The sequence below is a fragment of the Carassius gibelio genome, chromosome A2 (assembly GCF_023724105.1).
Source record: "Carassius gibelio isolate Cgi1373 ecotype wild population from Czech Republic chromosome A2, carGib1.2-hapl.c, whole genome shotgun sequence".
Classification (NCBI taxonomy): domain Eukaryota; kingdom Metazoa; phylum Chordata; class Actinopteri; order Cypriniformes; family Cyprinidae; genus Carassius; species Carassius gibelio.
The window spans coordinates 19,718,929-19,828,155 of record NC_068372.1 but is presented as its reverse complement, the minus strand read 5'-3'; the positions used below and the strand labels follow the sequence as shown (position 1 = coordinate 19,828,155).

The 109,227-nt window shown below is 37.1% G+C and overlaps 7 protein-coding genes, 1 long non-coding RNA gene and 1 pseudogene across 13 annotated transcripts; 5 read left to right on the top strand and 4 right to left on the bottom strand.

The window, feature by feature from the left end:
* Positions 1–21,314: 21,314 nt before the first annotated feature.
* Positions 21,315–21,882, top strand: LOC128030392 (uncharacterized). Its single transcript, XR_008187888.1, has 2 exons — positions 21,315–21,421; positions 21,507–21,882. It is a non-coding gene; the product is annotated as an uncharacterized LOC128030392 (long non-coding RNA).
* A 22,741-nt stretch (positions 21,883–44,623) lies between these two features.
* On the top strand, positions 44,624–48,758 carry LOC128030372 (immunoglobulin kappa light chain). 2 transcript variants are annotated; one of them, XM_052617934.1, is made up of 6 exons: positions 44,624–45,539; positions 45,688–45,984; positions 46,696–46,737; positions 47,499–47,834; positions 47,946–48,029; positions 48,325–48,758. In XM_052617934.1, the coding sequence occupies exons 1-6, from the start codon at positions 45,428–45,430 to the stop codon at positions 48,465–48,467; spliced, it is 1,014 nt and encodes a 337-aa protein (XP_052473894.1). In that variant the 5' UTR covers positions 44,624–45,427; the 3' UTR covers positions 48,468–48,758. The 2 variants fall into 2 exon arrangements, with proteins under 2 accessions (XP_052473894.1, XP_052473900.1); XM_052617940.1 differs by lacking the exons at positions 44,624–45,539; positions 45,688–45,984 and adding an exon at positions 46,004–46,230 and having other exon boundaries at positions 46,592–46,737.
* A 1,054-nt stretch (positions 48,759–49,812) lies between these two features.
* On the bottom strand, positions 49,813–58,681 carry stard3nl (STARD3 N-terminal like). Of its 4 annotated transcripts, none has more exons than XM_052617808.1 (9): positions 58,533–58,681; positions 55,819–56,058; positions 55,606–55,683; positions 54,156–54,233; positions 53,867–53,920; positions 53,612–53,783; positions 53,397–53,495; positions 50,821–50,876; positions 49,813–50,745 (listed from the first exon to the last, which is right to left on the bottom strand). In XM_052617808.1, exons 2-8 carry the CDS (start codon positions 55,990–55,992, stop codon positions 50,824–50,826), a joined length of 708 nt encoding a protein of 235 aa, XP_052473768.1. In that variant the 5' UTR covers positions 55,993–56,058; positions 58,533–58,681; the 3' UTR covers positions 49,813–50,745; positions 50,821–50,823. The 4 variants fall into 4 exon arrangements, with proteins under 4 accessions (XP_052473768.1, XP_052473759.1, XP_052473782.1 ...); XM_052617799.1 differs by having other exon boundaries at positions 49,813–50,720; XM_052617822.1 differs by having other exon boundaries at positions 53,666–53,783.
* Positions 58,682–58,993: 312 nt separating this feature from the next.
* On the bottom strand, positions 58,994–60,817 carry LOC128022737 (mammalian ependymin-related protein 1-like; annotated as a pseudogene).
* A 1,351-nt stretch (positions 60,818–62,168) lies between these two features.
* nol7 (nucleolar protein 7) lies at positions 62,169–63,896 on the top strand. Its single transcript, XM_052617786.1, has 8 exons — positions 62,169–62,378; positions 62,465–62,525; positions 62,665–62,720; positions 62,803–62,873; positions 62,978–63,023; positions 63,111–63,232; positions 63,319–63,396; positions 63,491–63,896. Exons 1-8 carry the CDS (start codon positions 62,254–62,256, stop codon positions 63,562–63,564), a joined length of 633 nt encoding a protein of 210 aa, XP_052473746.1. The 5' UTR covers positions 62,169–62,253; the 3' UTR covers positions 63,565–63,896.
* An 805-nt stretch (positions 63,897–64,701) lies between these two features.
* Positions 64,702–77,466, bottom strand: LOC128030263 (ran-binding protein 9). The gene is made up of 14 exons (XM_052617743.1): positions 76,741–77,466; positions 72,938–73,049; positions 72,305–72,357; positions 71,819–71,986; positions 71,522–71,544; positions 70,053–70,237; positions 69,800–69,912; positions 69,475–69,583; positions 69,238–69,392; positions 68,285–68,426; positions 67,765–67,886; positions 67,450–67,601; positions 67,164–67,275; positions 64,702–65,939 (listed from the first exon to the last, which is right to left on the bottom strand). Exons 1-14 carry the CDS (start codon positions 76,955–76,957, stop codon positions 65,809–65,811), a joined length of 1,794 nt encoding a protein of 597 aa, XP_052473703.1. The 5' UTR covers positions 76,958–77,466; the 3' UTR covers positions 64,702–65,808.
* Positions 77,467–77,712: 246 nt separating this feature from the next.
* LOC128030284 (E3 ubiquitin-protein ligase RNF182-like) lies at positions 77,713–79,783 on the bottom strand. Its single transcript, XM_052617772.1, has one exon. The coding sequence runs from the start codon at positions 79,621–79,623 to the stop codon at positions 78,877–78,879; it is 747 nt and encodes a 248-aa protein (XP_052473732.1). The 5' UTR covers positions 79,624–79,783; the 3' UTR covers positions 77,713–78,876.
* Positions 79,784–82,586: 2,803 nt separating this feature from the next.
* Positions 82,587–100,112, top strand: LOC128030271 (reticulophagy regulator 1). 2 transcript variants are annotated; one of them, XM_052617755.1, is made up of 9 exons: positions 82,588–82,914; positions 83,613–83,719; positions 83,850–83,880; positions 94,677–94,803; positions 95,171–95,255; positions 95,529–95,651; positions 97,171–97,241; positions 97,405–97,528; positions 98,128–100,112. In XM_052617755.1, exons 1-9 carry the CDS (start codon positions 82,664–82,666, stop codon positions 98,583–98,585), a joined length of 1,377 nt encoding a protein of 458 aa, XP_052473715.1. In that variant the 5' UTR covers positions 82,588–82,663; the 3' UTR covers positions 98,586–100,112. The 2 variants fall into 2 exon arrangements, with proteins under 2 accessions (XP_052473723.1, XP_052473715.1); XM_052617763.1 differs by lacking the exon at positions 95,529–95,651 and having other exon boundaries at positions 82,587–82,914.
* Positions 100,113–103,512: 3,400 nt separating this feature from the next.
* Positions 103,513–107,396, top strand: LOC128023563 (uncharacterized). Its single transcript, XM_052610667.1, has 5 exons — positions 103,513–103,620; positions 103,913–103,990; positions 104,723–104,767; positions 105,337–105,485; positions 105,651–107,396. Exons 2-5 carry the CDS (start codon positions 103,933–103,935, stop codon positions 106,965–106,967), a joined length of 1,569 nt encoding a protein of 522 aa, XP_052466627.1. The 5' UTR covers positions 103,513–103,620; positions 103,913–103,932; the 3' UTR covers positions 106,968–107,396.
* Positions 107,397–109,227: the final 1,831 nt, after the last annotated feature.

Genomic DNA, 109,227 nt, shown 5'->3' with positions numbered 1-109,227 from the left:
AGCCATACCATTGCGTACACTGAAAGCACACGTAGTTCTGAAAGAGGTTGTAAGGTTTTGCACAACATTTGGCTTGCCCAGAGTTATTCAAACTGACCAGGGGTCAAACTTCACCTCAAAAGTCTTTGGACAAATGTTGAAAGAGTTGGGAATAAAACATCACATGTCTAGTGCGTATCACCCGGAGTCACAGGGAGCAGTGGAACGTTTTCATCAAACCCTAAAAACTTTGCTCCGCACATCTTGTATTGAGACTGGAAAGGACTGGGTGGATGCCTTGCCATTGCTCATGTTTGCAGTGAGAGAGTCTGTTCAGGAGTCACTAGGATTTAGCCCTGCTGAGCTTGTGTTTGCTCATACTGTCCGTGGCCCCTTGAAGTTGTTAAAGGAGCAGTTGATGGGTAAGGATAGTGCACCCATTTCTGTTCTAGACTATGTAAGTTCTTTCCGTGAACGTCTGCATAAAGCCTGCGAACTGGCAAGAGCTCATCTTTCTATGACACAGTCAAAAATGAAGGTCCACTTTGACAAAAGAACAGTACTTCGCAGTTTTCAACCGGGTGACTCTGTTCTTGTGTTACTTCCTGTTCCTGGCTCAGCTCTACAGGCTAAGTTTTCAGGGCCGTATGTCATTGAACAGAAACTGAGTGAAACCGATTACGTTGTGGGTACCCCTGATCGCAGACGCAAGAATAGAGTATGTCATGTTAACATGTTGAAGTCCTATGTTGCACGTGACTCAACTAAACCAACAATACTCTCTGTGCCACTGAGTAAACCTTGTGTTACTGTAGTTCCTAACTATGTTCCTGTTGATGAAAATTTGTTGCTGGCTGAACCTCAGACTCCTAGTGTGCGTCTGAATAATTCTGCCATTTTGGGTAAAATCGATTCCCATTTGTCATATTTGCCAAAAAGTCAGTGTGAAGATGTTGTAAAGTTGTTACAAAAATATCCCACACTCTTCTCTGATATTCCAGGAAGAACCACAGTTTTATCTCATGATATTGATGTAGGGAACTCAGTCCCTATCAAACAGCACCCATACAGGGTAAATCCTGCAAAACGAGAGGTCATGAAGACTGAGACGGACTACCTGCTTAAAAATGGGCTGGCTGTACCTAGCCAAAGTCCCTGGAGCTCTCCATGCTTGCTGGTCCCAAAGCCCGATTCTACCTTTCGCTTTTGTACTGACTATAGAAAGGTAAATAGCATCACAAAGCCTGATTCTTTCCCCTTGCCCCGTATGGAAGATTGCGTGGATAAAGTTGGTTCTTCAAAGTTTGTCACAAAGCTAGACCTATTAAAGGGCTATTGGCAGGTCCCTTTAACTGAACGTGCATGTGAAATCTCTGCTTTTGTCACCCCTGATAACTTCCTCCAGTACAGCTGTATGGCTTTTGGGATGCGAAATGCCCCAGCCACATTCCAGAGGCTCATGCAGAAAGTCTTGTCAGGGTTGTGCGACTGTGAGGCCTACCTGGATGACATTGTGGTCTATTCAGGTGATTGGGAAGGCCACATCCGTAGCTTGGAGAGAGTGTTTAGCAGGTTGAGTAATGCCAAGTTAACTCTGAATCTAGCAAAATGTGAGTTTGCTAAGGCTGTGGTAACTTACCTTGGAAAAAAGGTGGGTCAAGGTTGTGTAAGACCCGTAACGGCAAAGGTTGCTGCCATTGTTGAATATCCTGCTCCCATTACCAAGCGTCAATTACGACGGTTTCTTGGAATGACCGGATACTACCGTGGATTTTGCAAAAACTTTGCAACAGTGGTGTCTCCCTTGACTGACCTACTTAGCTCTGCGAAGAAGTTTGTTTGGAGTCCTCCGTGTGCAATTGCTTTTCTTTCTGCCAAAGATCTTCTTTGTAATGCTCCAGTTCTCTCTGCCCCTAATTTTTCTCTTCCATTTAAGCTTCAAGTGGATGCAAGTGCTGTTGGAGCGGGTGCTGTCCTGCTGCAGGAGGATGGTGCGGGAGTAGAACATCCAGTTTGCTACTTCTCTAAGAAGTTCTCTAAGTGTCAACGAAACTACAGTACCATCGAGAAGGAAGCTCTCGCCCTGGTGATGGCACTTAAACATTTTGAAGTTTACGTTGGTGGTAGTAGTGTGCCTCTTGTTGTCTATACTGACCACAACCCTCTAGTTTTTCTCTCCCGCATGTGCAATCTAAATCAGCGTTTGATGCGCTGGTCACTTTGTCTCCAGGAATATAACTTGGACATCAAGCACAAGAAAGGTTCGGAGAATGTGGTGGCGGATGCACTCTCTAGGACCTGTGATGCTGATGGTGATTGAGATACCCATATGCCACTATACACTAAAAATAATCGGTGTTTACAATCCTTAGGGTTGTAAATTTGGTGGTGGGGGTGTTACGTCCTTGGGCGTAATTTAAGGTGTTATTTGTGCAGTGTTTTGTCTCCCTATTCTCTCTACGCCATTTCAAAAGCTTAATGAAGATCAGCTGGTTCTGGTTGTCATCAATCACCGGGTTCCTCTGATTGGCTACTGGAGGGGAAGCTTGTGGATAAAAGCTGAAGACTCCATCTGAAGTGTGCCCTTTACTGCCTCTGGAGACTTTTCATCCTGCCTCAGACCATAGCATGTGTGCTAGTTGTTTGTTTACATAGTTGTTGGTGTATACAGTTTGAAACGTTGGAGAGTTGTGGTTTATTTGTTTTTGTACAAGTAAGCTCCCAAGGGTTAGACCTGAAGTTGAAAGTTTAATTAATTTTGGAGCCGTAGGGAGGAGGACGCCATTTCTTTTATTGTCCATGTTTTCACCTGTTTTTGGCTAGAAAGGGAGTAAGGTAAGACTTTTGTTGTTTATTTTGGATTTTGTTTTGAGAGATTAGAAAGTACTCCTTTTTGTAAGTTAGATCTGTTATGTTTGTTATTTTGGCCTGGTCCCCTCCTGAAGTTTATTTTTGCTCCATGCTAAGCATCTTTCCTTGAGTTTGTCAAATAAACCAAAATTCTAGACTGTGACAAGTCTGTGTGGTTTTTCTGTGGCATGCTGGGACAGGAGAGAAGATCTCCAGGTGGTCTGTAGAGAACTTGTTGTTTTCTACCTTGTTTAAAAATTTCCTTGTTTCTGCCATCCCTGACCCTAGACCAGGGAGGCACGTAACAGTGGACAAAGCAAAGCTTTATGATCTAAAACTGAGTAATTCTCAGCTGAAACATTCTGCCATTTATTTCTGCGCCTACTGGGACTCAAGCAACCACAGTGAGAAGATTAACTCACATCTTTTACATAAACTATACTGGTAATGCTATTACCAATATTAACTGTATATACTTAAATTGTCATTTTCTATTTAAATTCTTAATTTGACTTAAACTTTATGCACATGCTGGCAGGATGATGGTATTTGGATCTGTTTGGATTGGATTTATTATAGCCCTGGTGTTCATGGACACATTGTGCATGTTTGTATGATTTTTTTTATTATTGTTTTTTTTCTTTTTTTACACACTGTATTTATATTTGTGATTTTGTAATATATCAAGTGTATCTTAAATGGTATGTGTATTCCAACATTTTTTTTATATATAAAATGTGTAATTGTTATTTGCAGGGATTATGGGTTTGTATCATGTTCCGTTTGATGAAGCACTTGTTTGAATAGGGTCAGGGTTATTATAGTTAGGCCAACTAAAAAATAGAACTAAGAAATATTTATAAATATTTGTTCCTTGAAAAACTTGTTATAGGAAATTATGATTCACACTCAAAAGAACAGTCTTCTTTTTACGTTTTATTTTACATTCATCTCTGATGGGAATGAATGTAAAAAACAATAGATACAATCTAAAAAACACAGACTTACTTTATTTCAGCTAGTTTCCAAGGCAACATTTGTCATTTTTTGTTTAATTTTATGTAATAAAATAACTAGAACTAAAGCTGCATACAAATTTATAAAAAAAGATATATTGTAGACAAACAAAAGCTAATAAAACTATTTCCTATTTCAAATCTTCCATTTATGTCTGCTCAAGTGAGCTCCTTCCTGCAAAAATCTGTATGAATGATCTGTATGAAGAAAGTCAGGTTTCAGGCCCCACCATAACAGAGAAACTGCACTTGTTAAAATTACAAATGGCCTGCTTCTTGAGTCAGATCAAGGCTGCATCTCATTGCTAGTTTTACTTGATCTTAGTGCTGCGTTGGACACCATAGACCATGACATATTTATAGATAGATTCAGGGGCGCTGCAAAAGATCCCGGGTCCAAAGGCAGTCCTAATGGGCCCCCCTCCCCTTGAAAATATATATTCCAGACTTTTCGAGGGCCCTCTCTTCCTTTGGGGCCCTGGTAATCAGTACTGGTTTTACCCCCAGTCCGACACCCCTGGATAGATTACAAAACTATACAGGTATTCAAAGGGCAGGCTCTAAGATGGTTTAGATCCTACCTGTCAGATCGCTACCATTTTGTTTATTTAAATGGGCAGTCATCTCATTTATCACAAGTAAAATATGGAGTGCCACAAGGATCTGCCCTAGGTCCCCTTCTATTTTTAATATAAATAGTGCCCCTTGGTAATATTATTAGAAAATACGGGATTAGTTTCCACAGTTATGCTGATGATACTCAGCTACTGTATATATTTCAACGAAACCAGATTCAACTTCTAAATTATCTAAGCTAACAGAGTGTGTTAAAAATGTAAAAGATTGGATGACCAATAATTTTCTCTTATTAAAATCAGATAAGACACAAATATTAATTAGCGGACAAAAAAAAAAAAAAAAATGCACAGAATCTTGTAGATTACAATTTGCAACTAGACAGATGTACTGTTACTTCCTCTACAGTCAAAAATCTGGGTGTTATATTATACAGCAACTTCTCTTTTGAAAAATTATATTTCCCATGTTACAAAAACTGCATTCTTCCATCTTAGAACTAATGCCAAGCTACGAAACATGTTACCCGCTTCTGATGCAGAAAAGGTAGTTCATGCATTCATGATCTCAAGACTGGACTATTGTAATTAACTGCTAGGTGGTTGTCCTGCATCTTCAATAAACAAGCTACAGGTAGTCCAAAATGCAGCACCTAGAGTCTTTACCAGGTCAAGAAAATATGATCATATTACCCCAATTTTACAGTCTCTGCACTGGCTACCTATTGAGTTCTGTATCAGTTACAAATTATCATTACTTACCTATAAGGCCATAAATGGTTCAGCTCCTGCATACCTAACTAGCCTTATACCACGCTACAATCCACCATGCTCCCTAAGGTCACAAAACGCTGGACTTTTGGTAGTTCCTAGGATAGCAAAGTCCCCTGAAGGAGGTAGAGCTTTTTCACATTTTTCACATTTGGATAATGTTCAGGGTTCAGACACACTCTCTCTGTTTAAATCTAGATTAAAAACGTATCTCTTTCACCAAGCATTCGAATAATGTATCTCTTAAAGTGTGACTGCAGTTGTATCAAATGCGAATTCTTATTCTTTAGCTTGGGTTAAACTAATTAATTTTACTCTGTTGGAACAGTATCTATGCTAATGATGTCTTTATTTGTTTCTATGTTTTGCCACGGGATTTACATCCTGTGGTAACTAGGATTTACACAAGCTCCAGTCTGGATCCAGAACACCTGAGAAGAGATGATGCTGACCCCTCAGAGGACCTCAGATGGTGATAACCCTGAATAAACAAACGGAACTAACAAATATTACTACAAGTGTGGCTGCATCATATAATAATTGCTGTTAATAATGTTCATCGTCTCACTGACTACGTCTTGTATAAATTTTTCTGAAAAATCCTGTCATACGTGCACAAACTGACAGTCACCACTTATAAGCTACTACTAAATATTGTACAAACACAATTTTCTGTAAAGATGCTTTGTAATGATTTATATTGTAAAAAGCACTATACAAATAAACTTGAACTGAATTGAATTGAACAAAGCATAGCGCATTAACACCACAATGGTCAGACACAAGACTACACACAAGGGGAAGAATTAAGGAATTAAGAATTAAGGAATTAATGAGTCACAGATGTGACAGCAGCTGTAGTAGTAATTAGGATAATGATGGGGAGGGAATCACGAAGACAACAAGCACATGGTGAACTGTCAAAACACAACAACAACCTGCTGATCAGACCGAAGTCATGACAGTACCTCCCCTCCCAGGAATGCCACCTGGTGCACCAACGAGAGGCTCACCCCATCGCCAACAGAAGTCCTAGACAAGAGTCTTAGCTAGAATGTCGGGAAAGAACAGGATTTAGAGGGGAATGAAACACAGGCTTAACCCTGGACACATGGAAGAGAGGGTGAACCCGACCAAGCATGTATGGAAGCTTGAGATGCACTGCCACTGTACTTAGAACCTTAGTGATCCAATATTGCCCAGTGAACCTGGATGCCAGCTTACAAGAAGGCACCCGGAGAGGCAGGTCCTTGGTGGAAAGCCATAATTTCTGACCACACACATACAGAGGAGCAGGAATCTGGTGACGATCAGCTGCTGCTTTGGTCCATCTGGAAGCCTGGGCCAAGACCTCCTTAGCCCTCCTACAGGTGCGGTGACACCGACGGATGAAGGCCAAAGCAGATGGGACCGCAGCTTCAGGTTCAGGAGCATGGAAGAGAGATGGTTGATAACCCATGAAACATTGAAAGGGAGACATAGCTGTGGACGCTACAGGAAGGGAATTTTGGGAATATTCGACCCACAGTAGCTGCTGACTCCAGAAGCTTGGACTATGTGATGCCTGGTTGGATCCTGGTTGGCTCGCTCAGACTGTGGAATGAAATGGACTGCCTTGGAGAAGCGATCCACCGCCGTCAGAATCACTGTCCTGCCTCTCAATGAGGGATGGCAAGAAACAAAATTAAGGACCAGGTGTGACCAAGGACAAGAGGGAATGGGCAAGGGCTGAAACACACCAACAGGAGACCTGGTTAGAAGTCTTATTCTGAGCACACACCGAGCAAGCTAACACAAACTGCCTGACATTGTGGACCATGGACGGACACCAGAATCGCTGACGGATGGCGGCCTGCTATCTCCGAACCCCTGGATGACAGGCTACTCTGGATTCGCGACCCCATCGGAGGACTCCAGGATGCAGCAGAGCAGGCACAAACAACTGACCTGCCAAACACCCCCTCGGGACCTCCCCCTCCCGCACAGCCCTCCCCACCCGCTGCTCGATGTCCCAAGAGAGGGATCCCACCACCACCCCCTTGGGGAGAATGGCGTCAGGAGCCACATCCCTCCCAGGACCCTCGAACAGAGGAGAAAGGGCATCAGGCTTGGCATTCTTGGAACCCGGCCGATACGAGAGGGAGAAGTTGAAATGCCCAAATAAGAGTGCCCAGCGGACCTGGAGAACATTCAACCTCCTGGCCGAACAGATATAGGTCCAGGTTCTTATGATCTGTCCAAACCAGAAAGGGCTGCGCTGCTCCCTCCAACCAATAGTGCCACTCCCCCAGAGCCAGCCTGACTGTCAGAGGTTTCCTGTTACCTATGTCATAATTCCGTTCAGCAGGGCTCAGGCGGTGAGAGAAAAAGTCACAGGGGTGCACCTTTTTATCTCTGGGGGACTGTTGGGACCCCGACCTCCAAAGCATCCACCTCAACAATAAACTGCCATTCAGGATCTGGAAGACAAAGAACAGGAGCGGAGATGAAATAAAACTTGAGAACATCAAAGAGCCTGAGAATTCCACCTGAAACTTTATACTTATTATTCAAACTTTATAGTTACCTACTGAATCTGTATATGATATCAATAAAAACATGTCGTCAGATTATATTTGTAAGGATCATTATTGCCGTTCCCACAGACAACAGCATATATTTTACAATGTATGAGAATGTACAGGTATTTTTTGTTAACACTCATGTGTATTTAAATATCTGAAAACTAAAATAAACATTATATGGTTGAAAAAACTGAACAATGGTGATAATATGACAATCGCTCAGCGTGTCTGAACTGGCTTTGCGTCTGTCAAAGTGCAAAAGCGGATTTAAATTTAGCAGTTGATGATGTGACACATTGAAAGTTCTAATCACACCTGTGTGATCGTATGCTTCAGGGGCCAGCCAAGACTGATCACACCACTGTGATCGTACGCGTCAAAGGGTTAAGAGTGCAACAACCAGGCTATAGTTCCGGATGTGATATGATATAGTTCAGGATCTGCTGCAACGCCTTCTGAAGTTAGGGGTTGGCCACTGGGCTATGGCCCTTACCTTAGCAGGATCCGCCTTGACCCCCTCCACTGAAATAATATGCCCGAAAACTAAACTGACTCGGCGTGGAACACACACTTCTCCGCCTTGACATAAAGCTGGTTCTCCAGCAGCCATTGTAGCACCTGACAAACGTGTTGAGTGTGTTCCTGCAAGGAGGGGGAGAAGATGAGGATATCATCGAGATACACAAAGACAAATCTGTTTACCATGTCTCACAACACATAATTGATCAGGGCCTGGAAGACAGCTGGGGCATTGGTAAGCCCAAAGGGTAAGACCCGGTATTCAAAGTGTCCCGTAGGGGTATAGAAGGCTGTCTTCCACTGTTTTTAATGGTGATGTCATTTATTCCCCGGTAATCGATGCAATGACGCAGGGAGCCATACCTCTTCTTAACAAAGAAGAACCCAGTGCCAGCAGGTAAGAGGGGACAGATGAGGCTGGCATTTAAAGATTCCTTAATATACTTGCCCGTGGCCTCTCTTTCAGGACCAGACAGGGAGTACAAATGCCACTTAGCTGGAGAAGTGCCTGAGAGGAGTTTGATGTCACAGGCGGATGGATGGTGAGGAGGCAAGGATGTGGACCAGGACTTACTGAAGACTCAACAAAGATCGTGGAAACACAGAAGAAACACAGAAGCGCCCATCAGGATCCCCAGGCTTACTGATGGGCCCCGGCTTTTAAAGGACACTGGATGGCTCCAGGAGGATCGTTCAGTCCAGCGCTGACGACAACGCTGAAGACACCACTCTACTCGCAGTGCCAGTTCCACTTGGGAGTCAAAATCATGAGGCAGCTCATGAGCAACAATATCGTCTGAGATCTCATCATCCAGCCCCTCCCGAAACCTGGTGCGCAAAGCATCTGCATTCCAGTTGCAGGCAGCCACCAGTGTTCTAAACTGGATGGAATAGTCTGTGACTGAGCGACCGTCCTGATTCAGTTGTGCCAGTTGGGAGGCTGCCTCGTCACCCTGAGCAGATCTATCAAACGGCTTAATCATCTCAGCTCAGAAATCCTGAAATGTGCCACAGAATGGGGCACAAGCATCCCACACAGCAATTACCCACTCCCGGACCCTCTGTTTCAGCAGGGTGATCAAAAATTACACCTGGGACTCCGTGACATAACAGCAGTGCTGGAGTGAGAAGACCAAGGAGCAATGGGACAGGAAGGCTCGGCACGAATTAGGATCTCCATCATAGGGAGGAGGACTGTTGGCGTGAGGTTCTGGCTCAGCCCAAGGTGGAGAACAGATAACAGAGGAAGCAGAACGGTTGGTCTGGGCCTCCTGCTGGAGTTCCTGCACCCGGACATTGAGTTCAGCTACCTGTGGCTGTCAGTAGGTCAACCTCCCTGGAGGTGGCCATTAACTGGTGGGAATGCTGGGCAAGGAGAATGCACTGTTGTATCACTGCTGTCCTGACTTCGTCGGCTCCTGCTGAATCCATCTTTGGTCCGACCATTCTGTCAGGGAAACACATGGATTATAAAGTCAAATGTATTTAAAGCCACGTTTCCACCGCTGGAACTTTACCCAGGAACTAGGTACTTTGGGCTGGTACTCTGTATGTTTCCACCGTAGGACCCAGGAACTAAATAAAGTTCTGGGTAAAAAATATACCCCTCGGAAAATCCTTGCTGGAGATGTAGTTGTTTAAAACTCAAATTTGTGATTTACACCCTATGCCAGCGTCAGAGCCAAAACATAGCAGGACATGACAAGACTAGATATAGGTCACAAAGCATAGCACATTAACACCACAATGGTCAGACACAAGACTACACTCGAGGGGAACTTAAAAAGAGGGAGAATTAAGGAATTAACAAGTCACAGGTAGAGATTAAGATCTTTGCCCGAACCCGACGGGACCAGATGTGATGTGTTTTGATTAGCGTGAGAAAGATGCGAAAAAGGATGCTGAGTAGGTGTAAAGGAGGCTTGCCTCTGGCGATTACGTTTTGGTTGCACCAGCAACTAAAGCAAAGTCTGAGGTGTAGAAAAGTTTTGACCATGTTTATAATGAGAATAATGAGTGAATAAAGACGCACCATCAGTGAGCGCAGGAACGCGCTGAAGCCATCTACAGTGGATTCAATCATTTTCCAAAAACATGTAGGCTTAGCCTAATCGCTGTGAGTAATAAAGTTTTTTTAAATGAAAACTAAATATTCAATGAGTCTTAAATGCATAATGTGTACAGAGTATATACGCTAATGTTGGCATTATTCTTTTACTAAATGTCAGCTACTAGTGGCGAAACAAATCTGGAGCATTTATCTTAATTTTGTTATTGCCAAATACCCATTTTAATTTAAAATGTATCTTAATTTAATTTGTTAAAAAAGACTCGATTTTATTGGTGTGTTGGTCTATTTATAGGTTAAAGGATCCTATGTCTATTAAGAGTGCTGAGATGTTAAGATGTCACGGAGGACTTATTTTATTTCTTTATTCCAACTTTCAAATGGTGTAGTCTACGTTAGTTACTTATAAATTATGTTAAAACATGAATAAATTACTAATTTTTGACAAAGGCAAAAGAGCTGTGTGCGTGTGCACATTTGAATAATGTCGTGCTGTAAACGGGTTCGGGCTTTTAAAAAGCTGTCAATCAAAATTTACTTGTCGGGCCCGAGCCGAAACCTGTCGGGCTCGGGTCCTGTCGGGCCTAACTTTTAAGGCCCAATTACAGCTCTAGTCACAGGTGTCATGGCAGCTGTAGTAGTAGCCAATTAGAATAACGATGGGGAGGGAACCACGAAGACAACGGGCACATGGTGAACTGTAAAAACACAACAACCTTTACTCTATTATAGCATTTACAACACTTTTTAACGAATGCTACAGCATACTGTATTATTAACTATAGGAAACTGATAAACTGTAATACGTACTGTAGTTTTTACTACAGTAAACTGTAGTGTATTGTAGTATAATATAAAATATAAACTATTGAGTCAAGTGGTTTGTTTATATTACTATACTATAAATTACGTTAAAACATGAATAAATGACTAATTTTTGAAAAAGACAAAAGAGCTGTGTGCGTGTGCCCATTTGAATAATGTTGGGCTGTAAACGGGTTTCTGGCTTAAAAAGCTGTCAATCAAAATGTACTTGTCGGGCTCGGGTCCTGTCGGGCTTAACTTTTAAGGCCCAATTGCAGCTCTAGTCACAGGTGTCATGGCAGCTGTAGTAGTAGCTAATTAGAATAACGATGGGGAGGGAACCACGAAGACAACGGGCACATGGTGAACTGTAAAAACACAACAACCTTTACTGTATTATAGCATTTACAACACTTTTTAACGAATGCTACAGCATACTGTAGTATTAACTATAGGAAACTGATAAACTGTAATACGTACTGTAGTATACTTTAGTTTTTACTACAGTAAACTGTAGTGTATTGTAGTATAATATAAAATATAAACTACTGAGTCAATTGGTTCGTTTATATTGCTATAGTTGTTATATTACCACAGCAACTATAGAATTACCGCAACAAATTAATTCAAGTACTTTATTATAGTATGGTTCAAAAACACTGTAGTAGGCCTATTCATTATAAATTACAATTTTTTTCATGTGGGGTTTTAGCGATATCCGATTCGGATACTAACCATTCATTTAATTATGTATTTTAGATCAGTGATTCAGAACAGAACATTGAGCAGCTTACTGCTTCTATGGTTTCGCCACAGTAGGGTGAAACTGCTGTTTGTTTAGTGGGTTCTTGTGATTAATAATGATATAAGTAAAAATGTAAGTGTTTTATTGTATGTACACGCTCAGAGTATTTTTATGGGTTCTCTTATGTTTTTAGAATTTTTAAATGGACAAATTAGAGTACCACGCGTAAAGATAGCCTAGTTTGCAGTTTGACATTTCAGATTTATTTTGGCCATAAGTACGCAATCATAAAAATGCAAATAATACTGAATATCATTATCCATGATTTGTGAATTCGGCGATGTTGTCCTTTCGGGCTGAAATCAGTTTTGTTTTTTTTTAGCAACTTTTAATTTTATAATGCCTATAGCTGCAAAGTTTGGACACTTGAAACCAGTGTCATCTTCACCAGCTTGATCTGTGAACTTTTATTTCACTTTTATTTATTATTTCATTATAGGAAAATAGTTTGTCAATAAATCAAAAAGGAAGTTCATCATTGAATTCAATGATGTGATCATGTAAAACAGCAGTTGAACAGCATTATAGGAAAATAGTTTGTCAATAAATCAAAAAGGCAGTTTGAATTCAATGATGTGATCATCCAGCTCAGTTCAGTTTAAATAGTATCTGTGCAATCAAGTCAATGAAAACGCTGGTAATGAAGTGTCCCGAACTAAGCAAAGCAGAGGTGACAGCGGCAAGGAACCAAAATTCCTTCGGTGCAGAATGGAGAAAAAACCTTGGGCGAAACCAGGCTCAGTTGGGGGTGGGGGGCAGTTCTCCTCTGGCCAGATGAAACAAGCAGTTCAATTTCAGGCTGCAGCAAAGTCTGATTGTGCAGAGGACTCATCTATTTCCTGTGGTCTTGTCCCGATTGTCATCTAGGAGACAATGTCTTGACTGTTGATCTGTCTCTGGGGCCCAGTGGTCTCCACTGAAATTCAGGGTTGTAGAGGTCCTCTCTAAGTGCTGATCCACCATCTGGTCTGGATACATACTGGATCCGGGTGACTGCATTGACCATCTGATCTGGATACACACTGGATCTGGTGGCTATGGTGACCTCTAAACAGATTATTATGGCATAGAGGCCATTCTCAGGGCTCTCAAGTGTCACGCATTGAGCGTGACAGTCACTCATTTCGGTCTTTTGTCACGCACTCCCGCCACACATTTTATTTCTCACGCAGAAAAACTATTTATAATATATTTAATATGCCGCAGCGCCCAAAAGTTATCTGGTCACGCCGCTCTCACTATGGAAACCGGCAGGAATCAAGCGCGTCTCCCCTGGAGTTCTGAATCGAGCCTGCCACTTATCAGCCAATCAAAAAAAAAGAAATGGGCTACACAATAGCCAATCGGAAAATAGCACTATTGTATCTGGGTAAGATTTAACGCAACAACCAATGGAAAAAAAAGCATCCTGGAATTGTTCAACATCTTCCTCGTTCACCCACAGAGGAAACCACTGGAGCTCCGAGCATCACTTTGAGCACAAAGTAAGTAATGATCTCCTGTTACAACAAATTCACAAATGTTTGACACAAACAATGACAACTTGACTGCTGTTAGAGAATGTTTCCCAGATAATTAGCATCAGTTTTTCATGAGTGTCTGTTACTTAGCCAACAGTTTTACAGCCTGTCAGTGTCATGTGTCAAATGTTTTCTTCGGGGGGGGGGTTTAGGGTGGTGTCACTCTTGCCTGTCTTCAAAACTTGAGAGCCCTGCATTCTTCTAAGGATGTAGCAAGTACATCTTGTGCTATGGGAAGTGTTCTAATTAATGCAGCCTAAATATCCTTTAACGGATTTGAATATTAGAAATGTGTTAGTGTTTCATGTGTAAGCCAGGTTAAAGAGGAGGGTCTTTAATCTAGATTTAAACTGACAGAGTGTGTCTACCTCCCGAACAATGTTAGGTAGGTTATTCCAGAGTTTGGGAGCCAAGTAGGAAAAGGATCTGCCACCCACAGTTGATATTGATATTTGAGTTATTATTAAAATGGCCGGTTTTGAGAATGTAACGGACGTGGAGGACTATAGTGCAATAAATGATGTTTTTATTAATAAGATTCGGGAGGAGCGCGTCAAATACTTAGCCTAATCGACACAGGTGGACCATAATCAAGTAATCAATCCCATACTATAAATATCGCTGACTTACCTCTATCCATTGACGGTTTATCAGCATGCTGGCTCGCTTCATCTGTCACCTTATCACAGACCCAATTTTCCTACCAACGAAGAGAGCTATACCGGGGATTTATCAGATCTGCTGCTCTTGCCGGACCAGCGATCATTCCTACTCAGCCCCAAGCTCGCCTCACTCGACACAACGATCGTGCCGCCCAAGACCGAGCTCTCCTCGAGCGCTGGATTGAAGCAGCAGTAACAGGTATTCAACCAGCCTGGGCCGCACCCCAGTTCTCACAGCAGCAAGCCTCTCTCACTTCCCGCCACGGCTCAGCCTTTCACCACGGCTTTTCTGGCTGAAAGCGCAGTTTGAGGCCACTTCCTCTAGCGGCGCAGACGGCGTGATGTAAACCAATACATTTTCAGGTGAAGACGCTAAAAGCAGGTTCACGGCTAAAGTTTGTTAAATGACGTCATGACGCAGTTCCATCTTCTTCTTCTTCTACTAGTGTTGACTACTAGTGTTGACTTCTTCTACTAGTCTTTTTACTCCTAGGTGCGTTACCGCCACCTGCCGATCTGGAGTGTGGAGTGCGCATAAATTTGGAAGACAGACACAAACGTAGTTCCGTCGGATGACGATGCCACTTTAACCACGAAGCCAAGGCATTATGAGTCTTCATCCACACTGAAATGTCCAAGACATTACATTCGCCTTACCGTGCATGTTTAAACCTCACTGAAATGATGCAGACGTAAGTTTCATGATAGGTTAAAAAGAAAAAAAACCGCTTTGGATAAAAGCATCTGCTAAATGCATACATTTTTAAATTTTAATTCCCATGCAAGTATTCTGGCAGGACCAATTTATTTAGGGACCTATTTCACCATTCACTGGCGTTATCACTCAAAATTCATCTACAACGCAACTGCCCTCGTGTTTTGACGCAGTACAGCAAGTGTGAGTAAAATTCCTGTTGCCTTCTTAGGACCGTAATACAAAAACAGCCAAGTAAATATCTCTACAAACCACTTGGAAGCGAATAACACATAACTGCTATTAACCCATTTGCTTGCAAACATCACCAACGGCCCCAGTTTATCATTGTTTCACTTTCACAGCACGTTAAACATCACTCTCTTACTTGATCTGGACAAACCATGCATCAATTGAAAGTCTAAAGACTCTAGCTTCGATATTTGACCAATGTTTCGATAAAACATGGTTTCATTGACAGTTATTTAGTAATTTATGTCAGGAAAACGATTCTGATTCCTGAACGGTAAACGTCTAAGTGTCAGCTCGTGGACAAATGTTGACCATGTATCTAGGCAGAAAGAATCATGAACAGAAACATTTTTATTTTGGGTATGTAATTTCTGTCTCCATGCCAAAAAATGGGGGGTGACTGGTATCCGCTCTGGAGGCCGTCTAAAAAGGCCGGAGGCCAAATGAGAGGAAAGATGCTTTTCTAACAGGAACATAATAATGTGGACAAGGCTTGAGGAATTGTCAAATCAGGCAACCAATTGTTAAGCTGGCAACACAGTAGGCTACCCATTAATTTTTAGCTTGCCCCATCAAATGTTACTAACCCTTTTACTCTTCCCACAGCCAACATCTATAGCAGCCGAAGCAAGCTCCGCAGGCAGCCCAAGCAGCTATCTCTCCTCTGCTTCTCATGCTCCCCTTTACCTCTCTGTTCTCCGCATCTCTCCACTGCTGCTGCTAATATTATCATTATTAGGTGGCCTACCCTAATTCAGCTATCAAACTGCTCCGTTATCCCATCTCAGCACTGCATTTCATGCTCGCCTGTGCTCTCAAAGGATAATTTTAGCCCGGAGTGCGTATGACCAAGGCATCAGTTCAAACGAACTCACTCCAAATATATGAACTTACCTGTTTTTGAATACCTTATATTTAAGGCATTCATTTACGTCCATATTATGGTTAAATCGTTGGACTTTAAATGAAATCTACTATTGTTTTTGCACCGTTGACTGATTTTGCAGAACATTTAGACTGATAACTTCGGGGCGCAGATGCGGAAAATTTGTCACAGGACAAGTGAGATGACAGTAGTGCCAACTACATGAACTAGATCAGTGGTTTTCAACCTGTGGTCCGCGGCCCCCTAGTGGGCCGCGGTGGTATTGCAGGTGGGCCGCCAATTATTTTCTGTTCATTTCCAGTCCATTCTAGGGCTGTGCGATTAAAAGAAAACGTCCTAAAATCACGATTTGAGCGTGCGCATATTCCTAACTCCAGGTTCACACACTGTCTGTGATGCGCCTTTTTTCTGAGCCAATTGACGGATCAGAGCGTTCTCACTGCGGTAAAAGGCTAGAAATAAAAACGTGCGAAAATAATTCATGTCTAACACATGAGCATAGAGTGAATTTGTTAGTGAACAGGATGCAGTTTAAGTGAGAGGAGACACGTTTTAAGTGTGCACACTCTCTCCTCGCAAAGCAGCATGTATCTGAGCAAGCACGACCGGTTTTGTGACAGAGCAAAGGAAATCTGCTGCGAACAGAGAGATTCGCACTCGTGCATTATTTTAATGTGCTTTCGCGTTATATTTATGCGCTCTCACTGCTGAGCGCATACACATACTGTATAAACACTGCAAACACCTGAGGCACTGCCACAATTAATGAGCTCTATGAACAATGCATGGCAAAAAAGAAAAAAAAGTCCCTGTATACAGGATTTTTTATTTATTTATTTTTTTTACCACAAGTCTATACATTTTCACTATAGTGATAATTTTGACTTATGTCTGTTCTAGAGATGTTACAACTTTTTGATAAAGCTCTGATTGGTTTTCTTTTGGAAATATGTTTCAAATTAATCCTGAATGCATTTATGACTGTAAAAGCACAATTGCAAAATTGATCAAAAAAATCGCGATAGTTTTTTTTTTTTTGTCCATATCGCACAACCCTAGTTTATACAATAAATATAGTTTAAAATCTAGCTTCTGAGTACTAAGTTATTAACCCAACAATAGCGGGGTCAGTTAATTTTTTTTGAAGTGGGCCGCGCAAACATATGTGTTTGGTTGTGTGGGCCGCGAGTTGAAAAAGTTTGGGAACCACTGAACTAGATGTTTTAAATATAGTATTTTATATTTAAACGTCTGAAAGTAAATTTTTCGATTATTGGTGATTCCATAGGCTCTTTTTTGTGCACCTGCATGGTTAAAATGTAGTGGATCCGGGTGACTGCAAAATGCAATTAGTAAGCTCTGACAAGAATAAAGAATCTTTCTCTTACTCCACCCATGAACGATTACATCGTCGATGTGTACCATCGATCTCACATGCTGACAATATGAATATCTGACAATGACCACATCGCTGATTCATGGCACCTATTTGGGGTACACTTTACACATTTTTTGCACGCTTAATTTCGAATACAATGACTGCACCAAGATTTTTCTGACTCGTTATCGGAAGCAGCTCATTGGATTTGCTAAACAATTATTCAAGTAAGCCTCACAGCGTCTACCTTTGTAGACAACCAAATCGTCCTTCGTATTGAACTCCCTGTCAGGCACTGCAAGAGTGCCCTCGGTTGAGCCAACCTTTGCCTTCTCCATTCAACTATCAGCAAAGCTTACTCATATTACATCGCGAGTATTAAACTCCTGTCAGATGCTGCAAGAGCTTTCCCGCTTAAGCAATCTTGGAATTTCCATCCGACCACCAGCAAAGCTTACCCGAAAAAAATAAAAAAATAAAAAAAAAATTATTTCAGTCTGCGACACGTACCTATCGAACACCAATGAGTACATCGCAGCTAACACAAATTTTCCCTCTGATGGGGGGGATAAAAAAAAAAATAATAAAACTACAAAAAAACCATCGGATGCTGACGAGAGCCTCCCGGCCAGACAACCTCACTTTTTCCATTCTGCTGCCAGCAAGGCTTACCTGTCTGTTGCCAGGAGCTCACACTCCCTTCGGACGTAGGTGAAAGCCCCCGGCTACCTTCCTTGCCATTCTGTCTTACGTATGGAGAGATTTACCCATCCAATGCATGGAGTCGGGGCTCCCATTGGATGTAGGTGAGAGCCTCCCGGCTAGACAGGCTTACCCGTCTCATGCCGTGAGTAGCAAACTCCCACAAGACGTTGACGAGAGCCTCACGGCCACACAAACTTACCTTTTCCATCCTAGCCACTCCGGCGAGACTTAACCAGTTCGATGCGTGTGCTCCCTTTGGACGTCGGTAAAAGTATCTCGGCCACACAACTTACTTTTCCATTTGACAGTAGGCGAGGCTTAACCGTCCGAAGCTACGAGTCTCGACCTTTTGTCAAATCCTGAAAAAAAACCCTCTCAGCTATCCTCACATCTTTTAACCCCGCCTGGCGAGGCTTAGCCGTTCAATGTTCTGAGTATGAAGGCCAGCCCAAAGTTTTTTATCTGCCAAACCGAGAGGACCCAGATGTCCATCATCCTGAGTCTCAATCTCCTGTCGGAGGCTTCATGGGCCCTCTCGGTCAGCATTAGGCCCTTCGCCCACTGAATAGCAGGGGCTATCAGCCTATAGGGCCCGTACGCTGACACTGTGACCTATTCCGGTCGAGGCAAATCGGGTCCTCCCGGTCGGGCACCACAACCACGCTGCTCCTCCTCATCGGTGGGTAGGGCTCACCATTCCGACGCCACAAACTCCCGTTGAGCATCGGCTCGAGCCCTACCAACCGGCAGCCACAATCACGTAGTTCAATACCTGCATAGGGGGCAGGGTTTCCCTCTCAATACTGACAGATTTCAGGTGATCTCCTGGCTTTCTGTGCCATTTTGCACCTTGTTATCTTTATGTGTTCAATACTTATTCCCTGTGTCATTTCACTTTATTTATTATGACTCAACTTGTATACTTAAATTTTCTGATTTCTTTGTATGTATTCAATATTTGGCTGGATGGCTACATCTGGAAATCTCCTTACTGATAAAATTGCTGATGTGTAAAATACTTATTTTCCCCGCTGTATGGTTGATAGGGAGCCAGTGCAGAGTTGACAGTGCAGAGTTGGAGGCGTGACGTGTGGGCGGAGCTAAAGAATCACGAGCACCAGTCTGGAAGCTGTGACACCGTGAGGACAAAACCAACCAAAACAAACCATGGCTAACAGTCAGATTTAGCCGTATATTTATGATCCAGAATCAGATCCAGAGGCTGAAATTTAACAAAAGCAGCATCAGCAACAATGTCTCTATGTTGTATGTACTGAAACTGTATATATTTACTTAGCGGTTTTGGAAAATGACTAAGTTCCACTTTGTCGTCTTTTTTTTTTTTTTTTAAGCTGTAACGTTACATGTGGAAAGTGCAGTTTTATGACAACATCGCATGTTGTTTACTTGATGTGCTTACGCACCGATAGCTAAGTTAACAACACAGAGATATTTGAAGCAGTTTTACTCGTGCAGTTTAATGACAACATCGCATGTTGTTTACTTGATGTGCTTACACGCCGATAGCTAAGTTAATAACACAGAGATATTTGAAGCAGTTTTACTCACCGCATGCGGTTCCAACACACGATCGTGACCCTTTTTCGTTGGGATTGCATCATCCTTAAGAAATAAATGATGTGCAAACCCGGCGTCAAACTGGGCCTTGTTTGTAAAACAAGCATCTTTGAAAATGCAGGGGAACAAACACAAACACTTGCACAACTTCGTTGATGCTCTGTAAAAATAAACTCCATCCACTGGTCCCTTAATGCTGTTTCTCTTTTGGTAATCTGTGCAGGGTTGTCTTGCCCTGGCAACCAAAAACACACTTCTTTTGTGACATTTCGCGATGCTTTCGCTCTGATCAGTGAAGTCTGTTGTGCTCTCAGTGCTGTACTATACGGGAGGGCGCGCTCTTCCGGCAGACGTGCCTTAGGACCCATATAAGGAAATTCCGCTCCATGTAACGTCACACAGAGCCATACTCGAAAAAAACTTTCCGAAACTTGTGACAAACCGGAAGGAGTATTTTTGGAACAGAAATACTCCTTCAAACGTAAAACTTAATTTTTGAAACTTTGTCCATGTTTAGCATGGGAATCCAACTCTTTAACAGTGTAAATTACTCAGTATGCATGAAATAGCATTTCACCCCCCCCCCCCTTAATGTCTATCACCAATAAACACGCAAGCTGCGGAAATTCAAAAACCTTATTTTAGGTCGAACTCAATTTGTGAAAACTTTAATATTGTCTACGTTGCTGTTCCAGTGAATTATGGTTTTCAAATATTTAGGTAAATGAGTATACACATATACACTTGTACACTTTGTTTGACAATAAAGTTTTGGTTGCTGTACTTTCCTTGAGTACTTGGCTTCAATATTCTGATTTGCGAAAGCTTCACAGCTTAGCTATCAAGACTACTGTAAATCAATGCATTTGGCAGCTTTAGGCTCAATATGTAAGTTACTTCTAATGAATTACATTTCACTAAATTACATATAATAAATTAAAGAGAAAGGCATAATATATCAGTCAGGTGAGGTAGGGATGCATTTGTTTTTTAAATAATTAATCCTGATTGTTGTACAAATTACATTTGGAAAGAGCTTTGACATTTATGAGAGCTTCGCCTCAGCAAATGACATTGGCAAACTGAGGTGGGCAAATTAAAAATTTTCTGCAATGATTTTTGCAAAAAAAGTGTAAAGAAGTGTACAGGAAACTTTATGATCTTGCATAATCGAATTAATGATGTGTATTGTTGTTCTCATTATGATCCATGTTAAGTAAACTTTAAAGGGGGTTAAATAGATCAAAACAGGTTAATAAAGTAACAAAACAGAAAGCAGATTCACATTTATTCTCATTTCACAGAAGCAATTCTCATTTATTTAACAGAAAACATTTTATAACATAACTCCGTTATTAGAAAAAACTAAACTAAATAAAAAAGGACATTAATGTTACTAATATTACTGGCCTGTAAAAAATATCAGTTTTATGGGTGTATTTCTTATCTGTGTTTTAATTATTATTATTTTTTACATTTCCCAGCCTTTTGGTTTTCTCTACATGCACATATTAACCTCGCTACGAAAGATTAATTAAAATAACCTTAAGCATTGGTATGATTTTACATTTGCATTGCTACACTACACAGTAATCTGCAATTCAATTAGTGTAAAAGGTTTGTGTAAAATGTGTGTAAAATGTCTTTAAAAAAGGGTAACTCCATTTCAGGAAATGACATCAGCACCCCTTTTTTGGAGTTCATACAAAAGCAGCATGAAAACCTCAAAGACATCATTACACCAGATGAATGATGTTTTTATACATTTACATTGTCCTCCTCTTAGAAATGCCAGGTAAGTAACATTTATAATAATAAGCTGATAATAATTTAAAACTGATTTAAATGGATTGAAATTTGTTTTTGTTTAATCAAAGCAGCTGTGCTGGGAGTGAGTTTGGATCAAGGTACAAAGGCTTTGGCTAAAGCAGCTGGCAAAACTGTGTATCTGCCCTGCAAAGTGACCGATTTGCAATCTTGGAATTATATCCATTGGTACCAAATAAAAGAGGGTGAAGCCCCATCGAGACTACTCTATATCAGTCATGGAGGAGATGTCACTCGTGATACTAACAATCCCCAAGCAACTGACTTCACAGTGGACAAAACAAAGCTTTATGATCTAAAACTGAGTGATACTCAGACGAAACATTCTGCCATTTACTTCTGCGCCTACTGGGACACAAGCAACCACAGTGAGAAGATTTACGCACATCCTGTACATGAACTAATGAATAAAACATTTAAATCCTTAAATTGTTATTTTCTGTTTAAGTTCTTAATTTGACTTGAGCTGAGTGACAGGATGGCTGGGTGATGGTATTTGGATCTGTTTGGATTGGAACTGCAGTATACAGTATGTAATTGCCTTGGTGTTCATGGAAGCCAGATGACCTGGCCTCCACAGTCACCGGACCTGAACCCAATCAAGATGGTTTAGGGGTGAGCTGGACCGCAGACTGAAGGTAAAAGGGCCAACAAGTGCTAAGCCTCTCTGGGGGAACTCCTTCAAGACTGCTGGAAGACCATTTCAGGTGACTACCTCTTGAAGCTCATCAAGAGAATGCCTAGAGTGTGCAAAGCAGTAATCAAAGCAAAAGGTGGCTACTTTGAAGAACCTAAAATATGACATATTTTCAATTGTTTCACACTTTTTTGTTACGTATATAATTCCATATATAATTCCACATGTGTTAATTCATAGTTTTGATGCCTTCAGTGTGAATCTACAATTTCATAGTCATGAAAATAAAGAAAACTATTTGAATGAGAAGGTGTTTCCAAACTTTTGGTCTGTACTGTATATGACATATTTTACATTTATGTAGGGATCATGGGTTTGTAATTTTGTAAAGTTTGATGAAGAGTTTGCTTGAAATATCAATTGTCCTTTTGCAGTAAAAATACAGTAGCATTGTGCCGACTTTCACTAAAGTTATCAAATAATATGAAAGGCACTGCATTACAAAGACATAGCCTACCACAAACATACTGGAATATTTGAACAGATGCATGAATAAAGAACCATATAAGTAAACTACTTATATTACAAAATAAAGCACAAAAAACTGACTTTATGTGTGACCAATTTAGCAACAACACTTTAAATAGGGGAGAGTAGGGATGGTTGCAACAAGGGGTATTTACAACATGGCTTACTTCTTCAATCAGGAATAGTTACAGTGAAGACAGCCACACGTGACCATTGGTTCTGCAAAAAATATATTTTCATATAAAAAGTTTTTTTAAGAATGGTAATATACTGTAACAGTCCTCTGTGGACTGTTGCAACCATCAAATTGCAACATTTGACTTTGTCTATTCAAGTGTAAATTGTACATATATTATGTGCACATGTTTCAGCAGTGTGGGTGAGTAGCTGACAAAAGCTTTATTGTACTAACATTTTTTTTATTTCCAATTAAAACGAAATACAAAAAGTGTTGTAACCATTCCCACTCTCCCCTACTCAATAACACACTGTGAAAATAAAATGTATTTCTGATTATATCATAGTGCTATTATTGAATGTTTCTGAAAAGAATTTTGAAGGGTTAAATTGTGGTTAAAAATGACATGTGTAAAATGAGTGTTGATTCCCATTACCCATCATTTATATAGATTGTTTTAGCTTGTGTGTGATAGTAATGATGATGACATGAACACAAAGAGGAAACCACAAGGCCATTATCATTACCTTCTGACTGACTGCTGTCGTTCATAACTCTTCATACTCCTGGACGACAGAGGTAGACATGCCACCATCTGGAATGATAACATTTGTGTTGTTAGTAGTCTTTATAGGTGAGGTTTTATTATTGATGCATAACATTTTTCATTCACAATTATTCAGTGTAATTTGTTTTTAAAAAACAAGGTTCGTCTCGCACAAGTGGTTATACGTGTTGGCATGTTCTGTTGGCATACGTGTGATGTCATGAAGTCAAAATATAAATAATTACAGTAGGCCTATACTATGGTTAATCCTCAGTTTGGTTGCCAGAACATCTGCTGCTCATGAGATTCTGTTTAGAATGTTCTATTAAGGAAACATTCTAAAAATTTAAGTTCGAATTCAAATTCGAATTGAAGTTGAAGCGTTTGCCTACATATGGGTATGCCTATGTATGTTTAAAAATATCAGCGCTTTAATTAAGGTTTCAGATTCCAAATTATTGTGTACACACAATCAGCGCATTTGAATGGTTTCTCTTATGGTTTTAGATTGTTTAAATGGACAACCTATGGATTCCTTATCTGTGATGATTAAGGCAAGTAGCAGAACTGCTCGAATCCAATGCGAGATGCCATCGCTTGGATCCAACGCTCTCCACTGGTACAGACTCAAAGATCAAGTTTTCCAACGATTAATGTATTTCGAAGCTGGATCGAATAAAGGTAAAAAGGACCTTGGTGTCCCTGCTAGATATGCTGGATCGTTGAAGGGTAATAAAGGGACACTGACTATCTCAACACTGGAGCTCAGTGATGAAGGATCATATTATTGCGCATACTGGAGTGAAGACAACACAGTGTTAACTGTTAGAGGAAATCATTGCAAAAAACCTGCTTTCATCATCAAAGCTGTTGCTGGAAGAACAGCAGCAGCAACAAATGGGAGACACTCTGCATCTTTTAAATGTGATCTCGATTTTTGTCATTACTTTTTTTTTTATGTTCAAGTCTCAGAAGAACCGTTAACACAACTTATACAAGACACTGTGTCCGTGACAAAGCTGATTCTTCAACTAGCCTATATAATCATCTTTGCATCCCATACATTGTTTTAAACTTTTATTAAAATATTTTTATTTAGTTTCAACATGTTATTTCATTTTTTGTTGAATGAAGGTCACATAAAAATAATTGAATGTGTAAGATTTCTTTTTATTGTACACTTGTCACAAACCCATATCTCAATCTGCAATTACATTTAAAATAGCATTTATTACAAAACTGTTATCCATTTAATTAAATTTAAAACATTGAGAACAAATAGTTCTGCAGCTCTGCCACTTCCTCCATAATCAACAAAATAAAGTTTTATCAAGAATGAATGGACTGGTGGTGTTAGCTCATGCTTAAAATTAATCACTTACCCCCATGAACCTGTAAAAGCTTTGTTCGTCTTCGGAACACATTTTAAAATATATTTTGGATGAAAAAAGGGAGCCTTGTGACTCTCCTATTGACTGCCAAGTAAAATACACTGTCAAGGTCCAGAAAACTATGAAAGACATCATCAGAATAGTTCACCTACCATCAGTGGTTCAATCTGAATTTTATGAAGCGACGAGAATACTTTTTTACACTAATAAAAAAATTAATATTTTTTCAGCAATTTGTCTCCTCTGTGTCTCTCCTCATCACCATAGTGCCATTTTGGAGAATTTGATTTTGATTGTCATATGTTGAACATAAATACAGTGTGTTTGCTGATTCTCCTCTGTGTCCATGGAAAAATAAGTATTTATAATGTCAACTATTATACGTCGTCATTGAAATGTCTCAAACAAAGAAACTGATGGACTTCTGTCAGCTTGTTGAACATATACTTTCTATCATATGATGGCTAAAGCAGCGTTTTATAACTGTTTTCTCAGTAATCAAATCAACATAAATTAAATTCTACAAAAACTAAGTGGAAAAAAATTAGATCAAAATGATCATGCGAAGCTGTAAAATGGCTTCTCTTTCCTGCGAACAATACAATGAAGAATGTGAGTATTTAACTTCAAACATAAACATAACAAAAGATAAACAGGTTTACATATTAATTTCAGAATTTGTAGCAAAGCAATCCTCCAAGAATGGAGGAAACGCCCCAGCATGCAACACGGCGTGATGTAGCCATACATGCTCTACAGCTCCTCCTACTGTACACCAGGGAAAACAAAGTCAGAAAATTCCTTTAATGGCGAAGAAAGAGTTAAAACAGTGGAATAGGAGATAAATATTTTGCATTGAAATATCAACTTCAGGAAATGACATCAGCAAACTGTATTCAGATGTCTAAGGCTATGTACAACAATAAAACAGAACATTACTCAAAACTACTTTTTCAACTATAGATGAATGATGTTTGCATACATTTATATTGTCCTCCTCTCAGAGACCCCAGGTGGGTGCCATTTGAAATTAAGGCTTTTGAAATTGTCTTTTAAGAAATAAAATTATCAGATTTTAGTTTTGTTTATTCAAAGCAGCTGTTTTGGGAGTGACTTTGGTACAAAGCCAACAGATTTTGATCAAAGTGTGCAAAACTTCATATCTCCCATGCAAAGTGACATGGAATCTTGGAATTATATCAATTGGTACCAAAAGAAAGTTAGAATGAAGTCCCATTAATACTACTGTATATCAGTGCAGTTGGCAGCTTTACTCCCAGCAATCCCAAAGGAAATGACTTCACCGTGGACAGAATACAGCTTTCTAACCTCAAACTGAGCAACACAAAACTGATTCATACTGTTGTTTACTTCCACGCTGGCTGGGACTCAATCAACCAGTAAAAACATTCAAACACATACTGTACATTAATTCAAAGATATTGTCATTAGACAGTGTCCATTCGATTTTACTCTTCTGAATATAAATGTGTATACATTTATTCAAAGCTGATTTTTCAGGTATATAAACCCAATTTCCATCTCCACTATTATACCTTCAATGTGCATCCTGAAGAGCAATGCAACAGGGATAATTTCCCCCACTATATTTGTGATATTTGTATAACTTTGCTTATTTGACATTCAAATCTCCAACAGTGGATGGCGCTACTGATCAGCAAAATAGATTTTTTAAGGCTTCTTTAAGGCTTTAAGATACTAAATGACTTCTAATAAACTGAATTTTACTAAATTACTTATAAATTGATGAGAATCCCAAAGAGATATCATATAAGGCAGAGATGAATATGTTTTTAAATACTTCATCCAAATTGCTGTACAAGCTGCATCACTTGGCAAGAGCTTTGACATCATAACTCCACCTCAGGAAATGACATCAACAAGGTGTCACTGAACAATTTTCAATGATTTTTGCAAAATAGTGTTAAGAAGTGTACAGGAAACTTTATGAACCATATATCGTCTCACATAATCAAATGAACGATGCTGATAAACTTGTGCACTGTTGTTCTCATTATGATCCATGGTAAGTAAACTTTAAAGGGGGGTAAATAGATTAAAATGGGTTAATACATAAATAAAACAAATAAGATTACTTATTAAAAAATAACTGATTTTCAATTTATTTCATTGTAGGTGTGGAAAGTTTGAAATTAGAACAAACTCAAAAGGTCTTGGTGAAGCAAATAGGTAAAAGTGTGTCCTTTGAATGTAAGGTAACAGGCTTGGGCACTGGTGGTTATGTCCACTGGTACCATAAAGAAAATGAAGGAACATTTAAAAGAATACTGTACATGAGCGCATCCGGGATTGCTACAATTGAAGCAACAGAATTTTCCGCTGAAAAAAAGGGAGATTCATATAACATAAAGCTCCATATAAAAAAGAAGGAACACGCTGGGATGTATCATTGCGCGAGCTGGGAGGGCAGCCACAGTGAGACAACACTTAGACATGTTTTACAAAAACCAAGAGAGACTGTTACTCCACAACAGGAGCGCTGCCAAAATCAGACTGTTATAAACCACATTTATTATTAAGTGGTTTTGTGTAGCAAATATGCAGATAGCAAAAACAACAATATAGGGTTAGAATAGGAATTACTTTATGAAATGTAGCTAGTGAAAATGCCACAAGCAGGCAATTATGTATAGCCTAACAAAGTATGTCTAAATAATTCATTATAGTACTTAACTGTCTCCCTGCCAGTGTTTTTGAAAAAAAAATAAAAGTTGCCAGCCACTGCCAGCTAGCGGTTTTGATCATTTTCACTAAAATTTCATCCCCCCCAGAATATTTTGTTTTATGATTATCTGAACATGCAATACATCAAAATAAATAGCAGAGCCTATACTTAAAAAATAAAATAAAATGTTTTATTCTAGCTTCAAACATTCTTTTTTTAACACTTAAATGTAAGTTTTATTAAAAAAATTAAATAAATAAAAAAGCAGAGAAAATCTATTTTTTTAATCTGTATCATATTTGGATAGACTATTTGGATGATCAAAGCAAGGAGTAGATTGCTTCCATCAACACCACCAAAGATTGCACAGTCCTTTGCCACTTCCTGGATCACATTTCATTCATTATGTAGTTTTCATTTAGGCCTATATACAAATCCGGTGAAACACGGAAGTAAAGCAGCGCCGGCATTACTGTTGCGTGTTGGTCCCATAGGTGGCTGTAGCAGATGTTAGCTGCACGAAAAATGTTATTTTTATTTATTTTTTTTAGTACGTGTGCTGTCCAGTGATGCCGGGAAGAGCGTGTTGTGTGGTTGGCTGTTTTAACAACAGCACAAAACTACAGGCCTGGAATAAAACCATTTGTGAAATTCACAAACCTTTGTTCTCCAGCTGTTTTATTGACCCCTTTTTTTTTGATTGATTGGTCGAGGTATATACATTTCTGTAAGTTGAAGCCTACTGTATCTTTCAGTGCACGACTTTTCTGTGCGTGAGAAAATTGATGTATGGCGTGAGAGCGTGTGAAAAGTATCAATTGAGTGTGTCTCACATTTTACTGCATTTGTATTAGTTGTTTGAAGAGTAAAAAAAATCTGTGGGTCTTATCGCAATTTCAATCGGCAAGTCAGTCGGACTAAAAGGGGAAAAAATATAATTGGGTCGGTCCTAAATTTACAGGGTCGGTCGGGTTATGGCAAACAAGAATATTTGTAAGGATGGCCTAATAGTTATTTTAAACTTGTGAAGCTTGTGAACATATTAGCAACACAGCTAGTAATGATAGCATTTGGTTTTATTGTCATCAATTAATACACTTCTTAATTACATTACATATTTTTACATTATTACATTATGTTATCAATAAATTACCTTTTTCAGTAAGTTTTGGCCACTGCCTGACATCATCTACCCAATGTTCCCTTTTACCAGACATTTTCTTTAATGAGCAGGAACCACTTTCATTGAAGTTGAGGGCACCGGCAAGTGTCGCACTGTCACACTTCGCAGGCATGCAGTAATGGCGGCAGGCAAGATGGCGGCACACATAGAGTTTGCGGCGGATTTGAATATATGCGGTTTATTGTTGATGACCGCATTGTTTTTCATATCGTCCCCTTGGAATTATAAGGTTCTATCTGACATTTTTGTCAAAATTTAGTTATTCACATATTCTTATTCTGTGACAATTTATTTACATTATGTGATGTTTTATTTTAAGTTGTGTACATTTTGGGATTTTTTATTGAAAAAACAAAAAGGTTCTATCTACAGAAGTCTATGGAACACAAAAACTTTAAAGCTCAATATCTCAAAACTACTCAGAACGCAGATAGAACCTTATAATTCCAAGGGGACGATATGCATACATATGAGTTTGCTAATTTCTGCATCTTCCTTGCATTTGTTTTTGATCGGCACATACAAGACTCATTCAGGAGATGCATAATAGGCCCCCCGAATGTATAATAGCGAGAATTCCGTGTTTGGCAGGGAAAGAGTACCCTTAACAAAAAGTATTATAGGCCTATTTCAAGTGTATTTTAAGTATACTTGTTAAATTACATAGTTAAGTATACTTTACGTAGTATACATATTTAAGTCAACAGGTTTTTTTTGGGACCGGTACGTAATTGGGTCGATACCAGAATACCGATAAGCTTCAGGTAAAACGATACGGTTATCGATACTTGTGTTGTTTTATCTCTGTATGCTTAAATGTTAATGGTGAATAAGAAGCGGCTACTTGTCATTTCCCTTCAATTGACACATTTGTGCCCAAATTTGTCTGAATGGCTTCATGCACATAGTTTTGTTAATAGTTTCCTATTTGAACATGTTCTGCATTTATTTTCCCCAGGTTTTATTTTTATTTTTTATTGAAAATCATATTTGAATGTCAGGGCAAATGTTGTATTTACCCCTTCAAAGGAGAGATTTTGACATCCAACTCAAAATAACCGCTTTCAACAGATCAGTCTTTATTCATTAACAAATTTATCATGCATAAAAGTTAAAGAATATTCAATTGAACCCCCCCCCCCCCAAAAAAAAAGGCTGCATCTATTTTATGATCTCTTGAATACAACACAACAAATTAATTTGGCTTAAAACGGTGGAACATAGTGTGGAACTAAGTTCAGCTATTAAGTTGCCCCAACAGGGTATCAAAGAGTTAAATAAAAATAAATAGAACTAAGAAAATAGTACATCTATATAATAAAAACTTCTATATGTTTTTATTAACATATAGAACAGACACTCGTTGATATATATATATATATATATATATATATTTATACACACACAAAAGTAAATTTTATTTACAAGACAAAAGAATACAATATAAATGGGAGCAAAGGCTCAGGGGAAGGCAAGGCCTAAAATAACAAACAAAAGTCCACTAACTAATTTACGAAAGAGCTCTAACTCACCTTTATACCCTTATATCTTCTTGGTCTTCAGACACGCTTACAAACGAGCTACAGGTGAATCTTTCAATCAATCTTTTGTTCGTTATCTGGCTCGGCTCGTTGTTCATCTTCAATTCTCGCTTCACAGCAGTTCAGTAAGTGTACTGTTTGAGTAAATGAATTACTCCGGGATACTGGTTTATTCTGACTCAGAGGGAGTGTCAGCTATGTTAAAAAAGTTAACAGCTTAAGTCATTTGTGGATTCATGCATATTGGAGACGCGAACCATTTAAAATGATTCAATTTGATTTGGTGAACTGCTTCAAAATATTTTAACGGACCCTCTGATGTCCCATGGACTACTTTGATGATGTTTTTCTTACCTTTCTGGACAGTAAACGGAAGTCTTACTGGTTTGGAACGACATGAGGGTGAATTATTAATGACACAATTTTGCTATTTGGGTGAACTATCCCTTTAAATTTGGCGTACATTTGCTCGATGTGTGTGTGATATCCATGCCACATGAGCTGTGTGTGTCTGCATGCAATCAGTCATCACGGCAAGAGTGAAACAGAGTTCACATTACAAAACTAAGCGACAACAGTAAGCCTAAATTGTTCCCAGCGTTACTCCTCCTAATTGCATTTTTACTGGTTATGGCAAGCCGTTTAAGCTTAAATTATTCCCAGCGTCACTCATCGTAATTGCATTTTTACTAGTAACAATAATTATTATAGAGCTCTCTTATTAATTTCTTACTACTCAGAATTCAGATTAGAGAGCTCTACAAATGAATTTTTATTAGTCATATGTCTCTATTGACTTCTTTTTTCAGAGCTTTACAGAATAACAGAACAGGGGAGAAGTCGTGGCCTAATGGTTAGAGAGTTTGACTCCTGACTCTAAGGTTGTGGGTTTGAGTCTTAGGCCAGCAATAACACCAACTAAGGTACCCTTGAGCAAGGCACAGAACACTCAGCTGTGTGTGTGTATGTGTGTGTTTGTGCGTGTGCACTTTGGATGGGTTAAAGGCAGAGCATGAATTCTGCTGTTGGGCTTAAAAACTGTAATGGGAATGGGCTTCCATAGTCTTTACTGCATGGCTCTGTACACTTTCAGTTCTCGGCTCAATGCAACGATACTTTCAAAATGGCGCCTCGGTGACGTCACACCGAGCACGTGACTGACAAAGACTCTTAGGAAATAAATATTTTGCTTTGAAATCTCAACCTCAGGAAATGACACCAGCAAACTGTATTCAGATTTCTAAGGATGTGTACATTACTCAAAACAACTTTTTCAACTATAGATGAATGATGTTTGCATACATTTATATTTTCCTCCTCTCAGAGATACCAGGTAGGTGCCATTTGAAATTAAGGCTTTTGAAAAAAACTAAAGAGAGACAGAGGGTGAAGTCCCATTAATACTACTGTATATCAGTGCAGTTGGCAGCTTTACTCCCAGCAATCCCAAAGAAAATTACTTAACCGTGGACAGAATACAGCTTTATAACCTCAAACTGAGCAACACAAAACTGATTCATACTCCTGTTTACTTCTGTGCAGACTGGGACTCAAGCAACCAGTGAAAACATTCAAACACATACTGTACATTAATTCAAAGATATTGTCATTAGACAGTGTCCATTCAATTTTACTGTTCTGAATATAAATGTGATATAAAAGCTGATTTTTTCATGTATATAAACCCAATTTCCATCTCCACTTTTATACCTTCAACGTGCATCCTGAAGAGCAATGCAACAGGAATATTTTCTTTCCCCTATATTTGTGATATTTGAACTTCTGCCTGTTTAACATGCAGATCTCCAACAGTGGATGGCGCTACTGATCTGCAAAATATCCTTTTATTTTCTCTATTCAAGTTTATAAATTACTTCTAATAAACTGAATTTTACTAAATTACTTATAAATTGATGAGAATCCCAAAGAGATATCATATAAGGCAGAAATGAATATGTTTTTAAATACTTCATCCAAATTGCTGTACAAGCTGCATCACTTGGCAAGACCTTTGACATCATAACTCCACCTCAGGAAATGACATCAACAAGGTGTCACTGAACAATTTTCAATGATTTTTGCAAAATAGTGTTAAGAAGTGTACAGGAAACTATATGAACCATATATCGTCTCACATAATCAAATGAACGATGCTGATAAACTTGTGCACTGTTGTTCTCATTATGATCCATGGTAAGTAAACTTTAAAGGGGGGTAAATAGATTAAAATGGGTTAATACATAAATAAAACAAATAAGATTACTTATTAAAAAATAACTGATTTTCAATTTATTTCATTGTAGGTGTGGAAAGTTTGAAATTAGAACAAACTCAAAAGGTCTTGGTGAAGCAAATAGGTAAAAGTGTGTCCTTTGAATGTAAGGTAACAGGCTTGGGCACTGGTGGTTATGTCCACTGGTACCATAAAGAAAATGAAGGAACATTTAAAAGAATACTGTACATGAGCGCATCCGGGATTGCTACAAGTGAAGCAACAGAATTTTCCGCTGAAAAAAAGGGAGATTCATATAACATAAAGCTCCATATAAAAAAGAAGGAACACGCTGGGATGTATTATTGCGCGAGCTGGGAGGGCAGCCACAGTGAGACAACACTTAGACATGTTTTACAAAAACCAAGAGAGACTGTTACTCCACAACAGGAGCGCTGCCAAAATCAGACTGTTATAAACCACATTTATTATTAAGTGGTTTTGTGTAGCAAATATGCAGATAGCAAAAACAACAATATAGGGTTAGAATAGGAATTACTTTATGAAATGTAGCTAGTGAAAATGCCACAAGCAGGCAATTATGTATAGCCTAACAAAGTATGTCTAAATAATTCATTATAGTACTTAACTGTCTCCCTGCCAGTGTTTTTGAAAAAAAAATAAAAGTTGCCAGCCACTGCCAGCTAGCGGTTTTGATCATTTTCACTAAAATTTCATCCCCCCCCCAGAATATTTTGTTTTATGATTATCTGAACATGCAATACATCAAAATAAATAGCAGAGCCTATACTTAAAAAATAAAATAAAATGTTTTATTCTAGCTTCAAACATTCTTTTTTTAACACTTAAATGTAAGTTTTATTAAAAAAATTAAATAAATAAAAAAGCAGAGAAAATCTATTTTTTTAATCTGTATCATATTTGGATAGACTATTTGGATGATCAAAGCAAGGAGTAGATTGCTTCCATCAACACCACCAAAGATTGCACAGTCCTTTGCCACTTCCTGGATCACATTTCATTCATTATGTAGTTTTCATTTAGGCCTATATACAAATCCGGTGAAACACGGAAGTAAAGCAGCGCCGGCATTACTGTTGCGTGTTGGTCCCATAGGTGGCTGTAGCAGATGTTAGCTGCACGAAAAAATGTTATTTTTATTTATTTTTTTTAGTACGTGTGCTGTCCAGTGATGCCGGGAAGAGCGTGTTGTGTGGTTGGCTGTTTTAACAACAGCACAAAACTACAGGCCTGGAATAAAACCATTTGTGAAATTCACAAACCTTTGTTCTCCAGCTGTTTTATTGACCCCTTTTTTTTTGATTGATTGGTCGAGGTATATACATTTCTGTAAGTTGAAGCCTACTGTATCTTTCAGTGCACGACTTTTCTGTGCGTGAGAAAATTGATGTATGGCGTGAGAGCGTGTGAAAAGCATCAATTGAGTGTGTCTCACATTTTACTGCATTTGTATTAGTTGTTTGAAGAGTAAAAAAAATCTGTGGGTCTTATCGCAATTTCAATCGGCAAGTCAGTCGGACTAAAAGGGGAAAAAATATAATTGGGTCGGTCCTAAATTTACAGGGTCGGTCGGGTTATGGCAAACAAGAATATTTGTAAGGATGGCCTAATAGTTATTTTAAACTTGTGAAGCTTGTGAACATATTAGCAACACAGCTAGTAATGATAGCATTTGGTTTTATTGTCATCAATTAATACACTTCTTAATTACATTACATATTTTTACATTATTACATTATGTTATCAATAAATTACCTTTTTCAGTAAGTTTTGGCCACTGCCTGACATCATCTACCCAATGTTCCCTTTTACCAGACATTTTCTTTAATGAGCAGGAACCACTTTCATTGAAGTTGAGGGCACCGGCAAGTGTCGCACTGTCACACTTCGCAGGCATGCAGTAATGGCGGCAGGCAAGATGGCGGCACACATAGAGTTTGCAGCGGATTTGAATATATGCGGTTTATTGTTGATGACCGCATTGTTTTTCATATCGTCCCCTTGGAATTATAAGGTTCTATCTGACATTTTTGTCAAAATTTAGTTATTCACATATTCTTATTCTGTGACAATTTATTTACATTATGTGATGTTTTATTTTAAGTTGTGTGCATTTTGGGATTTTTTATTGAAAAAACAAAAAGGTTCTATCTACAGAAGTCTATGGAACACAAAAACGTTAAAGCTCAATATCTCAAAACTACTCAGAACGCAGATAGAACCTTATAATTCCAAGGGGACGATATGCATACATATGAGTTTGCTAATTTCTGCATCTTCCTTGCATGTGTTTTTGATCGGCACATACAAGACTCATTCAGGAGATGCATAATAGGCCCCCCGAATGTATAATAGCGAGAATTCCGTGTTTGGCAGGGAAAGAGTACCCTTAACAAAAAGTATTATAGGCCTATTTCAAGTGTATTTTAAGTATACTTGTTAAATTACATAGTTAAGTATACTTTACGTAGTATACATATTTAAGTCAACAGGTTTTTTTTGGGACCGGTACGTAATTGGGTCGATACCAGAATACCGATAAGCTTCAGGTAAAACGATACGGTTATCGATACTTGTGTTGTTTTATCTCTGTATGCTTAAATGTTAATGGTGAATAAGAAGCGGCTACTTGTCATTTCCCTTCAATTGACACATTTGTGCCCAAATTTGTCTGAATGGCTTCATGCACATAGTTTTGTTAATAGTTTCCTATTTGAACATGTTCTGCATTTATTTTCCCCAGGTTTTATTTTTATTTTTTATTGAAAATCATATTTGAATGTCAGGGCAAATGTTGTATTTACCCCTTCAAAGGAGAGATTTTGACATCCAACTCAAAATAACCGCTTTCAACAGATCAGTCTTTATTCATTAACAAATTTATCATGCATAAAAGTTAAAGAATATTCAATTGAACCCCCCCCCCCCCCAAAAAAAAAAGGCTGCATCTATTTTATGATCTCTTGAATACAACACAACAAATTAATTTGGCTTAAAACGGTGGAACATAGTGTGGAACTAAGTTCAGCTATTAAGTTGCTCCAACAGGGTATCAAAGAGTTAAATAAAAATAAATAGAACTAAGAAAATAGTACATCTATATAATAAAAACTTCTTTATGTTTTTATTAACATATAGAACAGACACTCGTTGATATATATATATATATATATATATATATATATATATATATATATATATATATATATATATATATATTTATACACACACAAAAGTAAATTTTATTTACAAGACAAAAGAATACAATATAAATGGGAGCAAAGGCTCAGGGGAGGGCAAGGCCTAAAATAACAAACAAAAGTCCACTAACTAATTTACGAAAGAGCTCTAACTCACCTTTATACCCTTATATCTTCTTGGTCTTCAGACACGCTTACAAACGAGCTACAGGTGAATCTTTCAATCAATCTTTTGTTCGTTATCTGGCTCGGCTCGTTGTTCATCTTCAATTCTCGCTTCACAGCAGTTCAGTAAGTGTACTGTTTGAGTAAATGAATTACTCCGGGATACTGGTTTATTCTGACTCAGAGGGAGTGTCAGCTATGTTAAAAAAGTTAACAGCTTAAGTCATTTGTGGATTCATGCATATTGGAGACGCGAACCATTTAAAATGATTCAATTTGATTTGGTGAACTGGTTAAAAAAGATCCGGTGACATCGAATGATTCGTTCGAAAACCAGATAAGACAATTTGCTTTGTTCTGAACTCTCTCACAACAGACACGGAAGAGAAGACAATGCCGAATAAAATCGCAGTTTTTGCTATTTTTGGACAAAAATCTATTTTCGATGCTTCAAAATATTCTAACGGACCCTCTGATGTCCCATGGACTACTTTGATAATATTTTTCTTACCTTTCTGGACATGGACAGTATACCGTACACACAGCTTCAATGGAGGGACTGAGAGCTCTCGGACTAAATCTAAAATATCTTAAACTGTGTTCCAAAGATAAACGGAAGTCTTACTGGTTTGGAACGACATGAGGGTGAACTATTAATGACACAATTTTGCTATTTGGGTGAACTATCCCTTTAAATTTGGCGTACATTTGCTCGATGTGTGTGTGATATCCATGCCACATGAGCTGTGTGTGTCTGCATGCAATCAGTCATCACGGCAAGAGTGAAACAGAGTTCACATTACAAAACTAAGCGACAACAGTAAGCCTAAATTGTTCCCAGCGTTACTCCTCCTAATTGCATTTTTACTGGTTATGGCAAGCCGTTTAAGCTTAAATTATTCCCAGCGTCACTCATCGTAATTGCATTTTTACTAGTAACAATAATTATTATAGAGCTCTCTTATTAATTTCTTACTACTCAGAATTCAGATTAGAGAGCTCTACAAATGAATTTTTATTAGTCATATGTCTCTATTGACTTCTTTTTTCAGAGCTTTACAGAATAACAGAACAGGGGAGAAGTCGTGACCTAGTGGTTAGAGAGTTTGACTCCTGACTCTAAGGTTGTGGGTTTGAGTCTTAGGCCAGCAATAACACCAACTAAGGTACCCTTGAGCAAGGCACAGAACACTCAGCTGTGTGTGTGTATGTGTGTGTTTGTGCGTGTGCACTTTGGATGGGTTAAAGGCAGAGCATGAATTCTGCTGTTGGGCTTAAAAACTGTAATGGGAATGGGCTTCCATAGTCTTTACTGCATGGCTCTGTACACTTTCAGTTCTCGGCTCAATGCAACGATACTTTCAAAATGGCGCCTCGGTGACGTCACACCGAACACGTGACTGACAAAGACTGATAGGAAATAAATATTTTGCTTTGAAATCTCAACCTCAGGAAATGACACCAGCAAACTGTATTCAGATTTCTAAGGATGTGTACATTACTCAAAACAACTTTTTCAACTATAGATGAATGATGTTTGCATACATTTATATTTTCCTCCTCTCAGAGATACCAGGTAGGTGCCATTTGAAATTAAGGCTTTTGTAAAAAAAACAAAAGAGAGACAGAGGGTGAAGTCCCATTAATACTACTGTATATCAGTGCAGTTGGCAGCTTTACTCCCAGCAATCCCAAAGAAAATTACTTAACCGTGGACAGAATACAGCTTTATAACCTCAAACTGAGCAACACAAAACTGATTCATACTCCTGTTTACTTCTGTGCAGACTGGGACTCAAGCAACCAGTGAAAACATTCAAACACATACTGTACATTAATTCAAAGATATTGTCATTAGACAGTGTCCATTCAATTTTACTGTTCTGAATATAAATGTGATATAAAAGCTGATTTTTTCATGTATATAAACCCAATTTCCATCTCCACTTTTATACCTTCAACGTGCATCCTGAAGAGCAATGCAACAGGAATATTTTCTTTCCCCTATATTTGTGATATTTAAACTTCTCCCTGTTTAACATGCAGATCTCCAACAGTGGATGGCGCTACTGATCTGCAAAATATCCTTTTATTTTCTCTATTCAAGTTTATAAATTACTTCTAATAAACTGAATTTTACTAAATTACTTATAAAATGATGAGAATCCCAAAGAGATATCATATAAGGCAGAAATGAATATGTTTTTAAATACTTCATCCAAATTGCTGTACAAGCTGCATCACTTGGCAAGACCTTTGACATCATAACTCCACCTCAGGAAATGACATCAACAAGGTGTCACTGAACAATTTTCAATGATTTTTGCAAAATAGTGTTAAGAAGTGTACAGGAAACTTTATGAACCATATATCATCTCACATAATCAAATGAACGATGCTGATAAACTTGTGCACTGTTGTTCTCATTATGATCCATGGTAAGTAAACTTTAAAGGGGGGTAAATAGATTAAAATGGGTTAATACATAAATAAAACAAATAAGAATAGTTATTAAAAAATAACTGATTTTCAATTTATTTCATTGTAGGTGTGGAAAGTTTGAAATTAGAACAAACTAAAAAGGTCTGGGTGAAGCAAAAAGGTAAAAGTGTGTCCTTTGATTGTAAGGTAACAGGCTTGGACTCTGGTGGTTATGTCCACTGGTACCATAAAGAAAATGAAGGAACATTTAAAAGAATACTGTACATGAGCGAATCCGGGACTGCTACAAGTGAAGCAACAGACGTTGCCGTTGATAAAAAAGATAATTCATATGGCATAAAACTCTCTGTAAAAGATGACAAACAGGCTGGGATGTATTACTGCGCGAGCTGGGATGGCACCCACAGTGAGACAACACTTTGACATGTTTAACAAAAACCAATAGAGACTCCACAACAGGAGTGTTGCCAAAATTGAACTGTTATAAACCACATTTATTATTAACTCGTCTGAAAAGAACCACAAAGTGGTTTTGTGTAGCAAATATGTTTGCAGATATACTTTTTTTAATTCTAGCTTCAAACATTCTTTTTTATCAACTCTTGAATGTAAGTAACTTTTATTTAAAAAAGAAAGAAGAATAAAGCAGCATTTTGAGCAAAAATCTGAGAAAATCATATTTTTTATCTGGATCATATTTGGATAGGCTATTTGGATGATGAGAGCAAAGAGTAGATTGCTTCCATCAACACCATTATTGTTGATGACTGCATTGTTTTTCATATGCATACGCATATATGAGATTGCTAATTTCTGCATTCCTCGCATATGTTTTTGATCGGCACATACTAGACTCATTCAGGAGATGCATAATAGCGCCCCCAAATGTATAACAGCAAGAATTCCGTGTTTGGCTGGGAAAGAGTTAAGTACCCTTACCAAAAGTAAACTTCAAGTTTATTTTATTAAGTATACTTTAGTAAAATTCAAGTATATTGTTAAGTACATTTTATGTAGTAAGTATACAAATATCGGTATACTCGTATACTTGTAAGTGTACTATTTCAATACTCCTTCGGACTAAATTGGCCCACTTTCTAGTATATAAAAGTATACTTTTGAGTATAGGCTATCTGCTTGTAAATAAAAACATTTTATTATAGCTTAATGCATTCTTTTTTTCTTTTTTTCTTTTTTTTTTTTTTTTTGTAAATGGTGTAAATAATTTGTTTTGCAAAACAGAAATCTAAATAATGGCCTGCTCACACTTGTCATGTTTGGTTTAAGCACCAGCACAACAATCAGTGTCTAACAGATCTCCACTGTGCATTTTAAATAAAGACATTATTCGTGTAAATTTTAAACTGTGATTTATTAAAGTAAATATGTTTTAATCTTAAGAAAGCATTTTGAAATTGTGATTAGAAGAGACAGAGGACACAACTCAGACAGTATAAAAACACAGTATAAGTCATTAGAATCAGTTATTACATTGCTACATTGCTACCCGTTTGTAATGGTTTATAAATGGTTTATATTGATGGTTTATAAACGGCATCTCAGTATGGTGAAGTAGTGTTTCCCAATCCCAGTTCTCTTATCATGTACAACACTTTTATTCTATTCTATTCAACCATAAGTGCCCTGCGAAGAGGACATCACTGGATATTGTGCCATGATTCCAGTTTGAAACGAATGTATATGTTTCTCAGGAAGTAGGGAGCAATTAACTATCCATAACCATAACTGGAATGCAGTTCATGCACGTATTGCTCTTTTAACAAGCTGGTTATATGAATCAGGTGTGTTAAAGAAGAGAGACATGCAAAATATTGCAGAGCAGGGGTACGCGAGGACTGCGATTGGGAACCGCTGTGGTAAGAGTCGTAACATTTCCGTCATACGCTTGAGGCATTCAGCCAATCACAAAGCACTGGATAACTGGCCAGTCAGCATACACCTCGCTTTTCGACACTTTTCAGAAAGGCGGGGCAAACGAGAAACATTAGTGTACATTATTTTTTTTACCTTAAACCGTATAAACACATTGCGTTACACCAAATACTCAAAATAATGTTATTTTTAGCAACATCACTTGGACTTTGGTAATATGCAAGGAAAAGCACAAAAAATATCAGAACACTCATGGACTGTATTATATAGTCATGGACTGCCTATTGTCTCTGTTATAAAAACTAATTAATATTTGAATAATATATATTTTTAACAATATTCTTATTTAACTGTATTTTTAATCAAATAAATGCAGCAGTAGCGAGCATAAGAGACTCCTTCAGACGTAAAAAAAAAAAAAACCTTACAGACCTTTTGACTGACAGACTCTTCAGCTGAAGTACATACATAATATTTAATAGCTTGTAGTCTAAAGTCTAGTGTTCATCTGTACCTTTGAGTGTCTTTAGTGTCTTATCCAGACTATCCATGCTGTTGGCAAATATTTCCAGAGATTTTTTTTAACTGCTTCTTCTGCATTTACCCTGGCAAGAAGTTTCTCTTTGAAAGGAATGAAAGTATTTCCTTAGAAATTAACTCCTCAAGCCAAAACTCAGGAACTCAAAGAAAACATATATCATTATGCCATGCAATAAAACAATAAAACTGATCTGGAAAAGAGATATTCAAGAAGCATAAACAACACCTATTTCCTTGCTCATTTATGACCTCCTTCCTCCCTCTCCTCTCCCCTCTTTGTTTCTGATTCTCACTCTTTTCCCCCAAAAGCAAGAATATCCACATGCCATGTTATATCTTGTGAAAATGTTATTTTCCACTTCATGTTTAGTCATTTTAAAGGTCTCTTTAAGGGAAGTAACAAAACAATATGGGGCAATTCAGTAAGCAGATCAGCCCTTTCTGAAGTCAGGTATATTATTATTTATTCAGAAATGTAATTGCGTTGAACACATTGTGCCCATAGAGCAGACTGTATAGTTGTTTTTGCTACTACCTGCACACATTGGCTAGTTAAGTTTATTCTCTAAAACACCTGAGCGCTTTGCTATACATTTTAGATCATGTGTCTAAATTGTTATATTTGATTTATCCTAAATTCTTCTGAAATCATTATGAAATTTGGTTAGGGGCTTTTGTTACCGCAAATCTATGGCTAGGTCAAACTGAAGGCTCAAGAATGATAAGAGCAGTAGGCACGTCATCAGAGACCTTCTGATTTCTGTCTATCGCTGCTGTTAGCAAGTTGTATGGGAAAAGACTAAATAAACTACACTTTTGTCATAAGCAAGCAGTAGGCGGCAGGCAAAGATGTATTAATCTACATACATCCTCTGACTAACATCAGACTGGCAAGTTTGTGATCGTAAGATCCACATGAAGCTAGCATGAGACTTAAAAGAGACATTAGGGTCACCAGTGAACAGATAATGGAAAGTATAATGAGTCCAGAATAATCAAATATCAAAATTGATACATAATCAACCTTTGTGATCAGTTTTTAAATAAAAACACTGTCTAAATTCAGTGATCACTTAAAACTGGAATCAGATTGAACACGGAGCTAGAATAAATGTACACTAATTTCTGATAAATTCAGATGCATAAGTAGAAGACCAAACACACATTAAACCTTCGACCAGGCTGCTGGACTCTGCTATTTGGGCCGGCGGGTGGATCCTTACATCTTGAACCTTTAGTCAAGTTAACACATTTGTTAATTTTCCCATTGACCCAGGAACAGTCATTAAAGTTCAGTCTTTGCACAGAGATATATAAGGCTTGTTGCAATTTTTTGATTGTTGTCAGCATAACTTCAAGCTCATTTTCAGTCCTCAAATCTTTACACATATTCACATATTGTTCTTGAAATGATTGGTTTCTGAACAATCTACATTGTCTGGAATGTTTAACAGAGGATTAGGTTTCCTGTTGGAAACTCCTGGGCTTATTGAAGAGATCAGCTTTCTTTTTCTGCTCATTGAGTAAAATACTGCTGAAAATACTGTTGAAAGTCATGGTACTGTGATAAATTCCCCTCCACCATACCCTTACATTTACATTTACATTTAATCATTTAGCAGACGCTTTTATCCAAAGCGACTTACAAATGAGAACAACAAGTCCTTGCTGAACTCTGCCCTTTGACAACCCCCCCCCCCCCCCACACACACCATACACACAATTTTCTATGCACTTTACTGTCCATTGCAAGAGTGTAAATTATGTTCATATGTTCATAGTTTTGCCTATAGTGTATATACACTTTTACATAATCCATCTGTATGGTATGTTCATAGTACACCTATCTGTATATCATGCTGATAGTATTTAAAATCTGTAAATTATGTCCATAATACTTATATATATGGTTATTGTACGTATTTTAGACCTTGTATATTCTGTACTTACTGCTTATTGCACTTCTGGTTAGATGCTAACTGCATTTAGTTGACTTGTAACTCACATGTGCAGTGACAATAAAGATGAATCTAATCTAATCTATTGAGTACTGAGGATTCATGTCGAACTTGGAAACCACACCAGCAATGTCCTTCTGCAGAAACAGAACAATAATAGTACACATTGTTCATGTTATATTGAGTATTTTGTAGACTCCGGCATGAACAACAAAAATTCTGTAGAAGCGAATGGGGGTTCGAACAAAGACTTACATCTCCTGTATTCCCATATTTTTAATTAAACTCTTCCACAAACATAAATATTTAATTCAGATTGACTACCGCCAGGGGCATTAGAAGTTTCTTCTTCAGGTTAGATTTTTTGAGAGTGTTCTGGGCCACTCCGCTCTCCTTTCCAGCCGTATCATTCAATTGAATGGCCTACTCACAGATTTTGAAATTATGGAGTTTAATTTAGATTACAAACTGCTTTATTTATTGTTAAAATTATTTTGTTGGAATACATATAGTCAAAACTGAATAATTGATTCAGTGAATTCATCTCAATGACAGATCTCAATAGAAGTCAATGGCAATTTAAATGTGTTACTAACAAAAGAATAGTTACTAGTCAATCTTGAAATAAGTACTTATATCTAATGCATAAGCACTAGTATCTAATAAATTAGTATACTTACTAATATATTTTCCATTATCTTAAAAATAAGTAAGCTACTAGTTGCAAATATACAAGTACAGTTTATATATTAAATGTTAAACGGCTAGCCATACAGTAGGCAAATATCACAGTGCAATCTAAAAAAGGAATTAATGAACAGTGCACAATCCGATAAGGAGCCTCAGTACACAGTAACACATTATGGGCCACTGGTATGCAGTACATAATGTGAGCAATGCAGTCAAAAAGTTTTAAATCTTTGACTAAGCATTTATTTATGTTTTGCATTGATTGTGTTTTAAGGAGAAAGGTAAAGAAATATATGAAAATAAATGAGAAAAAAGTTTGAGTGTTATGGTGCTTTTTTACTGCATGGTATGGCATGGTACAGCCCAGTTTGGTTCACTGGGAACAGTACCTGGCACCTTGTTTAATACCACCTCGGTTGAAGTTCCAAGTGAACAGCGGAGCGGATCCAGCGGGAGCTTGATTGGGCGACACAGAGGTTTTTTTAAGGAGTCGTGGGAGTAAAGGCAGCACAACTATAATAACGTGAATAATCCTGCCCACTCTTAAGCAGTACTAAACTGCACTGGAAACGCAAACCGTGCCTTGCCATACTGAGCCGTGCCGAGCCGTGTCATATCACAAAGTGGAAAGGTACCATTAGATGGTCTTATGAGATTATGCAACACTTCTGAGTTGCATTATTCTATAATTCTATAATTTTTAACCACACACTGAAATGCTACTTCAGCTGCTTGGGTACTTGTTTTGTTTGGTGCAGGCAGTCCAAACAACATTGAAATTGCATTCATTGCAGACTAACAGGCTGCTCCTATGTCACTTTTTAAAAGTGTTGGAAATGAAGAATCCCATCATTAAAATGAAAAAGTTGATGGAATGGAATAAATTTAAGGTAAACATAAGGGTTATTCAGATTAGTGATTTAGTATGAGTCTAGGACACCCAATAGCATTTCAACTTCCTGTTTCTTATACACTGAAATTAATTCCACTGCAGAGAAAGCACAGGAGGCGTTCTCTGCCACCATTAATGCTATGAATGCTCTTCTCATGCTTTCCTTTTTCCTGTTTATTCAGTTCATATGCAAAGAGTCTTGATCAGAAACCACAAACTTTTCTCTAAACTTTATATAAACATTATATAAATATATACTTGTATCACTGTAGCTCAAACAGTAAATTATGGTTGTTTAGGGGAATACATGAAACTATAAAATGTATGAATGCAATGTAAGCTGAGACCACCAAATGCATAATTTTAAATGTTTACATTATATGGGAATTTCTCTTTTATTTTTTCCGGATATAAAAACAACATAACCAGATTCAGCTTGCGTTCTTAAAAAGAAAAACGAGCTGCCATCCTTCATGAACCTCAATACAAACTCAGATTAGCATAAGGACGGGAAACAGCCTCCCACTTGTTCCACAAAACAGTATTTTTGTGAAGAAAAATGCTACAAAAGCTGTAGCTTGAGTGGTACCTTTTCATATACCTTAAAGGTATATTAGTTTCTGATCACTATCAGAAAGGTCTATTACCTTTGGAAAAGGGTGCCACCCCAGTGACAACTTTTGTACCTTTATTTTTGAGAGTGCAATTTACAATAACTATTTTCTATATTAGTATATTTTAATGTGTAATTTATTCCTGTTAAAGCTGAATTTTCAGCAGTCATTACTAAAGTCTTCAGAAATCATTCAGATATACTGATTTGGTTCTCAATAAACATTTCTTATTATTTTTTAGTTTTGAAAACTAATGATATGTCCATTAGAAACATTTCTGAAATATCATGTGACAGGTAATGGTAATGGCTGCAGAAAATTAAGCTTTTTACCATAACAGGAAAATAATTACAGTTTATAACAGAAAACTGTTATTTTAAGTTGTTAAAATATTTCAAAATTGTACTAATTTTACTGTATTTTTGATCAGTTATGAAGCTTTGGCGAGTATAAGAGGCTACTTTCAAAAACATTAAAACCACCTATGCTAATTTTATATCTGTGAAATACTAAAGCAGAGTAGAAGCTGTAAAATCTGTCACATCTGAATCATGAGCCACAAAACTAACTCAGATTAGCATGAAGGCCGGAAACTTAATATCATAACCTCCTTTATGACCTCCCCTCATCCCACAATGAAGACAGAAGCTCTTCAGGCACTCTCTGCCATCATGAGTCTTCCAATGCAGTTATGTTTTTTGTTTCTCATTTTCCTTTTTTGTAAAGGTGAGTCTTCTCATTTTGAAGTTTTCAATATACCATCAAGTTATACATATTAATTTGATATTTACATCAGCTATTATATCTTACCTAAAGAAACATATACTTTTAAATCTGAAGGTTTTTTTTTTTTTTTTTTTTTTTTTTTTTGCAGTGGATGGAAATGTGAAACTTCAACAGAAAACTGCAATGATCAAATCTGTGGACAAGACAGTTGTTATAGACTGTATTTTTCCATCAGCCTGCAATGGCTACATTCACTGGTATCAACTAAAAGAGAACCAGATCTTAAGAAGAATATTATATTCATCAATTTCAAGTGGAGCCACAAGCAATGATGCTGGTTTTGAATCATTTAAAGTTGATAAGAAACAGTCAAATTTGGCTCTGAAAATACCTGAACTGAAAGAAGAGCACTCAGCGGTGTATTACTGTGCCTGCTGGATCTCGGGTGGCACAGCAGTAATAAATATCAACTCCCTGTACAAAAACTGAGCAGGCTGTCTGCCTTAAACTGAAACCACAAGCCACAGGTTTTTATGATATAAAAACCATCTGCGAATCTATGAACTGCATGCACTATAAATAGTATCTGCTGATCCTGAACACTTGGGAAAAGAAGGATGAGGTTGAAAATGGGCAAGGAATGACATTTTGACTGTTCAAGGACAAATCTGCTGATGAATAATACGAAACTGTAAGCTGCAGCATTTAAGGAGTTAAAAGAATTGAACTAGCTGCTCAGATAAGCAGACAAAAGGCCTTCACTTGAATTATTCGTTTGATTAACTGTTTATATATCATACATACATTATTATTATTTTTTAAGTTTAGTGGGTCCCCTTAGCCGCCGGCCACTGTGTTTCCACTCTCAAGTCAAATCCCAGCTGGTTGAGTCTGTTGGAAGACTTGTAAATAAACGAATTCAGTCCCTACTGGCGACAGTGTGATATGGCACACGGTTATTGCTGGACCTGTTCAACAGAAAAGTAACTTAAAAACGTTTTAGCACCTCAGTGACCAAAATCAAGATTAGTATTTATTTTTTTCTTTCTTAGCCATTATTAAAAATTCTGCAGGGATGTTCTACAACATGAAGAAACAGCAGATGCTCTTTGGCACAAGCTGCACCTTTTTGTTCAAGAACAAATGACTGTGGGAGACAAGAAAGTCTTCGGTCCGGGTACTCGACTTTATGTTACAGGTAAGAAAAAAATCATATAATTAAGGTCTTCTAGACAGATTTTAAGCACTGTCAACTTAATTTCAGTCCAATTACTTGTGTAACTCAGCTGGAGACAGTGAGAAGAAAAGTCCATATTCCATTCTGCTTATCTAGTGTGCTTGTTTGCTTAGAAAAGGAGAAAATATGTTAAAGTCATAGTTCACTCAAAATGAAAAGTCTGTCATCATTTTCTCACCCTCATATCATTCCAAACATGTATGACTTTCTTCTGTGTAACACAAAAGAAGATATTTAGAAAAATGTTTTTTTGTCCATATGATGAAAATAAAAATGGGTTCAGTGTTGTGAAGACCACTGACTTTCATTTCAACAGTAGAAACATTCTTCAAAATATCTTTTTCATTATATAGATGAATAAAGTAATATGAATTTTGAATGGCATGAAGGTGACATATTTTTTTTTGTGTGAACTATACCTTTAAAATAGTGTAGACCATCAGGAACAATAAATCAATTATATAACAGGTTAGAAGGTTTTAGGTTGTTCAGAAGTATTTGTAATAGACTTTATCTGAGTGGGTGGCTGGATCAAAAGATTTGGAACTGGAACTCGGCTGATTGTAACTGGTAGGAAACAGTGTCAGAATTTCTTCAAATGCATAAAATATTATAATTTTTAAGTAAAAACTTTGCCAGTCGTCCGTTTTTTGTTTGTTTGTTTTGCTTATTTGCTCATTTGCTCACTGATGACTTAAACTATGTTCAATGTTTTTCTCTAGGAGATAAGTTTGAGTCACCAAAAGTGTCTGGATACCTACCGTACCGTAACGAAGATGCCAATCAGACAATGTTATGCAACGCAAGAGACATGTTTCCTGACTTGGTAAAATTCACATGGGAAAAAAAGAATGAAACAGTAGATTGGACGAACGTGGAGGATAAATATGTTGTGGAACAGAGTTACAAAGCTGATGAAAAAGATAAAAAGGTTAAAGTTAAAGCAGTGTCAAGTATGATGATTATAGATAAAAACACAGCCAAAAGCAACGAGTTCCGATGCACTGTTACCCATGAGGGAAACACTGAGAAACCCCAAATTATTTTAATGAAGAAAGGTAATTTGAAGAAACGTTGATTTACTACAATGTTCATGGAGCTTTATGACATTCAGAAATACATGTGTATGGTGTCTGTGCATTTATTTTTTTTAATTTTTTTTATTTAAGTAAGCACGTTGAAAAAGAAACCTACAGATAATGAAAAGCCAACTTGTCCACCCACTGATGAGACCATAATAAATAAAAAATCAGGTAAACAAATTATTTTTTCTATATGAATTTGGATAAATATAGATACATTTTGATGGATTTTTTTTTCTTGTTTCCCATCCAAAATATATTATTCCAATATATATATATAGATATATATAGATATATAGATATATATATATATATGCCTGTATCAGTTAAAATCTGAGTGTGATCTTTTGTAATTTAATGGACCAAAAAAAAAAAAAAACGTACATTGTCAAAACATTCTTGCTAAAACATTTAATACATATATATTACATTTAACTTATTATTTATTTGTTTTTCTTTATTACAGGAGATTCGGAGCAAATACGCAGTCTGTACATGTTTGTCTATGCATATGGTGTCATGATCATGAAGAACGGAATGTATTTTTGTGTTGTGTTTATCTTTCTATTAAAGAGAAAAGCTGCAAGAAAGAAAGATGAAAGCTCTTAGAGATTTAAGATAAATATCAAGTAAGCAAAGGTTTATTAGCACATTTCGCTGACTAAAGAACATATCTACAGCTATATTATCTCTGCTTGATCATATTGCTTTTAAATTTGTTGTAGATCTGCTTTGCACAATTTATTTTTACATCTTTGAAATGCAATATTTCAATTTTTTTAAATGTGTAATGTACCCAAATTTAAAAATGTTATTTGTATTCACTTTGTATTCTGTTTTTTATTCTTTTGGTATTCTCAGAATAAAATCTGCGCCTAAAATAAATGAAATGTTATTTTAGATGTCTAGCAAAAGGAATTCTCTATAAATGCTCTTTTTCTACAATGAAAATATAAATAATGCTTGTGAGGTTATTTTAAAAATGAAATGAAATTATCATATAAAAAGACGATTGCCTTTATGCAGTTTATCCTAGACATTATCAATAAATCAAAATAACAATAAAATATTATATGTATCAGATACATATTTAATTAGGTGGCAATAATATAACATCATAAAATACTATAATAATAATAATAATAAAATTGACTATAAATATATCTGCTAAATTACTAACTAAACTGGACAATTGTTCAGTATAACTTAAGAAGAAGTTTCATTAGTTAACAGTAGTTAATTGTTTTAGTAAACATGAACTGCATGAACAACTCTCCCACAGCATTTATTTGATCTTATTTCATTAATTTTAACATTAACTAATACATTATTAAAATCAAGTTTTATTTGTTAACATGAGTTAATTCACTGTAAATGAACATGAACGAACAATAAATAACTGTATTTTCATGAACTAGCAGTAACAAAGATGAATAAGTACTGTAACAAATGTATTGCTCATTGTTTGTTCATGTAAGTTAATACATTAACTAATGGAACCTTATTGTAAACTATTATAAATTTTCTATTTACAATGTACTACTTAAAAAAAATGGAATAACATTTTACATCCTTATATGGTTTACTACACTACAAAAGAGCATTTCTCGTATCTGTTCTATGCATTAACTACGTTTAAAGATCAAAAGCCTTGTCATGAATGTGAAAACATCATGATGGTGATTGAAACTGCTGCGGTGGAAAATGTGGTTGGGTATGCACACACCTCAGGCGGAGGCGCTTACTGGAATGAAAACAGGCAGCAGTTTAACCACAGTATGATGGGCTGATAATTTATTAGCGGCTGCAGAGCATTTGTCTTGTTAATCTAAGCTGTTATTTGTGGGTGAGGAGGTTGCACTATCCGTGAGAGCACAAACTGACTCTCAGCTGGGGTTTCCGCTCCCCTCTTCCGCTGTCAGGCTGTAGAAATGCATGCATAAAGAGACTCACATTTAATAAAAGCAGTAACTGTTTTAATGCATAACGAAGGAAGAATACAATCTGCCATCATCCTGCATACTTGAGGCTTTGTGATACGTACATGGAGATTCTCAAATTATTGAAAGAAAAACGAAGGTCCCAGACCTGCACAAGGCACATAAGCCCTTATTCAGTGAGCATGGCACAAGTAAACTCAACAGGAAGTAGATTTCTTTTACTTAAGATGATTTAGGAATGCTTCCTAAAGTGGAGCCAAAAAAACAAAAAAACCAACACATAACAAATCCATGCATGATTACATGTCATATATTTCTTCATTTAAGTGCATTTCATGCAAAACCAGGCAAGTCCTTTATTTTACAAGTAATTCAAGCCTCTATCATCTCGCTGTTCGTTCCAAAAACTCAGACTGGTAGAACTCACATTAAAAAAAATAAAACCGATTGGAAAAAGGTGGCAGTGCAGACCTGAGACTATACTGCTATTCACAGTGAGGTCCTCTCTCCAGTGATGTATGTGAGATCAGAGTTAATACACGTGTGGAGATGCTAGCATAAACGTGAGACTGCAGTCGTTTTGTTACACAGAAGCAGTTGAAGAGTGTCAAGTGAAAACAAGCTAAATGTTTGTTATTTCTGTTCGAAATACACATTAAAATCCTTCATTTTTTTAAATCCGTACTGCATAAACTAAACTAAACAAACTGGTTCAGTGGAAAAACACTAAGACACAAAAAAATGGAGAATCACTAAGAGCTTGTGTGGGCAGATGGAGACAGATAAACAAACTGCTGATCATGCTGATAGTAGATCGAAGGCAGAGACTGTCTAGTTCTGGTCACCCATGTACAAAAACCCATATGAAGACACACGGCCCGAGGTCCAGCAGCGCTGGAAGAGGCTGTTGCACTCGGAGCTCCTGATAAAAAAAGAAAAATAACAACCTATTATTTACATTAATTAGATTAGATCCACTGAGGAAGTTAAACATTTTAAAAAATAACTATTAATATTAATACCTGCTAGACAATGGGCTTCTCAAGATCATGTTTATCATCAAGGTCTTCATCAGAATCTACAGAAGCAAAAGATCATAATAGTGTGATTAACATCAATGTCCGCAAACAGAACATGGCTGGTGTTTCCACACAATAAACAAACCGATTGGCTAATATTCATAATATTCAAGCTTTCAATTTTTTCCTATTAATAAAGTACACGCAAATCTGTAAAACTGAAATAATGAAAAATGAAAAAAAAAAAAAAAAAAATATATATATATATATATATATATATATATATATATATATATATATATATATATATATTTATATATATATACACACACACGTTGGAGTAAGTATTCATTATTTTAAAAAGCATTGTTTACAAAGTGAACAACATCTTTCTGAAAAAAATCAGCACAGTAAAGTGATCCTGTTTTTAGAATGTGAATCTAAAGCACGCAAAGGCATAAAGTAATGCAAAGACATGCGATCATTTAAAATGAATGCATAAAATACAAGAAACACATACTGTTAAAAAGAGTTTAGATGCCCACAACGGATTGGATACCGCTGATGCAATTATCGAGAAGTGCAAAGAATGAAAGGAGAAGCACAAACAAACCAACAAACCAAAACAAAATAAAAAAAAAGCTGTCAAACTAGAAATACTGTAAATGAGAAAATATAGAGATCTATTGAAGATTGTTTCAGGATTCTTTAATGATTTTGTTTGCAAGATTACAAATGTCTTTACAGTCATTTTTGACCAGTTTAATGCATCCTTGCTAAAAGAAGTATTCATTTTTTAAATCTTACCCCAAACTGTTACTTACTGAACCCAAACTGTTAATATTAATGTATGCTGTATGTATTAATGTGTGTGTGTGTGTGTGTGTGTGTGTGTATGTGTGTGTGTATAAATATATATTTTTCAGCATCATTACGCCAGTCTTCAGTGTCACATGATCCTTCAGAAATCATTCTAATATGCTGATTTATTATCAGTGCTGGAAACTGTTGTGCTGCTTAATATTTTTTTGGAACTTTCAATGCTTTTTTCAGAATTCTTTGATGAATTAAAAGATAATAAGAAGAGCATTTACAATATAATTCTTTTATAACAATATAAACTGCACTACACAAGTTTGGGGTCAGTACATTTTTATTCTTTCTTTTTTGAAAGAAATGTATACTTTAATTCAGCAAGGATTTGTTAAATTGTTAAGTGACAGCAACCATTTATATTGTTGGAAAGGATTCATATTTTTAATAAATGTTGTTCCTTTTTATTTTTTATTCATCAAAGAATCCTGAAAAAAATATCGCAGTTTCCAAAAAAATATTTGCCAGGCCAGCACAACATTGATAATTCTAATAATAAATCAGCATATTAGAATGATTTCTTACGGATCATGTGACAATTTATACTATAGTAATGGCTGAGTAATAGATGTAATAACAATTTCTGTAATTGCATCACAATAAATAAATTCTAGTTTAAAGGATATTAAAACAGATACCATTATTTTATATTGCAATAACATTTTGCTAGATTACAGTTTTTTCTCAGTTTTGCCTTGATGAGCATAAGAGACTTCTTACAGTCTTACAGATCCCAAACTTTTGACCGATAGTGTACATACGTACAAACATACATACATATACATATGTATGGAGCAGATGTTGTTTGAAAATATATGATAAAAGTGGTGTGTTTCGTTGAAACATCTTATAACTGTATGAGGCGGCAAGGTGGGCTTTCACCACAGGTGCTAAAAAGGACCACCAGCATGGGGCAAGTTTTATACCAACTTAAAAAGCATTATACAAATACTTTAACTAAATTAATATATTTACAATAGTTTTGAATCGTATCTAAGGTAATAATTATTCAAAACAATCTTTTTAGCAAAGTTTGTCCTGTTTTCTGTTTATTCTGATAAATAAAACAATTCATTTTCTTTTAATAAATACACGGTCATTAAAATATTAATTGTCCAGAATCAAAAATATAAAAATAAATAAAATAAATAAATATTCCGGAAGCACTGAAGGAGATCCCATAATAATGTAATGTGGTCTAACAGTGGTATCAATAAATACAACATTTTACTATATGATGAGATTAATATCATATTTTTTATATATGATGGTGTTATTATAAATATGGTGATTATCTGGAGGTGGACATCCAACTTAATATATGATATTTGCCATACAAATAATACATTTAGTGTGTATTGCATATAAAATTATAATGTAGTAAAATCTAAAATTTATTCAAGGGAAATGGTGTATTTTCTCAAAGCTCTTTAATACAGCTGCAACACCTCTAAATACATTTTTCCTTTAATATCTCAAACCGCTCACCGCAGTGCACCTGAGCTCTGACAGTGGCATTTCCTGGAAAATAATGTGTCTGTTAACGTTGTATAAACCTGGTGGGAACATTATATCTCTCATTTGTAACCGTGATCGGTTTTGACTACAAAAAAATGTAACAAACACATGACTGTAGGTTTCCGTGTGACCCCGAGAACCATTTCCGTGCTTGTTCTGCTAGTACTGAACAGTTAGTCATTTCTTACCTGCCATGGACTCAGGAGGAGAGTAGAACTGGCCTTCTGAAACGGGTCCTGGGTACAAAAGAGGTTCTTGATCTAGTGTATTCTGCACTGAAAGATACCCTATAACACAGGACACACGTGTCAGCTAAACACCACGACACTGACACACTGGAAGAGCAAATGAGTCCCAATCAGCATAAGTTACAATGTCATCTGTTTCCATTAGCTTTACTGACCATAGTTATGACTACTGTTTCTCGTCTCACTGTAATTAGATATTAGACTCTCACTGATTTCATCACCAGCCTCCTGGGGCAGGACTTTGAAGTCCAGCAGCCACGTCTCTATCCATGCCAGAATAAAGGATATAATGGGCAACAAATACCCAAACGCTCCCTGCGAAAGAAGCTGGACAACAAAACAAATGTATTTTTATTGTTTTTGCATTGGCCAAAAAATAAGTATAAATCTCTAATAAAAAAATCTCATACCTTTGACACAACTACTTTGACTATTAAAAAACCAGTTGCAATCGTTGTAGTTATCTGTAATGGAGTAATGAAGAGATGTGATGATCATTACATTAATCTATTACAACTTTTACAATTACAACGTTTAAAACCATACAATTATACGTTTAAGTGAAGCTTAGTCGAATTATTTTGATCCAGCAACTTGTGTTAAGAACCGGACAAGGAAAAATAGCGCACATTATTGGAGAGTAAAGCAACAGTGCCCTCTGGTGGAGAACGGAGAAATATCAAGTATTTAGCCACTTACCGCAATGGCCCACCAATGGCGCAGCTTACACACTGCATAGGCTAGAATCAAGGCTGCAAAGCGGAACACAGCCAAGAGCTGAGGAGACAAACATTCATACACTAACATTATCCTCTGCTTCCATATATACAACACTTATAATAAGTCATTACTTTCTTTAGGGGAATTGACAAGATAATTATTTTTGCTGCCTTGGTGACCATTGAAGATTGAAAACTTTTGTATGGTAGTGTATGTAACACACTTACATGTTCTATCAATATTTCAGGACTGGTTGATCAACATTTCATAAACAATATGTTACATTAAAAACTCAGTTTAAAGAATGTGGTGAAGTCGTATTTTAAAAATAGCGACACTTTGCATTAGCATAAATCTAGATAACACAGAGCTTACAAGGCAAAGTAATTTCCAAAATACAGAGTTGTCTTGACATTTTTTTTAACAAGAACCTGCTTTTTTTTTTTGCCCGGCATCACACCATAACAGGAACTCTCACATTTAAAAATAACATTTTTTAAACTCTCATTTCAGTGCACCAAAGAACTACATGTGTACATCACGGAAACAAACCTCTTAATAAGCATGTGACCCCTAGAAAGAAGGGTTAAATAAATGAAAAAGAAAACATTTTGTCAAGTTGTTCTAAACCTGTAAAAGGCTTTCTTCTTTGATAAATAAGATACGTTGAAAAATGTCATACAATGAAAGTCAGTAAGGTGCTTTATTTTTTATTTTTTTTACACCACTGACTTACAGTATATGCACAAAACATTCTCCAAAATATATGCCTCTGTGTTCCAAAGGAGAAAAACTAAATCAAGGCGAGTAAATGATTAAAACATTTTTATTTTCGGGTAAACTATCCCTTTTAGATCATAAATGCCCAGAATCACAAAAAAGGCTTAAGGCTAGTCCCAGACTAAAATGCATGATATCACTATCTCGACTGAAAATAACTTTCACTGATATTAAAAAAAAATGTAAATATGACATGACAATAAAAAATGTGTACCAGTTATTTGAATCAAGGTGCACACCAGTAATGTTTTTTTTCTAAGGCATGTTTAAAAAAATTTATCTAAGGCCTAATCCTGGCTTAATCTAAGCCCTGTCTGTGAAACCAGGCCTAAATTTTGCAGGGCAGAAATTGTGGTTGAAAGAGAGCTCATATGTTAAGTCAAACTAGAAAAGGGAACTGTGGGATGGACTGGCCCTGATATTTTACCACCACCAGTTTCATCATTATTCACAGCTTTAAAGGCTAGTGATTTCCCTGATAAAGCACCAATATGTAATATATCTTAAAAAGCAGGTCCTTTACTTTTGCAATAGGTTAGGAAATCCCAGACTTTTTTTCTGAGCCAAACCCATCTGACTATAAATATTTACTTGAAATTCCCTCTCAAATTTTAAGGTAATATTTCTGAAATAGAGCGTATGTACTTACAAATATGTCAAAAAACGATTGGTGGTAATCATATTCCAACACCTCTTTTCTCAGCTGCTCTTTTATACCTCCGTTGACCTGGATGAAGTTAAACAAAATATGTAAAAACAAAATGTGCAAGTTACACAGGTGTTTTTTTCACATATATTTAAAAGAGGTTAAGAACTTGACATTATTCATAATATCCTGTGGAAATGTATTACTCCAACATACATTGAGCTCAATGATCCACAGCAAGGTGACAAACAAAAGGTCAAAGGTCACAAACAAGCAAAATGTTCTTCGGACATCAGAGATGCACTTCTTCTCTCCTTCATAGGACTCGATACGGGCAGAAACGGGTGTTGAGTTAATGTTGCCCACACTGCTGCTGCATTGGCTGTCCATTTCTCGTCAGTCTCGTCCACTCCATTCACACTTCTGGAGAGTCAGACTCTGTAGTCATGCCTAGTTCTGAAATACATACAAAGTGGAGGCATTTTACACAGCGATCAAAGGTTTATAGTTATTACTGTCATTTGATCAGGACTTTGTGATGTCTTCAAACTAAATCAACAAAACCCATCAAACATTCTGTACGGTCACTGAGTGGATATACTCAAAACACACACACACACACACACAAAGAAGTGATGAAACGAGTGCAAAAACTGTTATAGAATAACAAAATAAAATAACATTAATTTGATCCATAGGGTAATTGATTTTTAACATCATTTTTAAAAGTTAAAAGGCAGGCCTACTGTGAGTTACACTATTGCTGACTGTGGGATGCATGCTTTTGCTGAAGCTACCAGTCTGCAGTATATCTAATTCTTTTTAAATAAGCATGTTTAACAGCAGGAATCCTGGTGAAAAACTGCAAGAAATCTCCACCGATCAGAGAATCAAACACCACATTACACCAAAAGAACACTTTATTTTGAAATACGTGTTAAATGTGGTTTCTATACCCACATCTTTAAATCAGTATTTTTATGTTGATCTGTTTAATTAAAGTCGACAGATTAAGTACACAGTCTTGTCTTTTTGGCATCAAATCAAAGTTGGTAAAGTTGTTGTTTTCCTCAAAGCTGGTTGACTTACAATGCTTTAAAGGGAAACTCCACCCCAAAATGAAAATTTTGACATTAATCTCACATTAATTCCAAACACATAAAAGCTTTGATCGTCTTCGGAACACATTTTAAGATATTTTGGATGAAAACCGGGATGCTTGTGACAGTCCCAAAGACTGCCAAGTAAATAACACTGTCAGGGTCCAGAAACGTATCGTCCGAATAGTCCATCTGCCATCAGCGGATCAACCGTAATGTTATGAGGCGACAAAAATACTTTTTGTTTGCGAATAAAACAAAAATAATGACTTTATTCAACAATTCCTCTTCTCTGTCTCTCCTCACATCACTGTAGCACCATTTGGGAGAATAGGAGCTGAATGCAGGCTGAGTCTGAGTCTTCTGAGTCTGCCACGCTGCCTCCTGGTTTTCATCCAAAATATCTTAAATTGTGTTCCAAAGACGAACAAAGCTTTTATGTGTTCGGAACAACATGGGGGTAAGTGATTAATGATCATATTTTCATTTCAGGGTGGAGTATCCCTTAAACAGAGAAACTATGGGGCAATATGAATTGGAAAAATACTTCAGAACCTAAGTTGTTGAAAATGTTGGTGGGAACTGTTGCCCTCCATTACACACCTCTTTGGAATACTTGGTTCTGAACAAACAAAGCATTCAGCAGTAAAATATGTGGAGTAATAACCCGCTGCCCATGACAACAATACATAACCAACCGCTTGTTCAGGAAACGCTGATAACCAACTCTGAATAATAGTTTCAACTTAGATTCATATTTTAAGTTTGATGAAAGGTTTTGATCCACTTCAAATATTGACAACTGTAGTTGTGTAATAAGCAGGATTATCTACAATCATGATGAAAAGATAATGTTCTAACTTCTTTTACATCATGTCATTAGAGAATTATAAAACTACCAGCCAAAAGTCTTTAAGTGGATCAATCCTGCTAAAATCAACAAAGCTTGCTATAATTCAGTTTTGATCACAGTCGCAAGGACTGTGGCAAGTGAGCAATACCTAGACTTAATTATATTCACTAGGCATGAAAATGTAGTCCAGCCAGTCTTATCAGGAAGCACTGCAAAAAATATTTTAAAAAAAAACAGGCAAGAGTTTAATAGAACAGTAAGAGTCTGTTTGCTTGGTTATTAAGACAAGTTCCTCCTACTGATGTCATTTACCAAAAAACAACCAGCACAGGAATCCCTTTCAGGGTCCTCATGCCTTATGGACTGCATAGTTTGCATATCACTCTGTAAGACAGACTTAATAACACTAGGCAGGATATTTGCTTATCCTAAATAGACATACACGAGAAGTGAACTGACTTTTTGCTGTAATTCATTTCATTCTAGACTAACGTCATCCTTCCTGATAACTTGAATGGGAAATTTGACTTCATTGCTACCATGACTCTAAGTTAGCTGATATGCTGATACAAAATGGACCTAACGTTAGTTCCTTTTATAATATGGACAAGTATAGAAAGCAGTTATCTCGAACTAATTTTAGTTTATGCTGTGCAGTGGTTATTTCAGAGCTCTGGCAAACCACTGTATAAGCTTTGGGCTAGCATGATGATAATACAGCGGTATAGCAGGAAAAGCAGCGCGAATAGCACAACATTTGAAACACAGTGTTATGATTATACACCAGAAATGTCTAGTATGCTAACTAAAATGTAACAAGCGAAATGAACAGTCCTAACGTTACACTAACAATCTCTTATGAAAACAATCTATCCGGTTACATCGAGTCTATTTACAGAACATCACAGGTTCACTTCTTGTCATATTATAGCATTTGTTTATCAAAAACAATGTGAGCTATCGATCATATCGCTTACCTTGCTGTGCAATCCCATAAAAGTACGCCTTGTATTACAATCAACCAAAAATAAATCGGTGAGGATATACCCGTCGTTAAAAATTCCGCACCATATAATGACTTTCGTTTCAGTCATACAGGAAATAGTGTGATGTTGTTTTGGAAAAGGAATTCTGGGATATGTAGTAGAATCCGGAAGTGCGTCAGGCCTAGTCACTGTTCGACTGTAATTCATTCAAAATAGCCTATACAGTTATACACCATTCGCTAAATAGCCCTAAAATTCAAAATTGTTTTAATTTCGTTGAATTAGAAAGAAAATAATTACTAATGGGTATTTACAAACAAATGAGGCTAGAGCTGAATACTTTCAGTATTCTTTTGGTGAAACGTTTAATGTGATATAACGTAGGCTATTTAGTCACTGTATTCTTGTATTAAACATTACTTGTTAACATTGTTAACTCATGTCCTTTAATAAATGTTAAATATCAAGGTATATTGGGTATAGAAAAGAACTGCAATATTTGCCTACGCTCATTGCAGAACTGCTCATGTTCAGTTCAATTTGATGGTGACTGTTTGTGGACTGCAGTCTTCATTTCATTCCGCAGATTTTTAGTGGGGTTTTCAAGTCTGGGCTCTGACAAGCCTATGCAAGGCCATTCAGCTCTTTTTTTTCTCACATGATGGTATTATATCTTTCAATATGGGGGATGATTAGAAAGATGAGTGGAATTCATAGATATAGTAGCATACCAGTTTTAACAGATAAAGAAAAATCAGCAGTTTTAGATGAAGTAGAAGTTTTAGCAGAAACATTTATGAAGGTGCATAGATAATATTCCTGAGGAAATGAGAAGATATGGAAGACAACGCATTAGAGAAAATCCAAACATTTTCAGGTAGTGTAATAGAGGCAGAGTTTACAATGTATGAAATGAAGAGAGCACTCTCAATGGTAAGAAAAACTTCTCCAGGAACGGATGAAATTTGTGTTGACTTGATAAAAAAAATGTATCAAAAAAATCATTAAAGATCATTCTAGGATTGTTTAATAAAGAATGGGAAACAGGGAGACTTCCTTCTGAGTGGAAACATGGGCTCATAGTGCCAATTGCTAAGCCAGGGAAAGACAAAACTCAACCAAGCAGCTATTCCAATAGCACTGACATCAAACACATGTATAAGCTTATGGAGAGAATGGTAATGTCAAAGTTAGTATATTTTATTGAGAAAAAGGGGTTATTTTGACAATACCAGAGTGGTTTTATATAGGGGCGTAGTACTATGGATTCTGTAGTTAGTATGGAGGCAGCATTAAGGAAGGCTCAAGTAATAATAATAATTAATTACATTTATATAGCACTTCTCTAGGCACTCAAAGTGTTTTACATAGACAGGGGGTATCTCCTCATCCACCACCAGTGTGCAGCATCCACCTGAATGTAAATAAAGTAAAAGTAAAGTAAAAGTAAATAAAGAGGTAGTACCAGAATGTTCTTTGATATTGAGAAGGCATACGATGTATTCATAATGTATTCAGTAGTCAGACATCATCTTCTCAGTCCGAGCTGATTGGCAGGTGCTGTGTGGGTTGAACACCCCTGGGTCACTAATGCCCAGCTGAAGGTCAAAAAAGCGAGTGGACGCGGTCACGCTTCTGTTTTTGGTGTATGTCTCCTGTACGGGATAGCAGTCCTTCAAAGTGTACACACCAACCTAAGCTTCATCTGTGAAAGACAGAAAAAAATGAGCAAAGTGCTGATCATGCAAATCAGGGCCACATTACAAGTCTTGTGTAAGCATACTTATTATAAACATACTTTTGTGAGCTTGTTTCCGATCAGACCATTCTTGGGGCTCGATCATGTCTCCGGGTCCTCCAATGAAATACTGGTCCTCATATATGGAGTTCAGGGGAATATCAAAAGGGTCCCAGGCCTCCGTCAGAGCAATCTTTGCACACTGCTTAGTAATTTCTTCAATTTGGAAAAGCACTCCACTCTTGAACAGGTAGATGTACTCAAAGAACCTCAAAGATAGTTGCACAATGCAAATACTTTTACTGCAAGATCGTTTTAATTCAGTTCAATCTGTTATAGTGATTAGATATTAGGTTAGGAAAAAAAAAAAAAAAAAACAGAACACACAGCACAGCACACAGAGTTTTTAAAAAAGTTTTAAAATCTATTTAATAAAATTTTATGAATTCGTACTCTTAACATGGTGTGTGTCCAGTTTTCTGCTCTAGGCCCTAATTCGCTGATTCTGTGCATCATAGGAGACCGCCGCCCGTGTGTTTCGTCAGTGCAAAGCTATAATCACATGAGATTTAAATTTTCACACAACTATTCAAAGTCCTGTGAGTGGAGCAAGAGTAGAGTACTTTCGATAAAACGTCTGCGCTCGTAACTAATCCAAACGCCAAAACAAAACTGCACCAGCTGCAGCATCCATGTCAAACACAGAAACCCCGATTGGTCAAACATATCAAACTGTATGACGAACATAGATTTATTTTCCACTATCTGAAAAAATATTAAAATCACGTTTCGTTGCTAAAACGCATTCCTAACAACATTTTATGTATATATATCTATATCTATATATATATATATCTATATATATAGATATAGATATATATATATATATATATATATATATATATATATATATATATATATATATATATATATATATATATATATATATATATATATATATATATATATATATATATGTGTGTGTGTATATATATATATATATATATATGTGTATGTATATATATATATATATATATATATATATATATATATGTATGTATATATATATATATATATATATATATGTATATATATATATATATATATATATGTGTATATATATATATATATATATATATATATATATATATATATATATATATATATACACATATATATACATATATATGTATATATATATATATGTGTGTATATATATATATATATATATATATATATATATATATATATATATATATATATATATATATATATATATATATATATATATATGTGTGTATATATATATATATATATATATATATGTGTATATATATATATATATATATATATATATTAATGATTATACTCCAAATATTAAAAAACGCATTATTTGTATTGCATTTCTGTTGTAACGATTTCATAATAATAATGAGCACGTAGAATTATCAATATAATATTAGGCTACTAGCCTACTACTAATAAATGTATTTTTAATGTATTGTATTCGCCTGTTTAATGTGTTAATTATACTTTTGTTGTAAGAAACCATAGAAGTTTTAACTTTAGTTTTTAAGAAAATTTAATTTAGTTACATAGTTATAGTTTATAAGTGTATATGGTGGTAGTGTTTTCTCTTTTTGTTCTTCATTTAAAAAGTATGAACAATAAGTACTTCTTTGCATCGAAAGAATGTGTTACATATATGACAAAACAAAACAGACGTCTTTATATCTTCAGTATGTGCTCTATGGTGCTGTTATTATAAACTACGCAATTTGCATCAGCTTGTTTACGAGCAGAGCTTGCTGAGACATCCGGGCCAACAGATGGCAGCATCTACTATTACCAATACTTTTGATTTACTCTGGCTGTCTTTAATGTACGTTCAGTGTCGTTGGCTTTTTAATATGGCGAGTCCCGTCCAGCGTGTGTACTAAAGCCAAGCTGAATACGTTTAAAGAGACTTAGAAAATGTCTGAACTGACACAGAATCAGTTTGAATCGAGTGATGATGAACTCCCAGAGGAGGTCGCCTTTGATGCGTCCAAAAGTGTCGCTCTGAAGAGCGTTAAAGATGCGCTGGATGCAGCCAAAAGGTCTGTGAGTGAGTCCACTGGCTCCAGACACCGAGCACATGAGCGCTAACGGGGTAAACATGTTTGTTTTACACTTTGTTTTCCAGAGAAAAGAACCAGCTGAAGGAGAAGAGAAGAAAGAGACAACAGCTGTTTCAAGAGCAAAAGGTCTACATGATTATTATCACTATATATTATCATTATACATTTATATATTATTTATCCACTTTAACGTAATTCACAATAAATTGTAGCATATTTAGCATTAGGCAAAGTATCGTGAAATGTTGTATCTCTTGTTTTTCAGAAGCGAAAACTTCTTCCTCAAGAGCTCTTGGAGGAGTTTGATACAGAACTCCAAAAGTAAGTTCCCCAGCTGAATAGAAACGTTTTGATTCCTTAAATCATTTTGGAAACTTAATATATTGTTAATCCTTCATTTTAGACAGACATATCCATCAGACAATAAAGGAATAAAGAAAAATGTTTCAACAAAGCCATCACACAACAAAAAAGGTAATAAAATCTTCAACCTTGCAATTCTAGAACTGTAAAAATCTAGAACTTAAAAAATTCTCTGTTGGTTGGTAAAAGTATTGAATGACAAAACTCTTTTATAGATGAGGAACAGGAGACCAGGACCATGCCTAAGAAAACCTCAAAAAGGTAAAAATAATAATAATAATAATGTGTTTACATTCATCATACTGAAAGGGTTCCAAGTGTACATCTGGAAAATATGTCTGATTTCAGTTTACCAGTCAGCTACAGAGTAATGAGGATAAAGGATGAATCTGATGCCAAATCACTGCAACAAAGGGCCATGGACTTCGTTCAGTCGCGCCTTTATGGAACAGGAACCAAAAGGACCACCAGTAAGCTCATGCGCTGACTTGGCTTTTTAACAGATTTTGTAGACCAACTGAATATTCAAAATATTTTTGTATATATTTATCTTCAGATGCAGAGCTTCTGTCCCTCAAAAAGAAAAGAGGTGCGAGCCAAGGTGCAGCTGTGGAGTTTGCGAATAAAAAATTGGGTGAGTTGTGAGATTTTCATGTTCAGCAAGTATATCATGTCCTCAACGTGTGTTTTGTGAAGCAACCAGCTGAGCTGTTTTTATTCATTTATAGGTGCTTACAAAAAGGCGAGGATTACAAGGTCCAACAAACGGTTTATACGCCAGCATAAACTGATTCCTATCTGAGACACAAAACAGGAGAAAGAACTGCTTAATTATGAGTTCAACACATGAAAACCGTCACATCTGGGGACGGCTTCCATCATCCAGCTGTTTTTGACCTTGTGGATCATATTTTTCAAAAGGACACCTTTATTTCAAAGCTTTTTTTTTTAGCCTTATAGTTTTAAAATATTAAACCTTGTTATAAAATAAGATTAAGTCATTTAAAAAAAATTACTTGCCGTACAAATGAAAACTTAAATTTACATTCAGCTTCTGCCTCAAGTAAAAATGTTTTAAGTTTAAATATTTACTGTACCCATCAATAAATGTAAAACTGATTGAAGGATTAATAATTAATGTGTCAGTTACTTTGTACATAAGACTTTATTAAATTAAATGACTCTGATGACCATATAAACAAGTCATGGTTGAAGAATTTTACAAGGAAGCTAAAAGGAAAGCTCACCCAAAAATAAAAATTGTCATTTACTCAACTTGTTCCCAACCCATAAGGTTTAGGTAAGTCTTTAAAAAACTATATATGACATTTGCTCTATGCATGTGTGTTTATCATCATTTAGATGTTTAGTGTTTGTTCATCATTTAGTGTTCCTATAGCTCAATTGGCGCGCATTGTGCTAAGAAGCGCAATGTTGGGGGTTCGATTCCCCGGGAACACATTATAGGTAAAAATTGATAGCCTGAATACACTTTAAGTCGCTTTGGATAAAGGCGTCTGCTAAATGAATTAATTTAATTTAAAATGTACATTTTAAATTTAGATGTAAATAAAAGCCTTAATTAAATCTAATTAACATTTAAAATGGTATCACTTAAAAAAACTGTCATTAAACAGTTTGATTCATATGGTTTATTTTACGATGTGTTTATAACCTTCCTGGATCATTTACATTTTGCTTACCTGGACTTTCGATGGAAAGACAGAAACCTCTCCGGTTAATACAAATATCTTCATATAATGTGTCTGAAGATTAACCAAAGTCTTGCAAGTTTGTAAATGAGGACATCATTTTCACTTTTGGGTGGACTATTCCTTTAAGTACGTGAGAAGACACTTAGTTTGGCATTATTAATGCTCTTTGTGGTGTAATCGCATACATCCGAACGCTTGCTGAAATGTCAAAACAGACCGGTATATCTCGTTCAACTGGGTATTTACGTTTTATTACTGAAAATGATAAGACAGTGTTGATGACAATACTGTACCATTCTCCTTGTTTTAAAAGTACTGATGATCTGAAGGATTGCCTGGTAAACAAGAGGAGAAAAAAAAAACAATGGAGCAGGCTTGCCTCTCTGGGACTGGATATGACCTTAATTTCACCATGTTCCTGTCGCACATCCAAACTGCACAAAAACACAGTGCAGGCAACAACGAGAGAACGCCTGAATATGGACTTTTTAAAACTAGGCATAAGAGATCGGGTGGATGAAAAGACCATAGACATCAATACAATTACAAATCAACGTGTCCGAAACATTGCATCAATCCTGCAGTGCAGTTGGCAGAGGGAGGGTGCGCTTGCACAAAAAAGGGCATAACTCAAGACAGCTCACACTAACGCTCTACACTAAATACCACTACTAAGGATGACTCCAGCAGTGTTAGGTTTTCTGGGTTTTAATTTTTTTGATCTGTAAGATAACTAAATGTTCCACTCTTCGTGTTAATATAATTTCAATATTATTTCTTTTTTTTTTCTTTTCTTTTTTTAAATGGTAAAGTACACAAGCTGAGACCCGAAAATAGCAGGGCGTTGCCGCGGTGGGACCTTAGTTATTCGGGCTCGCTCACTCTGCCAGCTTTCAACCAAGAACAAATATATCTTATATGCAAGTCTACTGATAATAACATTATGTCATAATAATTTTCCTCATGCCTTGTAAATTAGGAAACAAACAATCAGAGCCTGCTGAACCCCCCACCCAGCACCTCCTCCCCTCCCCCAAAATAAAAAAAAGACAAAAGGAAAAAAAAAAGACTATAATGATTGGGGAATTTATCTGACTTTTAAGAACCCCTCTTCCTAATGTGTCTTTAGGCCCAGTTTCGACCTGGGTGAAGAGGATCCAGTCTTGTCAGAGAGCCAGGATGGGTCTGGCCATGTGGAGGCTCAGTTCATCAGGCCGTGGTTTCAAAGCTGGCCCCAGTTATTTTTTTGGGGGGGTGGGGGGGGTCTGGGATGGACCGGGATGATGTGGGCCTCTTTCACGTGGTCATTTAAAGGGATGATTCTCCAGGGGTTAGTGCAGGTAATCATCCACTGATGCGAAGGCGCAGGATCCGCTGCCTGTGCGAGCCATGAGGGACAGACACTGAGCTGCCTGGCCGACGGCGAGTGCCAAGGGAGGCTGCTTTGGCAAGTTATGAGTCTCTGCATGAGAGAGAAAAAAGGATAATTAACTGCTACATATGCATGTTAAATTATTTGATGTAAGATTAAGCTCTAGTAAACAGTAATAGACACCACCATTCAAAGATATTTTTAAATTCATTTCTTTCATAACATTTCAGCAAAGATGCATTATATTGGCCATAGGGTACGACAGTCAGCAGAAGTGAGAAAAAAAGGTTATTACGTTTGAAACATGGATAGTTTGTATACAAAAACACATGGATTTGCAACAGAAGGCCTTCATTCATCCCCGGAGCCATGTGAGGGACACTTTAGTACAGATGTGCACACTTTATTTCACGTTTTCTGGACTGCTGAGAACCAACACCTGCTTACCCACATTGAAAATCTTGGAGGGGCCAGGACAATTTTTAATGTAACCCCGATTTGATTTGTCTGAAAGAGGAAAGTCACAAAACTATAAGATGGGAGTTTTTTTGCGCCACCGTACCTTTCTGAACCGAAGTACCCAGATGAAGAGCTAACTGCACTTGACCTTTCCAATGTGACTACGTGTTATGTGTGAAGTCGAGTTAGTGCAAGTACGGCTGCAAACAATTAATCGATTATCTTTTTTTTTTTTTTTTTCTGTCTCAGCTGTTTCGATCGCTCCGGAGCCTGGAGCACACGTATTTTCTAGCAATTCAAACTTACATAGCAGTCAGTTCATTATCAAAACAAATACAGTCAACTAAACATTTAAAAGGTTACATTGGTCAGTTTAAATAGACCGTAGAATTCCGGTCGACTCTGCTGTTATGCCAAGGACATTTTTCCTCATATGAAGAAGATAATCTTTTCTGTCTATGTGCGAACGTGTACGTAGTTTACATTATAAATAATGGTTTAACATTCAAATACATTGCGAATATGGAAACATTTAGATTTGTGCCGAATGAGACCTGAGCAGTCATCTCCAAATAAATTTAGCCAGAGCCGTGCTCACTCGCCCTCGTCTGCAAGCACGCACGCGCTGTCATGATCTAATGCACAGCATCGAAGTCCATTATATGGAGAAAAATCCTGGAATTTTTTCAAAATGTATATGTACTATCCTGTTGTTCCTGACAATAAGCATCTAATTACTTAGTTTCAGGAAAAGAAGACTTGTTTTGGCTCAAATACACGTGCAGTATTCAATATTGTACGGAGCCTGAACAACATAGAGGAGTTCAAATATATGAAGACTAATGCTGTACCTACCTAATATTGCACTGTTGAGTGTTGAGCAGACAGGCTCTCTCTGGATGGAGTCTAGCTGGTAGCCCACAGGGCTGTTCCAGGGATCTGAATATGCCAGCAGACTGAACGCATCCTGCAGGAATGGAGACAATAAGAGGATTAAAACATATATATACACCTCCATGTTTGTAAAATTCCTTTTCTGTGTCAAGGGTATGCATATATTTTTCTAAATAATATTTGTTATTACAGGTACAAACACCACCTATATCCAACTTTTACAATGAGTGTATATTGAAGGCAGTACCTTGAGCATCTTCTTATTGGCTGAGTTTTTGCCCCTCTCACGGCGCAAGTTTTCACTCATGCTCTGTAGCTCTCGGCCGAACTGAATCATTCTCTCAATAGCTGCCTGGCTCCCTCCGCACAACTGCCTCTTAGACAGAGCACTATCCACTTCTGTGCACAGAACATTTCATTCATTTTAAATGGTACACGCGATTCATTTGCATAACATAACTGAATAAAAGTCACAAATGCACGACACCCTTTGACCCACAACAAATTGCATTGCAGATGCACAGGAATTTAACAGAAGAATGAGCCCAATTAATGTTCTCACCCATATCTGCATCACATTCCTCCAAGTCTATCCCGTGAGTAGAGCTGCCATTCAGAAATCCATTTGAAGAGGATTCAGACACTCCGTTTGAGAAGTGATCGACCTCCATCTCCACCTCAGTACTGCGAGGAAGAGTTAACATTTACACAACAGGCTTATTTTGTGCTTTACAGTTACTATGTTCTTATATCATTTGTCCTTTAGAATGAAAGTTGTGATGAAACAGAAGTTGTAACAGAGCTTATCTTTTGTATTATGAAGGTACATCCGAGTGGAAGAGATTATTGGGGGGATTTGGTTCTATCTATGGATTTTGAGATGTGGGCATTGCACTCATGAATGAATTGGACTTAATAATTGAAGAAAGCTGTCATTTCAGTTATGACTTTTTAAATATATATTACAGAGGCAAAAAAAATGTTATCATTCTATAACATGCATAAACAAATAATAGGGAATTTTTTTTTATTTCATGTCAACTTTTAGGATATTTCACTGCACTATGGAACAAAGACCATACCTGATGTTGGTCAGCTGGCCCCGACTGCCATTCAGGACACCAAGCTCGGGGCTTGGTATGGTAGGCGGACATGACTTGTGACTATGGGCTGAGGTGTGGCCTTTACTTGAAGAAACACCATTACAGTAATTACCATCAAAACCTGGAAAAAGAGGGAAGCACAAATGATCAGTGATAACATCTATTCATGATCAACAGGTCATTCTGGTCTAGAATTGGCCTCGATTTGAAAATGATTAAATCAGCAGTTCTCAACCTTTTGACCTCAAAGCCCATGTCTGTCCAAGACAATATTTGTCTGTTAAGCCGACATGTACAAGTGGTACTTCTGTTACGTTAAATGTGATTTCATTTCAATGATAGAACTCTTTATTTTTGGTATTTTTCAGCATTTTAAATCACACAAACATAACTCAATTTAAATCATTTAAAAACTTTTAGGTTCCCCCTGGTTGAGAGCCACTTATCATAATGGCTGTTTCAATGAAGACTACATAAGGGGCTAATGCACCAGGTAGTTAAAACGACTCATTTTTAGAAACTAGCAACCATGTTTTCCCTGGAGCCATTTTCCGTTGCTTTCGCACCACCAGTTCATGGACTTAGTACTGAATATGTAAACGGTGTTTAAACAGCTTTTTAAAAATGGTGGGTGCAGGAGTTTCATATGGCATACGTGCGGCTAATCAAGTACACTTACACCTCTGGTAGTCCCTATTGTGCTGGGTTACACCCTACTCTGAAGTAGGAGCTTATTTAGTCCCCCCCCAAAAATGTTTTCCTATAATTAAAAATGTTCCCAGTTCCTGCGGTGCGAGCACACCTCAAAGCAGGTACTTTTAGAAACTACATTTTTATTTCTCTGGTGCAAAAGCCCCGATTTTTCTAAGATCTAAAGTTTTTTTTTTTTCACCCATGCTGGCAGAAAACAAAATGGTGGATATAATACGTACTTGTCTGGTAGGTCTGGGAGCTGCTGGCTTTGTGAACAGGGCTGTTGAAGAGACGGGGGGACCCTGGGTAACTATCCTGTGACTTAGGGCTCCTCCCACCGAGACACCTGACCTCACTGTCAGTGCCATTCACCATCTCAATGAACTGCCTGACTCTGGAAAGAGAGAGAAATAGATACATTGTGTATATAGTGTCTTTGCTGAAGATTCCTGAAAGACAGCACACATCACACTTACTTCAACATAAAGAGGAGGTCTGGGTTTCTCTCTAACAGGTTTGGGTAAAGCTCTTGAGTGGTCTCTATGGCCTCTCCCATTCTGCCAGACAGGACTAGCTTCTGGATCTCTGCAATCACAAACATGACATCTTTACTCAGTACTGAGTTGAGAATGTTCAACCCAGAATGCTGCATGCTGACGTGCATTGATGAATCATTCAGATACATTCAATTCAATTACTGGATCAGAAACAGTTAATAAACAGTGCCAATACAATTTCACGTTGACTTTAACATTCAGACAGACTCAAAATAGCCTATTTGTGTTGTCTGGGAAGACTCACTCTGTCTATTTTTGATAGAAGCGAGTTCCTCATGTACGGCTTGGTCAGTTGATTTGGCAAAGGCCTCAGCGGTGGCACAGTAACTGTGGTGAACCAGATAGGAGGCCACCATTCTAATAAGAGAGAGTGAATATGTCAGAAAATATGCCACTAGTACAACCATTCATTACTTTTGGAAAGGTTTTAAAAACTAGACACTGGTAACTAGGTTGAAATAAACCTTACAAAAATACTCCAAATCAAAAGTTCTCACTTCTGAATCATGGCCTGCCATTCTCCTTCTCTCTCCCCAATGGGGAAGCGGTCAATCTGGGCTTGGATCTTGGTTCTCCATTCACGCATGTAATCCTCAATATCAAAGACAAATGGATGCTGGCCAAAATTGGCGTCCACGACCTCCCCTGGGGTCTGTAGACCCACTGTGGGATAAAGGTTGGGCTAAAAGCAAAATAAGCACATTTTACAAAATGCGTATTATAGTTAATGGCTAATTTAACAGTTTTTTTTAAATTATTATTAATGATGTGCATGTAAGCATAATGTCTAAAGACTTATTCATAAAACAAATGAAACTAGCTTAAAAGAAATGATGGAAAATGTTGCTGAGTTTAAAGTCTGTCATGGGCGTTTAGAATGAGATGGATTAGAAAAAAAGATTTTAATCAGATTTCAAATGTTGCTTATTGGTCAGATCAGGGCATAAGCACATATTAGTCATTTTCTGATGCTTTCTGAAGAATAACTCTGTGAGAGGTTCTGTGCTCATAGTCCAATAGAAAGAAAGGTCAGGGCTGCTAAACTGACATACTTCACAGAAGTACTCAGATTAGCATGAATGCTGGTTACCAGCCAACTGTGTTTTCTGCTCAATGGATTATTGTTTTAGCCCCAAACAGGCCTCTGTTCAGTTAGCGAGAGCAATGCTTGGGGGTTGTCAGTCCAACATCTTGAACGATGAAGAAAGGAAGGAAAGACAAAACAATAGCAAAAGGCTTCCTCTACAATATCTAAAAATATTACAATAGAACGAAAAATATACAAATGATCTATCACCCCTTGACCCTCAGGCAGGCAAAGACAAAAACAATTCTATAAAGCAACAAATGATGTGTCAATGCAAGTTCAATATTTAGACAACATTTTAACAAAAGACATGCATATAGTCGGCTTATAAACAGCATACATTTATCTGAAGAAACTATCAGAGTATACACTACATAAAACTATAATGAACAATAATATAATCAAACTAAAATAATCAAAATATACACCACCATTCAAAAGTAATATATAAGGAATTAACACTTTTATTCAGCATGGATACATTAAATTGATCAAAAATGATAGTAAAGACATTTAACGTTATTTGTCAAATAAATGCTATCCTTTTAACTTTCCATTCAATGAAGAATGCTGAAAAGTTATATAAAGACTTAAAAAGCACAACAGTTTTAAACATTGATAATAATAAGAAATGCTTCTGAAGGATCATGTGACTGAAGACTGGAGTTATAGCTGCTGATAATTCAGCTTTGAAAATATATAGAAAACTCATATTTTAAAATACAATAATATTTCATAGTATTGCATTTTTTTAACCATATTTCTGACAAAATAAATTATCAATTTGACCCTAGACTTTTGAATGGAGGTGTTTAATATAATATGGCACCAAAATCTTAATTTCAAACCCTGCAGAGAAGAAGAAAAACAGACACTTACCGGTAAATCTGTAAAAGCTATCCCTGAAAAAAAGAAAAAGAAAAAGAAGAATTGCATTAATGTTGAAGTAAAACCAAGATCCGAGCAGGAAACTGTGGGAATACATGGTGTTTAAATAGCCAATGCTTCATATCTCCTATAAACTACTAAAATAACCCTAAATGAAGAATATTCTATTCTTAGAGATAGTAGTATGCATTAGTATACATAATGTTCACTGAATTGATGATCAGTAATAAGAAAGGATATATTAAAAGAAAGTATTTGATCTTAATGAGCGATAAAAATTTTTACTACCAAGACTGTGGCCATTTTTGGTGTAGAAACAGGTATTGTTGATGAGGTTCACACAACAGCCAATCACATCGCCTGTTGTAAATGTGGGACCATAGGGCTGCCCAGTGCCAGATGAGCAGAAGGAGTGCCCGTCGTCACCATGGTATCCATATGAATGTTTGTCCCATCCTAAGGGCAGAACATTGTGCACATATTGGTGATTTTTGGAAACAAAGAACCACAAAAACTCCAGGAAAGAGCACCAAGCTCTCTAAACTCTTATCTCCCTGGCAAGCTGTAGTCTCACAGAGTAACCACCCAGTGTCTGTGCGTGTCAAAAGGTGGAGGATCAAGTTAACAGCCACTAGCTGAATATAAACTACAAAACCTGTCCATCTATAGTGATCACAGACATTTTAGACACAAACGACCTGAAAACATGACATAGCTAATGTGTAACTAGAAATAAAAGCCCAGTGACTCATCAACATCCGAAAGTCGATTTACCTGGAAGTCTGTTCATGTTGACCCCTTGAGCTGACAGGCCAATCCCCATGTACCTGCTCACAAAAACAGCATTTATATGATAAAAAGTTCTGCTTCAAGGGGGTTAAAATTGCTGAAAAGTATTTCAAATCAGTGTTATTTTAGTATCACTGATAACTCATTTTGTATTTAAAGCATTTTCATATTTTTAGTCAAGTGTTTGGTAATTTATAAAAAAAAGGTTTTAATTATTTTAGTACACCAAGTTAAATAACAAAAATGTTTTGTTTGTTTGTTTAGTTAACTATAATAACTCTGGACTGAACAAAAGCTGTCATTTTTCATGGAACAGGTCACTTTATGGGTGCCACCATGTTGAGATCAAATGTCCAGCATTACTAATACTAATTATTTCATCTCTGTAAACTTCATATTATCTGACATTTTCACTAACAGAATAAATTAATCAGTGCTGACTTGTAATAGAGAACTTCTACAAAGATATTAGTAAAGTAAAACTTCGGCATAATGCTACAGTCAAGCCACTAGGTGACAATAAAAGTGCAGGAAAACTTAATAAAAAAAAAATACTGAGTGCATCTTTAAAATTTTCCCTTTATAGTCATTTAAGAAGAAAAAGAATCTGTCACATACCCATCTCGTCCTTTACTGATGATTTTCACCTCAAAGTAATAGACACCGCAGGCAGCTGGAATAGGATGTGTAGCACGGACAGATGCCGCATCTTTTGGGGTCTTTCCATGACCTGAAAGACATAAACAATCATTTACAACTGCTGATGGTTTGTACCACTCACTAGGAACAACAGAACATGTGTAATGTTTTAACATCGCAAAAAAATATATTTTTTAGCTTTGAGAGTTATACACTTTAGGCTGATGATATTTGCCTGGCAACAGAAAAACACTGCACATTAACTGTGATATTTAAAAATGTCATGTGAATATGTACTGCTCTAAATTTGGGGTTTCATGTTTATTGCCATTTTTATTAGCAATAGCCACAACAATATCAGAAAATCATAAAAAAGTTTTTTTTTTTTTACTGTTATTAACAGTCAATAATATGCCTCCTGAAATAGAATTTTCTTACAAAAAAAATAACAAAACAGCTTGTCACCTCATTTAAGTCAAATACTTCAGCTGAATCTATCAGTTTTCAAAAATTCTCAATTTCAGAACAAACATGGCAGTTAATTATAAAAACCAAACCAACATCAAATACAAAGGTAGCAGTAAAAGTACAAGTACATGAACACAAAAATAAGCATATGCTATATAGCTCTAACTGTGTATCAATAAGGAAGAGTTTGATGTCTTGAACTTGTTGGCAGTTTTTTTTTTTTTTTTTCACTGTTTTTATCAAAACCGCTTCATATTAGCTATATATTTGAAGGGATAGTTCACCCAGAAATGAAAATTTGATGTTTATCTGCTTACCCCCTGTGCATCCAACATCATTACACATCAATGTATGGTCACGAGCCGCATGGTTTAATTTGTTTTTGTTTGTGTATGTTTTTTGTTTTTGTTTTGTTGTATATTTTAGCCGTGATTCCCATCCACTTGCACTTTATGGCTAACAGACGTTTGAGTTCAGTATCTCAGTTTGGGTTCTACTGAAGACACAAAAGCCCTTTCACACAGAGATTCCAGATAATACACGGGTAATCTGTCCCGGCAATTGCTCCTGGATCGTTAGATTTTGGTTCATTCACACTGCGAGTGATATCCCGGAATCTGTGCATGGGTTAGGGTCCCATAAAGACACATGACATCAGGACGTATAATGTATGTGTCGAAAACATTAGGCACGTTAACTTTCACTTAAACTGGCGAACGATCTCAGCTTCAGCGCAAATACTGAGGAACTACCTTATCTCTGCTTCATTACAGTTTGCACATATTTTTTCGGGACGTGTTTGCGTTCACACAGAAGGCGACCCGGCAATTTTCTGGGACTAACTTGCATGGTAAAAGGGGCTAAAGTCACCTACATCTTTGATGCCCTGGGGGTAAGCAGATAAACATTAAATGTTCATGTTAACACTTTAACACTCACCTCTGGCACAGCAAATGCATACAGTACATTTACAGCTATAGTTCACTGGTGTCTGAAGCATCAACCCATTATTTACTCATTATTAACACATTACTGGACAGACATAAAATAGCAACAACAAAAATAAAAAATACAGTACTTTTGTCAACACATTTCAAACATAAAGCCTTTGAATCATATTTGGCTCATACATTTCTAAGCCACTAATTGAAAACATGACAGAAACTTTGCTGAAAAACCTGTTGTACACATTCCTCTGGTGGTTCATGCTTTTTAAGCAACAAAAAAAACATTCTCAATTCCAAAATTACTGTTTGCTGTGAAATCTGAATGTGATTTTTATAAAGTGAACATAATAATCTTTATGTCATTACTAATATTTCAAGACAAGCCATTACTGGACTAAAGCAAATTAAGTTAACTAGATAATCTTTTTTTATTGTGTAAAAATGTATGTATCAGTTATCATAAAACAGGATTGTTGAGGAGCATTTATTTATATATATCTCTAAACCATCGAGTTGCATTGCATTATGTGTTTCCCCCCAAATTAAAACTACAGAGGACCTCATACTCATCTTACAAAGTCAGAATTTAATCTTACTTTTTGGTCATTTAACCTGTTAAATGTCACCCCGTCCCATATACGGGACGCCTACATTGACTGTACTATATTACAATCAAATCTAATCTAATCTTGACAAACTATATATCGTTGGAAAGGTCTAAGACTCCCAAATATATATTTTACCAATATTTTTTGTTAAAAATTATGTAGGAAAAGTAATAGATGAATTTATGACAAGAGTGCACCCTCAGAAATCTACATTACAAAAGGAGCTTTGACCTTTGTTTAAAAAAAAGACTTTCTCGTTGCCTTTTTCTCTATCACATTTTAGAAATCATCAGAAGTTATATATCAATTGAAAACACAAAATCTCAAAATTCATCCTTCAAAACCCATTTTAAAATCAGACATTGCATTACCATGTAAATGGCACATCAAAATCATGTTACAAAATGTTTTCAGTCATGAATTATAAAAATTTATGTTTGTATCATGCACATTCAAGTGTCAATCTTCAAAAAACGTGAGTGACAGTTAACAGGTTAAATAATAACAACTGCACCAAATTTTTATCCTTGTGTACAAACATCCTGTCACTATATCAGACTACATGGGTCATAGAATCCTGATGTATCAAATATATATTATTTAACACAATTATTTAGGTTAGGGCTCAGGCTCAAGAGTTAAATATATGGTGCATTTACCACTTTTGGTAACATTACCCCCATTAATAATCATTGTATCTGAATATATTCATAAGCTTATATGTAGCTTGTAAATTTATTAAGACATTTTGGCCTACTGGTAATTTAATGCAGTCTACCTGAAACCTACCTGTGCTCAGCACTGACTGGCCTAATTAATTCTGTGGCCTACCTTTATGACTCAGCTGAGGGAAATGGCAGAGACCTCACTGGATTACTGAGGTGTATTTAATATCTCAATATGGTAATACAATTATACATATATTACAACTTTTTATCTGCTGAATTCCTAGTAAAAGTCTTAAATACTCGCGATGGCAGAAAACCTGCCTCTGCAGATAAACACTCAGAGGCCTTGCTAGAGCTTCTGCGTCGGCCTCGATCACTACCTACATCAGCATGTGTGTATTAAAACACAGCCTTTATGCACAGATCATGTTGTCAAAAGAGCTGACAATGAGTGCATTTCAACAGTGAAACTCCATACAGTAGGTACTTCCGGAAATGACTAAAGCATCTTTATAGCTCGCTGCTGAAACTCACCACCATCTCCTTGCTATAATACACGAACTTAATACTTTCAAACTTAATACCTTCACCGTTCATTTTCAAAGACTACATGTTATATATATATATATATATATATGCACATACAAACATACATTGTTATGCATAAAACTTCAATTAAGAGCAGTAACGTTAGTTCAATTACTAGACAATGCTGACTGCTAGGAATGGTGCTAAATAATGCTAAAGGGAGGCTATTTTTATTCAAACATGTCGCAGTTACGTTAGTTAGTTATTAGTAATCAAAGTTTCAAATTAATTCGTTTACTTTTATCGTCTTATGTGTTGAAGTATCAGTCTAAATCGTTCCTTAATCGTTCGTAACGATTTTAGCAGTTTGTGTGACTAAAAATAGGTTTGATTAACAGACGAATATAAGTAACGTTAACGTACGCAGAAGCTAACAGAAGTGTATTTTTAGATCGTTAATCATAAGTACAACTTGAATCGAGCTAACCTGGCTAATGCCTTCAACATTTAGCTGGTAAACAACTCGGTGTTTGTGATCATCTGCTGCTGTTAGCCTCGGTTACCTTTATAATGGACCCGGAGGTTGTTTTGAGACAGGCCAATGTAGCTGAATTTGTCTTTGGGGCTCCAGGATCTGGGAAGTGGGGTCTCCTGCTCGTTGACGGCCGGGTAAAGGCTTCTAAGCCGCTGGTTGAGCTCCTTTTCCTGCTCGCTGAGAGCCAAGTCTCCGTGGACGACAACCGACATCAGAAACCCACAGCCCGATGACGGTCCTGACATCGCGATCCGATTCCTGCCGTCGATAACAACAGCTTGCCAGCTATTTTTAGCTGGACAGCTTTCTAACAGTGTCCAGTGGCTAAAGAGACCACTGTCAGACACGTTGAGAAGAGGCGTTGAGATTTCGGAGTTGTTTTATTCGGATCGACCGCTGGCTAGCCAGCCAGCTAACTGCGATTAGCCCGCAAACAGCCTCTCCGATAGAGTTAGCAAGACGCTAGACAGAATTGATCACGCCAATACCGCGAAACTGCAGCTTACAACAACATAACAGACAACCAGAAAGTTGATCCTTGTTATTTAAGACGACATCCAGCCGATCGAACAGACTATATAGGCTAAAAGGGACAGAAAGACAGCAGCAGAAGGAACCCCGATCTTTTGTTTGTTGTTAGTGTGAAATCCAGCGATCTGATTGGCTCTCTCAAGGTCCAGTCATACTTCCCCGAGCACTTGGTACATGACAAGACACGAGCTATCAATAACATGTCCTCCTTCTCGCTTGGGTTGTTATAGATAGTTCAGATGGCTGTGACAGTGAGAAAATTTATGCATACTTACATATTACAATGATTCCTTTATTTATTTAATCATTTTCATATATCCTGGGGCAATATAGTTATGGTGCAAATTATGGTCCCCTTAGGCATTGTTGAGAAAAATGTCTACTTCCCACCCCTCGATGTCCCTACTCCCTCCACACACAGAAACTCACAACACCTATTGAATCATCAGTTTTTCTTTCTTTTTTTTTAAATTGTCCATGCAACATAAACTACGAATTAAACTATTTTAATTGTTTCCCCTCAGCAGGGTCAGTGTATTTCATCTTGTTCAAGCAGCATCAAAAGTTTTACAAAACACAATATAAAACACAGCTTTATATACAAATGTGAATAATAGTGTTTTCCCCTACAAACCTTCACATTGTGTAGAAGTGGAATGGTATAATGTATCAAGATCTGAAATTTAGCTTTTCCAGATTTTGCAACAACTTACACAACTTACGTAATGAGAGCTGCATCTGATTTATTTTGGGAGGTAAAGTTTTTTTCCAAACTGTTTAAAGTACATTCCTCATCATTCTTGTGATACACATTAATGGTTCATTTGTGAATTTCTCATGAAAACATGTTCGGACACGTTTGTGTTTTCCATTCCTTTTTGTTCCAAGTGAAACAATGTCAAACTAATAAACATGATTATTAAATCTTAAAATATATGGCCTACCCATGACCCAGAATGTGGTATGTTTAAGTGCTTTATATTGAAAACATTGTTAACACTACAATAAGGTTCCATTTGTTAACATTAGTTAAGCACATTAGTTATTAATCTTAATTAAAGTCATTTGAAATCAAAAGTGTATCTGATAATACTTTTTCTAATGGACCTGATCTGACATGAACTCACAGTTGTATTTTATTAACTAAAATTAACAAATTAATTATTAAATACTGTAACAAAAATATTGCTCATAGTCAGTTAATGTTATTTAATGCAGTATTAACGTTAACTAATGGGTCCTTATTGTAAAATGTCACCCAAACATCCAATGACTAACAAAGTTATTGCATGTTAACTATTCAGACAGAGAAAATAAACATCAGCAAACCTAGAGTGGATGTCGTTATTGACCTGCCCATTTCAACCACTCATATTACAATCAACAATCATGGACAGTTATAAAAATAAAGAGAGAGAGAGAGAGAGAGAATAAATTTTAAGTATTCTAACATGATTAGAATTTTTATGATAGCATACTAAATTATATATGTCTACTTTTATTTTTTGTATTTCAGTTCAGTAGTGTACATTGTTTATCCAATAAACTGGAAAATGTACGAGTTTCCATAAACTGGCAGGACCATTAGCAAATCCAATCATTGTATCCATACATAACAGTTACACTTTGGTCACTATGGTGGTACACAGTCCCAAAACTCACGGCACAGGCATTGGCAAAGGCCGTACACCATGACAATGAGAAGACTAACAGGTACCAGACTGACCATCAACACCCCCATCGTGGTGTTCTGCATGATGAGCAGATAGACACCTAAAGGCAGGGAGCTGAAATACAGCAGCCCCAGCAGCCAGACCAGGACGCGTGCTAAAGTCTGGCACAGCAGGGCCGCACAGTTCCAAACTGTCCATCTCTGGGTAACAGAGGCCATGGAGTCCTGACTGGAAGAACGGTATGCCCTACCCGAACCTGGAATAATAGACTCCTGCCGAGGCTCCATAATGGTGATCACCACATAATTGGAACGAATCGAGGTGGGAGAAGCTGAAGCCGAATGTCCCACCAGAGAGTTAAGGTGTCTGGGACTGAGGAGAATCTCCCCTTGGTTGTCATTAAGGTTCTGGTGCTTCTTTTTCTGGATGGAGAGCAAGGCAGACACCAAGTTATACTCATCTGGTAGACTCTCTACATCTTCTCTGGGAAGGTCTGTGATGTAGCGGCAGAACGGACAGACCACTGCGTTCGGGGAGGATTCACCTAAATCAAGGATTTTGACAAGGCACTTGGCACAAAGACAATGGCAGCACTCGAGGACCTTGGGCCGTCGACTTGACAGGCTGTAAGCACAGTAGCAGATCTTGCATTCCAGATCCTCTGTGGTGGAGCCACCCACCACATCCTCTGGGAACTGTCCCATCATGTCTCCTTCTTCTCAACGCTTTCTCATCGGCTGGTTGTAGTCAAAGCTGTGTGGGAACATGGTTGCGAGGCAGCTGTTGGGCCACTCCTGGTGTCTGTATAGTGTCCTGTAAAGAACGGAGCATTGCCTGTACTGTGCCACGGTGGCTCTGGACGGGTTTGTGCTGAGGAACATTTCATGCACAGTGTGGAAGGGTGGGGAGAGGCCACCACCGAAAAGATAACTGTTAACACAGCAGTAGAGAACAAACACTGCAGCAACAAAGCAGGTCCTGTAAAACCAGGGCTGGAATTTTCTAGCCAGGGCTTTTGTTGCCACTGAAATTCAGACCAATTAGTGGCTCCACACTTCTTTCTGGTGCACAGTGCTGTTTTTACTCACTTGATGCAAGATTATTCCAAAGAAAAAGAGAGTATATTTGTCTGAAATCATGTTAAGTTCAGAATATATAATAATATAACATATTTTAAATGAATTTAATACTTGTTCCAAGCTGTCAATTTGAATGCCAGCCAGTTCAGAAGTACACAGTTCACAGAGTAACATCAAAAATTAGGTCATTGCTGTTCATTGAGCCTGTCTCTCAAAGGCATGTATTACTGAGATTTTACCATGTAAAATGAGAATTTACTTATCTGATTGATATTTATTCTGAAATATAATTAATTTTATTTATCATGCTCAAATAATTTTAAGGCAACGTGATGTTTCAGTCTTGGGGATGTGTTGGGGGGGAAAATACTTTTTTTTTTTTTTTTGCATGTTACCTGTTTGGATCTGTAGATTACCTTTAAAGGCTGTTTCTCTCTTTTTTATCATGCACCTGAGCCAGAAATCTCTACTTCATCTGCACATACATGCACCAATTTTTTTTTCTGATTGGGATTTGTTCATATATTATTGGATTTTATACAACATTTTATTCCTGAAAGCATGGTGAAAATGTTTCTGGATGTGATTAAAAGAGATCCAGAATCTCCTCTGTAAAAACCTCTGACTGCAACATGTCAGCAAAATGAAACAAGAATTTTGATCCTGACTTGATGCAATATTCAGGTTTCTGTTCTGGAAATGTATGCAAACTAGTGCATATTTAATTAGATAATGTCTAATTTGCACAAACATAGCAGAGCAAAATACTTTCAGTTCTTCACGTAATCAATCAACTGAGAAAGTATAACAAAAAATAAGACTTAGGTTAAGTTTGTGTCTCAGTAAACTCTTTTTTTCCTTTATCAAATGGAAACAAGTATTGCTTTGAAGTTTCACAACAGTGGAATCTATTTGAGGGTGATTGTGATTTTCCTTCATTTGTCACAGATCCTAATGCAGTTAGAGAAAATTGTCTAACTAGTTGAGAAAACAGTTGAGAAAACTGTCACATTCCTTGTGTCAAGCCACTCTTGAAAAACAGAAAGCGTCAGAAGCGTCTCAAGACAAAAAGGACTGGACTGCTGCTGAGTGGTCCCAAGTTAATTTCCCTGATGAAAGTAAATTGTGCATTTCCTTTGGATATCAGGGTCCCAGAGTATGGAGAAAGAGAGGAGAGGCACACAATCCACCTTGCTTGAGGTCCAGTGTAAAGTTTCCACGATCAGTGATGGTTCGGGGTGCCATGTTATCTGCTGGTGTTGGTCCACTGTGTTTTCTGAGGTCCAAGGTCAATGCAGCCGTATACCAGGACGTTTTAGAGCACTTCATGCTTCCTGCTGCTGACCAACTTTATGGAGATGCAGATTTCATTTTCTAACAGGACTTGACACCTGAACACAGTGCCAAAGCTACCAGTACCTGGTTTAAGGACCATGGTATCCCTGTTCTTAATTGGCCCGCAAATTCGCCTGACCTTAACCCCATAAAAAATCTATGGGGTATTGTGAAGAGGAAGATGCAATATGCCAGACCCAACAATGCAGAAGAGCTGAAGGCCACTATCGGAGCAACCTTGGCTCTCATAACACCTGAGCAGTGCCACAGACTGATCGACTCCATGCCACGCCGCATTGCTGCAGTAATTCAGGCAAAAGGAGCCCCAACTAAGTATTGAGTGCTGTACATGCTCATACTATTCATTTTCATACTTTTTAGCCAAGATTTCAAAAAATCCTTTCTTTGTATTGGTCTTAAGTAATATTCTAATTTTCTGAGAAACTGAATTTGGGATTTTCCTAGTTGTCAGTTATACTCATCAAAATTTAGATAAATAAACGTGAAATATATCAGTCTGTGTGTAATGAATGAATATAATATACAGGTTTCACTTTTTGAATGGAATTAGTGAAATAAATCAACTTTTTGATGATATTCTAATTATATGACTAGCACCTGTATACATCTGATATGATATCCACCAGTTTCAGCAGCTGTTATTCATATTTTAATTGTAAGAAATTGCATAGGGATTAATTAGCCTACATATAGGCTATATCACAACAACAGAACTTAAAACAGCAGTAAAACGTTCAAGATGTTAAAAATAATCATGTCTGAATAACATTTTCAGTAATTGTATTTATTTACTGCAAGTGGCTGTTTCTAATAATAAAGTACATTGCGCCCTAGTGGATAAAAATTAGTGGAAAATTAGTTTTCCTAGTGGAAAAAAACATATTTTGTCTTTGTCTTAAAATATAAGATTATCTACATATGACTGGAAACGAAGCATAAAAAAATATATATTTTAAAAACTTTATATTTACATTTACATTTATCCAAAGCGACTTATAAATCTGAAAAAAAACTTAATGATTGATGATGAACTAAAAAAAAAAAGAAAAGAAAAAATAAATAGAAGAAAACTATGCATTATTTCCTTGTAATATGAATGAAATCAAACACAAACGTTGATTTGGCTGTAACTGCGAGCGATAAGCTGCACGCAGAGGTAACCCAGAACAGGTGGACGTCGCACAGCTGACTGAACGATGACGTAAGTGTTCCCAACAGCAACCCGGGGCTGCCTCCGAGTGACGTCAGCGACTAAACAACAGCAGCTGGCAGTGCTCGTGAGGAGCGAGGAGCGGGCTCGCGGTCGTTTTCAATGGCTAATCAGGGTGGATGCGACAGCCTGCGCGCTTCAGAGTTGGAGCCGGTGGGAAAAAGCGCCGGAGAGACTTCCTCCCAGTCACTCAACTCAGGTGGAAGAGAGATGGCGAAGAAAGAGGAAGAGCAACCTTCGGGAGTCCGACACCCTGCAGACACTGATCCTCTCTGTCGTATATCAAAGCTGATTAACTGGAAGAGACCGTTATGGACTTCCGCTCTTTTCGCAACAACAAATATAGCGTTTTGGTGAGATGCATGACGCAGCATAATTTTATTACATCAGTTGAATGCAGAATGTAAACATCACCTTTTCTTTTAACACACCATGATGTTGGAGTTTAAATAGAATGTTGCATTAATAAATATGGGTCAGTCTTTAAATATTTCCAATGCACTACATTTCTCTGCCTAATTAAATCAGACGGCCTAACGGTTTTTTGTGTACTGGCCCCTAAGGCATTTTCCCTTAACCATTTTCTCTGTATAGGTGGACTTCACTACAGTTGTGTTGCTGTTAGTACAGTGTTGGACCTTTTGTTCTTGTGAAAATGGGTTCCTTTGCATAACATGAATACATTTTTGCATACAAACTTTTACAATTAAAAAAAAAAAATTCCCTCCCCACATAATCAGGGTTGTCAATGTATTCTTGACTTATTTTCGGTTGACTGACTTGACTGTATAATTAGTAATTGGGGTTGCAACTGGGAATTAGTTTCACCATCAAAGCATATGATTTTAGATTAGGTAACTTGTATACAGAAATAATAACAAGAGTTGTTTTTAAATGTATGATGACAGATCTCAGATAATCTTGCAGCTTTCATCTAAAAACAAAAAACAAAACAAGCACTATACATACGAAAGTGATAGTTAGATGTCTGTTGACTGTAACTGTTCCCAACATGATTAAAGACGGGAAACCTGTTTGTTTTTCCATGCAGGTTTGTGTTGCTTAGTCCCTGTCGGGTGATCAGCCTCATCTCCATGTGTTTGGCTCTCTTAGTGATGATACAGCTGATGAGAGATGTGGCACTTTCCAGATCCAGAGGTGTGGGTTTGTTTCATCCCATAATACTCTAACATGTGTGACTGTTGTTACTCATAAGAATAGAAACAAATTTTGATTTGATGTCCACCATCAATGCAGATCCCATTAATGTTTATTGTTCGACTTACAGGAGCCTCTCTATGGAGGAGTATGACAAGCAGGTAAATTCAGAGCATGCACACTTATTCAAATTATTTACCTAGAACTTTGGGTTTGGTAGGGTTTTTTTCTGTTTTTGAAAGGAGTGTCTTATGTTCACCAAGTCTTCATTTATTTGATAAAAAATACAGTAAAATTGTTAAATATTACAAGAAAAAAAAAGTTAAAAAGTATTTTATTTTTGTGTTGGCAAAGCTGATTTTTCAGCATCATTAATCCAGTCTTCAGTGACACATGACCGTTCAGAAACTATTCTAATATGCTGATTTGGTGCTCAAAAATATTTATTATTATTAATGTTGAAAAGAGCTATGTTATACTTTAGTGGAAACTATGAGACAGTTTTTTTACAGGATTCTTTAAGAAAAAAAAAGTAATATATATTTTTTGTAACATAAAAAAACCACTTTAGATTATTTTCATTTTTGTTTAAATAAACTTGACAACAATCACCATTATTTTGTTGTTGTTGTTTTTTTTTTTCATTTTGAGGAAAAGAGCAGCTGTTATGCTCAAAAAACATGACAGATAACAACATAATTTTTATATAAAGCAAACAATCTACTTCCAACAATTATATATATATATATATATATATATATATATATATATATATATAATATTATTATTATTATTAATAATAATAATTTTATTTTATTATTTTTTTGTTTTGGTTGTTGCACTGAAAATGTACTTGATTTAAATTGAGGGGTACACATCTGAATGTATTTAAAAAGGTGTTTTTGTCTGAAGTATTTTCCATTCACCAGCTACAGTCCAGCCTGTAGCCACTTGAGGGCGTCCTATACTTCTTATTGATATTATTGATGACATGCAGCATTCCATAAAGCCTGTCATGTGAGTTTGGAAATCCAGTGCTGCTGTGAAGAAGCCGTTGTGAGATCAAGACTAATTAAGAAATCTAACAAAGTACTCCTGACCTGCTTGAAACTTAGAAATGTACAACACTGGTAACCTTTCTCTTGCAGTAATTTGATGAGTCTGAGAAAAGATTATATAATAAATATTTAAATCCAATCATTATATATGAGAACATTCAAAAGTTGCCCTAAATTTGTTCAAATATTGGATTAGTTGAAGACTTGATGAATTTATCCAATACTGCTTATCAATGGCCTTCGGGTTCTCATTATTATTTTAATCCGGGTTGCATCGTTCTGTTCTCTGACTGAAGTTGCCCAGTCATTGTTTATGTGCTTATGGTAAAAACAAATGCAATGGCACCATTATGCTCCAGTGGGTAAGATGCCAGTGTAGTAATCTTCAGTGTGGTGTTTATGCGAGACGGCCTCATTAAAGCCTTGGGTACTTAAACAACAGCTGCTGGATTGTCTCAGCTTGTCCATTTCTGCCGGTCGCTGTTGATGTGAGTCTTGTTCCAACAGCTGTCTTATTCCGGATCTTCACTCTGACCCCCTTGCCCCCTTTTCTCCCTTAGCTGTGGGATTAAAGAGCTTTTTGTTTTGCCCTACTTCTTGTATTGTTGTATTTTATAGACATTATATTCAATTTAAACTGTGATGAATGTAGTTTTATATTAAAAGACCTTTGTCTTTTTCTAAAACTTCCAACAATAATACAAATCTATTTGCTACAAATGTTTACACAATATACTTGCAATGATATGCACTAATATATTCCATCTGTAGTGAGTAAAATCTTTGTTTATCTGTGATGTTTGCACTAGAGTGGATTGTTTCGTCCTTGTCATATTGTGAAACTTGAATTTATGTTTCGGACTGTCGCGTGTCATGGTGAGTAGAATGACACAGCCAGTTGTGTGCTCAGGAGTGATGGTAATCCTTTCTAGCATTTCTTTGCCATTTTTAATTGGGAGGATTTTGGAGTGTCCCAACTGAGAAGCCAATCACATCACAGGATACGAACAGACAAAGGGTGTGTCTGGACACTCAGTGACCCATTGGAGGAAGGCTGAGTGAGGGTTAGATGACCAACTGACCAGTCATGGTAATTTCATCACAGTCAAATGACCAAATAATAATAATAGATACTGTAGAATGAGATAAATAAAGAAGTTATATAAATAATAAAGACAACTGTTAGTGTCTGTATATACAGGGGCGACTAGGCATGTTTTTACACTTTCTACTCCACTTCTCTGAGAATGTAATTTTTTGATAGTCAGTTTCTGTTCATATGCTTTGAAGTCTTGCATACAAAAAGTTTTTGAACATGCCCACTATTATTAAATAGATAAACCGGTACTGTTCATTTATGTTTTCACATGCTGTGGGCGAAGTGAACGTTTAAGCAAACCATATTGTGCGACGCAAAATTTAAATAATAATAAAAGTACAGAAAGAAGAAACCACAACAATTTTAAACATGCAAAAATAGCAAACCATTGTTTTGGCCAATGAATATTAGTAATTATTTATCATTAATGAATTAGACCATTTAAAACATGTAAACAACAAAAAACAACAACAATAAAGATAAGATAAAATGTCCCAGGAGGGCATTTGTGAAAAATTAAAAAAAACAATTTTTAAGACCGGTAAATTATATATATATATATATATATATATATATAAAAGAATAAGTATTTAATTAATACATTTTAGAATTTATAGAATATAAAGCACAAGTATTAAAGTCTGCATGAAATGGACAATCTTGAAATATAGTATTAAAAAAAGGTTAATACATTTTTTTACATATATATAAAAAAATACCCTTATCCCAAGAACATTATTAAATTCTACTTTCATCATATAGCTGACTCTTGTCAGAATGATTACTAGTGTAGTTTTATTTTTCATTTATTTGAGCTTTATTGTTAATTTGACTATAATTTCTTTCAGTATTTCACGAGTTCACATCTACGTATATTAATACCGTAAGTTTATGCGTATTTGGCGTGCTGTCCGGGTGGAGGGCTCCGAGCTCGGGATGTGGCCCGAACCCAGAGTACTCCCCCCGGTTGTGGTAAGAGTAGATGGATCTATAAGTGAGGAGAAATGGGGTGGAGGAGGGATGCTGAAACTGTCAATGAACAGAGATAGGTTCTGCTGTTATTTATACCTTGTCATGAGTTGATTACTGATTGGTCTCCACTTGTGTTAATCAGGTTAATGAACTGCGACTGTTCCTCCCGAACTTTGTTATAAAACAGCATTTCACGAGTTCACATCTACGTATATTAATACCGTAAGTTTATGCGTATTTGGCGTGCTGTCCGGGTGGAGGGCTCCGAGCTCGGGATGTGGCCCGAACCCAGAGTACTCCCCCCAAAAACAAGAGAGCAAAAGGACAGCCGCCAGACTACGAACCCCCCAAAACGCAGAGATTTGGCGGGCTGACGTTTTTAGAAGTATGGTCGTTTGACCAGGAGATCTTGCATTGCCTCTGGCAGAAGTAGAGGAGCAGGCAGGTCCTGTTGGTTAATAGTTGAGGAAGAAGCAGTTACGGTGTCGGGAAGACGGGCTCCACCGTCTGCCTGCGAGGTGTAATGATATATTGACTAGATGCGTAATGTATCTGCTGGGAGGCTGAGGCTCGCTGGACAGATAGAGGAAACAAATTATATTCCTGCATTCACTGGAAGACTGGCTCGCTGGATGAAGAACAGAAAGAGATGGATGCATACTGCGTCCACTGGGAGACTGAGGCTCGCTGGACGGGTAGAGGAATGAATAGGTATTTACCGCGTCCGCTGGGACACTAGTGCTCGTTGGACAGACAGAGGAAACCAATAGATATTACTGCGTCCGCTGGGAGACTGAGGCTCGCTGGACAGATATGGGAGACGAATTATGTCCCTGCGTCCGCTGGAAGACTGGGCTTGCTGGACGAAGAACGGGAAGAGATGGATGCATACTGCGTCCGCTGAGGGACTAGTGCTCGCTGGACAGGCAGAGGAAAAAATATGTATTTACGGTGTCCCCTTGGAGACTGAGGCCCAATGGACAGGTAGAAGGAATTAGATAATTACTGCATCCGCTGAGAGACTAGCGCTCGCTGGACAAACAGTGGAAAAATAGATGTTATTGAGTCCGCTGTGAGACTAGTGCTCGCGGACTGATAGAGAAGACAAATAGGTATTTTCTGTGTCCGCTGGGAGGCTGAGGCTCGCTGGACAGACAGAGGAAAGAAAAATAATAATGAAAAATAGATATTTACTGGGTCCGCTGGGAGACTGAGGCTCGCTGGACGGACAGTGGAATGAATAAATATTTACTGCGTCCGCTGAGAGACTCATGCTCGCTGGACGGACAGTGGAATGAAGAGACTCGTGCTCGCTGGACGGGCAGTGGAAACAAATTATATTTACTGCGTCCGCTGAGAGACTGGTGCTCGCTGGACGGACAGTGGAAACGGATAAATATTTACTGCGTCCGCTGAGAGACTGGTGCTCGCTGGACGGGCAGTGGAAACGGATAAATATTTACTGCGTCTGCTGAGAGACTTTTAAATTAAATTTTTTTATTATGTTTGAAAACGGCGTATTGTGCAGAGGCTAATGCGACTGGGAATGTGGGGCATCAAAGCTGATCATAAACCCTTGTTGAAATTCACGTCGCTTATTGTGAAAACTGAAGAGCTTATTTCAGTGAAATGGCTTAACATGACTTTTTTTTTTTTTTTGTATCTGGGGGAGGTACAGAAAAGGCTCCTGCGGGAGCAGACACTGCTGCGGCAGTGAGGAGATATGAAAGGGGCTCCTGCGGGAGCAGACACTACTGCGGCAGTGAGGAGATACAAAAGGGGCTCCTGCGGGAGCAGACACTGCTGCGGCAGTGAGGAGATATGAAAGGGGCTCCTGCGGGAGCAGATACTGCTGCGGCAATGGGGAGATATGGAAAAGGCTCCTGTGGAAGCAGCTCTGCATTTAACCCATCCAAGTGCACACACGGCAGTGAACGCGCACACACCGTGAACGCACAGCCGGAGCAGTATAAAATAAGAGGCAAAAAATTATTTTACTATTGTAAATATGAGTTTATGACAGCATTTATAATTAAACCACGGTAGCCATAAATTTACCGTTGTCTGAGACGTCTTGAAATGTTCTTTAGCATCATGACCATAGAATGTAGTTATGGTTCTGCAAGGTTTAGCATGGTTTCCAGAGATCTGGAGCTGATTCTGGGTAGCTCGGTGGTTTGTGACTGTTGTCTCGTGGCGCGCTGTCTTTTAAGGGGCCGTTCACCCATCACGTTTTTTTTTTTTTTTTTTTCTTTCTTCCTTCCTTCTCAGGCGCGTCCGCTCTGCATAGAGTTGAAAACATCTCAACTTTTCAGAATGCCGCAGCGCAAGAATATCAGACCTGAACCAGGAAGTTGGTCACCAGATCACGGGGTAACCAGTTAAATTGCATGGAGACACCCGAGAGCGCCTAGATGTTCCTCTGAGGTGCTCGCTCATCGCAGTTGTGCTGCCGTGGTACACCATATCGGTTTTGCAAAGGGAACAAAGAGACGTTTTATTTGTCCTCTGTTTAAAGTATTCTCATACTTTTAATAACAGTGGTCTCGGTTTGTGATAGAATGCAACTTCTTCATTCACTGTATGCCATTATGCGAGATGTAAACAGTGTGACGCGTCCACGCATTGCACGCGCGTCGACGTATTTTTTTTTTTTTTTTTTTTTTTTCTCTCGATGTAAGCGATGATGTCGACGCGTCGTTGCAGCACTAATTAGTGGTGGAAATTATGATTCTTTCTAGAGATTCGTTCATTTTCGGTTCATTCAACAAAATGATTAGTTCGGAGATAATTTCTTCGTTTTACACAGAATATGCCAGCAGGTGGCAAAAGAATGTATTATGTGTTATGTCTTACGTCAACGAACGCATTCACTTGTTAAAAAAACTGATCTGGCTTTATTAAAATGTGTGTATAATCGCGTTCAATATATGAAGTCTAATTGAGTTGTTCAGATGAACAAAGCACAGGGTTTCTTGCCTATTTAGCATTTTAATTGTTTGGTCAGACAGTTTGTATATGATATAGCTACTCACATCCATAAATCGGGGATTAACCTTTCTTTTACGGTCTATGGATTAAACGTGGAGTTGCTAAATATCAAAACGAGCGTATGTGCACAGTACTGTACCTATAACTGCGCTTTGCATTTTCGAGATTGACATGCTAAAATAGCAGATTAACCCAGTTTACTCTAATTCATTTTGTTCGCGAACAAGATAAGCTATGTGCCAGTTCATTTAATTCACAAACGACATGTATCCGTTCATTCAGTTCGTTCACGAATGACGTGTGCCAGTTCAGTCATTTCACTCGCGAACGATAAGATCTCTAGATCTAATTCAGACTCATATGAAACTCGTTCATTGAAGGGCGTATTCGTTACTACATTCAACAAATCACATACTCTGTCACATCTCATACTCGAAGGCTATCGGCTCGATGTTGAGTAATTCTTTGACAGGATGAAACGGTTGTTACCCGGTTCACTGAGCTGCGCATGCGCTGCTTAAAGCGCCGCGCTGCTATGAAGGGAGGAACTTTACTGAACGAGAAATATGAGTCCGTGGATAACATGAACGATTTGTTCGCCTAAAAGATTCGTTCACCTAAAAGATTCGTTCAAAAAGAACGATTCGTTTACGAACGACGCATCACTAGCACTAATGGATACATCTGGAACACTGGTTTCACGTTGTAGTATAGACTGTGGAAACAGAGGCTTCTGAAAACTATGGGAATCATTATGCAATGGAAATCATTATGTCTGTAAAACATACCATAGACATGATTATGGCAATAACGTTAATTGCAGTTATGTGCTATTCACTTACAAGCAGTTCTAACGATATTTACTTGCATGCTTTCATATTACGGTCCTAGAAAAACTCAGAATTTACTCACACTGCTGTCCTGCGGCAAAACGAGGGTATAATGATCACGCCAGTAGATGGTGAAATATGTCCCCAAGAAAATTGGTCCTGCCAGAATAATTGCATGAAACTTGTCTGTAAAACCTCAGTGAGGTTTAAACATGCACGGTAAGGCAGATGATATCTTTGGACATTTCAGTGTGGATGATGACTACCTCATGGCCTGTTTTAACAAACTTTAAGCCTCCTTTCCACAGCACGCGACATTTGTACACGATTGTCGCATTTCTCCCTCTCGCGGCAGGCGTGCTTAACTTTCAAACTGGTCGTGCAGTAGCCCTAACTGTTACTTTGACATGTTCACCATGGTAAAGTTAATAATTTGAATGAATATAATGTATAATGTATGAATACATCGTCACAAATCAGATTACCCCCTAAATAAAAACAGCAGGTTTTATGGGGCTAATCACGTAAATAATGGTTTAATAATTATTTCTGCCATAATTATTATGAACCACCATTTTACATAAATGATGTTGAAGAATAATGTCAAGTTTAACAAAATATAGGTAATTCTGACCTCGCACCGAAAGATCACATCCGGTCGGGCGTTTGCACACGGCCTGGTCCAGAAGTTTAAATATTTGAACGCATCCGAGGCTCAATTTGGATCTGAATTTCCACATACATATGTGATCGGAACTCCACGCGGCTCTCGCACTACTTCTGGCCGCAAACCTGTATTTACCGTCTTCATCTGAAAATGTATTGATTTATGACGCAGGAGGCGGCCTCAAACTTCGCCTCGGCCGGAAAAAGCCGCGGTGCAAGGCTGAGCCGCTGCGGGAAGTGAAAGAGGCTTGCTGCAGTAAGAACTGAGGAGCGGGCTGGTTGGATGCCTGCTGGTGCTGCGATTCCGGCGCTCAAAGAGAGCCCGGTCTTGATCGGATCAATTGTGGTGTCAAGCGAGGCGAGCTTGAATTTTGCACGGTCTTTTGGCCACGACGTGTGGCTTGGCACGAAGAGCAGCTGTCGCGATGACGTTTGATGGTGCTCAACGGCCGTGTTTAATGATCATGGTCAGCAAAGTAGCATATCTGAAAAATCACCGGTATGGATCTCCTTGTTGGAAGGAAGATTTCGTCTGTGATAAGATGACAGACAGCGCGAACCGGGATGCTGAAACTGTCAATGAACAGAGATAGGTTCTGCTGTTATTTATACCTTGTCATGAGTTGATTACTGATTGGTCTCCACTTGTGTTAATCAGGTTAATGAACTGCGACTGTTCCTCCCGAACTTTGTTATAAAACAGCATAATGAGAATTTTAAATATTCACAACAAAACACTAATTTATCATAAATCTGTGAGATTAACAGAGAGAGGAAAAGGGTGTAGAATTTTTGTGATGTCAGGAAGTTTCTTTGTTATGATACCCATGTACCTGAGAAAAAATTGCGTAATTCAAAAATTGCATCTTCTGAGAGGGTCTCATTCTGTGAAGAGGGGGTATTTTGTGGAGTGTTTGTATGCGTGTGTGTTCATGCCCCAGCACTGTCTGATGCCTGCTTGTGGAATGCTATGTGACTGGTATTTTTAGACCTGACCGATTGAAATGGTGAAGCTCAGGCCTTGGTCAACATAAACACTAGCTTGCGTGGCTTCATGTGACACTTCATTTGAACTCGGGAACTTAGCACTGACACACTCATCTTCTGACTTACCTGAACGCTTTTCATGTTAAAACCGAGAGATTTTGAGATGACTGCTGAAGACCATGGATCAGCACTGAGGTAAAAAAATGATCCTATTGAAGAAACTGGTACAAGGACAGAGTGGTTGTTAACTAAGAAATCAGTGTTATGTGATTTAAATCTCCAAAAGGCTAGTTTTGTACATCTCGGATGACTTCCTTATAGGATTGCAAAATTGAAAATTTCCAGTAAATTTCGGAAACATTCCAGAAATTTTGGAAACTTTCCAGCATTTATTATTATATTTTTTTATATTCCAGGGATTTTTTGGAAAATCTTTAGGAAATTTACCGGACATTTTCTACCCCTTTGCAACCCAACTTGCTTATTTATTTTGTGACCATGGACTTTTTTTTTTTTTTCTTTGAAAAATATTTGTCTTTGAAAAACTGTGATTTAAATCGTACTTGCATCGCGGTTAGATGTGTCATGTTTCAGATACAAGCTTGTTCCAAATTATTACAAATGTCAGACATCTTGCATCTGATGCATCTGGGGTCGTGTGGGCTCCATGGTGACCCTTGTTTTGGAATATTTACTAAGGGGAAGTTCATGTCAATTGTTACAAGGAATTTATAGGTATTGAAACGTGCATGTACACGACACAGCCATGGAACCTGTTGGTCTCATGGAATGAGAAGTATGTGGACAGACCCATAGATATGCTAAAAACATTGTTAAAGTATTGCAATTGCCAATGCCATGGATCCTTTTACCTTTATTTTACAAATTAAGAGACATTATTGATTTCAGTGGCATTGCTCAGCTGTTTGTTTTGGGCTATTTTGTCACTCGTTCTGTCGGAGTGTCCGACAAGTAGCTTTCTTGTTTTAGCGATTAGCATTGGAGTCATCTAGTCTAGCTGCTTGATTTTCAGAATCCAGTCACCTGTTGTAGGCATTTACAAAAACATTTCTGCACAAATTCTTTGGTTTTTAAAGATTAAGGACTTTCTTGAGGGAGGAAACTTTATTTGGATTTCACATTATATTAAGTAACATATTTACCAGTAGCAAACATGCCATGCGGTATGATTTCAAATAGTGTTAGCTGTCAAACAGCACATGGTGCCAGTCAACAAGCAGATTTCCCAAAAGATCTCATCTGATGAAATCTCTTAACACTTGTGAGCATTACACCTCATTGATCTCCAGTCGTCAGCTCTGGTCTGGGTTTGGCAAGCCTGAGCTCACTTTTTCTGGCACATTCTCTTGTATCTGCCACATGGTCAATGGTGAAATGCTAATGTGAGCTGTGTTGCCTCACAGTCACATGCCCCCCATGCGCTCTGTTTAATAGGAAACCTCCGGTGGGGAAACATGTCTCTGTAATGTTGGAGGTGATTGGTTTATGACCTTTCAGAGGAAATGCAGCTCGAACTGATCTGTAGAAGAGTTCCTTGCGTGGGTTTTTACTTGAGTTTTGGGTCGATCTGTCTATAATGGACACTGGGTTTTAAAAAGTTTTCGACATATAGGTGGCATTGTTTGTTTTGGAGACGAGAAATGTAGGGTGACAGCTGTGAGGGGATAGGAGTAAGGGCACATAACCACAGATAAAGGGCATTAACAAGCTGCCTGTTAATAGATACTTATCTTGTGCCCAGAATGCCCGCCACCCCCTTCTGAAAGTCATACTAATTTATTCAAAACCAAAAGTTTGACCAAAGAAATGTACTTGACTTTTTACCTAATGTTAATATTATTAGCTGAGCATGATTTATTTTTTAAAGCATTTAAAGCTAACTCACATTATACTTTCCATGAAAGTGATCTCTCCATATAACATCAAATGTGATCAAAGTTCATCAAAGAGTACCAAAGGACTTAAAGAATATATAGAGATTTCCATATTGAAAAATGTGTTTGTCGATGTAAGCTGTCAGTTAAGGACCTTAATTAATAGACTGAAATGTAATCATTTATATATTTTAAAACAAGAATCAATGAATAGCAATCTTGGGTGAACCATCAAGTGAAGCCAAGTTTTTCAATGTGCAGTAATTCCCTAATTATACTAGAATCTGCATTCAAAGGCATACACACTGTTTAGCATTTAGACACTAGTTCTGTTTGTCATATATCAGTTCCAGAGGTTGAGAAGAGGCCACTGCAAATGTGTATTGCAGCATATGTCAAAACTTCTTTACTTCTGTTTTAACACTAATAATCATTTGTTTCATTGGTTTTTAATTGTAGCTGGGAGGTCATTGATTCTGTCCAGGAGGGCAAGTCTGGATCAGGATCTCCATTCACAGACTTCTGGATGAGCCTCAAGCTCTTCATTGAGGAGACTTCCTCTTTTAAGCAGCAGAATCCAGGCAAGGTATGGGTGGATTTAGTTGGTGCATAATGTCCCTTTAAAATCAAGTTTAAAATCTGTATGAATGTATAAAGGGAAACATATATCAGACTTTTTTATTTTTATTTTTGGGCAAGGAATCATTTTATGTTGAAAAACTGTATTTAAAAAAATTCTCTTTTGATGTAAAATTATTCCATTTCGTCTCATAATATGAGCTCCTAAAAGCTGCATGTATAATAATTATAAATAATTAACAAGATTATATTTAAAGTATATTTAGATAGAGTACAGCATGTCACATAGCAGGTTATTAACTTACCAAAAGTATTTTATGTCAGCTATCCTTTTGCAGTGAACTGAGACATTTTAGGTTTGTGTCTCATTGCAGTTCTGTCTGCTGGTGTGCAGTATGTGTTCTTTTTTGGCAATACTTGGACGTTACATTCCAGGGGTTGTTATTTCATACATCTTAGGTAAGTGCCAAATTAGGTCCTGGAGCTTCATAAAAAAGATGCGAATTAATAGTTTTTGCCCTATCTTTTCTTTGATTGTAACCATGCTACTATTGGCTACTATGTATTTACCTCCAACACACTCCAGAACATCCAGCAGTCCGTTTGTCATGTGATAGTGGATTCCTAGTAATGTAACCATGACGCTATTATCACTCAGTCCCTGGTTTCTCTTTCTTCCTAGCAGTCAGCAGGTTCATAAACATTAATAGTTTCTGCATCTGTTTACTGCAGTGCTGGGCATTTTTCTCTGGCCTTTGCTGTCATCACATGAGTTTGGGATGTGGCTGGAACCAGTTCTGCAGAAACTGGACTTTGGAGTGGGCCAGTTTCTTCAGAAAATAAAAGAGAATCATGGTATATCTAAAAAAAAAATACACACAGAAAATGACTCAATTGTACATTATTTCCAGTAAAGATTGTAATCAGGAAATTATGATTTTGAATGTTTGCCTCAAATGATTTTTGTTATAAAAAAAAAACTACAAATATTACTAAAACTAAATGTAAATGTTTAACCTCAATTCATTTTCAAACTATGAATAAATACTATGATAGTATATAAATAACAAAAAAAAAAAAACTGTGCACATCTATGCGCACTACACATATAGCACTCTTAAAGGGTTAATTCACCCCAAAATGTAAATTATGTCATTAATAACTCACCCTCATGTCGTTCCAAACCCATGAGACCTCCGTTTATCTTCAGAACACAGTTTAAGATATTTTAGATTTAGTCCAAGAGCTCTCAGTCCCTCCATTGAAACTGTGTGTGCGGTATACTGTCCATGTCCAGAATTGTAAGAAAAACATCTTCAAAGTAGTCCATGTGACATCAGAGGGTCAGTTTGAATTTGTAGAAGCATCGCAAATACATTTTGGTCCAAAAATAACAACAAACACATATAAGCCGGTTGGAAACCAGCGAGAGGGGAGAGAGAGCGGAGGACTCGTGGCCGAGGAGCGGAAGTGCGAGAGCGAAAAAGAATGACTTCTTCTCGAGTCAAGAACTGGTTGCAGTTTTCGGATCACCAGTACACTGAACCAAGAAGCGTTTCTGTCGGACGCATCCGATTCGAGAACCGAGGAGCTGATGATAACTGCGCATGCATGATTCATCATGAAGCAGACTAACACACAGCGCATCTGAACTGGTTCTTTTGGTGATTGATTCTGAACTGATTCTGTGCTAATGTTATGAGCGCGGGTAAACCGAAGGCTTGAACGAAGGGCAATCATCGGCAATGACGTCATTTCGTCGAGCGCAAAAAAACCAGTAAACCATTTTCTTGAACCGGTTTATTGAATCGAACTTTCCGAAAGAACCGGTTCGCGGAAAAGAACCGCACTTCCCATCACTACTGGTGAGCCGAAAACCGATGCAACCGGTTCTTGACTCGTTCGTTGACTAGTTCAGTAAGTGTACTGTTTGAGTAAATGAATTACTCAGGGATATTGGTTTATTTTAACTCAGAGGGAATGTCAGCCACATTAAAAAAGTTAATTCGTTGATTCGTTCGTGAACCGGACATCACTAAACTGCAGTGAACGCGCTAACAACAGACCCGGAAGAGAAGACAATGCTGAGTAAAGTCGTAGATTTGTTATTTTTGGACCAAAATTCTAACTGACCCTCTGATGTCACATGGACTACTTTGATGATGTTTTAATTACCTTTCTGGACATGGACAGTATACCGTTCACACAGTTTCAATGGAGGGACTTTTCCATTACATTGATATTAATATATATATATTTTTTTTAATTTTTTGTTTCGATTACACTGAAGTAATTTTAATGATTCTGTTTAGTTGAGATATGTAATTTAAAATCATGGCTTTCTTGCATTCCCCATATTCCTTCCCTGCTCAAGAGAAAAGGATACTCCAGTCTCAAGCCAAGAGAGAGAGCATTGAAGCAGATCTGTCTGCACTTTTCCCCATGGTCAGTGTGCTGCCAAACAGCTCGCCAGATACTGTAACTCACACGCATATCATGTGCCACCAAAGACTGTGATATTCATTACATATGTCATTATATTACAATTATAAAATATACATATGTCCATTTCCTGTCTGTGTGAACTGATACTGAGCATCTATTACAGATGGACTCTACCATGTGCAAAGAGCTGTCTATATCAGACACAGAGGTCTCTGAAATAACATGGACAGACAATGGCACCTTTAACCTTTCAGAGGGACACACACCTCAGACAGAAAACTCAGAAGGTAAGCTCGCTTACCTTTTCCAAAAATATATAGATATAAAATATGCGTAATATGTGGGTGATTTGGCAGGTCTAAATATAAAAAAATTATAAAGAGGTATGTAAAATTGTATTTTAAAATACAAAACGTGAAATGTTATTCAAAAAGATATTTAAAAGTTTTAACTGTATTTTTTACTACAAATCATACTGACCCCAAAGTTTGAACTGTGGTATTTACTTTATACTATATGTTAGTATATTATTAATATAGTAAATATAAATGGGTATACTGGAATCAATTAGCCATTAGATTGTTGTGATTTATAAAAAAGGAGGTTTAAGAAATGAACGAATGTCAGGTTTCTATATTGGAAAGCCATTTTTTTTATATATTATAGCTGTTCTTTGTGTATTAAAACATTACAATGAGAAGTATGTATGCCTGTAAAACATAAAAAAAATTAAATATAGTTTTGAGGCATTAAATAATAAAAATAAGACCAAATTGTGTTTCAGTTGAATGTGTAAATATCTGAATTCCAATAGTATAATTTTTTTTATTTTTTTTATTATTATTATAAGACATTTTCTGTATTATTTATTTTGTATATTTGACAGACTCAGACCGGCGAAGTGATGAGGAGGTCTTCACAGGTGGATTACCGGAGTTTCCCTCCTTGGAAAATGGCTCGGGTACAAATGGAGATGACGATGAAGACCTGAGCATTGGTATGCCCACCCTACCAGCCCATCCCAGCAGGGTCGGGTCCACACAGTCAGACGAGGAACCAGCTGCCCAGGCCCTGGAGGTTGTGCAGAGGCTGGCTGGAGACGTAATCACGGCAGCAGTAACCGCGGCCATGCAGGAACGCCTGGAGGCAGTGGTAGCGCCGGCGCTGGTCCAGGCCCTGGCCGAGGAATCGGACAGCGAGGCGGAGGACTTTGAGTTGTTGGACCAGTCAGAGCTGGAACAGCTGGAAGGCGAGTTGGGGCTGGACCGGGTGAACCGTGCAGAAACGTCTAAAGCTAACAAACCTTCTTCAGGCTTTCTGTCCAAACTACTGGGGCACCACTGATTTTATTCAGAGGGGTTCCGCTTCCCTCTGTGATGGGATGTGGGTGGGAGGATGAATATCGGGTTTGCGGGGAAAGGTCCAGAGTAATGAAGGTATTCCATTGTTGTACTTTGATGGTGTGATTCAGTCATTTTGCTATAAAAACAGTCATTTGTGGAAGGAGGCTAGTTGTGTATTTCACGGGGAACTGGTTTTGGCATAGCTACATCTCAATGGGTCATCGGAGGATCCTCTCAACCTCCAACCCTCCAGTAAACAGAGGGTCACGGACCGGACTTATGTCACTAGTTTAGCTGTTAAAGGGCTGGTAGATACAGGATACTCAAATTTTGCTGCCAAATATTTTTTTTCTTTTCAACCTCACATAATTACTTCTAAAAAATAAAGCTTCATGGCCAAAGAGTAAGGGCCTCCCACTAAATGACAATCAGGATAGCACTTACAAGCAAACAGAAACACCTTGTAGTGAAGTACACGTGATAAATATGTATTTTTAATTGAACATTTTTCTTTTCTAAAAAAATTTTTTTCATGAAGGATTTTTGAAAAGCCGGTGGTCTTAGTGTATTGATAATTTACAGGCATAGTCATGTTTAAGACTTTATTTTATATTTTTATTTGCACCTTTTTTTTATAGAGTGAACCAACCAGGCACTAGAGCACAAAGGCACCAAAGTTGAACAGATTTTGATTTATATTCATACGAATATTCATCAAACAGTGCTTAAAGGGATGGTTCACCCAAAAATGAACAATTTGACATTAATGGTGTTTAATGTTGTTTTAGACTCCATTGACTTTTTATTTTATAGACATATTTTGTGTGATCCACAGAAGAAAGAAGTACAGATAATATTTGGAAAGACATGAGATTGAGTAAATAATAATTTTTGGGTGACTCTTTCTATTTAATGTACACAAAGAACCTTAAGATTTACTTTCAGACAAAAGTAACATCTAGAATGTATTTAATCCCCAAGAACAATTTAGAGAAAAGATGATAATACTTTTAGTCAGTCTTATAAATCAAAAAGTCTCTTTGGGGATCATTATCAGCTGTCTGAGAGAAAGACAGTAGATTTTTAACCAACTGACCCATTGTTCATAATAGTCTGTTAATCAGTGTAAGTACAGAGGCACATATAGCCAAGACTGTTTCTGTTCACAGTGTGTGGTGCTTGGTGTGTATCTAAATTTAGTGTTTCTAACAAACTACTGATGTATTATGAATTTTGTTTTAATGTATCAAGTGCTTTCTATAGCACAGTGGCTGAATAGGAATTTCTGCCAGTCACTAATGACTGCTATCCAAAAATAATTCTAATCAGTGTAAATTTGTTCACTTTTTTTTTTATAAATTTAAATATATTATTTAATCCTATATATAAATCAACTATTAGATTGCTGCCACACACATATGATCGCCATATATGCCTGTGCAAGTTTGTTTGTCAGAGCGAGGAAAATAATCAAAATCTAGTTGTATATAAACAATCTCCAGAATGTAATTAAAACTGTATGATTCAACATTGTGATTTTTGTCATTATTCTGAATGAGGTTTCGCAATGGTAAGTGATTTTGGAGCAATTCTAAATGGGTCAGAACAGCGGGGGTTCAAAATTGAATCCGTTTTTTCTTCTTCATTTAACCCTGGAAATTAATCATGTTTTAAGGTTTTGAAAGATACAGAAATTATTGTAATTAATAGTAATTGTATATAAATTATAAAGCAAATGGTTATTAATTAAGAGAATTAAGGTTATTAATAAATATTAAGAAATTAAGGACTTTTAAGGAATTTTGATGTTATATTATAATTCTAATAATATAAGTATTTTGGAAAGGAAACAAATTATATTAATTGAATATACTAACGATAATGTGTATTGCTATTTTTCACCAAATACATGATTAAACGGATAACAAATGTCTTCACATTCAGGTAATGGATAGATAAGAGCTATTTTCACTCTTTGTAGGTTTACCAGGTGAAGAGGAGGAACAGTTCTCCTCATAAATCTGACAATTTTTAAACAGCACCCAATGATTTACTCATAGTCCACCTGTAAAGCACACCATCCATACCATATCATCTAAACTTTTCCTCAAGTCAGCAGAACAAAATAAAGTCATGTTTCAAATGTGTAATTTATGCTCACCATTATGCAGGATGGTATCCAATGCACATCAATTGAAGTGCTTCATTTTTAACTATTCAAATCTATTTCAATTATTGTTAAATTAATTTCTATGAGAAATAAATTATCAACACTAAATATTAAGATGTAGCTTTTTCATTCAGAGATGTTTAGAATAACATTTGAGTGGATGCAATGTGAGCGACTATACAGCTAAACATACGCTAACAATTAAAAAGAAAATCTTTTTCCTAATTCAGCATCTGGTGGTTCTTTAAAGGTCCAGGCGCAGCAGGAGAAGTTTTTACTACCACAGAATTTCTTTATGATGTGAGCGGCTTAATGTGGTGTGATTTGTGTCTTAGGGCCAAAAAAAAATCAAACGAGACAAAAATGTTTTGCCACACATATTAATTTGATATGAATGAGAAAGAGAAAAATGAAAATAGATTTTTGTAATAATTTATCTCAATATTATTTTAATGCAATAGATTCATGTCACCCATGTCACACATTGAAATATATAAAATTATACATGACAGGTTCAATTACTTGTCCTTTCTGGCATGTAAATTACACGGTGTCATTCCCATCATTTCTGTTTACTTAGCTTTTTTTTTTTTTTTTACATGAAAATAAGCCTGAACTATTTCTAGAAAGGCCTTTAGTTTTCCATAAAATGTGGTTATTTACAAATATGTTGCTGGTTTGGGAAAAGCATAGCAGAAATGAAAGACAACATCTCATGCATCTCATTCAGAGAGATGTAGTTCATTTGACAACCAGAAACTGTCCATTTGTTTTGAACAACAGCGTTCTTTTTTTAGCATTTGAAAATTAGTTTGAAAAGAGTGTTTGGAATATGCTTTCAAGAAAAAATGCCACTTGGTTTGATAATTTGAAATTCACACACATTTTTAGGTGTGACTTAAGTCTGAATATACATTTTGGAGCCATTGTATGTGTGGAAGGAAAGGAAAAGTGTTCTGCCCTGTTTTCAGGTGAGAAGATGTGAAAGCTAGCTGGTGTCTTGTAAAAGTCTACAGAGACATAAAGGAGAACTGTGAAAAAAGACATAAAAAAGCAGAAGTTCTACCACCTTGATCTTCCAGGCATGCTCATCCTGTCAGTTCAATAATAAAAAATATCAAAAATCACTTTTTTTCATTAAAGATTGTAAAATAGGGTAAATAGATCATTGTGGAACGATAAGTAGACATTTGGACATTGGCAGATACTGTATATATTAATAAAAAAATAGCATCAGTGAAGGGCAAAGAGTTTTTTTTTTTCCTCTTCGAAGTGATTTTTAAAGTCTTCTCTGGCGCCAGGTGTTCCAAAATTCTGAGGGAACGCCACATTCTTCTACGTGTGGTATGTTGAAATTATGAGGCCATATCATGTTTGTGTACGTGCTCCGCTGCTTCCAGGTTGGATTGCTGGTTTATGTGCTATGTAAAACACCTGTTTGCAGCAAGCCTGAAGTTTAATTATACTGTATGTGTAACAGTGGACGTGCTGATCCAGCCGTCCCATCATCATGATGAATGGACCTTAGTAGACACTATTAAACATTCAGTCACATACAGTACAGTAAATGTTTAGAATGTTTTAGCTCTTGGGTCATATTTAAAACATCACCCAATCCATTTTCCAAGGAATGACCTCAAATGATATGACAAGCCATCATTCTGATCTATGATGTTCTTGTCATAAAAAGAAGTCACCTCAGATCATTAACCCAAACCTGATTTTTTTAAGCATCCTGTAGACCTCTGGCCTTCAGTTTCCATCAGTTTCATAACAGTGGCCGACACTTTCTGCTTTTCCCGTGGAGTCTTTAGTGAGTGTGAAGAGACTACCAAAAAAGCTGCTGACAGGAATCTGCTTGTTGGGGAGAGTTTTTATTTTAGTTTTCTGGTTTCTGGAGTCTGGTTTTCAATTAGCTTACATTACACAGTTTTCACCAAAACTGCATGGGTTTCTTTATTGTGTAGCTGACGGTAGCCATTGACTCCCATAGTATTTTTTTTCCCGTACTGGTTGCCAACATTCTTTAAAATATCTTCTTTTGTGCTCAATTTTCAATCAAAGAATTTTCATTTTTGGGTAAAATATTACATTATTCTAACCTATATATACCATTGTATATTTTTGCAAAGATTGTGATGACTTTCTGACAAAGTTTTACAATGACAAAATTAATTCTGCGTCAAACCTGTCTTAAATACTAATCAATTCTCATTGTGAACATTTTTTTCTAAACCACAAAAAAGTTGTTTTTGGACACGTTTTTAGATGAAAATATGAAAAAAAAAAAATTAAGCATATAAATAGAGAATTCAATAGAGCTTAACTTTGCTTGATAAATATGCATATTACTAAGCAAAGCTGCAGGATTCTGAATAATATGTCACTCAAACATTAACTGCTCTTGGTGAGATAATCTAAAGAGCATGGACTGATAAAGTCACAATTTATATGGCAGAATGGGAAAAGTATTCCATGTTAAGGTTTTATGTCATGTTTGTGTCTCAGTGGAAGTTGTGGCACCTCATTCATAAATCAGCAAAAAGGTATTTCTTTAATTATTTCTGCATCCCTCCGGCTCCCTCTTCCAAGTTGTATCTTGCTGCTTTTCTTCCTAATTACAGGACTCTCATTGGTCAATGAGCATATTTTGAAAGAGCCAATCCTAAAAAGGCTAACAGCAAGCTCCTGACATATGATATGCCTTTTTTTCTTAATGATCATGGAGCACCTTAAAATGTTGCCGTTCGCCACAGCAGTTCAGAGGGTTTGAAGGGGAGTGCAGGGGTTGTGTGAAGAGTTCAGTACACCCCTTCAGAGCCCACCAACAACTTAGCAGTGTCTTCAAACATTTCTGCTTGAACAGGTAAGTTGACTGATACAGACAGAATACTTGTAGTATATTAGGCTGAGGTATTGCTTCTGGAAAAATATATGTGTATGTGTATATATTACTGATTATATATTGAGAATCTTATGGATTTCTATATTTTTTGTATTTTTTATAACCTGTTTGTCAATGAAAAAAAAAACAAAACATGCCAAATGAATATTTTCTTGATTTCTTGATTTAGTTCAATTATTGAAAACCCGAGCTGGCCAACCATTGGTCGGAAATGTCCCTGATTTTGGATCTGTCTCTCAATTTTTGTTTTCAGGACTCAACTATTCAAGAAAAATGGCCAGACTTACTGTAATGTTCCGTGCAATGGCTCTTGCAGCTGTCTTTATGCCAGGTGAGAATCCATTTCTATCAAAACAAAAATAATCAGTTATCCTGAATATTTGTCCCAATTCAATCTCAGTGTAAATCACCATAGCATTATAAAGCATGGACCAAATGACTCATTATCCATCTCAAGCAAAACAAGTTTGGTTACTATTAGCCTACTGCAGAAACTTTGGAGTATTTTCCAAAACCAAGGATTCTACAAAACCAGAATAAACGAATGAGCATCGTCAATCTTTCTTTGTGAACACCTCTGTAAAGTGATTTCAGTCAAACAGTTTCCATATAGGAAAAGGTAGACCTTGTAAATATTAGCCAACTGTACATTTTCCATGAGCTATAAACATCTAAATAGACCAACTGGAGATGCAGATATATGCCACAAATAATGTTGCATGTACAGAACATTTTACATCCTTCATTTTATTTTACAGCAGTGGTAATTATAGCGGCAGCCTGTGGGCTAGTTCCCCAATCTCTTTGTAGTTTAACAGGTACGCTTGCAGGGGGTCCCGGAAATTTTAGCCCATTTTAAAGCACTTAGAGCTGTCAGAGAGCCGAGACAGAGTAGTAATCACTAGAATAAGACACAGGCTCCGTTGACGGGAAAAGTGCCTGCTGTGCAGTCATAGTCAGTCTGCATTTTCCTTCATGTCAGAAGTCTGACATTTGGTTGGTAACAATTCTAATTGTTTTTTCTTTCTTGTTTTTTTTTTTTTTTTTTTTTAATGTCTGACAGACTTTCTGGTTGCTGGTCCTGTGGGACGCAGTGAAGAAAAGGATGGTGGGTTGGACCTTTTTTTTGTGTGTGTAATTATATCATCAGCTATGCTGTAAATGGCACCAACACCACAGCTCTGATGTGAGATAATGCTATTTAACATGAATCATTATGCTGAACAACTGCAAAAAGGCAGTGGATCATTGACTCACATAGAGCTTCTCTACATCTTGGCCCCAAAATAGAATTTCCTTCTCCTTAATATCATTTTAGGTTACGTTTAGAAAATGTTAACACATCATAGTTATGGACTGTCACACAGTGACAAAGCAAAGAACCCAAAGATTCTTCAGAATGCAATCATATCATCACTAAATGAATATTGCTATTAAAAAATATTTGCACAGCTGCCTTCATCTTTGATAATAATAAGAGAAGATTTTGGAGCACAAAATTAGCATATTAGAACGATTCTGATTTCATTTAATTCTGCAAAATAAATGTGGTCCCCTTAAAAAAGAAAAAGAAAATTTTATTCAACCAAATCTCACTATTAAAAAGCAAAAAATACTGAGATGATGTCTGAATAGTATTTAAATGATGACACTTACTGTTGTCATGTGCTGGTTCAGTTATAGAGGGCGCTGCTGAGGTGAAGACAGACAGCATGTCATCGCTGAAAAAGCTGGTCCGTAGCAGGAGGAATGTTGCCTACTACAGGAGTCAACCTGATTTTTGGGGCTGGTATAAATACTTCATGCAGACCAACAACCAGGAGGGAGTGAGTAGCCTTAAACTAAAACTAGTCATCGCTAGTCATCGTTATAATCTTTTTTAGATTTTTCTATGACTTGATTAGTGAACTTTCTTGAGAACTGTTTACAGAAAATTGCAACAAGTGTAATTCAGTCATCCCAGTTTTGTTTCTCTGTGATTACCTCCGCAGATTGAGGACATGGATCGCATGTACCGTGTTTACCTACAGAACAAGCACAGAGTAGAAGAGGGACGCTCCTACAACCATTACCTCACTCACCTGAGCGAAATTTACAAAGCCTGTGCCAACTCTGATGACCCAGACTGCATTGCAGAATCCACCAGCAAACCCAAAGCCAAGATGGTCATGCCTGTTCCTGTGAGGCAAGCTACTGTGACAGTGTGCAACCCTTACCTCGACCCCTACTGTCTCTATGCTGTTAGACCAAAAGCTGCAGAAGAAGAGCCTTCTCCTGCCCCAGAAAAGCTCCCTGCTCCGATTTTGTCCCCTCTACTACCTCTGCCTCTGAAAACCCCACCAGCTTACTACTACGCTCCGGTCTTAGAGCCCTTCTTGTCAGCTGAGCAGAGGGCAGAACTGTTGCGTATATGCAATCCTTCAGACACAGAGTGTTTGCAGTACCACCTGCGCTCTGCTTATGGCTACAGACCCTCGCTCGGTCCTCTGCCCTCCTATGCTCACCTTGGATGTGATCCTACCAGAGATCCTTACTGCCAGCCCAAACTGGTAGCCAGATCACCTTCAGGTTTGTATCACCTGTACCCTACCTGTAACCCTGCCACTGACCCCCTTTGCGCCACCAATGTAGTTGCACCTGCAGCCCAAACCAGTGGAAATGCAGAAGCCCCCAAAGAGCAGTTTTGCAACCCTTTGTTTGATGAGGGCTGCAACCCCCTTACAGCTGCCAAACTAGCTGCACTAAATAAACCGGTCTTGGAATACGCTCCAAGAGATGAGCCTGCACCTGTCAACCTGGCCTGCGACCCTCGCTACGATCCGTATTGTCTGATGGGTGGAGACGCTGCTTTCAGAAAACCCCCTCCGGTTCTCCCTGAGTTCCAGACCCGTCACCAACTGGGCATCCGTGGAAAGACCAAAGAAGGTTATGACTGCTACATGTTTTATGACAAGGACTGCACCCCAGTAGAGAACCAGGAATTGAGGGCAAGTGCTGCCAGTTCTACACCAGATTGCCACCCGTACGACCCCAACTGTGGTAAGTTTGCCCCTCAGCCATCCACTGGAGCTGATGCAGCCAAGAGAGTTAAAGACGGCATCATTGAGCCCCATCCAGACTGTGACCCAGAAATCGATTACAACTGTCGTCTGCGCCGAGCAGAATCCGCAAGTCAAGAACACAAATATGAGCCGGCCCAGCAAGAACAAGTTCATGGCAACCCTCTCCCTGAACACGTGGCACCTGGGTATCCAGTTCCACTATTCAGGGACTTCCTGAGAGGGTATATTGGTGGCTACAAGAAATGAGAAGAAAAAACTGGATGAGAACTTGCATATTCAATCATGTTTATTTACATGTAGCACAAGTTTAGGCTTTTGCGAGAGAAGAAATTCAGGATCCTCCAGGAGTAGTTTTTGCATTGATGTTTTAGTAACTCTAGAGTTGTCTAAGGTCTTAATTCTGTCTGAAATGTCATTTTGGGAAACAAATCCATAAATTTGTGAGTTTAGTTGTAATGTGAAGCAATATATGTATCGATGTATTATATAATGTAGACTTATTATTGTAATGAATGACTTAAACTAATACTGAGAGCAAAATCTATATGGTACTTTTTCTCTAAATGTATGTGACTTCTTGATATATATTTAATGTAATTCCCACTTTGATAAAAACAATCTTCTGTCTTTCTTTTCTGCATTTTATGTTTAATCTTTCAATAAATAAATAACTTAGTGAAATGAATTAAAGTTGGTGTTTTTCAAATTTTAGAGTATGCATTGACGTCATATTTTAGTACAGTGAAACAAATTCATCATATTGCAATTCAGAAAACTATGCATTCATAATAGATACTAAAGTTTGCATTACAAATGACTGTGATTTACATATAAGGCTTTAAAAAGAGGAGCAAGAAAATAGATGAAAGAACTTAAACTTTAAAAGGTTTTACTAACCTTTTAAAAATACAAAGATTAGATTTTATTAAGCTTTTACGTATATATATATATATATATATATATATATATATATATATATATATATATATATATATAATGTACTATATAAATAATATATATATATAAATATATATATATATATATATATATATATATATATATATAATATACTATATAAATAATATATATATATATAGTTTGAACATATATGCCTTTTGTAGACAGTGAAAAATGTTTGTGTCGAATAGAAATGTCATTTATTTAAAACACCATGATCAAGTATATAATAAACCCATTAAACATTACCTGACACCCAATATTTCAATTATTCACAATGACATTTGGCAAAAAGATCCCTCAGGCAGATGAAAAATGAGTACAGTTGATGACTGTTTTTAAAAGAGCTTGGCATGCCAATAAAGTAACACTAATGACTACTTACACAGACAGTGAACATGTTGAAATATGCATTAACTGCAAGTGCACTGTATATATGCCAGTCGTAGAAGGTCCCTCATTTGGCAAATCTAACTAAAAAAGGAGCTGATATAGCACACAAAATATACCTTATACTTGGATTACCCAACACACGCTTGAATACAAGAAATCAGTTGGGATATGTATACCCAAGTGCAAACACAGCAGCTTCACGTTTCATACCTCTGGCACGTCTGTTGTGGTTCTTTCCTTACTGTTTAATTGGCCTTAGGTGGGCTTTGAGAGGGGATATAGCAAAGGCTATGAACTGTTGCTTAATGCCTCAGTCAGCATGAGTCCGGTTTGTGCTGACTGCACCTCTCCATGGCCTGTATACCTGCGGGACCAGCTGAATGTCATTAAGTGGATGGGAAAGGGCCCTGAATGGTAATGAGGGTAAATATGTACTCTGCATAAGCAAACAGAAATTAGCAGTGTACTTCTGTGTGCTGTATTCAGCAGTGCTGCAGAGGTTCTCATTTTAATGTGGTCAGTGAATGAGTTTGTGTTTGAACACTGCATTCTTGAAAATGACTGTTATGAAATGAGCCTTCAATGCATAAAATCTGGCCTTGAACAGAGATTTTGATTGCACTTCTGTACATTGAAATGTGGCTATTGAAAAGTTGAGCTTTTCTTCCCCCAAAGGGGTGGTTGTAAAGTAACACATAAGTGACAAATAAACTTCGAATGACTAATGTTTGACCCTAAAGGAGCTGCATCTGACAATGATTTTAGTTATATATCTACAGTCCTATAACTGCCCATTATAAGTTGCTTAATGTACTGAAAGGTAACCTTTAGATGAAGTGAGAGATGCCCTAGTTACATGAACAGTTTTAACTACTTTTATCTCTCTGGGTGACATACTTACAGAACATTGATGACAGATTGTTTGTACTGAGCTTCAAATGAGAAAGTACATCTTTGCCCTGCAGGAAAACCCGCTGAGGAAAAAATAACATCAATGTAAAATGGCATGACTTAAGTATATTTTAACATTCAGGTGCCTCTGTTCTTATAAACGCTGGAATTTATTTATGGCTAAAGATGAATTTTAGCACAATAGAATGTTGTGCTCATGGAGGATGAAGATGCATGTGATGACATTGTTCAAAGGCTTGACAAC

Coding starts and splice junctions, on each gene's coding strand:
- LOC128030263 (XM_052617743.1), bottom strand. CDS start 76,957: ATGTCAGGACCGTCATCGGGCTGTGGGTTTCTGATGTCGGTTGTCGTC. Junction 67,602..67,764: donor GGAATGTGATGCAGATATGG/GTGAGAACATTA, acceptor TTCTGTGCACAG/AAGTGGATAGTGCTCTGTCT. Junction 65,940..67,163: donor ACTCAACAGTGCAATATTAG/GTAGGTACAGCA, acceptor TCTCTCATGCAG/AGACTCATAACTTGCCAAAG.
- nol7 (XM_052617786.1), top strand. CDS start 62,254: ATGTCTGAACTGACACAGAATCAGTTTGAATCGAGTGATGATGAACTC. Junction 63,024..63,110: donor CCTAAGAAAACCTCAAAAAG/GTAAAAATAATA, acceptor GTCTGATTTCAG/TTTACCAGTCAGCTACAGAG. Junction 63,233..63,318: donor AGGAACCAAAAGGACCACCA/GTAAGCTCATGC, acceptor ATTTATCTTCAG/ATGCAGAGCTTCTGTCCCTC.
- stard3nl (XM_052617808.1), bottom strand. CDS start 55,992: ATGGACAGCCAATGCAGCAGCAGTGTGGGCAACATTAACTCAACACCC. Junction 55,684..55,818: donor TGTGGATCATTGAGCTCAAT/GTATGTTGGAGT, acceptor AACTTCATCCAG/GTCAACGGAGGTATAAAAGA. Junction 54,234..55,605: donor AATCGTTTTTTGACATATTT/GTAAGTACATAC, acceptor TTGTCTCCTCAG/CTCTTGGCTGTGTTCCGCTT.
- LOC128030271 (XM_052617755.1), top strand. CDS start 82,664: ATGGCTAATCAGGGTGGATGCGACAGCCTGCGCGCTTCAGAGTTGGAG. Junction 83,720..83,849: donor GGCACTTTCCAGATCCAGAG/GTGTGGGTTTGT, acceptor TTCGACTTACAG/GAGCCTCTCTATGGAGGAGT. Junction 97,529..98,127: donor TCAGACAGAAAACTCAGAAG/GTAAGCTCGCTT, acceptor TATATTTGACAG/ACTCAGACCGGCGAAGTGAT.
- LOC128023563 (XM_052610667.1), top strand. CDS start 103,933: ATGGCCAGACTTACTGTAATGTTCCGTGCAATGGCTCTTGCAGCTGTC. Junction 104,768..105,336: donor ACGCAGTGAAGAAAAGGATG/GTGGGTTGGACC, acceptor GTGCTGGTTCAG/TTATAGAGGGCGCTGCTGAG. Junction 105,486..105,650: donor AGACCAACAACCAGGAGGGA/GTGAGTAGCCTT, acceptor TTACCTCCGCAG/ATTGAGGACATGGATCGCAT.
- LOC128030372 (XM_052617934.1), top strand. CDS start 45,428: ATGACCTCCCCTCATCCCACAATGAAGACAGAAGCTCTTCAGGCACTC. Junction 45,540..45,687: donor CATTTTCCTTTTTTGTAAAG/GTGAGTCTTCTC, acceptor TTTTTTTTGCAG/TGGATGGAAATGTGAAACTT. Junction 47,835..47,945: donor AATTATTTTAATGAAGAAAG/GTAATTTGAAGA, acceptor TTTTTATTTAAG/TAAGCACGTTGAAAAAGAAA.
- LOC128030284 (XM_052617772.1), bottom strand. CDS start 79,623: ATGATGGGACAGTTCCCAGAGGATGTGGTGGGTGGCTCCACCACAGAG.